At 34.2% G+C, this 103264-nt stretch overlaps 13 protein-coding genes, 1 long non-coding RNA gene and 1 other non-coding gene across 25 annotated transcripts; 6 read left to right on the top strand and 9 right to left on the bottom strand.

Moving 5' to 3' along the window:
* Positions 1-5576: 5576 nt before the first annotated feature.
* On the bottom strand, positions 5577-6920 carry LOC102620990 (uncharacterized). The gene is made up of 3 exons (XR_372509.4): positions 6774-6920; positions 5924-6186; positions 5577-5840 (listed from the first exon to the last, which is right to left on the bottom strand). It is a non-coding gene; the product is annotated as an uncharacterized LOC102620990 (long non-coding RNA).
* A 258-nt stretch (positions 6921-7178) lies between these two features.
* Positions 7179-30150, top strand: LOC102621175 (nuclear-pore anchor). Of its 2 annotated transcripts, none has more exons than XM_052433835.1 (48): positions 7179-7484; positions 7589-7735; positions 7844-7942; positions 8933-9061; positions 9229-9321; positions 9417-9482; positions 10618-10707; positions 10898-10975; positions 11508-11617; positions 12762-12882; positions 12964-13056; positions 15182-15230; positions 15554-15657; positions 15754-15822; positions 16351-16494; positions 16580-16684; positions 16823-16936; positions 17043-17121; positions 17773-17813; positions 17910-17983; positions 19139-19241; positions 19343-19477; positions 19555-19653; positions 19754-19795; positions 19893-19946; positions 20575-20754; positions 20905-20952; positions 21812-21850; positions 22499-22576; positions 22661-22735; positions 22829-23013; positions 23093-23195; positions 23585-23701; positions 24382-24474; positions 24694-24852; positions 24925-24978; positions 25499-25617; positions 25833-25905; positions 26029-26178; positions 26254-26325; positions 26861-27016; positions 27100-27153; positions 27261-27348; positions 27477-27550; positions 27649-27777; positions 27945-28049; positions 28490-28667; positions 28741-30150. In XM_052433835.1, the coding sequence occupies exons 1-48, from the start codon at positions 7179-7181 to the stop codon at positions 30042-30044; spliced, it is 6177 nt and encodes a 2058-aa protein (XP_052289795.1). In that variant the 3' UTR covers positions 30045-30150. The 2 variants fall into 2 exon arrangements, with proteins under 2 accessions (XP_052289795.1, XP_052289794.1); XM_052433834.1 differs by having other exon boundaries at positions 10895-10975.
* A 389-nt stretch (positions 30151-30539) lies between these two features.
* Positions 30540-35048, bottom strand: LOC102620334 (YTH domain-containing protein ECT4). 2 transcript variants are annotated; one of them, XM_006493667.4, is made up of 10 exons: positions 34732-35046; positions 34398-34517; positions 34050-34117; positions 33749-33899; positions 33541-33617; positions 32797-33231; positions 32164-32718; positions 31791-32003; positions 31540-31701; positions 30540-31206 (listed from the first exon to the last, which is right to left on the bottom strand). In XM_006493667.4, the coding sequence occupies exons 2-10, from the start codon at positions 34438-34440 to the stop codon at positions 31126-31128; spliced, it is 1785 nt and encodes a 594-aa protein (XP_006493730.1). In that variant the 5' UTR covers positions 34441-34517; positions 34732-35046; the 3' UTR covers positions 30540-31125. The 2 variants fall into 2 exon arrangements, with proteins under 2 accessions (XP_006493730.1, XP_024949448.1); XM_025093680.2 differs by having other exon boundaries at positions 32797-33180; positions 34398-35048.
* Positions 35049-42933: 7885 nt separating this feature from the next.
* Positions 42934-45452, bottom strand: LOC102620056 (aspartic proteinase NANA, chloroplast). Its single transcript, XM_006493666.4, has 2 exons — positions 44617-45452; positions 42934-43798 (listed from the first exon to the last, which is right to left on the bottom strand). The coding sequence occupies exons 1-2, from the start codon at positions 45210-45212 to the stop codon at positions 42982-42984; spliced, it is 1413 nt and encodes a 470-aa protein (XP_006493729.1). The 5' UTR covers positions 45213-45452; the 3' UTR covers positions 42934-42981.
* Positions 45453-47684: 2232 nt separating this feature from the next.
* LOC102612853 (serine/threonine-protein kinase RHS3) lies at positions 47685-50933 on the bottom strand. The gene is made up of 3 exons (XM_006493731.3): positions 50895-50933; positions 49935-50770; positions 47685-48905 (listed from the first exon to the last, which is right to left on the bottom strand). Exons 1-3 carry the CDS (start codon positions 50931-50933, stop codon positions 48026-48028), a joined length of 1755 nt encoding a protein of 584 aa, XP_006493794.1. The 3' UTR covers positions 47685-48025.
* A 1640-nt stretch (positions 50934-52573) lies between these two features.
* On the top strand, positions 52574-52677 carry LOC112496331 (U6 spliceosomal RNA). Its single transcript, XR_003062873.1, has one exon. It is a non-coding gene; the product is annotated as a U6 spliceosomal RNA (small nuclear RNA).
* Positions 52678-53478: 801 nt separating this feature from the next.
* Positions 53479-55805, top strand: LOC102619475 (peroxynitrite isomerase Rv2717c). The gene is made up of 3 exons (XM_006493664.4): positions 53479-53821; positions 54009-54077; positions 55543-55805. The coding sequence occupies exons 1-3, from the start codon at positions 53528-53530 to the stop codon at positions 55663-55665; spliced, it is 486 nt and encodes a 161-aa protein (XP_006493727.1). The 5' UTR covers positions 53479-53527; the 3' UTR covers positions 55666-55805.
* Positions 55745-56393, bottom strand: LOC102619782 (hypothetical protein). Its single transcript, XM_006493665.3, has one exon. The coding sequence runs from the start codon at positions 56201-56203 to the stop codon at positions 55937-55939; it is 267 nt and encodes an 88-aa protein (XP_006493728.1). The 5' UTR covers positions 56204-56393; the 3' UTR covers positions 55745-55936.
* A 198-nt stretch (positions 56394-56591) lies between these two features.
* On the bottom strand, positions 56592-59607 carry LOC102619188 (hypothetical protein). The gene is made up of 5 exons (XM_006493663.3): positions 59143-59607; positions 58791-58925; positions 58656-58693; positions 58482-58548; positions 56592-57220 (listed from the first exon to the last, which is right to left on the bottom strand). The coding sequence occupies exons 1-5, from the start codon at positions 59317-59319 to the stop codon at positions 56807-56809; spliced, it is 831 nt and encodes a 276-aa protein (XP_006493726.1). The 5' UTR covers positions 59320-59607; the 3' UTR covers positions 56592-56806.
* A 1430-nt stretch (positions 59608-61037) lies between these two features.
* On the bottom strand, positions 61038-65163 carry LOC102618681 (isocitrate dehydrogenase [NADP]). 2 transcript variants are annotated; one of them, XM_006493662.4, is made up of 16 exons: positions 64954-65163; positions 64782-64825; positions 64590-64699; positions 64356-64393; positions 64120-64197; positions 63999-64052; positions 63807-63908; positions 63538-63629; positions 63335-63438; positions 63023-63091; positions 62828-62943; positions 62656-62690; positions 62414-62556; positions 62139-62261; positions 61902-62054; positions 61038-61332 (listed from the first exon to the last, which is right to left on the bottom strand). In XM_006493662.4, the coding sequence occupies exons 1-15, from the start codon at positions 65000-65002 to the stop codon at positions 61961-61963; spliced, it is 1251 nt and encodes a 416-aa protein (XP_006493725.1). In that variant the 5' UTR covers positions 65003-65163; the 3' UTR covers positions 61038-61332; positions 61902-61960. The 2 variants fall into 2 exon arrangements, with proteins under 2 accessions (XP_006493725.1, XP_006493724.1); XM_006493661.4 differs by having other exon boundaries at positions 61907-62054; positions 64954-65162.
* Positions 65164-66292: 1129 nt separating this feature from the next.
* On the bottom strand, positions 66293-67783 carry LOC107174701 (uncharacterized). Its single transcript, XM_025093696.2, has 2 exons — positions 67008-67783; positions 66293-66879 (listed from the first exon to the last, which is right to left on the bottom strand). Exons 1-2 carry the CDS (start codon positions 67495-67497, stop codon positions 66545-66547), a joined length of 825 nt encoding a protein of 274 aa, XP_024949464.1. The 5' UTR covers positions 67498-67783; the 3' UTR covers positions 66293-66544.
* A 4877-nt stretch (positions 67784-72660) lies between these two features.
* On the top strand, positions 72661-78960 carry LOC102618217 (zinc finger CCCH domain-containing protein 37). Its single transcript, XM_006493659.4, has 12 exons — positions 72661-73061; positions 74162-74409; positions 75422-75481; positions 75576-75653; positions 75785-75847; positions 75940-76161; positions 76734-76771; positions 76897-76943; positions 77037-77167; positions 77267-77320; positions 77661-77792; positions 78637-78960. The coding sequence occupies exons 1-12, from the start codon at positions 72797-72799 to the stop codon at positions 78823-78825; spliced, it is 1527 nt and encodes a 508-aa protein (XP_006493722.1). The 5' UTR covers positions 72661-72796; the 3' UTR covers positions 78826-78960.
* Positions 78961-79114: 154 nt separating this feature from the next.
* LOC102617657 (ABC transporter D family member 2, chloroplastic) lies at positions 79115-85422 on the top strand. 3 transcript variants are annotated; one of them, XR_372508.4, is made up of 11 exons: positions 79115-80321; positions 80466-80533; positions 80740-81066; positions 81161-81325; positions 82136-82364; positions 82797-83038; positions 83129-83447; positions 84161-84432; positions 84545-84621; positions 84713-84863; positions 84961-85104. XR_372508.4 is itself a non-coding variant. In XM_006493657.4 (9 exons), the coding sequence occupies exons 1-9, from the start codon at positions 79763-79765 to the stop codon at positions 85144-85146; spliced, it is 2367 nt and encodes a 788-aa protein (XP_006493720.2). In that variant the 5' UTR covers positions 79115-79762; the 3' UTR covers positions 85147-85422. The 3 variants fall into 3 exon arrangements, 1 of the variants encoding a protein (XP_006493720.2); XR_003062866.2 differs by having other exon boundaries at positions 84545-84863; XM_006493657.4 differs by lacking the exons at positions 84545-84621; positions 84713-84863 and having other exon boundaries at positions 84961-85422.
* A 2630-nt stretch (positions 85423-88052) lies between these two features.
* On the top strand, positions 88053-94085 carry LOC102617170 (uncharacterized). Its single transcript, XM_006493655.4, has 22 exons — positions 88053-88421; positions 88563-88711; positions 88916-88995; positions 89147-89233; positions 89376-89426; positions 89534-89651; positions 89737-89793; positions 89897-89961; positions 90095-90178; positions 90273-90323; positions 90421-90483; positions 90584-90630; positions 90818-90887; positions 90966-91028; positions 91785-91874; positions 91966-92004; positions 92124-92351; positions 92442-92527; positions 92740-92788; positions 92872-92952; positions 93108-93201; positions 93378-94085. Exons 2-22 carry the CDS (start codon positions 88594-88596, stop codon positions 93560-93562), a joined length of 1806 nt encoding a protein of 601 aa, XP_006493718.2. The 5' UTR covers positions 88053-88421; positions 88563-88593; the 3' UTR covers positions 93563-94085.
* A 3542-nt stretch (positions 94086-97627) lies between these two features.
* LOC102612551 (protein SOMBRERO) lies at positions 97628-100519 on the bottom strand. Of its 6 annotated transcripts, none has more exons than XM_052433226.1 (5): positions 100183-100515; positions 99468-99518; positions 99112-99308; positions 98662-98966; positions 97630-98504 (listed from the first exon to the last, which is right to left on the bottom strand). In XM_052433226.1, the coding sequence occupies exons 3-5, from the start codon at positions 99278-99280 to the stop codon at positions 97860-97862; spliced, it is 1119 nt and encodes a 372-aa protein (XP_052289186.1). In that variant the 5' UTR covers positions 99281-99308; positions 99468-99518; positions 100183-100515; the 3' UTR covers positions 97630-97859. The 6 variants fall into 6 exon arrangements, with proteins under 6 accessions (XP_052289185.1, XP_052289186.1, XP_024949459.2 ...); XM_025093694.2 differs by having other exon boundaries at positions 97631-98504; positions 99112-99311; positions 100183-100512; XM_052433225.1 differs by having other exon boundaries at positions 97628-98504; positions 99468-100519.
* Positions 100520-103264: the final 2745 nt, after the last annotated feature.

Raw genomic sequence — 103264 nt, 5'->3', positions numbered from 1 at the left:
GGTTAACCTTCTCTATGACAAGCTCTTTAAGACAAAATAGGACCACCTTTTACTAACTAATCCCACTTTGAGGAAACAATTAACCATATGAATAATGTTAATAATAAGAGTTAGTTATATTATTTCATGCATTTAATTGATAATTTACTCAGTTCATGATGGATAATTAAGTTTGTAGTATGTTCTTGAATAAAACAAAACAAAACAAAATTATTTGATTCATTGACTCCTGTTTTTTTTTTAAAAAATATGAGTCTTGTTTACACAACTTTGACCATTATGTAATAAGAGCGGGTAAATTTAAATCATTTAAGCACTAAAAAAAATTAAAAAAATTGGTTGGGCTCGAACAAAGCCCGATGTTAAAGCTGACCCGAGCTAAACCCAACCCAAAGTTGAAACAATCAGGCTTTTTATCTGGCTCGGGCCCTTTATTTGTATTATTGGACCCAAGCATGAGCCCGACCCTACAAATTGCCATGCCCAATGAGATTTGTTACTTTTCCCTTCATTTTTTTTCAAATCATTGATTGTTCTTTGAGATTTAATTTTTCATTCACTCAAGAACCAATTTGGATGTTCTATAATTTATTACGAAGAGTTCACAGGGGAGATTACGAATCATCTATATAATTATATTTTCCTAATATTCATCTTGCTTAATTTTGGCCTTAAAAATAGCTATATTATGCTTTTCTTTTTTCTAACATTCATTTATTAAATGTCATTGATAGTATATAGATAGTTGGAAGAAAACACTGAACTCCCAAACTATCCCATAATGAAGAAACTTCTCCAAAGATAGAGCCTTTGTAAATACATCAGCTAGCTACTCATCAATACTGCAATGACCATTCTGATGCTTCCATTTTCCATCAATTCTCTGATGAAGTAATGCTGTATCTCTATGAGTCTTGTGCGGCTATGAAATATAAAGTTCTTAGTCATTGCAATGTGGACTGATTATCATAATAAAATTGCTTGACATGCTGCTGAACTTGCTGCCATACACTCGGCTTCCGATGAGGACAATGTAGTAGATGGTTGCTTTTTAAAGCACCAAGAGATGGCATCTGAGCCTAGGTTGAAAATATAGTCTATAGCGCTTCTATGATCATTAATTGAATCTGCCCAATCATTATCTAAAAAACCACCTAATCGAAAATCTTTTAACATTATTACATCAAATTCTATATAAGCGAGTTCCCTTCAATATTGTAGCACTCTTTTAGTAGCCCCATACTGAACTTTGTTTGGACTCTTCATGAACCTTGAGAAAAAATATGGACTTTGCATGAATCTTGAGAAAAAAATATTTAGCATGCAAAATATCAGGTTGGCTTTTTTTTCAAATAGAATAAACTACCAATCAAACTTCGATAAACATCAATATTTTCTTCCCCATCATTCAAGTTGAATTTTTTTTATTGGTGTTCATTGAAGTTTTTACCATATTGCACTCTTTCATGTTATTTTCTCAAGTAAATCATTTACATATTTTTTTGAGAGATAAAAATCCCATCATAATGCTTCACCTCCAACCTTAGAAAATAACTCGTCAAGCCAAGATCAATCATCTTAAATTCATTAATCATGCTATATTTGAATTCTTCCATTAATCTAACACTATCAGTGGTATAGATAATATCATAAACATAAAAAGCATATAATAAGAATCTCATCCATACCTCTTGTTTTGACATGCAAGGTAGGTTCGTTTTCACTTTTTTTTCTAGAAACCATGTTACTTGAAATGCCCACTCAATTCAATCGTACCACTCAATTATAGGATTTGGTTTGCCTAGATTTATTTATTTGTTTTTATTTAAATATATGAAATAATCTAGATATATACACTTGTTTCAAGCCATAAAGTCCTTTCTTTAACCCGTGCACCTTACTTTCTTCACCTATAAATTCATAGCCTAAAGGCTGGTACACATAAACTCTTTCTTTTTTTTTTTTCCAAAAACCATTCAAAAAGCCTAATATAACATCAAATTGATAAACATTCCATTTGTGATTTGCAGAAATGGCCAAGACATTTCAAATTGTATCAAATCTAGCAACTGGAGCAAATTTTTTGATGAAATCGATACCTTGTTGCTGCATGTATCCCTTGGCAACTAACCTCACCTTATTTTTTTGGATTGAACCATCGGGTTTATATTTAATCTTATAGATCTATTTGAACCCAACGGCTCTTTTTTTTCCCCCCCTCTAATAAATCTATAAGCTCCTATATGCGATTTCTTTCCAGAGCTTTAATTCCAACATTCACGGCTTGACACTATTCTTTGCATTCTATGGCATCTTGAAACAAAGTTGGCTCACTGATCTGAGAAAAAATTACATCTTGCATCTTGCTCATAAATCTCCATCAAAGACTTCATTGTTTTAGGTGGTGATCCGAGAAAGGAAGGTGGAGAATTTGGTGGAGTCAGAGGGTTGCCCTCTTAGAGTTAATTGTCTTGCATCATCACCATGTGAATCTTCTGATATGAGTGAATTTAGATAAGAAGAAATAGAAGTCAAAGAAGTAGAAGTCGAAGAAGTTAAGAAAGGAAGGAAGAGTTCTTTTGCTGAAAATCTGTTCCCCATTATCCAGATGCTTTTGGCTATTTATAGCCTTACAAACGTGACAGATAATGTAGCAAAACAACTGCAACAACAAGGCAAAATAATCGGAAACAAACATGTAACCATGCTACCACTTATGCTTAAGTTAAGCAGCCTATTCATCTAACTACCAAATTAAGTTGACTAAGTCTACCGTCTTGACCATCTCAACAAATATGACTATATCTGCTTCATCATCAACGCCGCTTTTGGCTACCCACGAACATATTGCATGCATGCATAATTTGCATGTATCATCTTCATCCTCTATAGCTCATCTGCAGTTATTACACCTAGACATTGCTGCAACTCTTTCCAATTCCAAGCACTTGACTCACTCCAAACAACATCACGACCAACAATTAATTGCTTGGTAAGAGGATTATTAAATTGGTAACCTTTAGTCTCAATGCTATAGCTCACAAATATGCATTTCTCACTATTATCTTCAAGTTTATGTCGCTTTTGAGAAGGAACATAAACATAAGCAATACAAACAAAAACCTTTGAAATAAGTTACATTTGACTTCCACCCATGCTAATCACGAACTCCTAACTATTTTTTTAATCATCATATATAATATTATTAATTTTATGTATATAATCAAAATAATTTTGAAACAATGAAGAAGTAAATTACCTAATAGTAATGATTTTACTATGAAAACTGTCTGTTTATAATCTAATGAAGTTATTTTCAATAATTGTAAAATTTAATTAAAATTTTCCTTGTATCTTTTATGTATATATATCTAATATCCCAAAAGGAAGAGATATAAAAATGAAAAGTAGAATTCGTTGAGAGATTTTTTTAACCGGTGTTATTAGAAGCTCCACTCATTTTTCCATTGGGCAAAACTAGGGGTGGGCATCAACCCGCCCAACCCGTGAACCCGACCCAACCCGTGTGATTTTTTGCGGGTTGGGTTGGGTTGATAAAATAAACGAGTTGGGTTGGGTTATTAAATTCTCAACCCGCACATAGTGCGGGTTGGGTTGGGTTAAAAATTTTCAACCCGACCCAACCCGACCCGTGCCCACCCCTAGGCAAAACCATACTTCTCAACGCGCAACTCCAGGCTATACATGCTTGTAATGGGCCTCTTCTGTGCTTTTCAACAGCACTATAGAGATTCAAGCCCCGACCCAAGTTTATGAAACCGAAAGCAATTTCGGCCCAAACATTCTCAAACAAACTTTTCACATTTCTTAGAACTCCAGCATCACCTCACCGCCTCTCTCACTCGGCCTGGCTCTCAGTCCTATGCATTAATCAGAGGTTTTTAATTAAATATGCCTTAAAAGTAGTGTATTTAGTTAAATATACCTCATATTTGAAAATTATCTAAGTATGCATTTTTATGTGGTACATTATCTAAAATATCCCTAAAGAAAAATATAAAACACACACACAACTCACAACACTCTTTGCTTCTCACGTATTTATCATCTATACAAAAACTCACACCACACTCAAAATCACTCACAAACAGCTAATGCACTGAGTTTGTTTGCAGCTGGGTGTATTATTCATCCCATGAATAAGGTATTTGAAACTTTTTTTTATTTTATTTTGCGCTATCTATTCAATTTGTTGACATTATATTATTTTTAGGGTTTTGTTTGGTTTGTAATAAACACTAAAGCAACTCATATTTTCATTACATTTGCATCATATGACTGTTATTTGATGAATTTTATAACTACATTCGTTAAAATCTGAAGTTGTTGTCAAATTTTTTTCTGCACCCGACATACACGACAGCAGTCGTGTATGTATGTATTTACACGACTGTAGTCGTGAAAATGTGCAAAAAAATTCAATTATTATGACACCTTATTATTCTATTGGTTCAAAAAATATATATTTTTCACTATATATATCCTTTTACTATTACTAGACTATAGTCGTGTGTGTTAATAAGTTACACGACTACTAACGTGTACGTATAAACTTACATACTATAATTGTTAATAAGTTACACGACTACTATGAACCTTATATACTTGTTATTTTTTGTTGTTTTAATTTTTTTAATATCTTTCATATTTAGTGATAAATTTTTACCTTTTTGTTTCGCAGATGAATAAACATGTTTGTGTGACTTTCTAAGAACAAGTATTGAAGGGAGGCGACCCGAGACTTATAAAATATGGACCGAGTGTTTGGGTTGAATATGCCAAAAATTTATGATGAATGTTAAATAACTTCTATTATATTACGACTTATTTACGATTTCAATAACTATTGGATTTGTGTTATTTGATAGGCAATCGAACTATAGTTAGTTTCATTTATTTGAAGTTTGATATGTTTAAAATCTATATTGATTGTGTCATCAATATAATGAATGATTGAAAATAATTTTTATTCTGTGCACATACCCGAGTACAATCGTGTATTTTGGCTGTTACAAAACTGGTCATGTTTATTTCTAAATACTCGACTACAGTCGTGTATCTGTGCAAATACTCGATTATCACAGAGAACTTGTCATATTTATTTCTAAATACTCGACCACAGTCGTGTATCTGTGCAAATACTGGACTGCAGTCGAGTATTTTGTCACAGAGAGCTTGTTATTTTTATTTGTAAATACCCGACTACAGTCGTGTATTTGTGCAAATACCCAACTGCAGTCGAGTATTTTGTCACAGAGCTTATTATGTTTATTTCCAAATACCCGACTGCAGTCGTGTATCTGTGTAAATACTCGACTGCAGTCGAGTATTTTGTCACAGCTTATTATGTTTATTTCTAAATACCTGACCACAGTCGTGTATCTGTGAAAATACCCGACTGCAGTCGAGTATTTTGTCACAGAGCGTATTATGTTTATTTCCAAATACCCGACCGTAGTCGTGTATCTGTGCAAATACCCGACTGCAGTCATGTATTATCTTACAGTGTATTCCCTGTGTATATATTGTGCAAACTATCTTATCTATCATTAATATAAATAACAAAGAAATAAAATATATTAATGCTGTCAATTGTCTTTAATGACATCAAATATCAACAACATCCTCATTACAACTATTACATCTCATAATCCAAAAAATGACACTACAAAGTTTTTTGCCATGACCTATGCCCAAATAATTTTACAACCAAGGCTTGTCGAAATTGTGTAACATGATTTTGTTGGCAGTATGAATTGACATCAAGTCCATGGGCTAGGACCTCCAAGTACCGCAATAAAAATGCTCCACAGTCACCACTAAAAAAATTCATATAAATCAATTGTTAAAAATCATCATTCTTATTATTATGTTCAAAACACATTATATATATAGTACATACCCTGATTTTTGTTGCAGGATGTCACGCACTCGCACGATGGGCCAAGGAATTTTCGAAATAACCTCACTACAGTCTGGATGTGTTTCGTGATATGCTATCTTCTGAAGTACTAGAGGTATCATGTCTGCAACAGGCAGCAATTGTCTCACAAAAACTGAATCCTTTGTTAAGTCTATCATGGAGTCATAAATATAAATCTTGCCCCCAAGTATATCGACCACACCGAGAACCCAATGATCATTCATGAATATTGGCAAATACACCTACGAAATACAGACAATATTCTTAACAAGTAACGGCAAATATATCTACGAAATGCGGTAACTGTTTTTATCTACTTGCAGTTGATTTATTAATAGTGTACTATCAATAGTTTTATGATGAACAAATAGCAAATTGTTAATAAATTAGAATTGCAAAATAAAGGTTCTACAACAAATAATAGAGAAAACCCAGATTGTAGCATAATGAATGCATACGCAGCTGAAGAAAATTGATATATAATTCCCATGGATGAAGTTCAACTACAAACAATAAGTAAAATTATATAAAGATCTAATGCATAAACTAGTGTAGCCATAACCGAAAATTCATAAGGATAATATTTAATTAGGAACTCCCACAACCATTATTAAAGAGCTATGAATTCACTCTCTTCAATTTCAAATTCACAAGTTAAAGAAGCTTCATTACATTACCAACAAGAAAGATTATCAGTAAATAAGCAAGATAATGACCAAAATCACGTGGGTAATTTGTTTTTTAAAACCCTAATGCATATAACCCTAACAATTATGCACCATAAATTCTCTTTATAAAGTAAAAAATAAGTATAAATGTGGTTAATGACCTTTAGTTCGGTGAATTTCCAGCCTTTAATTCGGTGATTTTGTAGCCTTTAATGTGGTGGATGAACTTGCAGCAGCAGGAGCATGAACTTGCAGCAACAGGACAGGCGTTGTGTATAGTAGCTCGTGAAAGCAGATTTTGAAATTTGAAGAATTAAATTGAGGTAATTTTATAATTCCACATTGAAAAATGTATATGAAAGAAATTTTGAATTATGGGGGTGTAGTTGGATAAATACCTAACCTTTAGGGTATAGCGGGGACAAATCCCTGCATTAATCATTTTTACGCCAAACCATGAATCATCATCTTCATTAAATTCCCTCTTCTTTTTCATTTTTACCCTCTTTCCCTAGGTACGATACGCGGAAGCATACGCCCGATCGTTTCATTGAATTGAACGCAAAATGCCTTTATTCGTTTCCGACGAGGAGATGTCGCGTCTCTCAAACGACGCCGCAGCTGTCGCGGCCAAGGCCGACGCCTACATACGATACCTCCAGACCGACTTTGAGACTGTCAAAGCACGTGCCGATGCCGCCGCTATCACCGCAGAGCAAACTTGTTCTTTGCTCGAACAGAAGTTCATTTCCTTACAGGAAGAGTTCTCCAAAGTTGAGTCCCAGAATGCACAACTTCAGAAGTCTCTCGACGACCGCGTTAACGAACTCGCCGAAGTTCAGTCGCAGAAGCACCAGCTCCACTTACAATTGGTATTTCTTATTGCTCATGATAACCACTAGGGTTTTGGTTTGGTTCCCTGATGAAGCATTATTTTCATTTCTGGAATAATTTATTTGATTATGTATGTGTGTAGATTGGTAAGGACGGTGAGATAGAGAGGTTAACCATGGAGGTGGCGGAGCTCCATAAGTCAAGGAGGCAGTTGATGGAGTTGGTTGAGCAGAAGGATTTGCAACATAGTGAGAAGGGTGCTACTATCAAGGCTTATCTGGATAAGATTGTATGTTTTATGTTTTAACTGATTATATTTTCTGCTCACTAAAAGAGTGTTTCCTCTACACCATATGAATTTATGATGTTTTCTTTTCTATCGTATTGTTTTGTGAAGATCAACTTGACTGACAATGCTGCACAACGGGAAGCACGTCTCGCTGAAACTGAGGCTGAGTTAGCTCGTGCTCAGGCTACGTGCACTCGTCTTACGCAGGTGATTTTGTACAAACTTTCATTATATTTGTTGTGTTAGTCTTTATTATTATTGGCTAAGCAAGCTCATTTAGGTTCTTTAGATTCTGAGGGTGCAGTAGCTATGTTGGTCAACGAAATTAATGTTTTGGTTGTGTATACCACAATTCATTTATGAAATGTACTTATTTAAAAGAATACATAATTCTTGTATTTATGTGATAATTTCTGAGAGGGAAAAAAAGGGGGAAAAAACACCTCTCAGCTTTGAATGCTTGCATTATTAGTGTTTGGTTACCGCTTTGATCGGTGCTTATGATCTGTCAAATAAGATTATAACCTGTCATATAAGCTTTTTTCTTTTCAAGATGATTGAAATAAGTTAAGTAAATGGGATAAAAAATTCTTTTCAGGTCCTCTGCAATATTATTTGTAGAATCAAAATGCATATTTTTATTTTTGTACATTTATGAGAAATTAGAGTCTGAGACAGTGTAAGCAAGAGCAAGTGTCCTCAAGGAGCTTGAAAGCGTCTGCTGTACTGGATGTTTTTGGGTTTTTGTTGTTTGCTTAGGATATTAATTTGTGGAAGAGCTTTTTAGTTCAAGTGTAATATAGGTAGACTATAAATGCTTTGTTATGATTGTCAGATAGAAAAGTGGGATGAGGGGAGGTAATGATTCGGAGTGGAAATATGTTTTGGATGTCTTGCTATGTTTAATGCCTTCTGTGATTATGCTGTAGCAGTTTCAAGAGTTGTGTATAAATCACTTGAAATTTTTTGCCTGCTGATAGATTTCCAAGGTTATTATTTGAGTCAAGTTTACATTTTCACTGATTCTTTGCCATTTGTCCATTGCACTCTCTGACTTGAATGCCGTTGGACTAACTAGCTGTGTTTTTAAGATTTCAGTTCTTTTGATGCTTTATTCTTGTTCTGATACATTTCAAATTTTTAACTTGGTTGTTCTGGAGTGAATCTTCATTTGACATCTCATTCTTGGATGATTAGGGGAAGGAGCTTATTGAGAGGCATAATGCATGGCTTAATGAGGAGCTGACTTCCAAGGTCAACAGTCTTGTTGAGTTGCGTAGAACACATGCTGATCTTGAGGCGGATATGTCTGCCAAGCTTTCAGATGTAAGTGCGCTAAGGACGTACTATTTCTTTTTCAACGTTTTTCCTTAGTGAAAACTTTAATCTGTTCTCTTGATAAAATAAAAAATGTATTGAAAATGAGAAACTTTTATCAGCCTATTGCAAATGGCACCATTTGGTGATCTCCATCAATTTTTGTTCTCTTGTAGGTTGAGAGGCAGTTCAGTGAATGCTCAAGTTCTTTAAATTGGAATAAAGAAAGGGTGAGGGAGCTAGAAATAAAGCTTTCATCTCTACAAGAGGTATCATTTCTTGTTTTTGGCTTTTACAGTTTGCTTTATGTTTCAATTCTTTTGTATCAGCTGCCTTAATGATATTGCTTTTGTTGCTTGGGTAGGAATTTTGCTCCTCCAAAGATGCAGCTGCAGCCAATGAGGAGAGATTTTCCACGGAGCTTTCAACAGTGAGTTTATAAAATATTTGCTTCGGTAATTTCTCTGTGTGTGTGTGTGTGTGTGTGTGTCTAGATTCTGTACAGAAAACACATCTTGTTTAGCTTTGGTGTTAAGGATTTGTTGTTGATTTGAAACTCAGAACATGTTATGGGGTAGACAGGGTTCATCGGCTTCTAGACTAATGCCAGTTTATATTCCACTACATATTGTTCATTAATTAGTAAAAAAATGTCTTTTTCTATGTTTATGATCGTTTTCTTCTTAGAACATTCTTTACCAAATAGTGTTACAACCATGATGAACAACGTATGTTTCTTCTTGGTTTCTTTGATGTATTTATGGTAAGCCCCTACTGTTCTGTGGTTAGGATGGATCAAACTATTTAGTTTTTGGAAGATCTATGGAAGACAAACTATTAAATTTACAACAGATAAATGGCTTCTCTTGGCTTATGTCAACTTGTTTTCAAAACCAAATATGCATGCATGTGTGTGTGTGTGTGTGTGTGTGTGTGTACATATGTATGTATATGCATACATATGGATATTTATTAACAAACTTTGACAAAAGTTGTGTTACAAAATTTTGACAAAGATATGGAAAGACTAAACTGTCCAAGTAATTATAAACAACTTGCTATCAAATTAGTTTTTCTAATTAATGAAAATGAATGGAAACATATAATAGAGGTATATATGTAATTGAAGTCGAATAATTTGTCTTCCAAAAATACTTTATATGCGTCCACCAAACTGTTCACTATAGGTTGGATGTCATTTAGAGCTCTATTAGATGCTGGCGTACTTTGACCTTTGTGCAAAGTCTTTGCTGCTTGGATGGAAATAGAGGAACCAAGTCCTAAGTTCTGGAGGATACTGCAGAGGCTAAAGCATAATTTTAGTAATAAACAAAGTATAATTTTTTTTCTTTATTTCTTGTTATTAAAAATTTAAAGGGTAAGAAAAACCTAATATAGTAAAACGATAAGATCATGGTGTCCTCACGCTCATGACATTAGAATTTTTTTTTTGGGGGGGGGGGGGGGGCCCCAGTTTACGTAATTTTACCTTGTATGTTACTGACTTGTACATATTCTTCTCAATTTTATATTTGTATATATTTATTCTTTCTGCAAATTTTCAGGTAAATAAACTTGTTGAATTATATAAAGAAAGTTCTGAGGAATGGTCCAGAAAGGCCGGAGAGCTCGAGGGTGTGATTAAAGCTCTGGAAGTGAGTTTTATTTCTTTGGTGCTTTTTAATGAATGAATTTTTGTGTATTCCCCCCCCAAAAACCTTGCTATTATTAGTGTTTTCCGCTCCTGTCTTCATCATTAATATTATATACAGTTTCTTATCCCAAAAAAATTATTATTGTCCTTGTTGTGATTATAATTATTGTTATTTTGCTATTGTTAAGCAGACCCAGTTGGCTCAAGTTCAAAACGATTGCAAAGAGAAACTTGAAAAGGAAGTTTCTGCAAGAGAGCAACTGGAAAAGGTATACATAGTCTTCCACTTTTTGTTTTTGTTTTTTTTTTTAGGTGTTTGGTTGTGAGTTATGCAATTTCTTGCAATCTTTTTTTCATTGTTGCTTCCCTTTTAATGTACTTGCCCAAATTTTTTAAAAATTCTCGATTATAAATTATGAATTTTATTGTGGCTGATGTGCAATTTCAAAATACAGTATCTTAATTTATAGTTTGAAAGGTTACACTTCTTAGAATTTCCTGTGGTCATTGTGGTCCTACGCAATTAGTGTTTGTTATTTTAGAACAAATGGTTCTATAGCTTCTCAAATTCTCTTCTCCACGATCATGTGAGATTTGGTATCTATCATTGCTATTCTATTGTTTTCTTTGCCATCCCTGATCTTAAAGTATTTTTTTTAAAAAATATCATTCACATATAAAGGCATACATTAAAGATATTGTTCACTTACAAGCCCCTTTCATTTCAACATTGGTCCTAGTAAAGGTCTTTAATTGATGATCTTTAACATTTTTATGATATATTTGTATTTTTTATTATAGGAGGCGATGGATTTGAAGGAGAAACTTGAAAAGTGTGAAGCTGAAATTGAAAGTAGTCGGAAAACAAATGAGCTGAACCTTCTGCCACTCAGCAGTTTCTCAACGGAAACGTATGTCCATAATTTTATGTAGTTGTAGTAAATTTTGGGTGCTATTTGTCCAGCAATGTGGTGTGCATGATTTCATGTTGTTTGTCATCCTTAGTTTTTATCTTGATAATGTTATATCCACTGATTTTGTATGCACACGTACTTTCTCAAGCTTACGAAAACATGTTGAGTAGTAAATTTTGGGTGCTATTTGTCCAGCAATGTGGTGTGCATGATTTCATGTTGTTTATCATGCTTAGTTTTTATCTTGATAATGTTATATCCACTGATTTGTATGCACACGTATTTTCTCAAGCTTACCAAAACATGTTGAGTACCATATTTAAATGTGTAAAATGTGCTCTGTAAAAAGGTAAGGTTAACCTTAAATTTTTTTTTTTGGGTAATGCTAGCTGAAATTATGTGGACCAAACCTCATACGCGCATCATATACAAATCATGTTGGATGACTAAAATTCTACCTTCTTTATGTCAGATTTCAGTTTAATTGATTGGTTTCCTCAGTCTAAGTTTATTCATCTGCTTTATAAGGCTTCTCATAAATTTGCACTTTGAGTATTTTAGATAAATATGTAAAATTTGATACTGTATGTATTTGTGTGGCCCCTTTCTTCCCTTTTATTTTGATAAGAATTGTGCATTTCCCTGCTGGAATGATAGGAATTATCAACTTTCTTTAGTACTTAATCATGTACGGTTGGAAGTTTAACAATTTTATAGATTGCATATATTGAGGGGGTTAGTGTGGATCTAGGTTTCTGTTTGGTCCTGAACTCCTTGGAAAGAGACTAGCTAATATATCAAATTGTTTGATTTGCTTTATCTATTTCAATGGGTAATTTAAAGTGGAAGGTTGTAGGCAGTACACCATGTAATGCAGTACTCTTAATCAGTGCTTTCTGTAGTACACCACGAAATGCAGTCTCTCAATCAGTACTTTCTGTGCATCAGCAAATTTTAAAATGAAAATCATTTCTTCCTTGTTTGTGTATGCAGTATGTAGCAAATCTGATTTTTTGGATTGGAACAATCATGCCTGTTTCTTGTTTGTAAAGTTGCTAGGTGTGGTGGTTGGGTTGGAAGCTTTTATCATTTGTGAGCTGCAAATTAGTTTCTAATAATACATTCGGTTATTATGGAGCAGATGGATGGAATCATTTGATACCAATAACATTTCTGAAGATAATCGCTTGCTTGTGCCCAAGATTCCAGCGGGTGTCTCAGGAACAGCATTAGCCGCTTCACTTCTGCGTGACGGATGGAGTGTAAGTTAAATGGTAATTTAAATACTTTTCCTTTTCCATATCTTATCCATTCAGATTTAAAGTTGTACTTTGGTCTTTTAGCTAGCTAAAATTTATGCAAAGTACCAAGAGGCTGTTGATGCTCTTCGACATGAGCAACTGGGAAGAAAAGAATCTGAAGCAGTATTGCAACGAGTATGCTCTTTTACCTTCTGCTAAATTTTTATATCATCAAGAATGTTGATGCCTGGATTCTTTGAGATATTCATAAAGTAGAGATATTGTTTTGGCAGTTTGGTATTTGGGCTATTGTACGCAGGAAGTTGAGATATAGTTAGTATCATCTACTGGTAGGAAGTAGTTACTTTTCTGTTGCCATATTTTATTGATGTATGTACTCAGTCATTTAGGGAGAGTATGGAGTAACATTTTTTGTTGATATGAAATATCAAAGACTCGCATATTTTAGTTTGCCAACCCTGTAATATTTTGACATACCTTGTTCAATTGTGCATGTCTTTAGTAGCATCTGGATCTTTCCAAAAGAAACGACTATCTTGTTTTTTCTTGTTGTTTTAAAGTTTAGTATCATTCTTGGATTTAAAAAGTTAGTGCAGCAAAAAGCTTAATAGCTGGAATCAATTCAGAAGAAAGCAAATTAATCTCTCTAGCAAACAGAGTTTGGTGTTAAGTGGTTGAGTGGCCTTTGAAGTACTTGGGTTTACCTTTAGATGGTAACTGGGTTCCTATAGGGGAAAAGGTTAGAAAAAGGCTCGATGGTTGGAAAAGTACTTTTCTGTGCGAGGGGGAAAACTCACTTTTGTTCAGTCTGTTTTACCCCGTCTTCCTATTTGTTAGCTCTTCTCAAAATTCGTATAGAAGTTGCTTTTAGAATTGAAAAACTCTGAGGGATGGGAAGGATTTGGAGATAAGAGAGGCATTCACCTTGTTAATTGGGAAGTGGTGTCTAGATCTAAGGAGAAAGGTGGCCTCGGTATTGGGAATTTGGTTAAAAGAAACTATGCTTTATTGGGTAATTGGTTATGGAGGGTTCCCTTGAAAAGAAACTCTTTATGGCATGCTGTCAAAAGAATAAATATGACATTCATCCTAACAATTGGGGCACAAATACAGTTTCTGTTGGCTCGCACTGAAGTACTTAGAAATCTATTCACAAGGCTACTCTTTTTTTCTCCCTCATGTGAAGTTGGTTTTGGGCAACTGTGAAAGAATTCATTTTTGGGAGGATGTTTGGATTGGGGATTTGTCCATATGTTCTACATTCTCTCGTCTTTATATACTCTTTTACTTATGTAGTGTCTCTATCAAGAGTATGATTGCTTATTCCCCGTTAGATTGGAAATGGAATTTCAATTTTAAAAGAATTTGGAAGCTAAGTCCTTCAAGGGACTTTTCTTGCAAATTCTTTTTCGTTAAGTCGATTGATGATCAAGTTCTTTTGAACTTTCAGCCTATCCATATGATTTGGAAAGCTAAAGTCCCAAGTTCAGTCCAAATTTTTGCTTGGTCATTGGCTCTTGGTAAACTTAATATGGCGCCATTATTCAAAGGCGTAATCCTAATGTGTGTTCTCCTTCTCGGTGTTTCATGTGCAAGGGAAATGGTGAAAGTGCGGATCATTTGTTTTTGCATTGTCACAATGCTGTCTAGCTGTGGAATAGATTGTTTCAGGCAGCTAAAATCCCTTCGGTGATGCCAGCTTCTAGTATGTCTATGCTTTCGGAGTTTATTCATGCTTTTGGGATGGGTGAAAAAGCTAGAGTGCTGTGGAAATGTTCAGTTATATCCACTTTCTGGGTGATTTGGATTGAAAGAAATAGGATTTTTGAAGATTCCAAGGAAGATATAATCCTTTTGTGCGAAAGAGTGCGATTATGAGCTTCTCTTTGGGCCTTGGTTACTAAGAAGTTTTGAGATTCTTCTTTCTTCATTGATCTACACTGGGAGGGGTGTTGGCTTAATTGTGTGTTTTGTTATGTTTTTGCTTAAAGCTTTCATGGTCTTTTAGATCCTATGCTTGTATTGTCATCTGATTAGCTCTCAATTTTATAGGTCTTTAGTGATCTTTAGTGAGGTTCTTTCTTTGCGGACCCTACTCGCGTTCTGTAATTATTATTCTTCTTAATACTAGTTTCTTTATTCATATATATACATTTATGTGTATATATATATATGTATAAGGTGTTTTAATGCTAAAATTTAAAGCAGTTTAGTTTGAAATATGGAAAATGTTCCATATGTTACCTTATTCAACTTTCTCTGAGATAGAAATCCTAATTTGGAGGTTATGTGATTGCAGGTCCTCTATGAACTAGAAGAGAAAGCGGGAATCATTTTGGATGAAAGAGGTAATATTTTGATTCATATTAAGAAACTGGGTGTCAAAAAATCAAAATGAGTTCAAAATTTGTATTTGCCCTTGTGAGCCTTCTTTCCATCGTAAAGCTGTAATGAGATAACATTATGAATTTTACAAATATTAATACGTGAAGAAACTTGAACCAGCAATCAATGTAAGAACAAAGAAAAATAAATAAATAAATAAAAAACACAAAGGACTACATCATCATCTAAGGAATGATATCAAACAGTTGTTTCTTGGAATCATTCAGTTTGAGCTTGCTTTTATTGGGGTTATATTTTGGTATTCTGATTGAAATAATGTCCGCAGCGGAATATGAGAGGATGGTTGACGTTTATTCTGCGATCAACCAAAAATTGCAGAACTTCATCTCGGAAAAGTCAAGTTTAGAGAAAACCATTCAGGAATTAAAGGTTTTCTGAAATCTTTTTGTTAGTACTTTGGTTTTTATTGTGTTTTCACGTCTAGCTAGTGGGTTGATAACTTGATATCTTTTACTTATCTTTCAGGCTGATTTGAGGATGCGTGAGCGTGATTACTACCTGGCTCAAAAGGAGATTAGTGATCTTCAGAAACAGGTTTGTGAAGGGTATCCAAATGTTGGATGACTAAATAATTGTTTATATAGTTTATTTTTGCTGTCAAAACTGGTTTCTTGACTGTGAATTTGATATTCAATCATTTGTATTGGTGTAACTTACACAAAGCAACAAATTATGATAAAAAGAGGGGGGGGGGGACTTGCACATGAACAATAAGATGGAAGGATTTGATGAATTTTGGACGCAGAAGAATTCGTTGCTTTCTACAGTCACTGTTTTTGTAATTTCTAGTTATCTTCTTGCATTGCTACTGCTGATGAATGTTGTTAGTATAATTAGAATTAGAGTTATTAAAGAATCCATTATTAATGCCATTAAATTATTGTATTCTCTTTTTAAAGAAAAAGATTTAGTCTTGTTTTGTGCTTGTGAGAATGTTTTTCACTGATTGAAGAATAACATGATGACTTCAAGAATATATTTCACCACAGGCATATTATAGTGTGTGAAATTATGTAGGATGTTGGTCCTTTCTGAGATGAGATTTGGGGTGATATTGTGTAGGTGACGGTTCTTCTCAAAGAATGTCGTGATATCCAGCTTCGTTGTGGATTGTCCAGGATTGAGTTTGATGATGATGCTGTAGCTATTGCTGATGTCGAGTTGGCTCCAGAGTCTGATGCAGAAAAAATAATTTCAGAACACCTTGTATGGTCTCATTTTCTTAGCTTCTTTCTTTTTAAAATTTAGTGATAGACTTTGAATGTATGTTTTGGTGAAAAAATGTTGGCAGTTGACTTTCAAGGACATAAATGGATTAGTGGAGCAGAATGTCCAACTTAGGAGCCTCGTACGCAATCTTTCTGACCAGATTGAGAGCAGAGAGATGGAGTTCAAGGTAACACAAAAACTTCTCAGCTGTATATATTCTTTGCTTGTTTAATTGACCAACTTGTTAAAGCTGATATCTCGTACTAGTTTTGCAAGTTATGAAGCCCATTTTTTACAACGTTTGTCTTCTTCTTTGCAATTGCAGGATAAGTTGGAATTGGAGCTTAAAAAACATACAGATGAAGCTGCCTCTAAAGTTGCCGCTGTGTTAGACAGGGCTGAAGAGCAAGGTCGCATGATCGAATCACTTCACACCTCGGTAATCTTTTTCAGGCATATATTGCTTCTTTTTACTCTGGCTATGAATGATGTAAAAATTTCCAAATTTTGATGTTTATTTATTCATTTCTTGTCCATCTGTCTAGGTTGCTATGTATAAAAGGCTATATGAAGAGGAACATAAATTGCATTCATCTCATACGCAGTATATAGAGGCAGCTCCAGGTTCTATTTCTGCCCAGCTTAATTTATTGGCATTATTCTATCCAATGTTTAATGGCCTTGTCAAAATGCTAAGTGGGGGGAAGGATAAAAGAGGGAGCTTGTTTGGTTGAAGATCGTATGTATTTAGCAAATTGGGTATGATGCTGCTGCCATGGAAAGATATGTCTGTTTGCCCTTTCCTATGCAAATATGCAATAACTAAGTTTTGGTTCTTAAAGTTCCCTCAAGATGCAAAGATGTAATGTAGAACCAATGTGCATTGTTTTGAGAATTGAGACTTTTATGGGGCTAAATGAGTTTTATGATAGATAGAGTCTAAAAATATTATGTATAGAAGATTTTATGTACAGAGGATACATAATGTATGGAAGATATTATGGGTTCTTTTATGGATATTGTTTAAAAATATTATGTATAGAAGATACCAGGGTTAAAGTTCAGCTTTCCTCACTTGTTTCTTCAATAGGATAAATTTTGTTGATTTTCATTTTTTGTTTTATTCATTAATTGTGATGTCTATTTTCTTGGTAGGATAAGAAACGTGATGATCAAATCATTTGTTTTTTGTTCTTTGCTTCGACTAGTTTTCTGTGAACTTAAATAGTGTGCTTTTTATTTGTTGGTATAATTTGTTCTGTGGTTGCTGCATAGATGGAAGAAAGGATCTCTTGCTTCTTCTCGAAGGTTCCCAGGTATGATTTTGGTTCAATACTTCTTTCTGGGAGGTTGGGCATGTTTATTTATTTATTTTGTTTCTCGGTATTGGTTACCTGATTTACTCAATACAGGAAGCAACTAAAAGGGCCCAAGAAAAGATGGCTGAGCGTGTCTGCTGTCTTGAAGATGATTTGGGAAAGGCTAGGTAAAGTTATCTATTAAGCTCTACTTTCTGAACTTATGGGGGAATTCAGAATTTTATTGGCTTAGAGAGCCTTCTATGCAGTGTTTTACTTAGTTTTAGTATCACATCCAAAAACACTGAGCTTAAGCTTAAACTGCTGAATACACTACGTTTTTCCTTTTATTCTACTACCGATTTTTTGGCCTGCCTTCTTTAATATGGGCCAGGCTCCAATGTGGTGGTTGACAATTCAAACTAGTCGTTATTACTTTTTTCATGGCTACTGGCTTTTATGGAGCAAGTTCTATGAGCTTTGCTGAGTCTGCATATCACTTTTGCTAGCTGTAACTTCTTTTTAGCAATTGCTGGCACACCCCTTTTGAATTTTTTTGTATTTTATTGTTTTAATTTCAATACCATTTCTTGTTTCCTATCAAATGAAAAATATTTGTATTCCCTCAATACAACTGTAATATAATGCAACATCTCAATAGATACTATATCGTGATGCTGTGTTGCAACAATCTTCAATGTAGCAAAGGTCCAGCTAGTTAATACTCATGCTATGCTTCAGCCTAATGTTAAATTTCTTCGTAAATTAATTAATTCCTTGTATTTTCTTCACTTATGAATGCCGTGTATTTTTCAACTGAAATTTTCGTTCAAGGTGAAGGCTTTGCTCATGATGAGCATGTTATGCAGTTTAAATTTTTTTAAACCATTCACTATTGGTTACCTTAACTTTGAGCCCAAAGCTGGTATAGAAATAGACCTTTTGTATTCTTTATAAATAGTCATTGCATTTAATAATAGTTTGGTACATAAATGTATTTTTAAATGTATGCAAAATTATGCCTTTTCTTGGGTCAATGTTCTCTTAGAAATCCTCAACTTTTAAGCATGCTTTCTTGTCAAATCTTCTTTTAATTTTTTTCTCTTTAACCTAGGGAGTGGTTGTACTTGAGTACATTAAACAAGCATTTGGCATATATTTTCTTCCAAATATTTTTTGAGTTGCTGGTTGCAGCATTTGAATTTTTATCATTGTTGTGGTCATCATCATAAAAACATATTTTTTATGATACAAATTGTTATTATTGTTTCTGGCATAATATTGAGATTGTTTTTACCTCATTTCATCACGTTATTATAGCTTATTTCATCTTATGTAATTAGGAGTGAGATTATAGCACTGCGATCAGAGCGTGATAAGTTGGCTCTGGAAGCGGAATTTGCAAGAGAAAAGCTTGACAGTGTAATGAGAGAAGCAGAACACCAGGTGAAACAACTTAATGTGGTATATGTATGGATATGTGTGTATCTTGGAATAAGTGGGCTTTTTACAAAATTTCCTCTTTATTTGCATGTGACGCATGGCAGAAAGTCGAAGTCAATGGTGTTTTGGCAAGAAACGTGGAGTTTTCCCAACTGGTTGTTGACTACCAGCGAAAGCTGCGTGAAACATCAGAATCTTTGAATGCAGCTCAGGAGCTCTCCCGGAAGCTAGCTATGGAGGTGGAAGTTATACTGGATGTAGTTAATGATGTTGATCCTTGTAGTTGATATTCACCGCATTTCTTGTGCTTCTATAGGTATCTGTTTTAAAGCATGAAAAAGAGATGTTGTCAAACGCTGAACAGAGAGCTTATGATGAAGTCCGTAGTTTGTCACAGAGAGTTTATCGGTTGCAGGTTGGGAGATTCAATACCACAGATTTCTATCTTGCAAATGCTGTGAATGTTCTACATTTGGACTTAGAAAAAAAAATGGTTCTAATTTTACTTCGTGCAGGCTAGTTTGGACACTATCCAGAATGCCGAAGAAGTTCGCGAGGTAGCTAATCTCACCTGTGAATATGTGTGCATTTTTTTCAAATCATGGGATCTTCCCGAGTCATTGAGTTGTATCGTGCTTATCACTGGAACTGCAGGAAGCAAGAGCTGCCGAAAGGAGAAAACAAGAAGAGTATATAAAACAAGTTGAGGTGTGTTTTCATCAAATCTCCAATATTTTCTGGCATGATGAGTTGATTGAAAATGTTTTTATTTAGACTGTAAAATGATAGTTATTCAAGTTGTTGCCAATTGATTGTGTGGTTTGTAGTATTTGCTAGTTAAGCTTTATTATCATTGGTTCTTTTTATTTCCTTTTATAATAGTATGTCCACTCATAGTCTTCCTTGCGCGTATGGCTTGGATCAGGGTTGGGTTATGAAATCAGAACCCATATTTGGAGAATGTAGCCACTAGAATGAGCATGTGTTCAGACTTTTTGGTTTTATGATGTTGGAATCTGATTTATGCTTGTTTTGTTTAGTCTGAACATGATAATCCATGGAGAGTTCAATACTAAAGTTGATCATTTCCATTGTAATTATATTGAAAATGTTAACCATTGGTTCTGTTGATTGGTGAACCCTTTGTAGAAGGAGTGTATGGAGTCATTTCCTGTCTATTGTTGCTTCAAACCTTTGGTTTCCTTGTCTTTTTCAGTTTTGTTCTAAGAAATGCTAATACTTATTTCATGTTACTAAGACATTATTTAAACTTTTTTGTGTGCACAAAGGGGCAATATCTAATTTTTTTGATGTTGCACCAATAAAATTTATGCAGAGGGAATGGGCTGAGGCTAAGAAAGAGCTGCAAGAAGAGCGGGATAATGTTCGATTGCTCACATCTGACCGGGAACAAACTTTAAAAAATGCTGTTAAGCAGGTTGAAGAAATGGGAAAAGAATTGGCTACTGCCTTGCGTGCAGTTGCGTCAGCAGAGACTAGAGCTGCTGTTGCGGAGGTTATTATCTGTTGAAAAGGCTAATGCATTATGGACTAGTCCCTTCTCTTCCTAGAACTGAAATAAAGAAATGTTGTTAATCAGTTTCATGCTTTCTTTTATCTTTATGACGCATAGCTTACTTATTTGATGGCTGTTTTGCTTTATCAGACCAAACTTTCTGATATGGAGAAAAGGATTAGACCTTTGGACACAAAGGTATAGCTTTGTTGAATTTTTCTTTTTTATTTTTAGAATGCAAGTGAAGTTACTCGCACTCGCCATCTTTGCTTAACAGGGTCTGCTTTTCGATGTGCCTTGTTTCTGAGTGTCTATTTCGCCAAGTTTGCTCCTTCTAGTATTTTGTGGTTTATACTAGTTGTTGTGTTTTTTTCCCTTTTTCTTTTTGGGTGATAAGTGTTTGTGCTAGCTTAATTAAACTGACTATTGCAATACATATTCTTTCTTGATGTATGCGTGGTATCATGCCAAACATATATATTCATTTGAGATAAAACTATTGTTGAGCTCATAGTCATTTTCTAGTTTGCCTATTCATGGTGCAGAAATGGTGCTGATGTTCGTATCTTACTAATAATCTGCCTGTTAAGGCTAAAAATCATGATGACTTTAGGCTCCTTGTAGTTGATATTTTTATTTTTCAGTTAAAGGTAGTCTGATGGTGACGTCAATTTGAAGGAATCATTCAGATCCAACATTCCTATGTAGTCTATGATTTCTTGTACAATGTTTACTAATTTCATTAGTATGAGATACTTCGTCTTGTGTGATCTGTCTATGACATTGATTGGCTAATATGATTTTCTAGTTTCGGCAAAGCCTGACACTAAACCTCGGATCAGTTTCACTATAAAAATAGTAACAGCAACTCTAGTCTATGGCTGAATTTTATTGTGTAAAATGTGGCTAGTTAAATACTGTAATTTTCTATATTGTGTAAATTATAGATGAGCAGAGTCTTTGGTTTGATATTATTCTACTTGTTTTACTCCTATAAATGGAGTGAGTCTAATATGTAGTAATTGCTTTTATTGGGTTCTTAATTCAATTAATGCAGGGTGATGAGGTGGATGATGGTAGCAGACCAAGTGATGAGGTCAGTATTCATTTACCTCTGGGATCTTCTGTGAATGATGCTGCTGATACTGTTTGCATACGCATCATCTAGTGTCCAGTGTGTTCGTATTAGAGATAACAACTTATGATTAACTGCATCTCTCCTTAGGTTAATGCCTTTATTGTGTATTGCAAACCCTCACAGTTATACTGTAACTAATTTTAAAATGACTGTTTCACCATACCAAGTTCTAAGTGTAGTCCTTTTTTTCTTTTTTTCCCGGGTGGGGGGTGGGTGGTTGCTGGAGTGGAAAAATTCACTTTCTGGTTGGCTTGTATAAGGTGGGGATTTAAGTTCATCTTGATTGCTATATCCGGAAGGGTGTTCTAGATGTGTGCCTTAGAATACGAACATTATAATCCGCTAAAGTGTTACTCTTAGGCTAATGCCTCTGTGCCCTATTATGGAGGTTTGTCTCTTTAAGCATAAGCTTAAGTTATGCTTGGTGGAGTGATTTTGAAATTGCAAAATGTGAATTTCACCATTCTCTATGCCCTATCAATTGAGCTTGATTTTGAAAATATGAAATCTCAATTTAATTATATTTGGCTGTATAATATATTAATCTAACTGTCCCAGACTTTTTGATATGATGCATTGCTATTGTTTCACTTAAATATGCTTTAGGTTCAATTGCAAGTGGGAAAAGAAGAGCTGGAAAAATTAAAGGAAGAAGCACAGGCTAACAGGGAACACATGCTTCAGGTGCGTGTATATAGCAGCATTTAAGTATTCTTACCATTCTTATGCAGTAGAATAATTCAAATAACATTTCACTCTATTTTGCAGTATAAGAGCATAGCACAGGTGAATGAAGCTGCATTGAAGGAGATGGAAACTGTTCATGAAAACTTTAGGACTCGGGTAATTTTGGCATTATGGGCTCTTAAAAATGTGTTTCAAAGACTTTTCAATTAATCTGTTATTAAGTTTTTTTTTCCTGAAAATATCTGTTAGGTGGAAGGGGTGAAGAAATCCTTAGAAGACGAACTTCATTCACTTAGAAAGAGGGTTTCTGAGCTCGAAAGGGAGAATATTTTGAAGTCTGAGGAAATTGCATCTGCAGCTGGAGTAAGGGAAGATGCCCTTGCATCTGCTCGAGAAGAAATTACTAGCTTGAAGGAAGAAAGATCAATTAAAATGTAAGACTGTTTCATATTACGTTGTGGTGATTTTGATTTTCCCTTGCATTCATTCCTCATATACTCGCTTTGATTGTAGTTCTCAAATTGTGAACTTGGAAGTTCAAGTTTCTGCTTTGAAAGAAGACCTGGAAAAAGAGCATGAGCGACGGCAAGCTGCTCAAGCCAATTATGAAAGACAGGTTACTTTTAGCTATTTGAAGATGCACACAAGTTGCTGAAAATGATGCATGCATGCATAGAGCCTAGGCTACAGTATTGAGATCAATTTAAAATTTTCTAAGGTCACTGCTCTGGAAATTCAGTTTAACAAATGCTTCAAATTTTCTGAATAAGCTTGCTTGGCTAGCAGTGCATTGGAAAACATGTTCATGTCCTTCGTTATAATATTCCTCTGGGTAGAAAGTGCTGTTTCTTATCTATAATATTTGTTTTAAAAAGATTAGGGATAGCTGGTTTTTGTATTTTGTAGAATGAGGGAAAAAAATGTCATAAACTGTGGGCTTGCAGATTTTATACTTTAGACTTGATCCAGTTTGATGGTAATCTTCTATGATTTCTGTATGCACAGGTTATTTTGCAGTCTGAGACAATTCAGGAGCTGACCAAAACATCACAAGCCTTGGCTTCGTTGCAAGAGCAAGCATCCGAATTGCGTAAACTGGCAGATGCATTGAAAGCTGAAAATGTAAATATTGTACACGCTATTTTAGTTTCATTGTTGTTTTGGGGGGGGGGGGGGGGGGGGGGGGGGAAAAAAAGGAAATTCTGATTTGTGGTTTTTACCTTTTAGTTTTGCTGTGGTATGACAAGCCAGTTTTACTGGTACTCTCAATGTCTTTTTCTCTTGACTTTAGATCGCAGAAGCTTTAGACATGCCATGCCTAGATCACTTGATGTTGTGAGATACAAAAATGCTTACCCTGCTACAATTTGCAGGTCCAGTCTGTTTTCAATATTATGCATAGAATTCTCTTAATTGTTTTATAGTATGATTTGAAAGGAACTAAATGATATCCTAGGAGAAGTGAGCTGGGTGAAATTTAAGTTGCTTTTCTTGCTACTATTTTGCTAGAGCTCGTGAAAGAGAACTTCTTGGACTTGAAGGATTATCAAAACATATTAGTGTTTCATTTCTTTTGTCTTGATTTTATTGATAGTTGATGACACATATGCTAGTGTTTTGTTTGGCATTAGATAATTTTACGAGGGAACATGTTATTGTGATGGATATCTGCTGCTGCTTTTGGTTTTTTATGATTTTGTTCCCAACTTTCTTTTTAGTCGCTAGCTTATATATAGTCATGCTGGCAGTTTTTGAGTTTTATTCCATTAGCTGATTGACTTCCTGGCATAATTTTGCTACAGAGCGAACTAAAGAGTAAGTGGGAGTTAGAGAAATCAGTTCTGGAGAAATTGAAGAATGAAGCTGAAGAGAAATACGATGAAGTTAACGAACAGGTCAATGCAAGCCTTCTAGTTGCCCTGTTATGTTCTCACATGACCAGTCTCAATTCTTTGACTGGATCGATCAAGATCTGGAGTTTTACATTAAGTAACTGATGAATATGAGAGATCCAATTCTAAATCTCACTCCAAACTTCACACAATCTCGCATATTCAATTTTTAGAATTTTGGAGTTATTTATTGATGTTTCGCATCTGGATGGAATTTTGCAGAACAAAATACTACACAGTCGACTTGAGGCTTTGCACATTCAATTGACTGAAAAGGATGGTAGCTCTGTCAGGATTTCTTCTCAAAGCACTGATTCTAATCCAATTGGTGATGCTAGTTTGCAGAGTGTGATTAGTTTTCTTCGAAATCGAAAATCAATAGTAAGTAGATTTCACCTATGATGATTGCTCTTATGTCATGGACTTTCTTAATGTTTTTGAAAACTTCCTCAGGCTGAGACGGAGGTAGCTTTGTTAACGACAGAAAAGCTACGCTTGCAAAAACAAGTATGTTATTTAATATTTTATTTTATTATACAGTCATTCATTATTATTGAATTGATTCTCCGCAGTCTTGATTTCTCAAGTTTTCTTTTGGCAAGTCAAAATAAGAAGCTTATTTTAAATTAAATTTTGTTTCAAATTTAAAAACTGCTTTTATGTGGCCATAAACATTGCTAAAGTGTTCATCGTTTGTGGAAGGGATTGATTTTGTATTGTACATCAACTCATAGTAAACTTGTCATTTCTTTATTACCTTTATCCAACCTACTACGGATCATGGATTCTCTCTTTGTTGTTCTTGGTGATGTGAAATGACGCTTGTGATGGGTGTGCTTAGGAAGAGTTTATAGACTGTATTCTAGGATGATTTGTTAAGATGTTAGTCCGTCCACATTCACTGGTAATGTTGTAGTTTAATATTGTTAATGTCCCAGTTCTGTCCAGAAATCAGGTCCCAATTGAATGATCTAAAGCATAATTTCATTAACCTCTGTCATCCTAACTTGATTTGACTTCTATGTAGCTTGAGAGTGCTCTTAAGGCAGCAGAGAATGCTCAAGCGTCACTTACTACTGAGCGTGCAAATTCAAGAGCTATGCTATTGACAGAGGAAGAGATCAAATCCTTAAAGCTCCAGGTTAGGTTTTATTTTTTCTTGAAATATTCGCATTATGGAAACATGGACTGCTGAAAATCATTTTTCTCTGCCCGTTCTTCCTATTTCAATAGCTGCAACATTTTATGGTCTGGATTCATTTCGGGTTGCTCTATTGCATATTCTGTTAAACTTGTAACTTTCCTTCTTAAATTTTTGTTCTCTCATAACCTCAGATTATTGTTAAAATTTTGCAGGTTAGGGAACTAAATTTGCTTCGCGAAAGCAATGTGCAGCTCAGAGAGGAAAATAAGTATAATTTTGAGGAATGCCAGGTATGCCTCGGGGTGGACCTCTGCATTTAGAGATTAGTTTTCATTTCTGTTATACTGTTTTGTATATTCATAGTAGTTTGATGTTATTCTTAAATTTAATAAGTTATCTTGATATGATCATAGAAATTGCGTGAGGTAGCTCAAAAGACCAAGTCTGATTGTGACAATCTAGAGAATCTGTTGAGAGAGAGACAAATTGAGATTGAAGCTTGTAAGAAAGAAATGGAAAAGCAGAGGATGGAGAAGGAAAACCTGGAAAAGAGGGTCTCTGAGGTACTGGATGTTTGAACTGCTTTTAATGTTACTCATTCTTTTTGGTAGCAGTCTAACATGTAGAACTTCATGTAGTTACTTCAGAGGTGTAGAAACATTGATGTTGAAGACTATGATCGCCTGAAGGTTGAAGTTCGGCAGATGGAGGTAGAGTAATTCTTTTAAGTTATTTCTCATGCATTTGGCAAATTGATGGTTCTTGATTATGCTTTTGGCCTATTTCCTGATTTATTTTGATTTTTGGTGACATTATTTTCTCCGTTCGTGTTTTATTTTGTCTGTTTACTATTAACTATTTTTTCTTGTCAAGCCCCCCCCCCCCAAAAAAAAAAAAAAAAACCCGCGCGTCCTGGAGGGACCTGAATATCTTTTGCAGCTATTATCTTTTAGTTTTCGCCCAAAATATCACCACAGATGTGATGCTTTTAATCACATATACTGGGAGCTGGAAGAAAACTAGGAAATATGTAAAACATTAGTTGCATGTCCTTAATCATTTAAATAGCTCTGGTAAGTTCGGGATGGACGTTTTGGGAAACCATCAGTATGGCTAGATGTAACAATCAATTTTCACTTGGTTTCTTAGTCTCTGTACTCTCTGCAGCCTATAGTAGTTCCCCATCTTCGTTATATTGGTATTATTTTCTCATTATTTTTTCAAATGTGTCTTCACTTTCACCAGGAAAAACTAAGCGGCAAGAATGCCGAGATAGAGGAAACAAGAAACCTTCTTTCTACGAAGCTGGATACTATTTCACAATTGGAGCAAGAACTTGCAAACAGCAGACTGGAACTGAGTGAGAAGGAGAAGAGGCTTAGTGATATTTCTCAGGCGGAGGTACACCTACACGCGTTTCATATGGAATAGATAGATATGGGTTTGTTTCTTTGTCCTCAATACTTATATGGTTTTATGTGCAGGCTGCTAGGAAGTTAGAGATGGAGAAGCAAAAGAGGATTTCAGCTCAACTGAGGGTGACTATTTGACTAATTCTTATGCATAATCAATTGCCTCTATTTGGTTACTGTAATTTTCTTTTGATGTGTAATGTTTTATATTGACATGAAATCGGTTACTTCAGAGGAAATGTGAAATGTTGTCGAAGGAAAAGGAGGAATCAATCAAAGAAAATCAATCTCTTGCCAGACAGTTGGATGATTTGAAACAGGGTAGCCTTTTCTTCTTGTTTTTGGTTTAGTATCATCATGATTTTCGTTTATTATTTTCTTTTGGACTTTGAAATCTGGTGTGCTTTTGGTTTATTTTTGTAACTCATGTTTATTAATTGCCTTCATAGGTAAAAAGTCTACTGGTGATGTTACTGGTGAGCAAGTGATGAAGGAAAAAGAGGAGAAAGATACTAGAATACAGGTTTACAAATAACCACTTCTCTTTTTGGGTTTCATTTTGTTGTATCTGTTTCCTTTTTCTCTTCTTCTGCTTCTTTTAAGCTTCTACACCTCTGCCAGATTCTAGAGAGAACTGTTGAGAGACAAAGAGAGGAGTTGAAGAAAGAGAAGGATGACAATCAGAAGGAGAAAGAAAAGCGCCTGAAAGGGGAGAAAGTAATGTTGGATTCTGCTAAGCTTGCGGATCAGGTTATCCATCTGTTCATCATCATGCAATCCTTGAATTTCTTGTGTGGGCATTTTAAAATTTGCACTCTAGTGAAAACTGAAAACTGAAAACAGTCAGCCGATTTTTAGTGAAAAGTTGATTCTGTTCTTTAATTCCAACTTTAATGCCCCTTTTCTCCCATTATTAGTGGAAAACAAGGATTTCAAGCGAACTTGAGCAGCATAAGCAGGCTGTGAAACGCCTTTCAGACGAACTAGAAAAGCTCAAGCATACTGAAGCTGGTCTTCCAGAGGTAATAATAATCTATGACTTTCCATTTATAACACATTTCTTTTCAAATGTTGAATTTGAATGAACAAAGATAGTGTGTGATTGCTGCCGCACTTTGGGCCTCCATCATTTGGGAATTTTAAGATTCTTCTTTCTTCATTGATCTATATTGAGAAGGATTTTGTGAATTTCCTTTTATCATTGATCAGTCATTAGTCATCAGGGTAATCCTTGAGTTCAATTTTTAAAATACTTCTAATTATATTATCTATTCATATTCTTTTCAGCTGGCAACAACTGGTTCCCATTATTTATTTATAAAGTTTTGCGCTTGATTTGTGTATATTGGAATGAATTACATTTCTAGATATTGGAATTGAAAAAAAATGGCTCAAGTTGATGTTGTTATTATGCTTTGTGGTATCTATCTCATTCTTGCTCAATTTTGTTACTTTTTCTCAGGGTACCTCGGTTGTTCAGCTCCTTTCTGGAACAAATTTGGATGATCATGCTTCATCCTATTTTTCTGCTGTTGAAAGTTTTGAAAGGGTGGCACGTTCAGTTATTGTCGAACTTGGAACTTGTGGTCCTTCGGAGACATCTTTGGCCTTAGATGCTGCAGCAGCAGCAGCTACAACGGGTATAATTTTTTCCTTGCCCAACAGTTTGTCACCTCTAAAAATGGTGGTCGCTTAATTCTTTCAACCCTGTAGGTTCAGCGGTTGCTACTCTGGCACCGGTTACGGCGTCTTCAGCAGGACCTGGAACAATTCATTTACCTGTAAAAGCAACTGATGGAAAAGAGAGAGTTAATCTGCCCAAAACCAATGCTGAAACTCGTAAACCTGGACGACGATTGGTTCGTCCCCGACTTAAAAGACCTGAAGAGTCACAGGGTGATATGGAGACGTCAGAGGCAGAAGGATCTAACATTACAGGGAAGGTTGCAGCATCTCATGATGCAGAAACTCAAGGAAATCTTGCCCTACAGAGTCAACTGTCGGCACGTAAACGCCCAGCTTCAACCACAACTGAGTTGCGCGAGGAATCACTCTCTCAAGGGGAGCCCAGTTCTGATGTCCCAGCACCAGTGCTGAAGAAGTCCAAGTTACCGGATTCCTCTTCAGAAGATGCAGGAGGACAATCTGCATCTCCATTGGAAGATACTCAACCAACAACTGAAGAATCTGTTGAAGCTGTTGGTGATTTAGCTCAAGGTTCAAATGAGGAAGCTGTTGAAGCTGAGAAGGAAGAGGTTGACAATACAGGAGAGAAGGCTGAGGAGATGAAAGAATCACATCAGGTAGATACCACAAGTGAAGCTGAATTGCAAAACGATAAGAATGATGTATTGGAAGAGAATTTGGATAGGCCAACTGGAGTTGAGATGGCATGTGATGATGGATCAAAGGATCAGGCTGAGCAAGAGAACCAACAGTTGACATTGGAATCTGAAAGTGAGAGGGAAGAGGGAGAGCTGTTGCCAGATGTGACAGAGGTTGAAGGGGCTGCTGACCTGTCAAATGTGGTTGGGAGCCCAGAAATTGGAGAACTTCTGCCTGAGCTTGTTTCAACTCCCGTGGTCTCACCAGGTGGGAATGAGGATGAAGCTCCAGCTTCAGAGGAACCCCAGGAGGCTGTAAATGATGAAGGTGACGGAACTGAAGAGAATGCTGAAGGTCTTGATAAGTCTAATGATGGTGAAGAGGCCGATCAGGTCCCCGAAGGTTCCGTGACTACTGGTGAGACTGCTTCCACCAGTTCAGCTATAGAACCTGACATCTCAAGGCAACCTAGTTCCAGTGCAACGACGACTGAGGCAAAACAGGCATCCCCTCCTGCAAGTAATGCCTCACATATAGTAAACCTACGGGAGCGAGCAAGGGAGAGGGCTATGCAAAGACAAGCTGGAGCAATGCCTTCTACAGTGATCAGAGGCCGTGGCAGACCGGCAGGACGTGGTCGCGGCGTACGTGGTGGCCGCAGCGGACGGGGACAAAGTCCTGCTCAGCAATGATGAGCTGTTGGAATATGTAGTGATCATATTGATTGCTGATGGCTACAATACAAAATGCCTGTGGAGTGTGTCTAGGTTGAGTAATCCTCCTCCTCTTCCCCCCCCCCCCCACAAAAAAAAACCCCATCAGAACACCAAAAAAAAATGATTCGACTCTGCTTTGGTCACTGGATCCGTAGGCATGGTTCGCTTGTATCTTATTCTGTCTACTACTACTATTGAAGAGAGGAAGTCAGTCGTGAATCTCAGTTCACAATGTGCCATCTTCCGTAGAAAAGGATCTAGAACTCAAATGGTGAGGTCTTTTAAATGCGGTGGCGATTTCACACGGGGAATACCTTTTGTGTTGGATATAAAGATTATGATATGAACTCGTCTCGCGTCATTTAACTTAGTACCCTCTTGGGTACAAAGTAATAAGATGTCCTAATTTTCTTATTGCTTGAAAATGTGTCTCGTTAATTGTATGTATTTGCAACGTGAAGAATATAACCGTCTGACTAATCATTATTCATAAAACTTGTAATATTAAACTAGTAGCAATCTCACTATTAATAATTTACATATTTTTACTTGAAACGGACATTTAAAAGCAGATTGCCAACCACAGTCGCGGGTATTGCATCAACAGCACACCACACCGCAAAACAATAAAAGAAAATCTGTGGGAGTACAAATGGATTCACCTAAAGAAAATGTGAGTGGGAGGGAATACAAATGGATTCACACGCTATGAAAAGTAAAAAAATGAGCAGAAACTTGCATTAAGATCATCAATTCATTGTTGGAATCATGCTTTTTCTATATGGCAAACAAAAGACCACTGTCTTATCCAAAGGTCACCCAAACGATCATTCCATTTTCTGTGTGAGGGAATCATTCTTGCCTGGCAAAGTACCACCAAAACTAGCCAAAAACTTGGCGTTTCCTTAAAAAACCTTATTTCATTTCTCAAACTTCTATTTTGCATCAAGGTCCAGGTGGTGCTGCCATCAGCAGTGATGGGGAAGAAGTCTCCCAGTGCATCCATTGGCTTTCATTAATCAATCCGTCAAGCCGTTGCCCTCCTTTATTCCTTCCCTTATTCCTTGCAGCCCTCAACATTTTCTACAGCAGATAAACCTATTGACTGAAAGCTGGAGGTTAAGTCATCTGCTTTCGACTGCCAAGTACAAAAACACAGGCGCAAAAGACAAATCAAAAACTAATATCAGTAGACATGAAGACACATGCTTGCATGTCCTTGAAGGGAATTAGAGAAAGAAAATGTAATAACCAACACACTTTACAACAGATCTAAACCCAAAAAAAATTCCCAAATTTTTAATGCCACTACATCATAGATGCCCACAAATCCTATCTGAACAGAATCTTCTAAATTAGTTTAATGGAAGAGAATTGATTTTAGAACTTTAAGATCTGACAATTCATCCATTCAACATATGTCTTGTCTTCTTAAAGAAGAAAGTAGAAAGAAGCAGGACAAGAAGAAAACCTGTATCTGAATCTGATCAAGACGGGACACAGATAGTCTTACTTTCTTTTCTTGCATCACCTTTTGACGGCTTTCATAAAAATCAAAATCATCCAATATGGACGTCTTCGAAGGATAATTCTTAAATATGTTCAAAATTTCAATACCCTGAGGAAATTTCACCTGAGGACAAAAACAGTAAGTATCGTTTAGATGGATCTCAAAAGTCATAAACGCAAGAACAGAAATAATTGAATAATAGTCAGCTGTACCTCCTGTGTGTCTCTGCTATTGGTTACTGGCTTCTTGTCATTATTTTCAAGTATTATATGTCGTAACTGCGGGTTTGGAACATCTTTTATAATGTGCCACTTGACAGGGAAATAACCATTCCACTTATCCTGTTGCCAAAAATCCATATTCTTATTGAAATCCACTCGGCCTATCATCTCCGCAACTCCACAGAACTGACCACTTGCATTCACCTAAACCACACAATAAGACCAGAAAAATAATATCATCAAGCACTAGCTCCTAAGAAACTGGGGCATAACAAATCAATGAAATCATACATAATTTACAATGATCATTCAAAACCAACTATCCGAGACTAAATCAAATTAACAATCGAAATTTGAAACATACCGAAAAGAAAAGAAAAACAGGACATTTGCTGCCTTTCTCAGCAATCCTGCTTTGTGCATCTTCATACGCAGCATCCAGCTTCTTATTCCCATTTGGAGTACTAGACCAAACACTGTATTTAATGCTTTTGTGAATGTCATCCTCACTGTAAGATTTGATGACAAAGAAAAGAGCATGATCATATTTGATCCGAAAGTCAGGAAGATTATACTGATCTTTCCAAATAAGAGAAGATATACTATCACTGTTTCCTTTCTCATTAGTACCCAACGCTCCAACAGCATTAGCTCCAGATTCCAAAGCATCTTTATTACTGGTTGTACTAGTATCATGATTCTGCTCATTAGACAAACTAAAATCACTAATGCTATTATCTCTGCTTCTTGTTTTTGTCTTTTCATTCCCACCCCAACCTGGGGCATTGGCTTTGTAATTAACAGGGCCATGTGAATAGACCACTCCAACTTTCCCCTGATTATACAGCGGAAACTTTGCTAATTGGAGGTAACCTTTTCCTGGAGCATCTGGCTGCAAAGTTGAAACATGTTGCAGAGCCTGAAAAACATAAAAAAAAGTTATAAAGATGCCTGAACAGGAGAGGAAATAATTCAAAAGTACGAAGAAATCCAGTACCTTGCTCATTAATTTTAACTGGCTGCGTACACCATGATCTGGTGAAACGTTCAATGATTGTAAAGAGCTCTTCTTTTCTGATGGATTGCTAAATTCAGATTGAGGGAACTTTTTTGAAAGAGAAGCATGAGGATGACTTGCTGAAGATCTATTAGATTTCGAACCAGGTATTTTAGGAGTTACATCACCTACCATAAATGATGGATCGCATGGATAAGGTGACGGAATGAACTCTCCATAGGAAAGAACATTGGAATAGTACCCAGGGGGAGTAATGGATGGTTGAACCATGGGGCTAGTTGAAAACGGCTGTTGACCAAGGTACTGCCCATCCACAGCAAATGTAGTTACAGGCAGATAAGGGTTGTATGGACTGCAAGCGGCCTGAAATGCTGGCATGACATACATTAAAGATCCATTATCTGCTTGAATAACCTAAAGAGACCATGGGCAAACAAGAGATCAATTTATTCGTAAACATATAATGGCGTTATCAACAGATCAAAAGTGGGCTATAATCAAATTAATGTACTCGGAGAATATGAAATTATTGGATTAGATGCGGCTTACTATATTCATTCAATAGTCAAGTCATTCTACATTCAGAAATTAAAAAATCGATTCATTCAATAGTCAGGATCAACAAAACAAAAAAGCAAACAAACAAACAAACAAAACCACACTCAGCAGAAAGAAAAACCAAAAGTCCACATTCATAGGCAATACAGGGCAAATAATACTCACGGGATACTGAAGTTCTATCCCATCACTGGCAACATAGTACCCTTGGTCGTCCAATTGCCAGAAGGAACCATCATGGCCTGAGAATATGCTATTGTTAAATGTGAAAACATATACACAAATTTTGGGGAGGGTGGGGGGGGGGGGGGGGGGGTTGTTAGGAAAGCAAACGATGAAAAAAAGACACTGTAATGTATTTGTCACAGCAAACCTGAATAGTAATATCCATAATGTGCTCCAGTCTGATAAGATAGGTTTTGATCGGTTGCCACCGAATCATGATCCAAATCACTCTCTCTCGCACTGCCAATTGCATCTCCTGCCGCAGAAATAGAGGATGTTGCATCCAATGGGCTACCGTCCTGAAAATATCAAAATTCGAAATGCAAAATTTCTTCAGCTAAAGATGCCAACGCCATATATTATGATAGCAGCATGAATTTAACGCTAATATCACAATTCATTATGCAACAAACGAACATCAAGACCGAATAAAAAGTAGGCAAAGATACCTTAATGGAATTGGGAATTTGAGAAGAAGTATGAACAACCTCAAGGTTCGTCATCATTTCCTCTAAAGCTGATAAAAACATAAGAGTGAATCAGCAAACAGTACAATCAAACTAGAAATATGCAAGATATTTACATTGATCTTTCTTTCTTTCTTTACACAACATATCCTCAAATCACATAAATAGTACTCTGCTATTTTTTATGTCAATTCTATAATAACTACACAGAAACACGACGTGATTAAATTAAGAATGAAGAGAAGAAGAAATACCCATTGAAAAGAAGCAGCAAAACAAACAAAATCACACATAAAAAGACAAAACTTGCAATGAAGAAAGAGAGAGTACGTTGATGGGGAAGTGGGAAATGAGGAGCAGCAGCAGCAGCCATAGCTTGAGGAGTATCACACCACACGTCTCCGCAGTAAAATCCTTGTTTTGCCTCCAGTTTTACTTCTGTTTGTTTGGCTTTTTTTTTTTTTTTTTTGGGAATTTTAATAAAAATTACAACGTTTTTTCAGCAATAGAAAAAAGAAAAGAAAAGAAAATGTTACAACGAGGAGAGGAGAATATAGAGATGGTGTTATGGTATGGATTGAATGACTTAACAGCCAACCAAAAACTCCTGCGTTTCAATCAATCATTCAACAAAATAGTAAAAAACAAATCCACTCGGACTCACCCCAACCTCGAGATTCGCGTTTCGCGTTTTCGTGAAACAAAATGAAGATTGAAATGAAATGCAAAGGCCAAAACAAACAAAGAAGCAATAACTATGCTGCGAAGGACCTTCTCCTTTCCCTTTAAAGAGTTTCCTGGAACAAGAACAAGACAACAGAGGACGGTCTTCAGCCTTCCACGTCATCCTCTCCTCCCCCCCCCCCCCCCTTACTTTATTCCATTTTGTTTCTTTTTTAAATTATTTTTGGAATCTTCTACCTTTTCTTTTCTTTTCTTTTGGGTTTTGTCTCCTCCTCAGTGCTTTCTCAGTTTCTCTCTCCATCTTTCTTTTCCTTTTTTTTTTCCAATCAAAAATTTTAATAATAGGTATTGCTCCAGCTGATTTGTGTACAGAACAAAGTTATGTAATTATAATTCTATGACATAAATAGTGAGTGGGCTCATATTATTCATTATTTATGTAAGAAGATTGTAAGTTACATGCATGTAACTTAGTATTAGTCATATTTATATTATTTTTATTATTTATGATGATAGAAATGTAGACTTGAATTATGTAATAGATTTAATATTCTAGATGGTCCGAGTAAATATTTGATGTAGTTTACCCATATAATAGTCAATAATTATAATTAGGAGAAGCCCATATATATATATATATATATGCATGTAAGATACATTCTTCTCACATGAATGGTATGTGGATCCCACACATGCACTATTCATGTAAGGGGAATGTATTTTACATGTATGTAAGATAGGATTTACCTATATATATATATATATAGAGAGAGAGAGAGAGAGAGAGAGATTGACCACCCTTAATATTTAAGAAATGAAATTAAATGAAAAATCTCTTTTGAATTTGGTTGTGATAATGCTATGCGTGCAGTTATGTTCATAGAATTTATTATTAGAATGAGTTGAGATGTCCTTTTATGGAACGGCGTGATTTACTTGTCCATTTATGCATGCAGTCAAACTTCAACTATCACTTGTATTTGTAATAAAACTTTAAATTTTAAAAAAAAAATTGATTTTTACTTACTTATTCTTTAGAAGAATAAGTTTACTTTTTATTTGAAAATAAAATGTTGAAAAAAAAAAGGAAATCACGTTAATGATCACATAGAGATTTGCGTTTGCTTCTATTTTTGTCAAATTATATTTGTATTATTCTTTCTTTTTATTTTTATTTGTGTGTGTGTGTGTGTGTGTTTTTTTTTTTTAATGGTTTAGAACAAAAGAAAGAAAATATTGGTACCAAACAAACCACTTGTCCTAAGATGCATCAGCAGTATGGAAAAGCCCAACATGCGGCCGACTCTTTAACTTGGTTTCTGCTCACATTTATTATTGTTATTATTATTATTATTAATCAATCTACAAGCAGAAATAATTAAACAAAATGAACCCTCTCTCCTAAGATGCCATCTTATCACATCCAGCACGTAAGCTGACCTTTAACCATGCACCAAATCCATTAAATAACAACATTTGTGCTTGTTCTCTTCATCTTTTCCCCATTCCTTACGCACTTGATATTTTTAAAAACAATAATGTTACAAATCTTAATATTTGGGGTTCCTCTATGATGCTATAAATTTTTTTACAGCATCAATAATGTATTAATTATGAACCATTAGATCTAATCAATGGTATACAATATTTGTACTAAAAAAATAATTTAAAAATAATGGTAACCGTTCAAGTGGATAGATAATTTTTGTAAAATAATTGTGACCACCCTTAGAGTTTGAAACAATTTCACTTAAATAGTATATTTTATTTAAAATTACTTTTCAGCCCTCCTTTAAATTTGTAATATGATAATTTCTTTTAAATAAATCTTCCTAAATCAGTTACCATTAAGTATAAAATATAATATCAAGTAGGCTATTTAACACAAAGTCTTGTAATAATTTTTATTGTATGAATTTAATTACAAATCACTAATACCTAAACAATAATGATAATAGAAAGCATTGCAATAAACGATTTTATATGTGTTTTATTAATAATACTATATGAGTCACAACAAATGAGAAATATTTTATTCACCAATTATTATTGAAAAATATATATGTCTATATAACTATAGAGTGAGAAATATTTTGATTTAAATTTTTATCAAAAAATTAAACTATTTATTTCATGCAATTCAATGGTGGATGATATAACATTATGAAATGATGCTTTGACTTTCGATATCAACCATTAAACTATGAAATATTAGTGGCTCAAATATTGTACCAAAATTTTAAGTTAAAGTATCACAAACCATATCTTTATAATGGAAATTTAAAAACATACAATGATTTTTTTCCTCATTTTGTCCATTAAATATTATTTGATGTAATATTTATTTATTGTCACTATTAATTATCATAATAAAAGTAATGACTCTTCGTAGCATATAAATTTTATAATTACTATGAAAGAATAACAATAAAATAATCTTTCATGATTTATAAACTAAAGTTAATTAGGAATATGTGTTAGATTTAACTTTTATGAAATTAACAAAGTGACATTTGAAAATAAAATGAAAACAAGCTTGTGAAAGTTAAAATTTATAAGGCTGAGATAATTTCCTACCATGTCAATAAAAATCTAAAAATATAAATGATTTTCTTTCACGTTTGTTCCCACGTAAATATTATTGAAGGCAATATTTTATTTATTGTCACTATTAACTATCATAACAAAAGTAATGACTCGTCATAACATAAAATTTTATAATTACAATAAAACGATATCAATAAAATAATCTTTCACGATTCATAAACTAAAGCTCATTAGGAATATATATTCAATTTAACTTTTATGAAATTAACAAAGTGACATTTGAAAATAAAATGAAAATATATAAGCTTATAAAACTTAAAACTCCTAACATGTAAGGATATTAACTATAAGATAAATATAAAGTTAAGAAAATAAGTATGTTAAATGGGTATTAAAAATAATACATACTTCATGATCAATTATATAATGACCCATAGTATTATATAAAATAATGAGTATTTTAATATACGATATTAAATTTTATTAAAACATGTGTGATCAAGTAATTTTTATGTTGCAAGCAATCTCAACAATGAGTTTATTGATGTAACTATGACATTTACTTAAGTATATGTACTTAGTTGTGTTATTTATTAGTGTTATATCATATATAAATTTTGTAATTGCAACTTATTTATTTGATTTGTGTTAAATAACCTACCATTATAATTTATACTTAATGGAAATAGATTTTGGAAGATTTATTTAAAAAAGATTATAACATTTCAAATTTAAAGGGGGATTGAAAAATAATTTTAAATAAAATATGCTATTTAAGTGAAATTGTTTCAAACTCTAAGGGTGGTCATAGTTATTTTACAAACTTCTCCACCCCTTACACGTTTGTTAACCGTTTACCATTATTTTTTATTTTTATTTTTGCCTACAAATATTGTGTACCATTGATTAAATCCAATGGTGCACAATTAAAAACATTATTAATGCTGTAAAAAAATTACAGCATCACAGAGAACCCTACTATTTGAGTTTCAATACTACATATTATTTATTTATTAGATGACGAATTTCATAATTTATAAAATTATAAAATTACCATCTAACAAATAAATACTATGCTAATTGACAATCAAATTAGAACTTAAATGTTGGGATGTTTAAGAAGTGCACTACTTCTATAAATAGCTAGCAGCGCACCCCAAATATTTCACACCATTCATATGAATGTGAATGTGCTTAAAAGCTTGAGAGTGACAAAGCCCATAGAATTCCTTCCATCCATATTTGAACTCTCTTGCTACGTCAAAACTTGGATTTTTCAAAGAAGGCAGAAGGCAGAAGGAACCACAATATCAAGAGCTATAAAACAAATCAATTCAATTCAATTGCTTAGGGGCTAAGTGTCGCCTCCTAACCCATTAATAATATTTTTTTTTTTGTTTTCTTTTAATAATAAATCAACCAAGAGTTCCTGGGCTGCCACGTTTTACCTTTAGCATGGCGTGCACGTGTCATGCTTTTGTTGACACTGATGGCTGGTCCATGAATATAACGTTTTAGTGTTGGATAACGTTTCAGTTTGTCGTTAATTAATGGGTGGTATGTGGGCACATGCAAAGAGTGAGTTGTCTTTTCCAGGCCTCTAAACTCCTCATAAAGCTCCTTCAGACCTTTTCTAGACACACCCCATTAAATTTTTTGGAAATTACATAATTTCTAACAACACCCATTTTACTTCTTAAAAAAAAATACTAACATCGCATTCTTACTTGTCAACAAAATCTCATAAGCTTAATTTGACGCTTCTACGCTGTAAATGGTAATTATTTTCGGATTAAGCTATTAGTTTCTAAAACTCCTCAAAGTAATGATTAACTAGAAAAGACAAGGGACTCGAAATCAATTAATATATTTATTAAAAATTCAGATGGAAGCTCCAACAGATAATAAAAAAAATATTAACACTATAAAATTTTTTTTTTTTGGGGAAAAAAAGGATCATTGACCTCTTGAGTTTTCTAAATTTGGGAACCCACCGCATTAATATCCTAATACTAGAAATGGGAATTGTATAGCCGGGGGCTATCGGAAATGGAGTGATTACAGGGTGCCACTGGCTTGACTCAAATGTCAAATGGAAAAATACATGCTGAATCTGGCATGTCGAAGTCGAAAGGCTTTATGTGGAGGACCCGGAGTTGCAAGAAAAGTCTATCATTGGCTTCAAGTAGTCTTTAATGTTAATGGGCTGCCTGATAACTGTTCCATTTGCGTGGCCTTGGGCCCTTGATGGAGAAGAAGTAAAGGATACCGCATGTCAAAAAGCATGTTAAAGAGCTCGCCATGCCAAAAACTTAACGATTGTGATTTGATTTTACAGCCAAACGATTTCTTTCGGAGTTGCGTGCAATTTCACTTCACGTACGTACAAGGAAGATTTAGACAAGGGCCCATCCTAGGCTCTTTAAACTTTGTTTTTATCAAGCCCAATCGTGTTATCTACAAAATTTAAGCCTAATTCATTTTGTTATTAGAGTGCCGCTGCTAGCACCCCTCTCACGTCCTATTAAAACCCCTCCATTGGGTGTACTCCATTAAATAATATTTAAAAATTCCTCATAGCAATTAACACCCTCTTTAATTAAAAAAAAAAAACCTTATTTCGCTTTGTTCTACACAACATTCTTTCTCTTAAAACCCCAAATACAGCAGGTATCTTCTTTCTCTTACTATTCCCATTGGTCTTCCCATATTTAATTTGTATTAAATGTACATTTCAATTTAGAGTTTAAAACTATCCCTCAAGCCTTTTCTAGCTAAAATTCTTAGATCCGCCAGTATATATATATATAAAAATGGATGTTTTTAGACTGAGGTATCGCAATCACTTCTAACTTCTAAGTTGTAATTGTTTTAGAATGAAAGAGCATTAAACATCAAATACGCAAGTGTCAGTTTCACAGTTCAAATCTCCTGTTATGCAGAGTTAAAACATATGGATTGAGCATTGACCAATTAATTACCTTTATTATGTTTAGACTAATCTTTAATGCTCTATTGTTAGACACTCACCAACCAAATTAAAGTTTTTATGCCAAGAGGCTTTTCCTTTTTAACATGGTAACTTAAACTTTTTTTTTGCACATGTTAGCTGATCACTTTTTGAACTCTCAATTACTTGTCTGAACTTTTGAATCTACATAGTTATTTTCCAACCAAAGGGTGATCAAATTTTTATATGTAATTGATATTTTTTAAAATATATAGGAGGGTGGGCAAGTTCAAATTAAAATTTTAAATTCTTACCTCTCTAAACATTTGAATTAAGGTGATCGGCTAAAGAAAATTACTTTAGAATTACTCGGCTAAGTAATTGGGAGATTTTTGTATGTAATTGTTTGATAATGAGAGGTAGATAATTAATTAGGAGAAAACTAAGGTTGACATTAGAACATGTTATTGGTAGAATATGTCAATTGAAAACATACTCATTTCCCACTATTTTGGTATCCGACAATTAGCCCTTAGTAATCCAAAAGACCAGAAGTCTTCTCAATTCTCTCATACAACTGCATCTACCCAAAGTCTAGCTAGCTAGGAATGTATAAGAAGTCAAGTGATAATTATGTATGTTTGTACGTACACGCATATAGAAATAGAATGCACGTTTGCGCGCATATATACAGTACTGATTTGGTTTATGATCTTAGATCTTAGTAAAATTTGAGGAAACTATTACATTGTGTTATATAATAATATAATAACATTATATTGTTATATCATATAATATAATAGTTAATTCACAGACTCCAACAAAATTGAAAATTTTGAATTAAATAATATATACATATATAGTATAATAGTTAAAGTGCAAGAACGCTGTTACGCAGCATAGTTGTGTGAAAGGGAAAGACAGAAAGAATACAAATACAATTACAAAAAAGCTAGCCAGCTTGCGCCGGGCCTCAATGCACATGCCGCCCCAAATACAAAGAGATAAAATTGATAGCTCTCGTTAGGTAGCGGGGAAAGCGCCTTGATTTATGTCAAAATCCCACATGAATCTATAAATCTCTCATCATCTTATCAATCATTCGGTTTATTTAATTAATCACTCGTATCATACATTACATATTCTTCTTCGTTTTCTTCATTTATATATAATCTTATAAACACCCATTTCTATTTTGAAATCAGAGTTGTTAGATTGAGTATTTAGGCTTTTTTGTTGAATGAAATCTACATTAAGACTGCTAAGCACGTAATTATTGTTATTTTTTAATTTATTGTACAGAATAATGCTGTATATGTTGTTTAACGTAATCCCTGCACTATCAGGTTAAAAATATATTATATTTCTTTTTTAGTGCCATATCTCAAACTTTACAGTAGTTAACATTCTATATCTTGAATTGTGAGAACGGACACAAATTTGAAGAGATGGAAAAAAGGATCAATTTTGAGAAAATAGAAGATTTCAACATAAACCAATCATCATTTGTATTATCGATGATCGACCAGACCATTCATGGCCTGGCCTGCATTATTGGGTTCCTGAATAGTGCATTGTGGCCGTGCGCGTCACAAATGGTGTCATGCACGTTGATTGAGTTTAGCGGATTAGATTTGTATATATTATTATGTTCATTTTAATTTGAAGGTTAGATATATATATATATATATATAGAGAGAGAGAGAGAGAGAGAGATTTATGGACGTAAGTCATGATCCGATCACGAGTAAACTGTCCCATTCACTAAATAAGTTTCTGATTATTATGTGTATAATTAATTATTGAAGAACTAATTAAGTCACTTTTATACAACACACCATGACGTGACTAAACAGCATTCATAATCATATATAAACTTATCAACCCAATTAAAGTTGTTTATTGAAGATTCATCCCATCTTTTCAATTGTCAATTATCAACCAAATATATGTATATAATTATGATAGAAGTGAAAGCGAGAAGATAAACATGATTCATAAACCAACAAGCACGTAGATAAGAGATTATTTTATCTTAATTAAAATTCTCAATTCGAGATTTGAAAAGATAACTACATTAAATAAGTGTTGGAAAAGTTCTGCCGCCTTAGTAGTCTTATCCATATCGAATTTGAATTAGTCGGGACTCAATGTAGTCTTCGAATACTAGATGATTTAATTAAAAAAAAAATTTACAAAAACTCAAGTTCATAAAAAAAAAAAAAACACATTGACTGATAATATGAAATTATGGATTTTCCCTCTTAAATCCTAAAAATGAAAAAAAAAATAAACAAAAAAGAAGGAAGAAAAAAACTTCAAACTAATGAATAAAAAAAAGACTTCAAATTAACTGCTTAGTACGATTAAAATTTGATAAGTTTCCTTAAAAAAGAAGGCAATAATATTTCAAACAATCTTTCGAGCTCTAGCTATCAAATTCTGTGAAAATAGTAGCATAGCAACAAGTTTTGTCTACTACAAGATGTCATATTACATTCTTAAATTTGACACATTTTGCCTAAATTTAAGCTTATCCGAAGATGCCGTACATGGGTTCACAATAGGCAGGTTGATTACAAAATCACATGATGTTCATAATTGTTCACTAACATTTCAATTTAATTATGAGAATGTGGTGTTAACCCAAAAAAAAAAGATATTTATAAATATGAAGATTAGAAAGAATAATAACAGTAGAGCAAGTTTATTCATCTGAATAAAATCGATCGATCAGGTGGCACAAGTGGAGGGAGCAAACCCCAATCTATCCTTGAGAAGGTCGAATTCCCAGAAATAATTCTGTTGCATAATGTTGCCGATAGCAGAGGCACCAGGCCAAGTGGCCGAGACAAATCCAAGACACCTAATTCCATGAGCAACACGAATGATGTAACTCTTTGTGTGTGGCTCAAATCTAGCCCCATCAGCGAAATGGAAAACCAACTTGGGCACAGAGGATTCATCAAATCCCGTGGAATTGAAGCAGTACTCAAACGGTGCATCTCTCTTCAATCTTTGATATCTAGACAAGGACATTTCCAGTGCAGCCACGACAGGCTTGTATGCCGGCTCCGCTAGAAAGGTGAGAGTTGTGCCTGAATCAAAAGCAGTGCCACCTCCTCTGTTGAAATCCCAAACTTGACTTGGGATATTTAACATTACGCCGCCAATGGAGATGCCTTTTACACTTACTCCATAATCTGGGCCGATCAAACCAAGCAAGGTGTATCGCATTCGCATTCGCATTCGCTTTGATTCTTCACCGAATATGAGATAATTTGAGACATTCTTGTGGCTTAAGTGATCAACAAGACAATAAGCGAACTTGCCTCTTGCGAAAGTACTACCGTTAGTGACTTTTTGAGCAAAAGAGTACTTGTCATAGGATAATCCCAGTACTCCATCAGCTTCTGCAAAGATCTGGCCCTGGATTGTGTCACTGCACCCCATCACCACTTCTTCTATTCTTGTCTTCCCACCATTTTCAAGGCCTATAGTTACTCTCTCTTTCCCGAATATGCCTTTTGCAGCTGACCCGTCTGCGTACCTGTTTCATTTACAGTATTTTCAAACATTACGCATTTTTTTTCCCTATTGTTAGATGGGGCACGCATGCATTAATGTTGCAGTCACATACAACAACAGCAATAAGAAGAAAGAGAAGAAAAAATTGTGGGTCATGTGAAGCTTTACCTACTAACATAACCAGCATTTAAATCTTTTAATTAATGAAGAGCAAAGCAATATGTGTATGGGGTTCCTTAAGCAGAAGCAGCAGCAGCATTGGCATCTATCTATGGCTGAGACCTAGCAGCAGGTTTCGATCGGATGATCTTAATTATTCCAGCTCATCTAAAGGCAAAACTACAATTGAGGCTGAGGATTCACAGAGAAAGAAACAATTGATAAAATCATGTCTCCTCTCATTCATGTGCGACAAGTGATAATTAAAGTAGTTATGTTATCACAAGGGGCCACGCCAGTCCACTTGATGACAACGTAACAATACAATGGCCCCAACTAACTCCTCTGTTCTATCTGGAACAGTACATAACAGTTCTCTCTTAACTTTATATTTTTTACTCGAGATTCAGCCAGATACTACTTGTACTGTGCACTAGATAGTAATTTGCATTGACAGAGGAGAGGAGACAGGACACAGGAGGGCTCAAGCTCATTTAATCGACACCAATTCATACCTACAAATCATACATATTTCTACTCAACTCGTGATATTATTATGAGTTCGCTTTAATTAATGACTTAATTAATTAACTCCGCCTACCTGCTACTCAGACAAAACACATTGGATCCTTTTCTTCTTGGAATCAAACTAAAGAGAAAACTAGATGCATACAGACAAACCTGTAATCATAGGCACAGGGGCTCGTGGGAGTGGGGCAAAAAGTGAGAGAGAAGAGTCTTGCGAACTCAGACTTGCACATATCAGAAGAACAAGGGATTGTTTTGAATGAAGAGGAAAGATCAGCCTTAAACACCCGTCTTCGACTGCCGGCTATTGTCCCTTTCTTGGTACAACTAGGACCACAATGGTATCTGCAACTAATCCAACTGAACTCACTTCCCGTATCCACAATCAACCTAAGCTTTTGTGATGGAGTTCCAACTTTAATCTCCACGAAGTACATCCCTGTTCCGTAATCTCTGCCCGCCTGCAATGGCATTTCAATCGCACTACCACTCGCACCATTATTATTATTATTATTAGTTTGTCTTAGTCGCCGCCCCCGGCGTTTGTTTTGACGAATAATATCATTGTGGAGAAGCTCTTTCATCCGCTCAACTTCACTCATCATAGGCATATTATTGAGCTTAGGTGAATGCCGGTGAATCAACTCCATCCTTACTGCCACAACCATCACCATGCTTGAAAAATGAATTATATTGGAAAATAAAATCACCAAGACCAGGAATATAGGCCTCCTCCCCTTTAACATCATCACGATGATTGATCAAGTGCAAGTTCAAGTTGAAATCGATCGAGGTTGTAGGACAACAAGAAGTCAACAACAATGAAGAAAGAAAGAAGGAGAGAAATTAAGGAAATGAAAAGAAGAGATATCAAAGAAAATAGTTAGAGGTTTTAGCTTTAGCAGTTGGGGACATACATGTACTCGTTAAAAAAGAAGGGAAAAAAATGTATACAGACCATATAGAATGGGAGGCGCATTTATTTTGGGTCTTGGGGCGGGGCGGGGCGGGGCAGGGCAGGCAACATGTCTTTGAGTGTGCAACAATAACGTGTAAGTACCAAGTACTGATGTAATTGCGGCCACTCTTAACCCGCGTCTTGTTTCCATCTTTCTCTGCTTTTCATACATTTTATGTATACGTAACCCATTGCCCTTGTGTATGTACTGTTAATATTATAGCCTATTTTGTATTCTTGATTTGTCTCTTTATATTTTGATTTTGTTTAATCTATGATTGCAACCTCTCTCTCTCTGTCTCTGTCTCTCTGTGTGTAACATAAATATATTCATGGATTGATAAGGTTTAATTAAATAATGACACCATACAAAATTTGGTGAGCAATTATAATACTATATGCCGAATTTACAGGGACATGGTTACTTATTGGGACCTTTGCCACCTCTCTTGAACATGACATTGAGTCATTGACAACCCCAATTTTGTCTCTATATCAATCTAATCCAGTCACTTTATATGATATGTAAATAATGAATCCTATAAACACATTTATATGTCTAACAAGAAAGCTTGAGACTAGTATTCATAAAGATTCACGTACGTACTTAGATCTTTAAAACTGGAGTTACTGAAACTCACACTTGAGTACATATTGAGCAAATGATGGGATCTTAAGTGCATCATACACAATGATTTTGTGCATATCCTTAATCTTATCATGTGATTGGCTATGCGTTTTCTTATTCGCTGCATTTTTTTTTTTTTTAACTTAACTAACAGTTATTCAATATACAAATATATTTGCATGCAGAGTCAAAGTAACCATGAATTAATATGAAAAATGAAAGCTATTGATTTATTCTTCTTCACAAGATATCATACGAGCGGAGAACCGAGTTGGCAGCCAGAAACAGAAGAATGACTTTTCAGATTCACACTGACACAATCTCAGCAAAAGCATCTATTTAAATAAAATTCGCAATATCTCTTATTAGGGATGTTTTGAAGAAATGACATTCAATATTGAAAGAATAAATTAAGTATTCCAACAAATGATCAGATTTGAGTGTGCTAGAAGTTCAATCTCATGTGACATGGGATGTATTTGCAAGGATCCATGTGGTGGCAACCAGTAAGCAAAATGTTTTCTGCATTTTATAGTCATTTCTTTTAAACGGTGTATTGACTTTTTATATGGATGGAATATTTATAGAGACTTTTGCCAAATAACAATTAAAAAGAAAAAAGACTGACAACATTCATTGAGCAATTATTATATAAATAAACTTGGAAAGTATTTGGTTCCTGTAGCAAGAGGAAAATAAAGTATACAATTAGTTGAAAGTCAAAGCCAAATATACATGTCCTCAATTTGAATGAGCTGTATATGATTAATTTTATGCAAACTTGGAGACATGGATTTGTTGACAAAGAAGTTGATTGAATGGTGGTAAGATTTATAAAATCACCGTTTAGGTCGATGTGGAATTTTCAAGTGAAGGAATTGAATACAGCTAGAAATGATTGGATCGGATGTGATCTTGAGAGTTAGTAGCTGAAATTCTGCCTTGTTACCTGGAAATTTGACCTATTCTTTCCGCGTAATTTTACACACTCCATTTAGAAATGACAACTTCTATCCCATTCTGTCTTTGATGATCGCCCATTAAAATCTTTGGATGGTTCCGTTGAAAGTGTACATTTTTGGAAAAAACTATGTCTTGCACTTGCACTCAACAGATCCTTCTGTATGTCCCTTGCACTTAATATGAAAGCTTCATAAAATAAGCTAAGCAAGTTGAGTGAAGGCAAGGAAATGTCTCATCTGACATTTCAATTTGGCAAGCTATAAAGTGGCTTTGCGTTAGACTACACACAAAACAATATACAATATACTTGTATAATCAACCTTTAATGTACATCATGAATTTGCCGTGCCTTGACAAGAAAGACATACCACGGTCCCATGATCAGATTCACTCGTGAAGGGATAGGATCAATAATTTTTCTTTCAGTGCCTTTACAGGGAAGAAGTATGCCCCACCCCCCCCCCCCCCACCCCAAAAAAAAAAAAGGCATGAGGGTCATGTCTGGGAAACAGACAATCTGATATCAATCTCTTTTTGAGATGATAATTTCCTTTTTGCAGAATATTCTGATCTAATTATTCTTCTATGGATTTGGTTTTCTGAAAATATATTGTCCAACAATATCCATTAGCAAGAGAAAAATACTGCAGCTGTCGATAGCATGAGAACAAGTGCAAAGGATCTTGTGAATTATTCTTTTTGTCACCACGAATATTACAGATAAAATGTGGTAATATCATATAATGGTCATGCCTAAACGCTATGAGAATTGACAAATAAGAAATTTGGAAGAACAGGAATTCCCAACCCTACACATACAAAATTTATTCCTTCTCACTTAGAAAATGAACAGATGAAACTCTGGTGAAAGGAAATGTTGATCAGCCTTCAACACATATTTATCTTATTAAGATTCTTTTTTTTCATTTTATTTTTTGTTTTGTTCTTTGTACAAATATAAATGCTTCCCTAAAGATGCAGCATTGTCGTCCATGTAGGAGAGAGTTTTATTACTAAAAGTACTCGAATTCTACGTAAGAATCTTTAGGACTATCACCATTTTTGTGGTCGACTGCAGCTTCTGCTGCCGCTACTACCTTCTTTTCTGCAGCAGCAGAGGCTTGGTCTTTGCCAGCAAAAACTGAAAAGTCTACAGGTTCAGGTATGTGGGGAGGCAATGCGCTTCGTACTAATGCCCAGTTCACTCCCTCGAAAAATGGATGCTGTTTAATTTCAGTAGCACCTCTTTTGTAAGCAATTCTCTTGTGGGGTTCTTTCACTAATAGTCCTCTTATAAGATCACGAGCCACAAAGCTGACCTGAGGAGTTTCCGGAAATCTCAGTGGTTGGCCTACTACATTGAAAAGTGTTGCGCGATTTCCTTGTCCTTTGAACGGAGTAGTTCCATGTAACAGTTCATATAAGAAAATCCCAAATGTCCACCAATCTACTGCACTACCGTGACCCTCTCCTCGAATGATCTCTGGAGCCAAATATTCATGGGTCCCGACAAAGGACATTGATCTTACATTTGTAGGTTCTGCCATCAATTCTGGAAGTGCACCTCCAACACAGGGGCCAAAATCTGATTTAGATTTGCGATTCTTTTTTGAAGGCAAAATGCGTGGGAAAAAAGTTGATGGCTGCATACATCCATGTACTGCATATTCATCATTTAGAATGCCTCCACCACCACCACTACCATTGTTTACACTTACAGATGAAGACTTGACTAGCGTGGGACTGACAGAGCATCGAAGCGACAAGTCAAAGTCCGAAAGCATGATGTGACCCTCATCTCTTACTAGCACATTCTCTGGCTTTAAATCTCTATACACAATGCCTAGCATGTGTAGATATTCAAGTGCTAACAGCACCTCGGATGCGAAAAACCTGTTAAAGGATGGGGCAGTGAAGAAATAAGGTATTCATTTGCTAATTTCATTTTCAAAATGTTTTGAGTAAGAACAGCAATCATTTGAAAGCGGAATTTATCACAATAGCTTTAAGAGTTGATCTAAAGGGAAGAATCTATTGTGATTTGCCAAATCATGAAAGAAAAAGGCTTTAAGAGCAAACATTGAACATGATAGTTCAAGTATTTTCAACCATTCTATAATGATTTGAGCAACATTGGTCAACTAACATATGCGTCTACCTTTCCACAGAGGGAGGAGCCGTTATCCACAGGCAATGATACCGTCAAGATAATCGCCGGGGTATATTCAAGGGGATGAATGAAAAAACTATTCAATTTAAACCATGGAAATAGCAAATGTCACTGCAAATACTTAGATTGTCTTGTTGTTAGAATTGCAATAATGCAACCAAATTTAAGCAACATAAACTCCTTTAGATGTACTCAGTTCATCGAGAGAACAAGAAACAATCCAACAGAGTTACTAAAGGATGAAAAAGAAAAGGTGATAGAAGGTTTAAAAACACAAAGTCCTGGCACTCAGCCAGAAACATAGGGATATGAATTGACAACGTCGATCTCATGTAAAGAGCATGCATGGTAAGGAAGGCCGTGTCATGCCCAGTATCGGTACATAAAAAGACCTCTAATCTCAATTAAAGGCCCCTCAAGGTAAAGAATTGAGACACTTAATAAAATGACAGAAAATGTGATAGGAACTCGAGCATAATATAAAACATAAGTACCTCTCTAGCATCTCAATCTGTAGATCCTAATCCTGTAGAATAATTTTCCTATGGTTTCCAAGTGTATTCTGTCATTGAGCTCTAACTGTTCTAAGAGGAAGGGTTTGTCTTGTTCTCGATTTAGATCTCATTTGTCTCGATTCATTAACAGGTTACCAACTAAGTTTTAATATGCTGCTAAGTTAAACCAGTGCTACTTGAAAAATGAAATCATGGTCGATTTAAAACACCAGCAATAGTACTTGTTTAGTAACTAACCTTGCAGCATCCTCTGTAAAGTACTTATTTGGTTGCTTCTGTCGAAGTGAATGGAGATTGCCTCCACTGCAAAATTCCATGACCAAGCAATAGAACTTATCAGTCTCAAAGTAAGAGTATAAAGTGGGCAAGAATGGATGGTCCAGAAGTCCAAGAATTTCCCTTTCAGTCTGCGCTCGCAATAACTTATTTCTACTGGCAAGAGATGCTTTGTCCATGACTTTCATAGCAAAGTATGTGTTAGTTCCTCTGAGTTCAACCAGATAGACGCTGCCAATATCTCCATAGCCAAGACGCTTGAGAAGACGAAAATTGCTGAGGCCAATTGGAGGACCTCTCAAACTGATCATATTAATGGCATCCCATCGTACATCACCGCCCGTATGTGGCTTAACAGGTGCACTTGAGCTCTCCAAGCTGTCACTACGACTGCTGCAATTGCTACTTCCATGGCCATGGTTAGTCAGAGAATTTGCATGCTTTATATCCCCCGGCATTGTAACTGTCGACGGTTCGGAATTTGGTGGCTTCTTTTGGCTTGGAAGTGGGCGTTGGTTAGTGATTGAATTGGTCCGAGGCTTGGTTAGAGGATCCATCTTTCTGGGATCAAAATGAGGATTGCATACTACATTTTCAGTAATCTTTGGAATTGTAGATGCATTTTCATATGCTCTAGGTGAACCAGGAGCTGCTGATTCAGCAGTAAACTTTGCTTTCCAATTCCAATCCGCCTTCTTGCTCTTTGGGTGGTCATACTGTAAATTATAGGTCAAATGGGCCGTCTTCTTCTGTTGTCCGTAATTTGCAGGTTCTTCTCCAGCCGTTTCCTGGCTCCACTGCATCCATAGACAACACAATGAACACATCAAGCTTCAACATCAATTTTCTGTGAAATGAAAAAGTACAGGAATACATATTAATACATGTAAACAGCAAAATAACGAAAGGAGAAATAATTACCTCAGATGAGTCGAGCGTCTTGTTTGGCCTTGATGACATTAATATTAATGGGGCAATATATTTACACCCCTCAACAGATTTTCCTAATCATAGTTGCAGACAAAAAATATACATTCAGTTTGGACGCAAAAAGCCAAGTACATAATTTGATACATTGATTGTTAGTCTTTCAAATGATATGGCAACTCTCAAACGCATACAATTCATAGCAGGCATACCTTTGCATTCAGCGCGCGCGCGCAGGCAACCCTATATATAATATATGTATAAGTGCAATTATATTATGATCGTTTTACGAACTAATTATTCAAACAAAACAGATCATCGCCTTGAATTGATGAACAAAAGCTCATCACAAATCATATACGTGCGCCATTGCCAATGATATTGAATTATAATTGGTAGTGGATTGTGGGGTGCACGTCAGGTGCAAAGTGATACTCATTTGGCGTCAAAATTGGAATGTTCAATCAATGAGATATACATACATCCAGGTTTTGACGTTGACTCGGATTCTGATTAATATATAGCTAGCAAATTCGTAATCTATTCTATTCTAGTAAGTGTATTTTACATGGGGAACAATACATGAAGGCATCGCATGCAAAGCACAAAAGAAACGTTGACAATGATAACCATATACATTCGATCATGGTCTGCATTGCCATTGGCATTGGCATTGGCATTGGCATGTGAAGGTAATATTGCTGATATAATACAAAGAAAAAGAAAAGAGTGACCCTATTCGAAAGAGATTTCAGAACGTACAAACCAGAGAATTCAGAAATATTGCTAAAAGAAAATGCTAGGCTCCGGTGATGACAACCTTTTGATCGATAACTCTCTTTTTGGAATGAATGGATTAATAAAAAGGAACGAAAAAGGTGGTTAGAGGATAGATCATAGGAGGGAAATGAAATGAAATGCAATGAGGATAATGGAAATCATGAGTTGGTGGTTGTCTGTACCACCAACCATGCAATCCATAATCATGATCAACAAATATTGGAGGACGTGTGGGTTTTCTTCAAGATTGTGAGAAATTTATGGAACAAAAGATAGAGAAAAAAAAAAAAAAAAAGAGTTCGATAATTTATACGCTTGTAACAAATTAAAGCAGGAGAACACTACAAATAACAAAGTGAAAAAAATAATTAATAAAAATAATGATGATATTGGATTGAAAGAAATAATTCGAAAGGAAGTAAAATTGGTCTTAGCTACAAAAACGGATGTTTAAGTGGATTAGCGTTTAATTCTCCTTGTAAATATATATATAAAGCTTTGACTGGATTCACCATTCTCTAATCTGTAGTAATTAACCACATCATCCTGATTCATTCCCTTTAATTTTTAAAATACTCAATAATAGATTCTCAAATAATGCTGGAATACGTTGGTCATTGAAGCCAATTTCTGATTAAACCATTACGACTGAATTTTAAAATATTTGGTTCACATGGCTAAGAATGTTTTAATTTTCCTACCATGAAGGATTCGGGGGATTCATTTAATTTTCTTCAATTTTTTTTTAAATTACCTATTTATGAAAACAAATAGGTAATTTAAACTCATTTGCTAAGGTTTTATAGTGATGTCACTCTTACTCTTCCTTGCGGAGTAGATGCATAAATATACACTGCTAACTTATACCTAAAACTAATTAATGTCGGACAGTCGTCTCTTCGGAGACATCCGTTAAAATTGTGAACATACATTTAAGGATTAGGCATGGCTCTTGCACAAGGATGACACATGGTCCAAATTTGTATACCATACTTACAACTTAATACAATTAGAGTTGGTAAATCAAGAGTTTGGGCTGGATTTTTTTTCAAACTCAGGTCCAAGTCTAAGTTATTGAGAATATGCTCACATTTTTTTTAAATCCATCAAAAAATTATAAGGTCGGGCTTGGGTCTTCATTAATTTTAAAATAAATTTTTAATAAAGTAAAAAAAATTAAATTAAAAATAATTATTCAATACATAATAAAATAATAATTTAATACACAAAATATTAGTAATACAACATAATAAATCATAAATACTAATATAAAAAACATATTAATATAATATTTTGAGTTTTTTAATTTAATAATATTTTTATTTATAAATTAAAAAACTCGAGTTTTTTTTTTTTTTTTCCTAAGCCTTTATCTAGAGTTCAATGTATGCGAACTTTATATTTTCGGCCTATAGTTAAGCCTAATTCATGCCGGCTGAGCTTGAACTCCACGGGCCTAATTCAAACTTTTTTATCAACTCTAAACATAAGGCAAAGGTCTAGTTAAGTAGTTTTTAAATAATTTTATTTAATTAACTATTTCAGTTCCAATTTTAAAGGGATTTGCGTTAAAGATTTGATTTGAACTTTATTCACTCAACCTTTTTAAAATAGAAAATAGAAATGATGGCATGCCGGCAGTCTAAACTAGAACGGATACGTGTGCTTATCTTTAGGAAAATGTTGGGGTGTCGTTTTACATTAGAGTAAAACAATAGGGATGCAAATGTACTTTTACTACCGAAACATTAAAAAAATATGGGTAAACGCCGGCAGGCCGAGGCAAAAGCATTGGTTTATTAGAACGGCGAGAAGAGGAAAATGAATCGAAGTGTGAAATTGGGGAAATGGAGAGTGGTGGTGGAGTTCCAGTACACCCAGCAATAGCACCAATATCCTACTTGCTGGGAACATGGAGAGGCCAAGGCTCGGGTGGGTACCCTACCATCAATGCCTTCGATTATGGAGAAGAGCTCAATTTCACACATTCTGGTGGCAAGCCAGTGATAGCATATACCCAGAAGACTTGGAAACTGGGTTCAGGAGAGCCTATGCATGCTGAGAGTGGCTACTGGAGGCCCAACCCTGATGGTTCCATTGAAGTTGTCATTGCTCAAAGCACTGGCCTTGTTGAAGTTCAGGTTAGTTTTCAGTTAGTTACATATAATTCAGTACCATACTCATATGGATATTATATTCCCAATAATGTTATGGAGCACTATAGTATATAGAGAGAGCACTTCAGCCTATTTCTGGTTGATTTGCAAATTACTAAATTATTTACACTTTGAAAGTTCTTTCATTATCTCTTATTGATATCCTCTCCAGAAAGGAACATATAATGCAGAAGAGAAAGTAATCAAGCTTCAGAGTGAACTTGTGGGAAATGCTTCCAAGGTAATTTTGTTATTTCTGTATTAGCTACTTTACTGACCTGTAATATGTCTAATCTTATTAGTAGATGATAGTACATGTTATTGTGACAATAATATTTATGGGGGTCAGTTTTGTAATGCTATAATTTTTAAAATAATTGTTATTAATTATGTTGTAGAAATAAACAACTCTGAAGAGAATCAGTTGCATTTAACGTTGTAGGTTTTAAAATTATTCATATGTATTTAGTAAATCTTATTATGAATAAAGTAATGAAAATTTTTTTTTGTACATTTATAAATATGTATATGTATAATAGTTTTTATTGTGTATATGCTATAATTGATAACTAAAGAATTATTTTATTAATTTTATTTTGTTATCTCACTATAATGAGTTGATGATTTTATTTCATAGTTGAATAATGATGTTTTTGAATTTTTACAATATTAGTAAGGATATATTAAATTGTACTAAGTATAAAATTAATTCTTAAAGTCAGTTTTCCAAAAGGTATTTCTTCTTTGTTTTTTAAAAATCTACTAAAGAATAGAGTGATTTTCTAAAATTAATTTTTCAAAAAATTTACTAAATACTAAAATTAGCTATTAATTTTTTAAAATCATTTGGAGTGACTAGAAAACGTTCATAGCCTAGAAAAAAGAAATATCCGACCATTCTAAATGTGTAACACATATACTACCCCTCGGTCCTCACCTTCATACTGATTAAGGGATCGTCAACCACTTATGTTCCATGTTTCTCGAGCAATTGCATCACTGACATTGTGCTAATAAATAGTAATTAGAAAATGATTGGCTGCTTTATCGGCTGAATCTTGAATTGAGGCACAGAGGTTTCTATTTTGTACAAATTAAGAAACTGATTGCAAAGAGTTTTACCTTTCTTTGATTGATTTCCGTAAGAGAAGATACGGTGGTTGCGTTTAGCAGCTTATGTATAACTAGCCCCTGGTAGCATGAGCATATGAACCGGTTGGTCTTTGGTCCACAGTGAGATCTATTGCTTTGATAAGCGTCCTGGTTCAACATCTTTTGATTTTTTTTTTTTTTTGGGCCAAATTTCTTGAAATGGAGTGATATTATGCTCCACATATATCCCATGTCTTGCACCATAGCATGGTCTGTAAAGATGTTGTGGAGAATTGAGCTATTTCTTATGACCGCATTATAGAACTGAATGTATTTGGGCAATCTGATTTCAATACTTCAATGTGGATATAATGAACTGCCCCGTGCCATTACCACAGTTCATATTGAAGAGATTTGTATTTTGTTCGGCCGGGGGTTCTCTCTCTATTTGGCTACCATCTGATAGAAGTCTTAGCAATTAGGACTAGTTTTGGCATAGATCATTATCTAAATTCCTGTGGTGTTCATCTGTTGACTTGAAAGAGTATTTTTTTTCTGCTATGGATATTTCTTAACTTTAATTCAATTTCCTATTTTCACTTGAACTCATTCAGGTGCGAGAGGTAAGCAGAGTTTTTGAGCTGGTTAATGGTGAACTGCGTTATGTGGTTCAAATGGCTACCAACCACCTGACTAGTCTTCGTCCACATCTGAAAGCCGTGCTCAGGAAACTATGATTGTACAATCACTATGTTATTTCTCTTGATATACTGGCAAAGCGCTCTATGAATGAGCATCTGTTGTAGTGGTACTGACTTGTTGGGGAAGGTTTTGGTTTCATAATAATAAAAAACTGCTCTCATATACTTGACCATTATACATGCATACATGAAACAAATGAAACACTACATACATAAGATTACTTATTGCAAACTTCGAAGATTGATGCTCATTGCAGTCAGAGCCGTTGATTCTGTATGTATAGAGAAAGAGCGAGAGTAGAGCTGGCTAGCCAGTGCCAGTGACACCTAAGTCGGGCTTCTTCTTCTGCTGCTGCTGCTGATTGTTATCATCTATTCCAGTGGCGGCAGCACCGAAAACAGGACCTCCTCTGCCAGCAGCATCTTCAACCTTGTCCTGGAGTTTATCAATCTGAATGCCACGCTCGTCTTCCCTGGAATGGAGGTCGGTCCTTGGGTTATGGTCTTGTGGCACTGACTCGTATGTTGTTGCCGTCCTTGAACCCGGTGGCTGTGCTCCTTGTGCCCCTGACATTCTTCTTCTTATTTATCTTCTGCTTAATTATTTCTTCTACGTCTGCCATAACAGATTGACTCTTATCTCCTTTTATAATCGACAAAGAAATTTGATATTGATCCCAAGCTAGGACACGTTTCTGTAAGTGAATCTTCGTGGCGTTCACATAACACAACTAGTATTGACACTTGTGATCCATGCCACATAATTACTTAGCCCCAATCCACTATTCCACTTCTCCTCTCATTTTTATCAGTTAAATACTTGTGATGCAAGCGTCGTATAAGTGAGAATCAAATTGATATAAAAGTTAACTAAAAGCCAAAAGTCACTTGCAAGGGATTGACGTACAAATATTCTGCGAGTGCAAAGTAACCTATAAACTGATACAAGAAGTAACCAACAATAATTTAAATGATAACTTCCTATAGAATTCAAAATGATAAACAAGTGATTTGCAAGTGAAATATGGCTATTTTGACGTATAACCTGACAAAAATGGGACATATGCAGTCAAGTCATACTGAACTACAAAAGTGAACCACATTGAATACCTAGATATATATTAACATACAGCAATAGTGAACAGAAAATCTAAATATAAAAATTAATTGCATGATCTCACATTATTGCAGACACAGCCAGGCTAACAAGGAATCCTAATAAAGCACCAGCTACGACTTCAACCTCAGTGTGTCCAATTGATTCTTTGAACATAATCGAATTATCCACCTTTTTTTCTGATCCTTCTTGGACGTCATCTGCTAATCCAAAAGGCAATACCATCTCTTCAGTTTGCCTTGTCTTCTTACTGGATCTTAATAATAGAGGGGAAGCATTTGTTGAGTTTGATGCATAAGATTTTGTTTCATTAGCCAACAGAGAACCTAAGCACTCCATATTTGATGTGGATGGTGCTCCTTCTTGGCCATCAATCAAATTATCTCTGTCCTTGGAGACCGTTGAGTTAACTTGTGCCTTAGCTAGGTGCCTGTTTAGTGCTTTTGCATGAACTCCTACTTCCCTTCTCACCCCCTGCAAAAGTTGGAAGCCACTCTTAGATTGAAGTTTGCAGTCATAACCGTATTATACAATTAATCTACATATGAAAATCCTAAAGATCTCCATTAATGCAGCTAGATGCATGTTGAAGAATAAATTAGTCTTGATGTGATACGACCAGCACTTCAAATTCTCGACAGAGAACTTTTGAGATGTCATTCAATGCTACACCAGCACAAGTCAAAATTATTGTATGTATAAGCAGAGTGCTCTCAAACCAGCATGGGCGAATAACCAGAATTGACCATTTAATTGGGGTTACGATTCTGCCTGATGAACTTCCAAGCAACGCACCCACAAGAAAATTTAAGGAATGAAAAAGAACAGTAGGTGTTCTGTGCACGCAATCTTTGTAGAGAAGACTCACCTGCTTTCGAGGGTCACTATGCAAAAGGTAATTGTCATCAATAACTCCAATTCGGAAAATAAAAAGCAAGTAGCCTATTTTTCAGCTCTAGAAGGAAGTAGGAACAAAGGCCCAGAGTTCTTTGCTTTCATCTCTCTTAATTCATACACTCATAACCATGATCCTCAAACCTGGTATCCGTCTTTAACAAGAATACAGTCAAGCTATAGGATTTTCTCCATTGCAAATTCATTAGAGAAAAACTAGTCAGTGACTGGAAAAGTTCCCAATAGATAAGCTTCTGCTTAGATAAAGAAAAGTCAGTTTTTTTCAATATCATTCACAATCCAGCGTTTGGTAGCTCAAGCTTAAGTCCTTCGAGGTACTTTATAATGTGAGTGTAGGGAATTCTTGGTCCTTTAGATTAGACATCTTTAAGTTATCAACATGAAGGAATGAACATATATTGTACGAGAGAAAATTGATATTGACAGTTGTTGAATGTGCCTGGTGATGAACAAACTACAGAGCTAAACTCAATCAAATGAAATTCAACAATGAACGAGCTATATGAGAGTCTGATCCAACTAAACTGAAACAAGCTTGAAGAAACGAACAAGAGGCAGCACTAAGATATAAGCATCAGAAGCTCCTTTTTAAGCCTCATAAAGGATCAACTACTTTAAAATTCTCTACTTGTGTCTGTCCATTATCTTAGTATTGCTAAATACCCATCTTTAACAGTTCAGAATATTTGGTCAAGATCAGATGATACATGGCTGCATAGTCATTGTAATTAAGAGGCTTCTTTCTCTAAGCAACATCATCGAGAAGAAAATCATTCCATTGTATTCATTTATACGAATAAAAATTCACCAACAAGCATACCTGAGCATCATACATGACAAGGCCAGCATAGACCACTGTTAAGCCAAAAAACGAATCTGAGAAACCCCTGCAATCCATGAAAACAAAGATAAGAGGACAAGCTTTCTGGCCCAAAATTAACAAAACTTGCAAATTGTTAGTCCGAATAGCAGAAACAAGGAACAATGCAATAACCTTTCAAGGGCAAGGCCTGTTGCAGCAGCCACGACACACTATATACCAAGCAGTAACAAGAGTTAAAAGGTAAATCAGATGAAAGGGAAAATAATAATAATAATGAGTATTTTAATGCAAAGAGAGGAGACATACAGAGGAATGGGTAGAAGGGAAACCACCAGCCTGAAATGCAGCCTTTAAATCAAAATCTTTACCATAAAGAAGAGAGCCTGTGACTGGCTTTGAAAGTTGCCCTATTGCCGCTGACACCCCTGCTGCTATCAACACCTTCGATTTTTTTTTTTGATTGAATAATAATACATAATACACAATGTCATGGCTATACTCCACATACCCAGAAGAGAAAAAACCAAAAAAAAAGAAAAAAGAAAAAAAAGAAATTGCATGTCCATTGAAGAGTAAAAAAAAGAATACATTGAAACTACTAGAACAATATCCTCAAACCCAACTTGGAGAAGAAAGGTGAATCAAAATCTTTACCTACCTTGTTATGAACAACTTGAGCAATATCCTCAAATCCCACGTGGAGGAGACAGGTGAATTTACAAGTTCTTCTACTTGGGTGGTTTCTAAAACGATCAAGATTGTGATTGTGGCTGAGGAAGGCCCTTTGCGACGATAGAGCACATGAATTCAGAGAGGTACAGCACTGCACTAGCATATTATCCGTATTCAGTTTCACTGATTATTTTAACAAACAACAGCCCAACTGAAAATTGAAGACAGAGATTGGCCTTTGCTTATTGCTTATTTAGCTATGTTCGATTGAAATTTGATTTCTTGAGTTTTAAGTGGTCTGTTTCTCTTCTCTGTCTGTGTTAGTCCCCTTTGTCTGGCTATTCTCCATATGCTTATTCGTCGGTCTCTGACTACATATATATTCCTTTCGTCGTCACTGGCTCAGATTGAAATTGAGGTAAGAAATGGTACGGTGTTAAATATGTTAAAGTCAACAAATTGTTGGTTGCACCAATAATTGTAGAGAAGCAAAATCAAAATTGATTTTGTAGCCGAAAAGAAAGAATTGACAAAGGGGATGAATTTAAAAAATAATTATAATTATAAATAATATATTTTTAATTATTTTATTTTTTGTAAAATAATTTATTTTTTTTATAAATAGTTAAGGATTTTATTCATTTGAAATCATTTTAAAATTGTTAAGCTTATAAGTTTCTAAGCTTTTGAGAGAAGTGAGAGGTTTGGGGAATTTATATTTTCTGCAGAATGTGAGAATACTGGATATATTTGGATTTCTGGAAAATGAGATTCGTTACTCAAATATTGTATTTTATTAATTGTTAAATAAACAATTATTCTTTTTTACCTCTGTGGATGTATGTTTAATTGCCGAACCATGTAATTTTTGTGTTTTTTATTTTTCTATAATTATTTGGTGCGCTTGATTCCGCATTCCGCGCACAACAAAATATTTGATAAATATTAATTGTTATTGTAGTTTAAAAGTAAAATTAATTTAGTTTTATATTGATATATTGAAAATTTTATTATATATATATATATATTTAATTTTATTAAAATTATTATTTAAAAATTATATTTACTATATATTATTTATTTTTATTTTATAAATATAATTTCCTTTGGAAATTAGCACAACAGACGTTGTGAGATATTGAAATTTCCTTTTGTTAGATCATCACAAAATTAAAAATAATGAAATTTTATTATTCATGCAAAGAGTAACATTGACGAAAAAAATTTTAAAAAATTTTTCAATAAAATTTTTAAATAAGATTGTTCCTCTCTCTTTTCAATATTGAAAAACGATAAATATCATCTCATTTAAAAAATTTTATTTAAAAAACATTTTGAAACTTTTAATTTATTATTATATTATTTTTTATCTCATTATATTTTAAGAAAAATATTGTAATTATTATTATTTGATAAAATAAAAATTTTGATTAAAATAATATAAATTTATTTTTATTTAAAGAATCTTTTGAAATATGATTTTATTTTTTTACTCTTTTATTTATTATGTAAGTAAATAAAAATATTTGAAGAATTAAATTAAAAGTTTTATTGAGATGTTATCAGTATATTTCGCTGACATTATAGCTGAAGTGGTGTTAATCTTACCTCTCCCTTCTTTCTTAATTTCATCAGGGTTTGTATAAAAGGTGAGCATGCCCTCGTCCCATCCACAAACGTTTTTGGTTGGACCAAAATGCTATCCATAGCTAGAGTTGTTCAGTCAAGCTTTGTGATCTTACAACTCTGTTTCTCAGTAATCCAAGAAAATCATTCGATCTCTCGCTGAGCGTATACACAGCTGCCGGTAAAAGGGGCAGCAAAACTACTCGTATAATGATCTTGGTGCAATGTCAAAGCACCATAGCTTCATAATTTCACTAAGCACAAACACATTATCTTGTATTGATCTGAGCACAACTATAAAAACATCCCTGGCTGAGCATAGAAATCTTCATGGTCTACACTACAGAAAATACAACAGCGATCGTTCTCACATTATAAGATAAAGATTAAAATGTTTTCTCCTTAGACCCAAAACATTTTAATTCTTGTTCCATGAAAGGGTTGTTGTATAACCAAAACTCATCCAGTTACTAATTCTTGTTCATTCTCTCTTTTATTGACATTCCAATATCAGCAATAATCGGTCCACCAGTTACTCTCTTATTCAGACCTGCAATGATGATTAGACAGACATTATATCTGATATTAGCTTCAATTTTTCAAACTTCCTTATATTGAAAGGAGACAAGTAAAAAGTCATTAGAAATCAAGGAATAGCAGAAACAATCAACACCTTGTTCCACTATCATTGTCGACATATTGGTTCTCTTTTACATATTCAAGAGGACAAGAATCTATCAATCACTCATCAATAACTCTAACAATATAGCCTCTAATTGACAGTCATATTCTATTGAACACATAGCCTTAATGCACTGAAAACACGCATCAAACTTCCCAGACTTAAAAGTTGCTAACTGCAAGAACCTATCAATCACTCATCAATGACGTCTTTGTTGTAGGATTAGAAACCAACTACAAAGCAAACTGACAGTAACACCGGACACTGCATTCAGTTATTTCTCATTTATTTATAGATCATTTTCAAACTTCTCATTTTGCTGCCACCACCCCAACACTACCTTATTTCAACAAAGCAACAGAAAAGAGCCAATAAATAAAAAGAAGGAAATAGAGGAAATATAGAACAGAAAACACAACTCTTTACAAAATTAATACCGTACTTGTGTTGAACCAACGAAATGTCCAAGCATAAAGCCATGTAAGAGGCCAGGACTTTACAACTTCGCTTTGATAGACATTCTCTCTTTCAGGGTCTCAGTTACAGCATCAATAAACTCCTCAGTGTTCAGATATTGAGGCCTAGCAACCCTACAGAAAGCGTGAAATGCTTTACAAAATAAAATCCAAAGAGAAAACAGAACTTTTAAAAGTAATGCCTTTTAAAGTACTTACTGAGGTCCATGAATAAGAAGTGCAAGATCCTTAGTCATCTTCCCTGATTCAACTGTGGCAATGCAGGCTGCTTCCAGTTTCTCAGTAAAATCCAATAGCCTGGGATTACCATCCAACTTTGCCCTGAAAATGTGTTATGACAATGGAGTTTCATCTACTATATCAAAATTTTGGGTTGCAACTCACTTGGATCTTCTATACTTTTATTTTCTGTTTACAAATTTAAGCAAAGACGCAAGCACTAATTATTAGGTAAAGCAACATCAAATCTATACCTGTGTGCAAGACCTTGTGACCAAGCAAAGATTGATGCTATGCTGTTTGTACTGGTTTCACCTCCTTTCTGATGAACCCGGTAATGGCGGGTAACTGTACCATGGGCAGCTTCGGCTTCGATCGTCTTCCCATCTGGGCACACCTGGAAACTTTCTTCTACTATAATCCGAGGTGAAAATAATAAAGGACAAAAATTATAGAAATTGCAATTGCCAAAAAATTTCAACAAGACAAGTTATACCAATACTGATGTCATCAGCCCCAGAGATCCAAATCCTGCATCAACAGAGACAAATGTTTTCAAAATCCTCCCAGAAAAATCTACTTTTTCAATTCACTGCTCATGGAAGATAAAACAAGAATTACATTGTCAAAGAAATTTACACTGGTCAAAATCACAAACTGCCACAAACCTTGGGCTAAGAAGTCACTCTGCACATCCCCATCATAATTTTTGCATGCCCATACATAACCTCCTTCACTCTTTAGAGCATAAGCAACCATATCATCAATTAGACGATGTTCATACCTAAAATTGACCTAGATAAGTCACTGACAAATCACTAAAACTGCACAATCAACCACCATTCTTTGGCAATGTATCTCACCATATCCCTGCTGCCTCGAACTTGGATTTCCATTGAGCTTCGTAGACTTCCTGAAATATATCCTTGAATCTTCAGAAACGTGAGAAGAAAGTGTCAATTCGTGATCTTGAAAAAAGAAATATAGTTTTCACATGGTTAAAGCAAGAAAAAGATGTACAACAGCTTAGTGAGCAGCTCCTCAGAGTTCATGCACTATAAATGTTCTCTCCAACCAAGACAACAAATCATATGAGGGACCTTAGTGGTCTTAAAAGAAAGGAAAAAGAAGACATTGTGAAAGTAAAAGGCTAGACCAGCTAGATGTATACATACCTTCCATCATAATTTTTAAGAATGGTGTTTTTTGTGCTAAGATAGAGTGGCCACTTCTTCTGATAAGCAGTGTTCATTGAAGCCTCAGCAAAAGAACAGATAGACTGTTTTCCCATAAAGAAGCAGGGTGACAATAATCAGATTCTAGCAGCTTGGCAATTGGTCACCAAGTAAAATGAACACAATATTTTCCTAATCTCTACCTCATCAGTGTTATACATGGATAAAGCCACGCCTCCAGCACCAGTGAAACTGTAGACCTCCCACTCTGTCTTCTGATTAAGTCCATCTGGAACTGCAAACATGGCAATTGCCTAAATAAGATAAAATAAGATATGCAAGCACTGGAGAAGTTAACGAAAGAAAAAAAGAGGAAAATTCAGGTTTGTGAGCGATATTTTACGAAAGTCTCTTTTGACAGAAAACCAATATATATTAAAAAGAAGCTCTTTACTGGACATAGGAATATTACCAAAGACTAACTTAAGTTTCCCGGGCCCTTGTATAACAGCATCAGTTGCTCGATACTGATCACCAAAAGCATGCCTCCCAATGCAGATTGGCTTAGTCCAACCTGAAAAGAACAACAGTTGATATTGCTTTTCAGTAAAGTTTTCCTCCACCATAGTAACAATGAACAAGAATATAAAGAAATCATTCAAACCTGAGACCAGCCTGGGGATGTTTTTACAGATAATCGGTTCTCTAAAAACTGTGCCTGGAAGAAAGGGAAGGGTCACAGCACAGCAGGCAACAAAAAGGATCATCACAGGAGGTTTACTGACCATTTAGAATGTTGCGAATTGTTCCATTAGGACTCTTCCACATTCTTTTCAAGTTAAATTCCTTAACCCGCACTTCATCTGTCAGAGACCAGACAAAATTAAAGCAGCTATTGTCAATGATAGAAGTAGGATGAAAGAAAAAAAAGTGGGGAAAAAAAGCAAACTAGTTCATATAATCAAAAAAAAAAAAAAAAAGAGAGAGTTTGTAAATTTTGCAGTATACAAGAGGTTGTTACCTGGAGTGATAGTTGCACACTTAATAGCTACGTTATACCTAAAATAACAAGAGCAAAAGTAGAAAACTGAACACACAAAAGAGTGAAGGAAGTGATATAAATAAACTAATGGCAAAGGCGTAGCAGCAAAACAGGTTAAAGTTTATAAATACTCTCAATTACAATTTACAAGGACAATACAACAGCGGCCACATGATTAGGATTATGATCAGAAACATAGAGAAAAAGAGGTACTTGAGAGTAGCTTGAGCGCTTTGAATGGTAACTTGATCGTCGGTGGCATCACGGTTGGGAAGGCCAAGGTCAAAGTACTTGATATCCAACTCCAGAAACGGATTAATTAGCTGAGACGAGAATGAAGAAATGACTGATGCCCTTTACAGATTAAACACGGAAAGTAACAGTAACAGTAACAGAATCAATCACCTTATCCTTGATGAGTTTCCAAATAACTCGAGTCATTTCATCACCTGCATTCATTCATTCATTCGTTACAATATAAAATTCATTCTGTTGATCAATAAATATAATTTAACAAGAATTGAAGGATGAATGAGAGTGAGAATCAATATTGAAGTGAAAAGTCTGCCCGACTGACCGTCCATTTCAACGATGGGATTGGCCACCTTGATCTTCTGGAATTCCATTTCTCTGCCTCTCTTTCTCACTCCGCTTTCTCTGCCGCAGTCTGCCACGATGATGATGATGATGATGATGATTACGATTATGCTATGACCGATATCAGATTAATGGTCCATTTACCAATGGGTAATCGGACCATAATAAAAATAGTATGAAATCGGACTGAAAAATAAAAAAAATAAAATTAAAATATATTATTTATTTTAATTGAACAACTCGAAATTAAAATAGATTTTATTATTATGTTTATTTTATCTTTAAATTAAAATAAATTATTAAAATAATGGTCCATTTACCAATGGTCGACTTTTGTAAATTTAATGAGACGAGTTCTTATTGGCGATCACTTGTGACACCGACACATGTTATTAATTCAAGGATTTGTGGCGCTTTTTATCTTGAGCTCGCAATGTATATCCTCTGCAGATGAATCCTCCAAAATATTTTGTGCACATTTTAATGTGTATATTTAATATTGGAAAAAGTTAATTTCATGTAATACATTTGGAAAAATAGTATATATATCTAGCCAACCGTTGGTATTCAAAATCTAATTAGGCCCAGATTTCAACCTTCAGCTTCAGTAACTTTCAAAAAAGCTTCTTCCGTCATTGTTATTATAATTTTTTTTTTTTGCAAATAGCCTTCAAGAATAAAAATGTTGATCCCAATCCTTCGTCCACCAGATATATTAGTTGGACAGGGGGCTCCAGAAAGTTCAGTTACATATAGTTATTTATTATTTAGATGTAAAAGAGTACAAATTTAATTAAAGGACGTAACAAATTTTATCTATAAATTTTAGAAATATATTATTTTGATTCAGATATTTAAGTTTACAAGAATTTTAGCACTTAAAAAAAAAAAAAGCGATAAACGCTACCTCAGCCTCTGAGGAGAAATTGCCACTAAGATTTTACAATTATGGTGACACATAACAACATTTTTTGATGGGAAACTTTGCCTCGTTGTATAGTTATAGATAATCTAAGCTTGACAAGATAAATAAATGGCAACTTTAAGGGTCAGAAAATATTCACAAGGAGTGAGGATTGAAAAATGAGCATCTTCATCTTCGGCCAAACTAAAACAAAAAAACATAGATTAGATTCTTGGCTTGAAATATTAGCACACTTGGCCGATAGAGACATGCATGCAACCAGCATCTGGAATAAGAAGCGAAGCATTAGCTCCTGGTTGATAGTTGCAAGAGATGAGAAAGAGGCAATAGGTGAGGCCAGTACAAAAATTTCTGGAAGAAGTTCGAAATGTATCGAAATACTAATGTCCGGAAGAAGTTCGAAATGTGTCGAAATACTAATGTGCGGTTTTCTTCTGGATCATATCATTGACAGATTGGCATAAACATTCGTAAAAAAATGGCCTAATGTCCAATTCATTTATTAAGAATAGGATGAAGATTTAGTGTTCGATGATCACTATAGAAGATGCTGACGGTAATCACGGTACACAAACCAGATTGATTTGAAGTATGAACATTTTTATTGAGCCATATTCGTTGTCTTTACCGTTCATGCAAAAATTCTTCAGCTAATTTTTAAAGATGAATTTCTCTTCCTGGTACCATCATCCCCATAATGCTTGTCTTTCTTCTGGATACCTTCCAGAGCTTTCTTCACCCTAACGAGTTCGACATTAAGAAAATAACATCCCTTCTGGACACCCGCATAACCAATGGTATCATCAGGACGGCTTTGATCCCTATCGTCTTGTTTGGTATCACCCGAAAGACTTTCATCCCCATGGTCTTGCTTCTTCCGAGAATCTTGTGTGTCACTGTCCTTAGAAATAGAACTTTCAGGCCCAGAAACAGTAGTATTTTTTACTTCATCAGCGACAGGTAGCCCCTCCTTCCACGTCCCTAATTGAAGGGAAAAAAAAAAAGTAAACAAAATTTCAATTCAGTAAAATGGAAAAAAAAGAAAAGAAAAGCAAACTTAATAAAAACGAACCCTAAAATTAATTTAAAAAAAAAACAAATAAGCTCACCTGGTACCCAACTGTCAAAAAACTTTCCTAGCCAAAGCAAGAAGTACCAGGGCTCCGTAAGAATCTGCTTCAACACAGTTTTCAAGTCGGCAACAGGCAAAATGCAGAGTAATCCAACTAAGTCTGTGACGCCATATTGCGCAGCCAATGTGTACTGTTTTTTTAAAATAACATCGAGTCCCTTCGTTAACATATGAAATGCTAGAAGCTTTATCATTATTGGATCGAATTCATCTTCATACTCTTCAATGCGATAGTGATTCAACTGAAGTAACAGCGACGTTTGACGACAGAAGTACGAGATTTGGAAGTCCAATTTTTCGTGGACTAAGGATTGGTCGGCGAAACTCAGTAAAAGATTGCCAAGGAATTCGTTTTGCCTAAAAACGAAATAAAAAAGTGACTGCATGCAAAACAGAGCATAGTATGCCGGAATAAGAGCTCCCCCAACAAGCGAGATTTTTTTATCCATGATGCCACCAAGCAGCATACACTTATCCACTTTCGGAAAGACCAAATTCGAACGTCAAGATAAGAAACTACTCTTATTAGTCGCAAGACTAGGCTAAGAGACTACCTTTCTGAATCCCAGGCCTAAGAAAGAAGCTGCTTTTTCGAATCGGCTCTTCTTTTTCCGGTAACCCTCCATCTTAATAGTTTCTTCTTCTTCTTGAGAAAGTGCAAAAGTTAAGTAGTATAATTACTAAGAGTATATAATGAGAATTGTACGTAGTTTAATATATCACAACTACTCCAAGAACCAATATGCAATAGAAATCAACCACTTAGAAACTAATAGTATTTGGGTGAAACTGAAACAGACGGAGTTAGATATATAACAAATATTAAATTGGCTAATTATTTGATGGTAGTCCTTAGTGCCACAAAACACAAAGCACATGCTTTTATCTGTGGACTCTTCGCCGGCCCAGAACAAACAGAGGCAAGCTCACAATCACAGGCAGGCATAATTTTATTTTTCTTTAACTAACAATAAGAATGTATGTCATTGTCAAACCAATTTAATCCAGTGGATCATCATTTGACGGAGAAAGAGAGGGACCGGACGACTACCACCATTACCAGATTGCCAACCATTAATCTGATACCCGGAAAGGGATAATAATTTTTCTCTTTATGGGCCGGGCCCATAGACGCCACACAATGCTCGAGTACAAATAAATACAACTTAAACCCCAAAAAAATTACAACTGTTAAATATTGACGTACGAGTACTATTGTAATCGGTACCATCCGCAGCAAATTTGTTATTACTAAATTTGCAGCTGTAAAAAATTTAAATTATTAATTCACCCACAATTTTTTTTGCAGGTTTTACATTTAAAATTATAAATATTAAAAAAAATTTAGTAATACATAAAAATTTAAATTATATAATTCAAACTATAAATTTATAACAGTAACTTAAAAATTTAGTATAAAATATTCAGTTTTAAATTTTATCAATATAATTAAAAAATTAAAGTTTCAACATTAAAATAAATAAAAATTTAACTTTAGTAAACAATCATCAAGTTCAAGTCATAAAAGCAAAACAAGCAAAATTAATCAAATTAAAATAGAGTATTAGTAAAACACACAGAGGACCTGTGGCTACAGTGAGTTAGGTAGGTTGAGAAATTACGAAGATTAGATAATAAGTAATAACTTTACATAAGTAATAACTTTAACTTACATATATTTATGATTAAAATTAAAAATATAAATAATTTAGAAAAAGCACGGATCGGTGGATAATCATGCGGGTATCTACTGGATTTTTTTTTCTCAATACCAAACCTATTTGTAACTCACAATAATGATTATCAACAACAATTTCGTAACTTAATAAAATTAAATCAAATTTCTTAAAATGGCTTGAATATATGGTTAGATGCATGTGCTTTCAATTGGCCTTTAGTTTGAAGCAAATTATGAAAAATTATTTCAACTTTTCATGAAATGTAAGTTCTTTGAAATAACTAAAAACTTGATGCAAATTTTGAAAATCTATTTTAATATGTAGGCTCTTTTAAATTGATTTAAGTTTAAAAAAATTAGAAAAAAAGTTAGATTTTTGTTAAAATGGAGGGGTTGTCAAATGGTTTTAAACTTGAAGTAAATTCAAAAATTTACTTTAATATTAGATAATGAAAATATTATCAAATCGTTTTCTTCTTCACTTTTTTCTTGGAATTTTTTTTTGGGTCTATCATAAGCCATCATGTAATCAAATTTTAATTGAATGCAAATATAAATACAAAAGATTACATTAAAACTTTCTTTTTGACTTTATTTATATAGCATCATGTACTAATTTTTACATGTTATTAAATAATCACTCACACAAACATCATTTTTATCCATTATACCACTAATTTTAAAAAAAAAAATTCCTTTCATAATTATTTACTGAAGGCTATTAGTTTATTTTTCCACAATTCTTATCACACTTTAACAGTTAAATGCTTGGATCAATGGAGGTCATTGTTAATTGGATACAAAATCTATCTGTGTGGTTTGGAGATAGTTGAGCAGAGGTTAGTGAAAATTACCCTTTGGAGAGATGATATGTTAAGAAAGAAATAAATAAGATTTCAAGGAGTTTTCTTGGGCTCGCATCTATTCTCATTAAATACTGATACTTGTGCCTCTTATTTTATCTTATCATCTCTGACTTCTTAACTAACCCTATAACAAAATTTAAAACATTTTTTCTCTGTTAATTTCATGAACACAATTCTTAATTTATCCTTATTAGTTAGTATCAGTTGATCTCCCTTCTTCTTGAATCATAAAATTTATCTTTCTCCTCAAAAATTATTTGAGAAATTGTCTTAAGATTGCCTTAAGTTTCAATTTAATCAAAACTCACAATTTTAATAATCCAAGTTCTTACACTTTAGATTGTTTAAATATATTTACTAGATTTCTATAAGAATTTATGACCATTTCAACCACTCTAGTTTTCACCCTTTGTACTCCTTCACCACTCTTAAGTGTTGTTTGTTTTTTTATTTTGAAGTCTGAATTTAACTTTTTTTTTCATACATTTGTTTATTTTAGGTTTTTTTTTAACTTATCACTTATTGTTAGACACTTTTATCTAAGTAGAAAAAGTTCACTTTTATCTTAAGTCTAAAGTTTAAATGGAAAATTTCAATTTCAAATCTCAAAAATACCCTTAACAATTAATATATTTCCAATATTATGTATAAACCTAATATTGAACAAATCAAATTATTTTTTAAGTTTTTTTTATTGCTTTAAAATTTTATTCACATGATAACATTAACTAAACTGAAATATTGAACAAATCAAATTATGTCCATTGTGATGAATTAAGATAAAATGACAGTGTTGACTTTATAATAAAATTTGATGTTATCATTACATTTTTTATTTAAAAATTAAATTAAGATCAACAATGATAGTATTTTTTTTAATGCTACCAAACTAATCAACATATGAAAATTATACATTGTGAAGAACAAATATATGCACCATTTAAAAATATATTTATGTCAAACTACTAAGTTTTAAGTTTTTATCTTCATATGTTGAAAAAGAAAAAACAAACATGTTATTTAAATATTTTCATTCAGACCTATTTAGATTTCAACTAAATTCAGACCTATTCAAAATTCAAATAAAAAAACAAACGCAACCTTAGTTTCATTATTTTCATTTTTTTCCCATTTCTTGCCATGGCTTTGTAAGAGCAATGGCTTCAACGTGAGATTCAAATTTAGGAGTAGGTTAAAAATTTCTTCCAAACTAATAAAACTGATAAAGGGTAAATTGAATTTTGCAATTTGTACGAGTTATATAGAAAGAAAAAAATAATTTTAAAATTCTTAGTGGATTTAATTAAAAGATGGGGGTTGGTGATAAATGGAGAGTTTAAATATCATTGCTCATTGCTCATTTATTTGGTTTTAAATTAAAACGAGGTTTGCTTAATACCACAGTTCAAAATATTTTGAAAAACTCTGGATTAGAAAATACAATATTGAATATGAATATTTAAATTGTTATTTTAAAAATAAATTAAAAAATCATGATAGTTGTTAAACCAAATTATGAAAGCCCAAAATCCACGAAAAATATAAGCTCAATAACATTATTTTACATAATAATCCAGGCCTATTTTCTATAAGAATGACCAAAGTACTTACAATTCTAACTAAAATATCTAAATGCAAAATATGAAAAAAAAAAAAACCAAAAGCGTGATTCATCAAAGAAATACCCTGGTCTTAAAGAATGACTTATATCTATTCTTTACAAAGAACGACTTAGGTCTATTCTTTACAAAAAAAAATGACCTATGTACATTCCTTACATAGAATGACCTGGGTTCATTTCTTACAAAGAATGACTTATGAATTTAGAAAATATTTTTAAGTAAAACGCGCAAGGGCGAGTCTTCGATAAAGTGCCAAAGAACGACTTAATTCCATTCATTATAAAGAATGACCTAAACACTTAAAAAATATTTCTTAATAATACGTCTAAAGGGCAAGTCTTTGACAAAGTACCAAAGACATGATTCGACAAATAATTACTTAGGTCCATTCATTACAAAGAATGACTCAGACAATTCAGAAATATTTCTAAGTAAGAGCACACGATTTATTCGGAATACGGCTATGGGCAAATATACAATCTACGAAATGGGCCTGAGGACAAATACATATTTTACGGAATGGGCCTACGGACAAATACACATTTTACGGAATATACCTACGGGCAAATACACATTCTACATAATACATTTACGAACAAATATACATACTACGAAATGCGTCTACAGACAAATATATGCATTTTATGGAATGCGCCAACGGGCCAATAAACATTACATGGAATGAGCTTACTGGCTGACACACATTATGCATAATGTGCTTATAGGTAAAATGTTGCAAAATCAATCCTCTCTGTAAGGAACCAATATAAGTGCCGAATTTAAGCTAAAGTCTATTAAATGTTAATGGCCCAAAAACATGACAAACGTTCAAAGATTACTTGTCATGAGTAAGTATTGACACATATGAATATGTGTCTCCATACATGGACTTTAGGTGACACTTGTCATAAGAAAAGTGCCACATAACCTCTCCAATTAACTCTAAGTTACCTATATAAAGGTCAAGACCCTTAATTTGAAGATAAGAGAAAAAAAAGGTAAAGAAATGTTGTTCTTCTCTCTTTAGATTTTCCTTCTATAATTAAATTTGAAAGGTTAACTTGAGCGTTGGAGGGTTATTGTCGGTAACCCTGGCAACCTTTGATAATTATTTTTTTTAATAGAACAATTAACCATAAGAAAATACGTGATTTGAGACACTCACCTTAAGGAAAAAATAAGCCATCAAACTCGATTTAAAATAAAATTTGAAATACAAATCATTCACCGTACATTGAGCAAAAATTTACATAAGAAATAGTTGTATAATATTATAATTAATTAAAACTGAATAAATTTGAAATAAATTTGCAAAATAATTATTTTTAAAACTTAATATTTTAATGATCTAAAATTTGTAAAAAAAAAATTTTTAAGTTTAGGGGTGAATCAGTCATTTACTAATAATTGATTGGGATATTGTATCGGTGTAGTAGTAGCAGCTACAACACAACTACTGGAGAGGTTTTATATTCAAAATAAATAAATAAATAGATAAAATCTCTGTTCAATTGCTTTCTTCCTTTGCTTTAGTGATAAATTCAATTTAGTCAGTCAGTTCAGTTCAGTACTAGGGTTTGGAAGTGGAATTAATTAGCTGATGGCGAATCATCTGTATGGTTATAGCTCAAGCTATGGAGCTGGAGGAGGAGGTGGGACCCCTAAATCATCGGCAGCTCTCTCCGGCGTCTACACATCGCGTTCATTGGCAGACGCTTACCATTTATCAGAGTCGACTCTTCGTTACGACCCTGATCACTCCATTTACGATTCATTTCGGTACTCGGGCTATTTGTCCTCCCAGGCTCAGCAACCTTGGCCCCCTGGCGTCGATCCCACTGACCACCTCAAACGACCCTCCGAAGGTTATTATTTCATTTAAAAAATTACGCACTTCATTCCTTACTGTTCTGCATTTTTACTGCTTACTAAACAAACAATATCAAGTTTTAGTGTTGCTGTTAGGAAAGTTTCACTGTGTCTTTCATAATTATTGAGAATTAAGGCTAAGGGTGTCAATTTGTGCTATTGTGTCGTGTTTGTATCACATCTTGTTCGTCCCGTGTCAAATTTAAGCAAACGTGGATATGACCCATTTACCAATCCCATTGAAACATCAAAACATGGGTATGACCCTAAATCATAAATAAGTTAACACAGACATAAATATGACATGAATAAGCTTATGAGACAATATGAATATGACAGGAATAATTAGTTTAGTGTTAATTATATTTATTAGTTATGTTTTCAATAATATTACCAGATATTGTCGTAAATGGGTAAATGTGTGAGGTGGTTCAATGCGAATACAACACGATTATTACTTGTGTCATGTCGTCTCAATTCATTTATTAATCGTATCAATTTATATCAAATCGAATCCGAAAAAATTGTGTTGTATCCGTGTCGTGACCCATATTGTCACCTCTAAGTAAGATTATGTCATCAGGTTTCTTTTAGTCTGACATTGCCTTGCCACGTGCCCAAATAGCTTCCATAAATATTGTTTGAGCATCCCATTCCCATTCCATGTGCTTGCCCTGGTATCAGTCTCTCAATTCACTGAACTTGTTAAGCCTTTAGCCTCAAAGAGTAGAATTGTCTCCTATTAGTATATATGACTCTGTTGTAATAATTATACCAGTAGTTGCTAATATGTTTGAACATCACTCCTAAGTTTACCCTTTAAAAAAAAAAAGGTTATGAAACCTTTGGTTGAGTCTACTCTACTATCCAATGAACTATTTGGTTGAGTCTACTCTACTATCTAGGTACTAGATATTAATCTGCTCTTATTTTCTGTAAATAACTGCTAATAACTACTCTTTTTTCCCCCACTCTCAAGTATCTGTTCTTAGTCAATGTACATTCCTCGATAAAAATTATTTTACAGGTACTACTTATACTGTAACATATAATGTTTCCTGTTTTCTTGTATAAATTTCTCTATTACATACTATAGCACTCTATCATCCGACTCTTTTGGGTACCCATACCTCAATTGGGCAAAGTGAAGCTTGGTATTCTACGAACTCTTTAGCCAAGCGCCCTAGAATCGAGAGTGCAAGCAATTTACCTGTATATCCACAGAGGCCTGGAGAAAAGGATTGTGCCTACTATATGCAAACAAGAACCTGTAAATTTGGAGATACCTGCAAGTTTGACCACCCTATTTGGGTTCCAGAAGGTGGAATCCCAGATTGGAAAGAGGTGATAGCTATATTACTATTTTTTATGTCTATGTCTATGATAGTATATCTTATTACACCATGCAAATAAACATTATTTTTTAATACTATAGCTTCCTAAGTTCTATATTATGATGTATATATGCTTATACTGTTGGGTAAATAGATATTCTTAACCACTATGTTATATAAATGCTATGTCATCATTTGAATAATTATTTCTATGGCGCTAAGTAGCTTTTTCACTGTAAAAACTTGTGTAGTGTGCCCTTTAAAAGCACCAACATGCCAGGACCTTTTACATGGCTCCTGTGTATTTTAACAACATTCATAGCTCATATGCCTGCCTAGTGCACAGGTAGGTGATCAAATAGCTGCCAAATGTACTTATTCAATGACACTGCAAGGCCCAGAAAAAGGATGTTGACTTAGTTCTATATTTTCCATTTGACATTCTGGTCTAAATCTGGAATTCTGAAATTTTGCCAAGCATTCAGGGATCTTGTTGAAAGTACTTGAAATCCATTTCTACTTTTAATTCGTTTTATCATTGAGGAAGAGAAAATACTCATGTGATTAAAGTGTACATTCATTCGTCCTTTGATTATACTCTTGGTAAAATGTCCGTAGTTACCATATGAGTGGAAGAGAAATTTAACCCTAGTTTCTTGTAGTTTCCTTTAGGGAAAGACAAAGGAATGTGATGAGATCTATGTGATAATCTCTGTAATGTATCTGTTGTGACATTTAAAAATTGAATGGTGCTATCCTGTCCAATCATATTGCTACTTTGGGGGACTTTCCTGCTACTGGAAAGAGTTCCCAGTAGTTGGTCTAGATGAAAGAGATATGAATATATTTCAGAGCTAGTTCCTTCTAGATTTCTTTATACTAAACTATACTTCATTGTGGCATGGATATAGCAATGTGAAGATATACAATATTTTGTATGTTACATCTGCATTTCATCTGCTCAATCATGGAAACAATTTTTCCATTATCATGATACAATATTTTGTATCTTATTTGTTCAGGTTCCAGTTATTGCAAGTAGCGAATCCCTCCCTGAGAGACCAGGAGAACCAGATTGTCCTGTAAGCAGGATTTCACGGGTTCTTGTAAATTTTGTAATGCATCAATGAGATCTTGAAGTTTTAGTTCTTTCATTGTCCATTTCATGTGATGCAGTACTTTCTGAAAACTCAAAGGTGCAAGTTTGGTTCCAAGTGCAAGTTTAATCATCCAAAAGATAAATTGATTGGTTCGGTAGGTGATATTTATGAAAAATTTACCAAATTAATTAATTTTATGGTGAATTATTTTCTTATTCTTCTTTTTATTTTTATTTTTATTTCTACATTTTTAACCAACAATATGATGCTTTGCTCTGGTTTCAGAGTGATTCAGGGAATGGTGATGTTTCTGCCTTACCAGAGAGGCCGTCTGAGCCCCCATGTGCTGTAAGGTTTTCTTACATCTATTTCTTTGGAGAGTGGTATTCTATACTTCCATAGTTAATTTGGTCTTCTTGTATCCTATAATTTGTGAACAGTTCTATCTGAAGAATGGAACTTGTAAATTTGGTGCAACTTGCAAATTTGATCATCCTAAGGATTTCCAATTACCATCAGTTGGACAAGAAAATGGCATTGGTGAGCAGAATGAGTCAGTAATTAAGACTGACGAAACAACTGGACTTTTAAATCCTGGCATGTCTCTTTTTTCACATGCCCCGGCAATGCTACATAACTCCAAAGGACTTCCTATCAGACCGGTAATGTTTTAATCAGTTATTACCCCAAGTACCAATTCCTTCTACTTAATTTTGTATGACATGTTTTTTAGTTTATTAATTGGATTTTTTCTTCAAAATTTTGTTTATATGGTTTTTTACAGCTTAGATGTTGTTGTGGGCACACCCTTAATATTTCTTTTTTCTGCTGCGCCCCCCCCCCCCCTCTCTTTTGTTTTTACATGCCCACCCTTAATTTAAGCTTTTAGGTCAAGAAATGCAACATGGTATAAGAGCTAGTTTGACGAAGACATGAAGTTTTTTAGTGGTCACATTCCTTATTGTTAATTAATCGAATTGTGATAATTTGTGTCTATCTATGCTGTTGTCAGGCCCTCATAATTTGAGCTTTTAGACTAAATAGTGTTTAAAAAGTGTAGAAACTAGATGATCTGTTATTTTCTAATTACGAAATTGTTTCATCTGACTTTATTTATTTATTTTAAAGAAGAAAAAAAATTATCTTTACCTCTGGTTAATTCTCTGTTTGTTTTATTTATTTTATATGTTGTATGGGGCTTCCATTGAAAATTTTTATGTTTTGATGCTATCAGGGTGAACTGGATTGTCCTTTCTACTTGAAAACTGGGAGGTGAATATATTGATATTCGTGTTTTCTTTTTTTAATTGAATTATTTATTTATTTTTTTAAAACGAAAGAATATATAGAGAGAATGACCGAATGTGGTTAATTTTTGTTTATCTTTTTTATATCAGTTGCAAATATGGTTCTACTTGTCGCTACAATCATCCTGAAAGGACTGGTATGTGCAGAACTCTGATAAATAGTTATAACTAGTGAAATATATCAATCTCAAAGCTTGTGTTTAATAAATTTCATTGCTAAATATGTGCAGCAATCAATCCTCCCGCTGCTGCAATTGTTCATCCTCTTATAACTTCCCCAGCAGCTAGTCTTGGCATTAGTGTTGTTAGTCCAGCAGCCTCACTATATCAAACTATTGATCCCAGATTAGCTCAGGCAACTGTAAGTCTGATACATTTTGCATTTATCTAATTAGCTGGTTCTTTCATAAAAAGAACTAAGTTAAAACACTGAGGCTCTTTGTTTATTTGCCTTCTGCAGCTAGGAGTTAGCCCATCTCTCTACCCTCAACGGCCAGGACAGATGGAATGTGATGTGCGTACTCATCTAATTTGATATTCTCTAAGTTGCAAAATATTTCAATGTTGTTACTGTCATCATTTCTGTTATTGTTATTATTGGGACTGGGGGGAACCTCTCTCCTTTCTTTCAAGATATTCAGGCATAATGATTTTGTTTGGCTTACATTTCAGATATTCTAGTTTCGTCGCTATATGGTTAAAAACTGGCATTCTAGATGTTGAATCCTTTTTGAACAGTTAAACTTTTCATTTATGCATAAAGATCAGCGTGTACTTTATCATGACATATTTTCCTTGGGGATCAAAAGTCTCCTGCTGACTCTTAATGTTTTACTGTATTCTGGTAACTGCAGTACTATATGAAGACTGGGGTGTGTAAGTTTGGGGAAAAATGCAAGTTTCACCACCCTATTGATAGATCAGCAGCAAAGACACCTTCTCAAGAGACTGTCAAGCTTACTCTTGCAGGACTGCCTAGGAGAGAGGTATGAATTTTATTTTTCCATCATTTCATTCAGGTAATAGCATATTGAGGTCCTCTTTCATCCAATAATTCAGGTATGCTTGTTGCAGTTGCTTCCACAAAAAGGTGGAATCAGTTTGTGGAAAAACAAAATTTAGTCTTTTGTGTGAATAAATAGTGTTGTTAACCTTAGTGTGTGTTCTGTCTTCTTTATCAAGTATCAAATTCATAGCATGCCACGTCTACGCTGTCGTAAGTGAGAACATGAGGCAGATTAATAAAAATACCATCTTCGGAATTTCATCTTCTACTCTTAAATGGAAAATAAATTTATTTTTTAACCAAACTGTTTGAAGCATATTTTGTTGATTATGTATGATATTGCACCGCTTTCTCTTATTATACCTTAAGAGGAAGTAAAAGACTCAAATGAATGGCCATTTTGGTGTGTTAAGATTATGGCTTCTTTTGTTTCTTCTTCATGTCATCCTCATCCATGCCTGTGTTCTTATTTACATGGGTGGGAGTGTGGGACTTGAGAGTGAGATCAGAGAAGGTATTTCCTCTGCTAGCTTTGCTTGTTGAGATCTTGCAAATTGTATTACTACCCAGCAATGAGGATTAGGAAGGGGATCTCAGCATTATTCTTATGATTGGGCATTTGGGCTGTGATAATCATATAATACCTTTTACACATGTTCATGTCTTTTAAGTTTCTTGTTTATTAACACATGTTGGCTGATGGTAAGTGCTCAATGTTATTGGTCATGGCAACTTATTGTTCAAATTTTAACCATGTTGACATTATGTACATAAATATACGCTACAAGGGTAGGGGACTGATATGAGCTGAACACTTTTTACAGGGTGCTGTTCATTGTCCATATTATATGAAGACTGGCACATGCAAGTATGGTGCAACATGCAAGTTTGACCACCCACCCCCGGGAGAGGTCATGGCCATTTCGGCATTGGACGGCACATCCACAGCTGTTGGTGAGGAAGTTAAGGGAGATGAGAAAGAGAGTGAAGTGGCACCAAGCACAGCAGTCTGACATTAAACATGCCAGTCAAGTAAATGTAACGCAAATTTTTTGCTAATCAATTGTAAAAGCTCTAGTATTTTTGTGCAATCTCCGTTTTCCAGACTAAGGAGCTAGCAATTATTAGTGTTTAAGTTTTGTTTGTTACCTTTTCTTGATCATTATTTCTTGACGATATCGGCATTACCTGCCAAGAAGGCTGATATTATTCGCCCCAGCACGTTAGAGCACTTGACGTTATAGTACACGGTGGGATGCATGTTACAATTTCATTGCCAGGGTTGTGGGCCCATTACATAGTTTTGCCAATGAAAAATTGACACATCATGCATATTACCGTGCGCGACGGCGCGCATCTGATATAAATTCTCTCTCTCTGTATAAAATGCTTTGATGCTTTGCCGGACGGCGGCCAACTGGTCACCAGCGAAGTAAGTTTTGAGGAAACAGCTTCTGCAAGTATGCGCGAGTTAAAAGGGGTTATGGGCCCAGCATGCAATTAGCATCCAATGGGCACGAGCTGAGCCTTCTCTTAAACGGAACTAGCGCAGATAACATGGTTAAAAATCAAAATTACTGGCACTGCAAATACTACAAACAATGGAGGCGGTTATTACTATTATTATTTTTTTTTCCCAAAGCATAAATCAGTATTTCTGAGGTCCCGATTGATTGATGTTGATTCCGAGAGCAGGCAAGGTTGCTGCCGTGGCAAACATGGGTGGCTAAGGCTGGCGTTGGCAGCGCTTTGTGGATAATATAAACGAAGATGAATATTCGGTGGTTCATAATTATAAGTTGCTGCTGCTCAGATTGAAATATTTAATTATTTTTTTTACGTTTGTAGCAGCAGGTTGCAGCAACTGCTGAGGCTCGAGCGAGCGAAATAGCCGGTGAAGATAATTTTTTTTTTTTCTTCTGGTTTCTAGTTTATTATCAACGCTCAAAAATGATAATACACAGTCACGGTCACATCCAAACACAAGCACATATTTGCAGCAGTTATATTAATCTCAAGTACCAGCAGCAACTTCACATTGGCATTGGTATTGGTAGTAGTCAAGTGTGTCTGTTGAGCAGTAAGCAGCATAAATCTCCGTCACTGTTAGTGTTTGTTGCCAATGTCATGGCCTTGCCTATGCCTTCCCGCAGGAGAAGGAATTTCAAGAATGAGCAGGAGAACCTGAAACCATGTTTTAATAACAAAATCAAAATCGAAATTGCATCATCTTGTTTGTCGGCTGCCAATTCGTTAAATACAACTGAACCTGCACCTGAACCAGAACCTGATAACGATGGAGATGGAGATAGAGATAGAGATAGAAAGACACCGGAGCTAAATACCTTGTTCAGGAGATTCTGGAAAGTGGCGGCTCCATATTGGTTCTCAGATGACAAAGTGCAAGCAAGATTGCAGCTTGCAGCTGTGTTTGCTCTTACTTTTGCCACCACTGGCATCAGCGTTGGCTTCAACTTCCTTGGCCGTGATTTCTACAACGCCCTTGCCGGTGAGTATATTTATGTTTTCTTACTATTCATCTTTTTTTTTTTTTTTTAAATCTATTCTTTAGATCATGATGTCTTTAGTTACTCATGTAATTGGTTTTGGTTTTGATTTTGATTTTGATTTTGGACGTTCGTAATAAATTAAGACAAGGACCAAGAACAGTTCGCAAAGCAACTGCTTTACTACCTGGGTGCTTTTGCTGGTGGAATTCCGGTGAGCACATTAGCTCCATTTTTGTCCTAGGTATTCCATCCCCCGTTCCCTTCTAGTCTTCTCTCTCCGTCTTTCATCATAACAACAATTAAACAAAAGATAAACAAATTTGAACTAGTTAGAAAGAAACCTGAAAGTTTGTTGCCAATATGCAATAGCTTTCATTTATGGATGCCTGATACAAAGTCTTCATTGTTGTTTTTCAGTTTTTTGTATTGAGGGACTATGCAAGAGAAACTCTTGCTTTGAGATGGAGATCTTGGATGACTAAATATTACATGGAGCGCTATCTCAAGGATCAGACATTTTACAAGATTCAATCCCAATCTATTATTGATAATCCAGATCAGCGGATTGTTGATGATCTAAGTTCATTCACTGGGACTGCACTTTCCTTCTCTTTGACACTCTTTAATGCTGCAGTTGATTTGATTTCATTTAGTAATATCTTGTATGGTATCTATCCTCCATTATTTGTCGTTCTTCTTGTTTATTCTATTGGTGGAACAGCTATAAGTATTTACCTTGGAAAGGTAAATTTCTTTTGTTTTACTCTTTGTGATTTACAGTGTGCTGTAAAAGATGCCCGAGTTTAATTGAATGAAAACTGTTCAATCGCGATTTTAGGGACTGGTGACTCTGAACTTCTTGCAAGAGAAAAAGGAGGCGGATTTCCGTTATGGACTTGTACGGGTTCGAGAAAATGCCGAGTCAATTGCTTTCTATGCTGGAGAAGATAATGAAATGCAACTTTTGCTTCAGCGCTTCAGAAGTGCTTTTGAAAATTTGACCGTATGCATATCTTTTATTTCCTGTTCTTTTGATTCTTTAGTTTTCACTCTTACGATTACGTCAACAGGGGATCTCTGTCGATATTGTGTGATTGAATTTGTTAATTCAGTCAAACCTATTTTCTTTTGATATTGGTATTACCATTTACATAACTTTCATAAATTTTATAAACTTTTGGTGGATGCATCATGCGTGCATATTCATTCTTGTCCTTTCCGTTCTATGTATGACTTTAGAAGCATTATGATTGCAGTTTTCTTAATAATTAGGAACATATGACTTGAATTCATGCATATACATGCAAATATGCCAGCTTCATTCTTGTCATTTCCATTCTATATACAACTTTAGAAGCATTATGATTGCAGTTTTCTTAATAACTAGGGACATATGACTTGAATCCAACCGCGCCTTGTTCTTGCTTACATCCTTAAGCCCCTGGAAGAACTTCTTGTTTACTGCAGAAACAATCTTTATCTCTCTGGATTGGTTTTCCTGGTATTCTGAGGAAGCTTTCATGGGCTTGAAAAAAAAATTCAGTTTATTTCTTTGCAGATGGTGCTCATTAATGTCGAACTAGGGCTTGACTTATGTATTCATTGGCTATACGATTTTGCATGCCTCGAATTCAGTTAGTGGGCATATTTTTTATAGTTATTATATCATAAAAGTTTCTTCGTATCTTTTTATTATAGTTGCTTTTTTATAGTTATATATCATAAAAGTTTCTTCTTATCTTTTTATTATAGTTGCAAGTGATATTCTTTCTGATTTTGTTATTTTTTATGCTGCTTCTTTTGTTGCTTTCAGCGATTGTTGATATCCTCTAGAAATCTAGAATTCTTCACCAGTGGCTATCGGTACCTCATTCAGATTCTTCCTGCTGCAGTCGTTGCTCCTATGTACTTCTCAGGAAAAATTGAGTTTGGTGTCATTAATCAGTCTGTGTCTGCTTTTAATCACATACTAGGAGACTTCTCCCTTATTGTGTACCAGTTTCAAGCTATCAGTGCTTTTTCAGCGGTCATTGACCGATTAGGTAATGTAATCATTTTATCTTTTTTTAATCTATTGAGGCCTTGTTGCATTACTCTGAGCTAAAAAGCCAAAAAAAAAAAAAGGAATGTGTAGATACGATGATGATTTGACAAAAACAAAATGTAGTAAGGGTATCTTTATCGTCAAATACAAATTTATTGATGTATAACGTACTGTCTAAAAGATTAGTTGTTCAAAATTTATAATCAATGAATTTTGATTTTCATGGTGCTTGCAACTGCCAATTTTCTCTCACTATCCTTGCATTTAGCCAAAATATACAAAAGATATCTGTTTTCTTTTTCACTATCATTCATATAGGTACCATCTTTTGTAGTGTTTCCTCTCTATGATACATCATTATTGACATAATGATACTGGCAGGGAGATCCTTGATGGGTTGGTATCTTACATAATGATATCTCAAATGTAGGTGAATTTGATGATGTTCTGGATAGCAGCAGCTCTAAAAATCTCTCTGAACCCTTAGAAAAAATTTGTCTTACGTACTGCAGTGTCAAAAGCTTCCCCACCTCTAAGTGTAATGGAGCCTTGTCTCCAGAAAAGAGTCAGAAATTACTGGACATCGAGGATTTGACATTGAAGACACCAACAAGTAAAGCCACATTGGTCAGGGACTTATCATTGGTGATCAATGAAAAAGAGCATCTGCTGGTAAGTGCATCATTTTCACATCTTGGATTTACAAGGTAGGATAATTAGTCTTTGGGCTTGAAGATGTTTGCTATATAAATGTTGTGGTAGGTAATGGGACCTAGTGGGAGTGGTAAAACTTCTTTGTTAAGGGCTATGGCTGGTCTTTGGAGTGATGGAAGAGGAAAAATTACATTCTATGTGAAAGACAGGGAAGAAACTGACGCACATACTTCAGATGTGGACTCTCTTGAAGTAAATTCTCAAAATATGAATGGGGAGCTTACAAGATCCATGAATAGAAACTCAAGAGGAGTATTTTTTCTTCCTCAGAGACCATATATGGTTTTAGGTAGTCTTCGTCAACAATTGATTTATCCTACGTGGACTGAAGAAGTGAAACCGGCGTCTGATGCTGCGAAATCCGCTGGTATGCATTTACATTATTTTACAAACACTTGCAACAAGACCTTTAAAATAGGTTGGCAAATGGAGTGGCTAATTGCAGTTGGAAGAGTGGCTTTAGCTGAGGGACCTTTGGCAGTAAATTTATTATAAGCATTTTTGCAAAGCTGAAGCAACCGTCACTCTTGACTCCTTGTCCTCATTAGTTTCTCTGTTCTTTTTTCAGAATGGTTACCGATGCTCACCATTGTTGGGGATGATCTAGTTTTATTGTTGAAATGAATGTTAACTTTTCTTGGAATTGAGAGAGAGAGAAGGAAAAGAAAAAGGAAAAAGTAAACGTGTAGTCTGCGTATTTGCATAAAATGATGAAAATTGAAGAAAAAAATTTCATGGTATTACTGAAATCTCATTGTAAGAAGTTCATTGCAATAAGTTATCAAATCAAGCAAAATCTTTCTGCTTGTGTGAATTCGCATAATTGATCAAATCAATTAAAGTTTTCTAGTGGGAATTACCGTTGGTCATCTGTGTGTTATTCAAGTGCATTTGGAGAATATATATGTGATTGGCTACCTAGTTTGTCGATTTAACAAATACTTATTTTCATTTCATTCTTCGTGGTTTTCAGTTTTCCTGTGAATTTAATCAAAATAATACAATAGTAAGAGAATTTTACTGGAAATGAATATTAGGATCAATGAGTTGTCATTGAAAGTGAAAAAGTTGCTTTTACAGGTTTAGTGCCATTCTTGACATCAGCACAAAAATTGGAAAATGTGGGAAGAAAGTCTAGCAAGCCCTCAACAGATGATCTAATTAAGGCTCTAGAGGATGTCAAACTTGGCTATATCTTGCCTCGTCTCAATAGCTTGGACACAACATATGAGTGGTCCAGTGTTCTGTCCCTTGGGGAGCAGCAGCGCCTTGCTTTTGCACGTTTGTTGCTTTCAAAACCACAGATAGTTCTATTGGATGAGTCTACCAGTGCTTTAGACGAAGCCAACGAGGTACTCTTAGATACTAAATCTATATTAATTAATTACTTTCTTTAATCAAGTGTATTTAGACTGAAAATTGTTATATTTACTTTTTCTAAACTTGAGTTGTTTATTGTCCAAGTAAACAATTTCCTCACCTGTATGTGGGCCCTGTGGACATCTGGTTATGCGTGTTAGTGGAGTTTTGCAAACATGATGGTATAAGCACAAGTCTTTTATGCAACATTTTAGAGCTTGCTTGCAAAGAAGATTTATTGTTGACTGCACAATTTGTTGAGATTCTCTGCAGTAGGTAGATGAGGATTTGAAGGTCTTGGAAAACATGATTGTAGTGAAGGCCAATGGCAAATTTGTTTCTCCTCTGTGAGAGCATTGCTTGTCCTCTAGCCATGATATCTGGAAGACGCTTTGTTATATCATTAATTACTTACTCATGATAGGTTAACTTCTTGATAATTATCTCTGCTTGTGGCCCAAGAGTCTTGTTGGGTGAGATATCTGCAATGTGAAGTTTTAATGGTGTTTCACCTTTTGCAGGCTCATTTATATGAGCAAATTGAAGCAGCAGGCATAACATATATTAGTGTCGGCCATCGGCGAACCTTGTATGATTTCCACAAAAGGGTGTTGCGCATATCCACAGTGGATCAGAACAGTAGTCAAAGTAATTGGAAGCTTGAGTTTATTGATCAAGAATCCTTGTATAATCTGTCAAGGCGATAGTAACTGCCCATGTAGTCAATGATTCTCTTTCATCAGGTGATTAATACCTAGTCATATTGGAAAGATGAAGCAAGACGTTGGAGGGCTTTCTTGTTAGAACCGTACATTGAAAATGGCTATTGTAATGACCCAAATCAGATTTTGCCCATTTCTGTATATTTTCCACTCAGTTTCCGGCAGCAATTAATTACCCTTGTCTTGCTTTCATGTAAGAACCGTACATTGAAAATAGCTATTGTAATGACTCAAATAAGATTTTGCCCATTTCCATTTCTATTTATTTGCCACTCAGTTTCCAGCAGCAATCAATTACCCTTCTTTAGCAAGGGGAAGAAAGTTACAGCCCTGTTCTTCCTTATTTGATTGGTTCATAAAAAATTGTACATGCATGGAAATTAATCGTTATTTTTTATCTCTTTTAAGTGCAGGGATTCCGATTGCCAGGATGTATATTGTGAGGGTTCTCTAATCTCTCTGTTTGCTCCGAAAAAATGAAACAGAACCAGATTAGGAGGAAATGGGAGGTTAGACAGAATATGACTTATTATTAGATGACGTGCCACTTATATGCTTTAGGTTGTTTAAGGAAATACCAAATTATATGGACGTGATATATGTATCAATGTATGTGTTACTGACAAGACGTGGTTTTTTCATAAGAAGTTCAGGTTAGCAGAGGCCGGCATAGTTTATGAGGAAGCTGATTTAGGGAAACCTACTCAATTTGACATGCACCTCTCAGTTAGAGATTAGCTCAGATTTTGAGCATGCAAATGCAGCATATGGCCTAAAGTAATGCTGTTATATTTGATTAATGAAATATAGTTAGGGAAACCTACTCAAAACCATAGTTGTAGAATTGGTTGATATTAGTTAGGGAAGGTAATGGGTACCACCTACGGTTTGTCATTAGTAAACCCATATTCGGAAAAGATTTAAATCATCAAACCCACTTGCAACCTACAGTGAGGTTTTATTTTCTTGTGGGTTTTGTCTTTAGAATCACAAATATTAAAAAAATACTTTTAATAATAAATAAAAAATTTAAATTATATAATTTAAACTATAAATTTATAATAATAGCTTAAAAAAATCCACATACAATATTCAATTCTAAATTCTAGTACTGTAAATAAGAAACTAAAATTTAAATGTTAAAAAAAATACACGAAATATATTAATATGATATAAAGTATTTTTGTTTTAAGCAAATTATCATCACTAATATCAATGCCTTACTCAATCTTTTAATCAACATACAATTATTATCAACAATATTAACAAGTAAATTTTTTGAACTATTGTTAACAATTAATTAAATAAATAGAAACCCAACTTTAGCAAGCAATAATTAGGTTCAAATCATTAAAAAAAACCAATTAAATAAAAATATCAGTAATATTAAACATGAAAATTATGAAATTTCTAGTTATTAAAAGCTGATTGTATCTATCTTAATACACACACACACACACATATATAGTCATTCTTTATTTATTTATTTTTTTATGCAGACACACCTACATGGTATAACAACGTGTTTGTATTAGAAAAAAGATTGAAAATGATTATATATATATATATATATATTAATTTGAGATTGGTTAAGTTTTGGAATTAAAAACTTTAACTTACATATATTTATTATTAGATTTTTATTTTTATGATGAAAATTAAAAATATAACTAATTAAAATATATAATACAAGTTGACGAATACTTACACAGGTATCCAACGAATTTTTCTCAACATCAAACACACTTGCAACTTGCATTGGGTTTCAATTTTAAATGATAAACCCACCCATAATCTACAAAATTATTTGCGATAGACTTTTACCTATCAGTTTACGGGGTTAACGGGGTATTTTTTATGATATTATTAGATAGATGATTAGGAGAGAATCATATTGATGGATGACTTGAGCAAAATTACCCGACATCAATTCGTCTATTCCTTACGCGCGCACTTTATAAAACATGAAAACTAAAAAGGTGAGTAAACCAACCGGTCTTTCAAGAACTACCAAAAGTCAAGTCCGTATGAGACACGAGGGAGGCAAAGACAAGTTGCAGGAAAAGATTAGTAACTAATTTAATTTATAATAAGTTTTTTTTTTTAAGTTAAGATGTAACCTAAGTAAGGGATAATGTAAATTAATAGACAAAAATTAAAAGATTGACGTTGACCAGTAGGGGGGTAGGGCCTCAAATTCTCATTAAACACGGGTGGGTTGTATTAGTATAATATTAGGCATATCATATCAACTTTCGTAAATATGAAAAAAAAAAAAAAAAGAGTTGGCATATAATCTTATATTCTGTTGGCTTTTGTGTCTTATTTGATGGGTTGGGATAGATAGGAAGGAATGATATAAGGCTTACGTGTCTTATTTAGAGGATTACTAGATTTACAATTTTGCATTTATGAGGCTTACGTGTCTTGTTGCTTTCAGTCTTATTAAAAATTAAAACTTGTCTGGTGTGAATGAAGGCTGACCCTTTATGAAAGTTATAAACCTTTTATGGGAACTACCAATGAAACCCAAAAGATTCTCTTCCCTCAGTTTAAAAAAAAAATAAAATATACAATGTATTTGATTGAGAGAGACATAGAAGAATCTTCTTAAAACCCTAATATCAAATATATCTATGTTTGAACTCTTTTTCTGAAAAATAATAATAAAAACAAATATTTATGAAAATATGTATTTTAGGAAATTTCAAACTATCCTTTATGACCTATATTTAGTGAGTGTTTTTATTTTTTTCATCAATAACCTAGTCAAAGAAATGATAAAATAAAAAGAAGAAGAAAATCTTGAAATAAATTTATTTATTTATTTATTTTTTTTTAAAAAATTATTTAAACTTTATAATGTCTAAGTAAATAAATAAATAAATAAAATGTTAACAGTTCCTTCAGCTCTCGTCAAAAGTCTCGAAAGAGCCCGCCGCCCTGAGGGAGAGAAACCAAAGCAAAGCAGACACGAAAAGATTTGGTGGGTGTATGCGGAATTGTAGAGTCTCTCTTTTGTTATCTATTTTTGCTTTTTGGGGTTTTGTTTCACATTACAGCATTGAGATTACAAAGGAAAAAGAAAAATCTTTCTTCTTAGTCGAAGAGAAAAGAGCGTGTAGTCACAAACAAGATAAACATAGACATAGAGATAAACACAGAACAGAAGCAGAGAGAGAGAGAGGGGCGGGAAGGCAGGCAGGCAGGCAGGCAAAAGCAAATTATTAAACTTTGTAAAGACCGTCATTGTTAACAAGGTTTTTTCTCCGTTTAAAACGATATCTATGTTGATTACCAGTACACGCAGTTGCTCTTTTTAATTATCTCTTTGGTTTCATCATACCCTTTTTCATTTTCACTTATATAACTGATGGTGATGCTCTGCTCTGCTAATACAGTGAGTGAGTGAGTGAAGAGTCATAATCAAATATGAAGTACGTTTTGGTGACTGGTGGCGTTGTTAGTGGACTGGGTAAAGGCGTCACTGCCAGTAGCATCGGTGTTATTCTTAAAGCATGTGGTCTCCGTGTTACTTCTATCAAGATTGGTATCTTACTTCCTCTTTTGCCATTTCTTGTAAATTTGAATGAATGCTTTTTCTTTTTTGTCTCTTTGCTGTTTGTTTTCCTCTCCGAACAACTATTATCAAGTTTTACCTTTTATGGATTTGCAACATTTTTCTTTTCTCCATTTTACGGAATTCCAATATTTTTTTAACTTCTCAACATTTTTTTTTTGTCTACTGGTGCAGATCCTTACTTGAACACTGATGCCGGAACAATGTCCCCTTTTGAGCATGGAGAGGTTTTTGTCTTAGACGATGGTGGTGAGGTAATTTTTTTTTTACTTTGACACCATGCTTATACCTTAGTTGTCGACTGACTGTTTTCTCGAAGCATCTCATTTCCATGTCATACGAACTCTATGTTCTTTTGTTCTGGTTGCATACAACCTATGGCTCGATTGCTTTGCTGTTTTAAAGGTGGACCTAGATCTTGGTAACTACGAGCGGTTTCTAGACATCAAGTTAACCCGTGACAACAATATAACGACTGGAAAAATATATCAGGTAGATTATATATCTTCCTGTAATTCAAAAGTCTACCTTATTGATGATTTTGAAGCTGAAACTTCTTGTATTACAAATGTTTTCTACCGCCAGTAGGTGATTCCTGTCTATAAATATAATTCCTTGTCATGATTTTTGACAGTCTGTTATTGACAAGGAGAGAAGGGGAGATTATCTTGGAAAAACTGTCCAGGTCTGTTTTAACACTCTGGGACTAACATTCTTTTTCTGAGTACGTTATAATGCAATTCTTTTATGTTGTTTTAATATTTATTTTGGGCAACCCTCTGTTTGCTTTAGGTTGTTCCACACATTACAGATGCTATTCAAGACTGGATAGAACGTGTAGCAATGATTCCAGTAGATGGCAAAGAAGGTCCTGCCGATGTTTGTGTCATCGAATTGGGTGGAACCATAGGTAAATTACTATCATTGATAAAATGTGTTAAGATGAGCTGTTTACCTGCCTCCAGTATTGATTAAACCTGCTTCTCTTGATGCAGGGGACATTGAATCGATGCCATTTATAGAGGCACTTGGCCAATTCTCATATCGTGTGGGTAAGCTTAAAATGCTCTTTATCTCTACTTTACTGGCTCATTCAAATAACTTTTTTTTTCTTCCCAATATCAATTTTCTACCTAACTGCTGCTGCCTTTGTAGGTCCTGGCAATTTTTGTTTGATTCACGTTAGCCTTGTCCCTGTCCTCAATGTTGTTGGTGAACAAGTATGTGTACATTAATTTGTATTGTTATTGTGTTATTCAGTGTGAACTTCTACATGCTAGATTGAATTTTCATATATTTGGTAATTGCCATATGCATATGTAATTACTCATCCTTCTTAATTTCCAACCATAGAAGACAAAGCCTACCCAGCATAGTGTCCGGGGACTGAGAGGACTTGGGTTGACTCCGAATATTCTAGCTTGTCGTAGTACGAAGGTTTCTCCACTTCCATTTTGATGCCTTAGCTTTTCTTGATTGCATATGCCAGAGGCAGTCTCATATGTGTGCATTTCAAATTTGTGTTTAATAGGTACTCGAGGAGAATGTGAAGGCTAAGCTTGCTCAATTTTGCCACATACCTGTATGTAACATTAGCACTATGCAATCAGATATCTTTTCCCTTTTCACTTGCTCTCAACAATTTGTTGCTGGTTTTGAGCAAGATGACATTTTTACAGGCAGAAAACATTGTTACTCTACATGATGTCCCAAACATTTGGCATATTCCATTGCTGCTGAGAGTAAGTTCTTTTTTGGTGCTCTCAAGCTATTTTCATCCATACCTGTATAATGAAGAATTTCTAATTTCTTTTTTATTTGTATACCCCTGAACAATGACAGGATCAAAAGGCACATGAAGCTATCTTGAAAGAATTGAACCTTCTTGGGTGTGTCTTACTTAATGCTTTTCATTTGTTGTATAAACTTAGTTTCTTCTCCAATTGCTGCTTGATGTTTCTCCATCCATGCGTGTGTGTCGGTGTGTTCCCTTAGGCATTTACTGTGTGGTTATGTTGATATTGCAACATCTGGCCCGACCATTTCTGCTAGCATATTTAACCTTAGCATTTGCAGTGTTGCAAGGAAGCCTGCGTTGGAGTTGTGGACTGCCAGGACTAAAGTTTGTGATATGTTGCATGATCCTGTGAGTCTTAAGATTCTCAACAATATTAATTCTACTTTTCCTTTTTGGCTATGTGCCTGATTGTCTTGTCCCTTGCAGGTTAGAATTGCCATGGTTGGAAAATACACTGGCCTTTCAGATTCTTACCTCTCTGTTTTAAAGGTGAATGTTTTGTTTATCGAAAATATTGTTTATCCATCTGTGGCATTTTTTTACCCTTTATTGTTTAAGGATAAAAACTATGTGGAGAAATTAAGGGTAGTTGTTGTACAAATTGGATGTATTATACCTTCTTTGCTTATTATTGTTTAAGTTTCACATTATTGATTTGCATTTTATATCTACGAAGTTAAAAAGAATAAGTCACCCAGTGCTTTTTCCTGTCTAAAACCTTAATTAGTTTCTAATTATGCATTTTCTTGAGCCTTGTCTTTTGCATCACAAAGCCAGGGTACGATTCCCCATTTAGCTTGAGCGCTAATCAGATTATGAACTTTTTTTCTCTCTTTTTTGTGAATCTGCATCGGTTTCTCTCTCTATTTATTTCTTTGTTGCTGTAACTGGTGAGTCTAAAGTTTTACTCTCTTTACAATACAATATTACATTACACACTTTTCAGACTCATCAAAATTCTACTCCAGAATTGAAAACTAAGATTAGGTTCTTTCTTCTCTCCTTCCTGTGCTTCCCTGTTGCATTTGAAGATAAACTTAATCAGAATTACCCATCTCAGCTCAATCTTTATGTAATGCATAAGTTTATGTATATTGTATTTGTTTTACATGTTTTCCAAAATTGAAATTTATGTATATTGTATTTGTTTTACATGTTTTCCAAAATTGAACCATGTGTATTCTGTGTTGTCAAGAAGTTATCATGTTGTGAAGCGGATACTGATGTTTTAGTTTGTTTAAGTAGGCTCTTTTGCATGCTTCTGTTGCTTGCCATCGGAAGCTTATTGTAGAATGGGTTGCAGCTGGTGACCTAGAAGATGCCACTGCAATAGAGGTAGTTGGTTATTTTTATTTCCATGCTTCATCTTATGTTTACAATCTATACCATCATAAACTATATAGATTTGATTTGTGTCCCCTTTCAGGCACCTGATGTTTATAAAGCTGCATGGGATCTTTTGAAGGTAGTTATGCTTTATGATTGATTGCTTAGATTAGTCATTTGATTTGATGTTCTATTTCTTATGTTCCCAGTTTGTCAAATTATTTTCTTAATTTGCACACTGAATCTCTGCCAATTCAGGGTGCTGATGGTGTACTGGTTCCTGGAGGATTTGGTGATAGAGGAGTACAAGGGAAAATCCTTGCAGCAAAGTATGCTCGTGAGAACAAAGTTCCATTCCTGGGCATTTGCCTGGGGATGCAAATTGCTGTTATAGAGTTTGCCCGTTCGGTTCTTGGCATGTGTGACGCAAACAGTACAGAGTTTGATCCTGAAACCTCACATCCTTGTGTTGTATTTATGCCAGAGGTATCCAATTGTATATGAGCTTGAATCAAGTGTAGATTGATCTTTGCCTCATCATTTTGTACATTGAAGTGCTCACTCTCTCTCTCATAGGGGTCAAAAACTCATATGGGAGCAACTATGCGTCTGGGATCAAGGAGGACATATTTTAAGGTTCCTGACTGCAAATCTGCAAAGTTGTAAGGGCTCTGGCCATATGTTGTCTTCTTAATACTCATCAGATTCCCTCTAGGGAATTTTGCTTCACATTCCTTTTTATATTTGGTTTCTATGGGGAATATTTTATCACCCCTTTCAACAGGAGATGAAATATATGGTGGTGATTAATGGATTGTCATCAAACCTTATTCATTCTGGTTAATCTATTTGTATAATTTGGAACGGTATACAGGTATGGCAATGCAAGCTTTGTTGATGAACGGCATCGACATAGATATGAGGTAATGCTTCCTCGCTGTCTAACTGCATTTTACTGTGCTCATAAAATGGCGGGGTTTCTGAAATAACAAAATGTGTTTGATAGGTCAATCCTGATATGGTATCACAACTTGAAAATGCTGGTCTATCATTTGTTGGCAGAGACGAAACTGGACGGCGTATGGAGGTAAGTTTTTATAAAAGCAGGGCAGTTCATTGTATTTTACAGAACCAATTTAACTCGCTGGAAACAATTAGAAAAGTTATTGCTGTTAAATATGGAAGCTTTTGATGTTACAAGTATTTTCTGGTGACCAGCATTTTATTGGTTTGTGGTTGCAGATTGTTGAACTGCCTAGTCATCCATACTTTATTGGTGTTCAGTTCCATCCTGAATTCAAGTCCCGGCCGGGAAAACCTTCGGCAGTTTTCTTAGGTACTTTTCTTCTTGATATTCACTGTAATCAAATTATTTAATCTAATGAGTATTTGTTTAAGAAGGGTCAAGCCTGCACTTGAATGGTTACTGTTATCATATTTGGATCGTCGACCTGTCTAGTCATCTAGATTGTGTAGCTGATATTTCAATCTAAATTCCTTTTGATGTTTCAGGACTTATAGGTGCAGCATGTGGGCACTTGGAGGCAGTTCTAAAGTATGGGCATGCTAGCAAGTTATTGACTAATGGGTTAAGTAACGGAAAACCAATGGTGAAAATCCACCAAAATGGAAATGTAAAGCCATCCAATGGATCACTAAATGGTGTGTATAGCAATGGCAATGGCGTGCATTACTGAGTTCAGTGATTGTGGCTGTGCTCTTCTGGTTATGACGTCTCAGTTTTCGAGGGACTTTTTGTAGCCTTCGGTTATGTCTGTACAGCTGTTGAGTATGGTAGGTGTCTTAGCTCTGAAAGGAAAAGCTTTCAGGACAAAGCTGGATTTTTGAGTTTTTAAATGATATAGCTTAAGTTTCAGTATGTGAGTTTGAGAGTGATTTCCGTCTTGTTGAGTGAATTATTGTCAATTTCCTTTAGGATTTTGGCGGGTAGACTTCTAGGGAATCAATTAACGACTTCTGTTATTAAGACATGCGCTTTTAGCTTCAGTTCACAAAGTCTTGATTTCAGTAGATTATTGTGACATGGTTAATGCTTCTTACTCTACATATAGGGACAAATGTTTTTTTGCACCTTGGATTGGGTTGGCCAATAAGGTGATTGTGAAGTTGCAATGTTAATCGACTTCGGTCTTATTTTCTTTTAACCATGTAGGTATTTTTTCTTTTAATAAAAAAATGTAGTATGATTTGTTGGGAGTAGTCTTATACTCTTATTTAATCACGACAGTTGAAGTTCTGAAAAGCTTTGCTTGTGAATGCAGAAGATATGTTAGTAGTGCCAGTCATTTCATTTTCTTGAATATATCAGTAGCAGGGAGCAACCTTTAAGAATCAAAGATTTGCGAGCAGTGGCAATGCCATTTCTTTTTGGCTGTGGGAATTTACGGGCAACTTTGCCTCATAGATCACTTGTTTCTCGTTTCCAGAGATGAATATCTCATTTCAACCTCTTTATTAATTATTATTATTATTTTAAGTTATAACTTAATGCCAGCCCAATTTACTTCTCATTATTGTTTTCCCTCGTATAAGGATTAGAATTTAGTATTGAGTTTTTTTTTTTTAACTGAGCACTGAATTAATGACAAGGTTTATTTTGAGTTTTTATTTTTTTATTTCTCTTACCTAATAATTATTGATTCAGTGTTCAGTTAAAAAAAAAAAAAACTCAGTACTGAATCCTTATCCTTTATATAAATGACAGATATAAATGGTAGAAATATGAGTGAAATAAAAGACTGATTTTGATAAAATTACTTAATTAACACTACTACTCCTTTTCCTTCAATTCTTCAATTTAACTATTGATAATTCAAACTTTTATCTTTCAATTTTAAATACATATTGACATTCGCTTCTCAACTTCTCTAAATCAAGTTCACAATGGCTATGACAATTTGTGAGGTAAAAAACCTACCATAAAATATAGAATATCAATCAATTTTCACTAATCATGGAAATCCTAAAAGTTTTCTCGAGTTTTATATTTATCTTTAAAACAACAAATCTAAAATGAGCAAAAGGACAAGAATAGTAATAAAAAGAAAAAACAAGTTTGATTTACTAAGAAAAGAAAAGAATCAATTGCCAAAAGAATGAAACTGAGATTTTCAAATGTACAATGTGATAATAAAAAATAAAAAATAAATTTTAAAGTAGAGAGAGAAAATAGGTAAAGAATAATGTTGAGATTTTAAAATTTTTAATTTTAATAATTAATATCTATATTTTAGATGGGTATGAGCGAAATTTAGTGAGTTCAAATAACCTTATTATAGTAAAAACTATAGTTCATTTTAGCAAGTTGATGTTGTGTCTTGCTATTTTAACTAGGCATGGGCAGAACCAAACAGGAACTGAAAAGTTAACTTTTTTTTTTCTTTTTGTTTCGATTTGGTGGCTTTTTCTAAATAAAAAAAAAAAACAAATGATTTGGTTCAATATAAACTGAATATTTTGATTTAGTTTTTGGTTTTAAATTTCAAATCTAAAAACCGAACAAAAAAAACTAAAAAAAAAAATTTTAAATTAACAAATGCCACGTGGCATTATTTGACAGGTGAAAACACATTATTCTTATATATACACACACACTCTTAATAGGCGTCGGGATACGGTGGGATTATAGAAAAGACTCTAACCCATAAATGATCCAGAGTGCAAGTGGAGTGACAAGAGCTATCATCACAACGAGCATTATGTGAAAGAAAAAGAACAACTCATAAGCACCGTCGTCCTTGCTGAAGTCGAACTTGAGTGGAAGTGCCGATATCAGAGCCAGCCATGCCATTACGAGAAATATAAGACTCCATTTTTTTCCAGTTGTTCCGGTAGTACTGGCTCCGCTGGCGTATGTTCCACATCTTCTTGTTCAGGTCATCATTAGTTAATAATAAATTAATTAATTAATTAAATTCTAATATCACAAAATTATGGTTTTAATGAATTAATACAACCACTTGAAACCAAGAGTATGTTCTACACACGTATTTAGACATTAAATCTGTTACACACATTGGTCCTTGCTCCATGGTATCAGGGTTAATAGCAGGATTAATTAATATTGATATCGTGGTCCAAATAAAAGCAGGTAGTATACGTATACCTCCTCCTCCTTCTCTGTGATGATGATCAGCTCCTTCTCCATGGTAATAATGTATTGATTAGGAAACAAATTACATACAATGCTATTACTATTAATGATAATATTAATAATGCAAATTTAATTAAATATCATAAGTTTAGCGCCTAAAGTCAAGTGCGCGCGTGCGTGTGTATATATATATATATATATATATTATCTACGAAGGAATCACTTACTTTACTAAGAATAAAAATAAATTTTAGATACATAGTATTATTTGTAGTGAAATTAAAAAAAGTATTAATATTTTTTTTAATGAAATTGGAAGAGCGCCCACTTTTTATCTCAATCCAACAACCCTTACCTTCTAATTAGTGCATGTGAATTTGGAAGTGCATTTACGTTATTAAATAAGTGATTAATCATTATATTGGACAATCTAACACTCTAATTGTGTTGACAAACGTTTTTTAAAAGTATATTATTAAGAAATCGGGAAATTATCAATTTTACACATGATATTAGGTGAAAGTTCTAAAATATTCGAAAATATTTTTAATTATCAACAGTACTTCGCTTCATTTTTAATTAATAATTAAGATGGAGATAATTAATTGTTTCGTTTTCGTTATTATTGTCTGATTCTTAATTCTTATCATATTTAACTTCAAATTTATGGATAGGGAAATTATAGAATGTTTATTGCCAATTTTTTTTTTTGAGTGATGATACAATCACAAATTCTTGAAAAAACTTATCTTGTACAAACTGATGTGACATTAATTCATTAGTTAAATGAAAATATAAAATAATAGAAATACATCAGGTGAGTCGAGATATTTAATTCAACTAATGAATTAATGTCACATCAGTTTGTACAAAATAAATTTGTATAAGAGTTTGTGATTATATCATTACTCTTTTTTTTTTTATAGAGAAAATGTTTAATGTAAATTTTAAAAAACTAAAAATAAAAATAAAATTATTTGTATTCCGTACAATAAAAGCCAAACATGTGCCATATCTGCAATACCTATATTTTTCTCACTTTATTTGGTCTTTTTAACCAGGCAAAACAACAATGCTAGATTGACAAAGAAATTGGGAAAATTTTGACAAAGCATAAAAGTATAAAAATTCAGAGTAGTTATTCATCAACCTAATTTTTGTCAAGACATTTCAATCTTTTCATACTTTTATCAAAATTTTGTAACCCACTTTTTCCCCCTTTTTGGTCAAAATAGCATTTTCCAATTAAGAATCTCAAGTTAAAGAAAATTATCGTGTAGAGACTTGAGGATAGTTTTTATTTTTACGATGGGTTAAAATAGAAATACCTAAAGATAATAGAGAAGTTATCTATATAAGTGATTGTGGTCCCCCAGATTATATACAACATTCTTTTTTTTTTCTTACATTTCATCAACAAAGAGAGTGTAGAGAGAAAGTAAAAAAATTCTCTAGAAAAACGTATTGATTTGAAAGACAAATCACATGGTTATAGAGAGTAATTGATTGTTATGGATTTAAATTCGCTTCCGCGTATTCAATTATTGATTCTTGATGATACAATATAAATGTTTTTATGATAATTTTTACCAAAGAATTATTCCTTCAAGAATTAATGTGCATTGCGATCTCTCACGCTGGAACCGTTAATCGGATTACTTGATATTAATTAATTAATAGCCTACCTGCAAACATTTTGATGATACTCAAAGCAATAAACTCAACAAACTGGTTAAAGATAGACCTTCAGAAAAGTAAATGAATTAATACATATATTGCATGCGGCAGTATAATTAATTGAAGTAAAATTGTCTGTCCCAAGGCCTAATACGTACGATAAATTAAATTTATAAGGCATAATGCATACTTTCAACTCTGACCTACTTGGAAAATTTCATAATGTCTTCGGCGTCGCAGCCAAGGTAATATAATGGGAATTTCTGATAATGAGTTGATGACGAAGCCACTTGTACATGATCAACAACTGTAGACGAAGACGAAGGGTTGCATTTGCTATGCGAGTTAATTTGATCCGGCTGCTGCTGGGCGCTGTGATGCACATGCGATGTAAGAAGCTTATCTAGAAAAGACCAGTCACCGTTGAACCTCTGATCATGTGCAGCTTGTTGCATGAGTCCAGAACCAGACCCAGAAGCGCTTGTTGTTAGCCTCAACAAGTTTTGGGAGCACTCAATGTCCATGTTGTTCAAAGAGATCATAGGTGAAATAAAGGAGGGGGTAATTACAGCTGATTCTGAGCTGAACAACTGTGGGAGATGCATGGAACCATCAAAGCTACTATTACATTCATGATACAGTGCTTGCAGATGACGACGACGACTTTGTTTTGGCTCTGGAGCTGCAGAGGAAGCAGTAGCACTAGTCTTCATTATGTAATTATTATTATTATTAGATATGATGTGTTCTTCTTGATCGTATTCGTGAGCAACCTCTGATTGGAAATATGATCTATTAATGTGATTCTTCTTCTTGAAAACCCTGCAGACTACCCACCCATCCTCCTGCTTTTAATGAACCAGGCCAATTAGTTAATTCTGAATACTGATTATATAGAGTGTATTTAATGAGACACTAATTAATTAATTATCATGCCACACGCGCGTCTCCTAAATTGAAAATATGAACCATTTATTAATTTGGCATATATGTGCATATACCTACCTGAACTACCTCAGAGGAGGAGGAGGAGTACTCATCATCGTCCAAGCGGTACTCATGCATGATCCAATCAGTCTTTTGGCCATGAGGCGCACGTCCTGTGTAAAAGACAAGCGTTTTCCTCATGCCAATCCTCCTAGATGAGTTAACGTTGGCCATGGTGATGTGAATGGCCTTGTCCCTCCCCGTTGCTTTCCAAAACCCAGCTGTGGTTGCTCTATTTGTTCGAGTTCCTGTTGGATATTTCTTGTCCTTATGGCTGAAGAAATACCATTCATTTTGAGGACCCGATCCAATCCTACATTTATCTGTAATCAATAACCGGCCGGGTAAGTAATCAATTAATGTAAATTCACATTCTAACATACATATATAAAAATATATCATATCAACATCATCAACATCTACATGCAAATATATATTATATGTATGCAATTATAGCTAAGGCTTCACCTTTGAGGTCCCAAGGCTCGAGTTTGTTGAGATCCACCTCCCTTATGACGTCTAGGTCGATGGCTTCAAAAGAGACCTTCTTCCTCAGATAATAATATAAGAGTTCCTCATCAGTTGGATGGAATCGGAATCCTGGAGGAACTGACAACTCTCCATTTCCTGCCATCATCCTCGATCTACAATATTGATCGCTCGGTCTTCTATAAAATTAATCAATTAAACACATGAACATACACGATTCTAATAGATATATTTATATGTGTGTGTGTGTGTTGGTCCTGGATTCAACAATACAAACTAGGCTGCTTAAATTAATTAGATGCAATATATGCCTAGCTATGTGAAAATTCACGCACCTTATGACTGGAGGCAAGATTCCGCGATGCGGGAAGTCGCGCGTAATACTTCTGTCAAGTGAAAGCATATGCTTATTTCTTTAATTCAGTTTTAACTATTGTTTTATATATTGAAAATCTAGTTCAAAAACTTCCATGCATGCACCATGCATGTACCTTATGATTTTTCTTTTTCCATTACATATATAAGAAGCTGGTAAATAGATCAGAAATTGAAGGGTCTCTTTAGAAGATTACAGAAACAGAAATACTGGAAGGTTGCTTCAAGCATGTATAGTGCTATTCCAGCATTAATTTATGGTTGAAGATCTCAGTGAAGGGGTGGGGGCTTTTTTTTTTTTGAAGAAAGGGGAGTTTGGTTTCGGATAACAGTGCTTCTTTGCAGCCTTTATTATATAAGCTTTCATTTGATCTTCCAAGCAGAAGCAAGAAAAAAAAAAAAAACAGATTTCACTCCATATTTCACTAATAAAATAAATCTTAATGGTTAACATGAACATTTTGAGGTAAAAAGAAAATGTTAAGAATTTGATGAATCAAATTAAGACTCTCTCTATACCTATTATGTATGTGCTTAACTTCAAAATAGAGCATGATCTGTATGTTGCCTTCATGAGAAGGGAGAAAACAAGGGAAAGAAGAAGAAGAAGAAGAAGATGATGAAAAAGAAACGCATGTAAAAGTGAATGATGAAGAGTTAAAAAGAGTATCAGACCTCTTAAATAAAGGTGGAGATGCAATATTTCTCTGCAAGACAGAAAAAAAAAAGACAAGCGGAAGACGATGAAAGGGAAAGCACCGAGGCGGCCGGCCAATTTCTTAGCTTCAAGGACACGGTGTGCTACGTTATAATAGCTTTTTATTGAGAGTAAGAAAGGCGGTGGGGGCGTGAGGGGGTGGGTTAATGTATCGTATTGTATTATGGATCATGGATCAGTGTCAACTCTCAAGCTTTGGTTTATGAAGGAATGGCAATCGATAATGGGAACAGAAATAAAGAAACTGCCCTAAATAAATAATATTAAAAAGAAAAATTATATCTAAATCTGTTAGATAGAGCTACTAGGTTGCTATATGACAATGAGCTAGTATGAATATCAAATCTGTCTCTTCTGATAAATTTCATGGATGAGAGAAAAAGTATATGAAGCATAAAAAGTCTTTGGTAAATGTCCGTTGAATGGGAGACCCTAATCCCGAAATTCGCCTCATTAGAATGAAGAAAAACTGCTTAACTGTCAATTAATTATGTACTATTTTGACTTTTTATTATTTATTTATTTTTACAAACTTTAATTCACGTATCTGTCTGTGTACAATTATACACACACCGTCAGTCAGAATCAGAGAGGAATGAAAGGAATTCATTTTATTCCTTCATTCCTTTTGTGTGTGTGGCAACAAAAGAATAATATATAATAAAACAAGATATATGGAAAGTAAAATAAGTAAATTAATATAAATGTGGTAAATTGATATATTATTAGTAAATAAAAGAAAAACCTATTATTAAATATAAAATTTGTAAATCAACATTTAGTATAAAAAAATAAATGATGTAAATGGAAGATAAAATAAGTAAATTAAAATAAGATTAATAAATTGGTGGGTCAATGGTAAAGAAAAAAAATTACAAAAAAAGAAAAAATTTGTAAATCAACCATAATTGTAAAATCAAACATTAAATGAAGACTTGTAAATGGAAGTTAAAATAAGAAAATTAACATAAGAACGGTAAATTGATCTAATATTGGAAAACAAAGCGAAAATTTATAGATGTAACATAAAACTTATAAATCAATATTAAATGTAAAATAAAACATAAATTGTGTCAATAGAACATAAGACTTATAGATGGAAGATAAAACAACTAAATCAACAGAAGACTAGTAAATTGATAAATTATTTGTAAATAAAACAAAAAATTTATAGATATAGTATACAACTTGTAAATCAACATTAAGTGTAAAATAAAAAATAAATGATGTAAATGGAACATAAGACTTGTATATGAAAAGTAAAATAAGTAAATTAACATAGGAGCGGCAAATTGATATATCATTGGTAAATAAAATAAAACTTATCAATACAAAATAAAACTTATAAATCAACATTAAGTGTAAAATAAAACATAATTAAGTAAATAAAACACATGGCTTATATATAGAAGGTAAAACAAGCAAATTAATATAGGAGTGGTAAAAAATGTATTATTGGTAAACAAAATAAAAACTTACAAATGTAACACAAAACTTGTAAATCAACATTAAATGTAAAATAAAATATAAGACTTGTAAATGGAATGTAAAACAAGTAAATATTATACGAGTTATTAAAAAAAAGTACAAATATAAAATAAAAACTCATTATAATAATGTTTACCTTTATGTTTTTATTTCTAAATTGAATAATGATATGAAGTATATATAAAATTGAAAATCAAATCTAATTTTATGATATTTCATATATTTTTAGTAATGTAAAAATGTCTTTTTATTTTGTTTTGGCTTGATCCACATTAAAAAAAATAAGTTCACTTAATTAACATGTATAGTAAACAAATACTATGATAGAAAATGGAAAAAATAAGTTTATAAATGTATATATAATTTATGGTAAAACCAAATAAAACATGAATATGAATATATGATCCATTCGATCGCCCTGCTACTGAACAGAGTGTCCTCCGATTTTTCAAAAGCCGGGGTGGATTGCATCAAATTCAGTGCAAGTTTGAAGAGGAGTTCTTCAGTTTAGTTTTTCAATACGTAATATATCATTTGTTTATTTAATTTCTTCTCTTTTGGGAGTGTGTGATATCATTGAATGGATGATACATGATCCGAGCTCGATACATATACATATGTAGAATCATCAATACAACACAGTGCTCTTTTCCGTTTCGGGGTCTACAATTTAATCATAACATACTATAAATTAAAAGGCTTTTACAACAATATAAACTGTTGAAAAATTATTTTATAACATTGTAAAATCTATTATAACATTTTAAAATTTTAAATGTGCATTTTAAAAAATAAGAATAGTTTTTAATTTAATGTTATGAAACTTTGAATATGCATTTTAAAAAATGTGGGTGCCCATGCCTCAGAATCTATATACGAAAATTATCTCTTGTGGACACTCGTATGTTTTTTCGTGCTAACTCACTATTAGGTCATATGGCTTTGTACTAGAGAATATATATATATAAATAAGAAAGAATATGTATGTATTTTATGAGGTTTAATTTCTTTAGTTTCGGTTAGTCGGTCATAATATTTTGAAATTTTTTTATTATGCAAACTTGTTAAGGTCACAAAATTAAAGGTGAGATTAATATGAAGTAAGGAAGGAATTGAAGAGAATAGTAAATGAAATAATGCTATACTTATTCCATTAAGATAATCAATTGAGATATTCACCAAATGTTGCATTTTATATGTCAACCACTTAATTGGGTATATGTTGATTATTAATAATAAAATCAATTAATATATGAGATCTGTCAATAAAATGATTGGTGACACATAAGAAATTTGAAGTAAGTATAACATTATTGTACAAAATAAATAGTGCAATATAAATGTGTTGTCGAATATAGTTTTTGCACGTGATGGATGACGATCAAGCAAAGTCCTGAAAGTCCGTGGCAGATACACGTGCTGATCCAACACAAATTACACAATTCAAGGTCTCGATTGGGTTAATTAATATATAAATGCGAGGGATAGTGATTGCATTATTTCACATCGCGACTGGATTCTCACGCAACGTCAGTAGTAATAAGCCAAATT

This window comes from Citrus sinensis, chromosome 9 (genome assembly GCF_022201045.2).
Source record: "Citrus sinensis cultivar Valencia sweet orange chromosome 9, DVS_A1.0, whole genome shotgun sequence".
In the NCBI taxonomy this organism is placed as follows: Eukaryota; Viridiplantae; Streptophyta; class Magnoliopsida; order Sapindales; family Rutaceae; genus Citrus; species Citrus sinensis.
This window is presented reverse-complemented; position numbering and strand designations above follow the sequence as displayed.

What these genes read in the sequence shown, in the direction of transcription:
- LOC102617170 (XM_006493655.4), top strand. Translation starts at nt 88,594, where the DNA reads ATGAAGTACGTTTTGGTGACTGGTGGCGTTGTTAGTGGACTGGGTAAA. An exon ending in CCAATTCTCATATCGTGTGG is followed by an intron (nt 89,794 to 89,896) that starts GTAAGCTTAAAA and finishes CTGCCTTTGTAG; the next exon opens with GTCCTGGCAATTTTTGTTTG. An exon ending in ATATTCCATTGCTGCTGAGA is followed by an intron (nt 90,484 to 90,583) that starts GTAAGTTCTTTT and finishes GAACAATGACAG; the next exon opens with GATCAAAAGGCACATGAAGC.
- LOC102619188 (XM_006493663.3), bottom strand. Translation starts at nt 59,319, where the DNA reads ATGCTAGTGCAGTGCTGTACCTCTCTGAATTCATGTGCTCTATCGTCG. An exon ending in CTCAAGTTGTTCATAACAAG is followed by an intron (nt 58,926 to 59,142) that starts GTAGGTAAAGAT and finishes AAAAAATCGAAG; the next exon opens with GTGTTGATAGCAGCAGGGGT. An exon ending in ACAGGCCTTGCCCTTGAAAG is followed by an intron (nt 58,549 to 58,655) that starts GTTATTGCATTG and finishes CATGGATTGCAG; the next exon opens with GGGTTTCTCAGATTCGTTTT.
- LOC102620056 (XM_006493666.4), bottom strand. Translation starts at nt 45,212, where the DNA reads ATGATGTTAAAGGGGAGGAGGCCTATATTCCTGGTCTTGGTGATTTTA. An exon ending in CCCTGTGCCTATGATTACAG is followed by an intron (nt 43,799 to 44,616) that starts GTTTGTCTGTAT and finishes TAAATGAAACAG; the next exon opens with GTACGCAGACGGGTCAGCTG.
- LOC107174701 (XM_025093696.2), bottom strand. Translation starts at nt 67,497, where the DNA reads ATGCTGCTTGGTGGCATCATGGATAAAAAAATCTCGCTTGTTGGGGGA. An exon ending in TTTTGACAGTTGGGTACCAG is followed by an intron (nt 66,880 to 67,007) that starts GTGAGCTTATTT and finishes CCCTTCAATTAG; the next exon opens with GGACGTGGAAGGAGGGGCTA.
- LOC102618681 (XM_006493662.4), bottom strand. Translation starts at nt 65,002, where the DNA reads ATGGAATTCCAGAAGATCAAGGTGGCCAATCCCATCGTTGAAATGGAC. An exon ending in TCCCATCGTTGAAATGGACG is followed by an intron (nt 64,826 to 64,953) that starts GTCAGTCGGGCA and finishes GAATGAATGCAG; the next exon opens with GTGATGAAATGACTCGAGTT. An exon ending in GAGTGACTTCTTAGCCCAAG is followed by an intron (nt 62,691 to 62,827) that starts GTTTGTGGCAGT and finishes CTGTTGATGCAG; the next exon opens with GATTTGGATCTCTGGGGCTG.
- LOC102612853 (XM_006493731.3), bottom strand. Translation starts at nt 50,933, where the DNA reads ATGTCATCAAGGCCAAACAAGACGCTCGACTCATCTGAG. An exon ending in AGACGCTCGACTCATCTGAG is followed by an intron (nt 50,771 to 50,894) that starts GTAATTATTTCT and finishes CTATGGATGCAG; the next exon opens with TGGAGCCAGGAAACGGCTGG. An exon ending in TTTACAGAGGATGCTGCAAG is followed by an intron (nt 48,906 to 49,934) that starts GTTAGTTACTAA and finishes ATCCTTTAACAG; the next exon opens with GTTTTTCGCATCCGAGGTGC.
- LOC102618217 (XM_006493659.4), top strand. Translation starts at nt 72,797, where the DNA reads ATGGCGAATCATCTGTATGGTTATAGCTCAAGCTATGGAGCTGGAGGA. An exon ending in CAGGAGAACCAGATTGTCCT is followed by an intron (nt 75,482 to 75,575) that starts GTAAGCAGGATT and finishes CATGTGATGCAG; the next exon opens with TACTTTCTGAAAACTCAAAG. An exon ending in TTCTACTTGAAAACTGGGAG is followed by an intron (nt 76,772 to 76,896) that starts GTGAATATATTG and finishes TTTTTATATCAG; the next exon opens with TTGCAAATATGGTTCTACTT.
- LOC102621175 (XM_052433834.1), top strand. Translation starts at nt 7,179, where the DNA reads ATGCCTTTATTCGTTTCCGACGAGGAGATGTCGCGTCTCTCAAACGAC. An exon ending in ATAATTTTGAGGAATGCCAG is followed by an intron (nt 25,906 to 26,028) that starts GTATGCCTCGGG and finishes ATATGATCATAG; the next exon opens with AAATTGCGTGAGGTAGCTCA. An exon ending in AGCAGCAGCAGCTACAACGG is followed by an intron (nt 28,668 to 28,740) that starts GTATAATTTTTT and finishes TCAACCCTGTAG; the next exon opens with GTTCAGCGGTTGCTACTCTG.
- LOC102620334 (XM_006493667.4), bottom strand. Translation starts at nt 34,440, where the DNA reads ATGGCTGCTGCTGCTGCTCCTCATTTCCCACTTCCCCATCAAC. An exon ending in TTATGGATATTACTATTCAG is followed by an intron (nt 33,618 to 33,748) that starts GTTTGCTGTGAC and finishes GCATATTCTCAG; the next exon opens with GCCATGATGGTTCCTTCTGG. An exon ending in ATAGCAGAGACACACAGGAG is followed by an intron (nt 31,702 to 31,790) that starts GTACAGCTGACT and finishes TTTTGTCCTCAG; the next exon opens with GTGAAATTTCCTCAGGGTAT.
- LOC102612551 (XM_025093691.2), bottom strand. Translation starts at nt 99,535, where the DNA reads ATGCTTTCACTTGACAGAAGTATTACGCGCGACTTCCCGCATCGCGGA. An exon ending in CGAGCCTTGGGACCTCAAAG is followed by an intron (nt 98,967 to 99,111) that starts GTGAAGCCTTAG and finishes TATTGATTACAG; the next exon opens with ATAAATGTAGGATTGGATCG. An exon ending in CCTCCTCTGAGGTAGTTCAG is followed by an intron (nt 98,505 to 98,661) that starts GTAGGTATATGC and finishes GTTCATTAAAAG; the next exon opens with CAGGAGGATGGGTGGGTAGT.
- LOC102617657 (XM_006493657.4), top strand. Translation starts at nt 79,763, where the DNA reads ATGATAATACACAGTCACGGTCACATCCAAACACAAGCACATATTTGC. An exon ending in TTTCTACAACGCCCTTGCCG is followed by an intron (nt 80,322 to 80,465) that starts GTGAGTATATTT and finishes TAATAAATTAAG; the next exon opens with ACAAGGACCAAGAACAGTTC. An exon ending in CTTTAGACGAAGCCAACGAG is followed by an intron (nt 84,433 to 84,960) that starts GTACTCTTAGAT and finishes CACCTTTTGCAG; the next exon opens with GCTCATTTATATGAGCAAAT.
- LOC102619782 (XM_006493665.3), bottom strand. Translation starts at nt 56,203, where the DNA reads ATGTCAGGGGCACAAGGAGCACAGCCACCGGGTTCAAGGACGGCAACA.
- LOC102619475 (XM_006493664.4), top strand. Translation starts at nt 53,528, where the DNA reads ATGGAGAGTGGTGGTGGAGTTCCAGTACACCCAGCAATAGCACCAATA. An exon ending in CTGGCCTTGTTGAAGTTCAG is followed by an intron (nt 53,822 to 54,008) that starts GTTAGTTTTCAG and finishes TATCCTCTCCAG; the next exon opens with AAAGGAACATATAATGCAGA. An exon ending in TTGTGGGAAATGCTTCCAAG is followed by an intron (nt 54,078 to 55,542) that starts GTAATTTTGTTA and finishes GAACTCATTCAG; the next exon opens with GTGCGAGAGGTAAGCAGAGT.